Source organism: Haliotis asinina, chromosome 8 (assembly GCF_037392515.1).
Source record: "Haliotis asinina isolate JCU_RB_2024 chromosome 8, JCU_Hal_asi_v2, whole genome shotgun sequence".
Classification (NCBI taxonomy): domain Eukaryota; kingdom Metazoa; phylum Mollusca; class Gastropoda; order Lepetellida; family Haliotidae; genus Haliotis; species Haliotis asinina.
Window position 1 is genome coordinate 51,989,442 of NC_090287.1, and position 124,590 is coordinate 52,114,031.

Sequence of the window (124,590 nt, forward strand, 5' to 3'; positions counted from 1 at the left end):
TATACCTGTTATAAATTCATTAACTGAGTATCAAGTGAATGATGACAATTAACGTGTAGGTTTATACCACCTAACACGGATTACAACCTAGCGACACCAAGCGATTTTGACAGAATCGTCTATGAAAACAAGGGTTGTAACTCGAAAACTAGGCAAAGCAGGAGACTGAAACTGAAACTTCTTTATTCTCCTTCAACCACCCAGCGGTGGTTCAAGGGTATAGAATATCGGACTGCATAGAAAAATTACAAGATGGGGCATATTTAAATATACTGCACAGACCCTCATTTCTATACCTGCAATTGCGTCACGGAGACGCGCCGCTCTGATTGGTTGAAATTTCGTTTGCACTCTGAGAATTGTGCACTCTTGACAAAAAGGCCGATTTAAGTTAATTAAAGGTCGAAATGAGTAGGTTTAATGGCGGGGTTTCATTTATAGCGATGTCAGCAAGTGATTTTGTATTTGTACCCTACTAGAGTATATGTGATGTTTAAGAACCACATTGTCGAATTTGGTAAAAAAGCAGTTATGCTCATAGCCTGTTTCTGGAGCATTTGTTCCATGTCCTTGTGAATTTATACAATAATACTACCACGTTAAACACGTTATTTTGGCCATTCGGAATTGTCTTAACTTCAAATTTAATATTTAATCTCATGTAAAAACTGTTTTAAATCCATAACCAACCATATACCGTCCTTTAGTCACGCGAACAGGACAGGAGTTTTGGAATGTTTTGGGAACATTTTGGAAATCGCAGGTAGATGGAAGTCACATGTAAAAGGTGAGTATGTTTTGAATACATGTACCTCTATCAAATACAATCATCCTATACCCCTTCAGATGATGTGTATTAGCAGACAAGCCGTTACTTCTGTTTTTATTGCAGATTTACTGTGCCAAATAACTTTCTTGCAAAGGAAATGTCATTTGGGAGACAGTATATTTTGTGATTACACGATGCCATTTCGAAAGTGGTCAAATGCAGCATATGTCATATTCGTGATTTCACTTTATTAGTATAGTACAAATTCTAGTATTTTGTGTTTGAGTTCCATCCAGGATTCGAACCCGCACTCTCAGAGTCAGGCACTTAATCGCCAGCACAAAAAGACAGCCGCCGAGCCCGCTCAGCCACCGCGACTTCCACAAAAAAAATGAAAGTCGGACAACTGGTAGTCTAGACTGCGTACTTTGTGTACCCCTCTAATAAGTGTAAATTGGCACGGCTCCCACGACAGAAAGCTGTGTTTGCACAATGCCATTTAGAAAGGGGAGTGGAGTAACCTAGTGGTTAAAGCGTTCGTTCGTCACGCTGATGAGTTGGGTTCGTTTCCCCACATGGATACAATGTGTGAAGATCATTTCTGGTATTGCTGTAATATTGCGAAAAGCGAAAATACTCGCTTACTCTGCGTAAGGATATTTCTTTGAATACGGGAGGATTAACGGCAAGAACAATGATTGTTATACTTCAGCACCACTGGCTCTGTACAATATGCCGTGTCTTGTATATCTCTTACAGCGGCATGGTACTTGTAGTAAAGATGCAGCTGGTACACATATTGTCTTAAATATTTACCACTACGGTTAATGACCTCATATTAAAGACAGCTCATAAGATACAAAGCAACTAGACCGTGTCCTTAACCGCGAGAATCTTCGGTATAAAGGAGATACAGCTTTGATTTGACAGGAACTTGGAGCAGACTGTCCTGGACTAATAGACCAGGATTCCTGCCGACATCATCCGCCGACTAGTACAGTATCGGGTACAGCCTTGGTCACTGGAATGCCCTGTGAGGGATGTATTTTCTCATTTGCCTAGTACGAAAAATTATCGACTTCCCGTTGAGCATTGGACAGAGTCCACTCCGTTTATTATTTGATGTTTGTTGCTTGACGCCGCACTCAGCTTTATTCCAGCTGCAGATATTATTTGCATTTACTGATCCTTATGGATCCAGTGGACCAGTTCTATGTCAGCACCAGATTTATTAGGAAGAGACTTTCTTGTGGATGTCAACTTCATTATTACGAGGTACACAGCATTTTGGAGTATGTACTTACTCCTTTATCAGGAAAATGAATAGTATGAGGCGAGAGTGAGTGAGTTTAGTTTTACGCCGCTATATGTCCCAGGTTTGTAAATAATCGAGTCTGGACCAAACAATCCGTGATAAATCCCATGAGTGTCGTTCTAAGCAATTGGATACGATGACATATGTCAACAAAGCCAGCCAGTCTGACCACCGCTTTAGTCGCCTCTTATGACACGCATGGGTTACAAAACACCAATCCTATCCCGGATCTTCATGGGATTCATAAAATGAGAAACTTCATCATGAGAGAGTCATCCCTTTTGTCGTAACGTCTTGTTGACAGTTGAGCCTAGTTGTTGGAGCGTTTGCTCGTCATGCCGATGACCCGGGTTCCCCACATGGGTACAATGTTTGAAGCCCATTTCTGGTGACCTCCGCATTGATATTGCAGGATTATTGTTGAAAGCGGCGCAATACTAAACTCACTCACTCATCAGTTAGTATATTGGACCTTAATAAAGAATATGGGGAACCGAACCCGGGTCATTGGCGTGGCGAGCGAACGCTGTAACCATTAGACTACCCCACCGCCCCAGACTGTGATTAAACGTCAGCAGCAAGTCCGGAATAAGGATACAGACTTGGTTGGAATCGAATGCAGAACACACCTGAAATGGATGTTTTTCCTTTGTTTTATTCCTTTAAAGAGTCGTCAAATATCTTTTTCCCCTTTTTGCACGCAACCATAACTTTGTTGTTTCGATCCTGTACAAGAGATTATGGTTATCGTCAGGAATCCATTTATTGTAATGAATTATGTAGGGGATTATCTGAAAACGCTGATTACCAACATGGATTTGAATGTAGATTTTGAACTGAAAAATAAAAGGTGGCGACATGTTACAGCTGTTTAAAACAAAAAACGAATGAGGGGTAACTGGTGACTAACTATGATCGGTCCTGATGGGGTTAATTGTTGATTTTTCATCAGAATCTTTTCAAAGGCAAGTCTTTAGATCCCGCTATCGGACATAAGGCTTCCATCTGAGGGTGTAAATGTATTCGACCGCATAAAATGCTGCATCAAAATTTGCATAATACTTATTATTTATGACTATGACATACCACCAACAAGTGATTCTCAGCTAAAGTTGAAGACATACCCCGTCACAGTGCCAACTTGGCGCCATCCCTTCTGGTTGGAGAGCCACACCAAACTTGACCAAAGGCCCGATATTTTTCCTGTCAAACTGGAAGGGAAGGCAAGAACTAGCACATCACGAATATAGAGTGAGTGAGTGAGTTTAGTTTTACTCCGCACTCAACAATATTCCAGCTATATGGCGGCGGTCTGTGAATAATCGAGCCTGGACCAGACAATCCTGTGACCAAACAACTTGAGCATCGATCTGGGCAATTGGGAACCGATGACATGTTGTCAACCACCAGGGTGCACGACGATGATGGGGATGCAGAACAGGTCCTGCATGAGGTCGCATAGGTCGAATTCCATGCTCTCTTAGGCGATTCCTGATGGTTTGTGGAGAGACTCTACGCAGCCCGGATGTAGCGGTCTTGTGCTGGAGTTGTCACCCTTGGTCTCCCACTCCTTGGACGGTCTCTGGTCGAGTTGTGTTGCGTGTATCGTTGCCAGAGACGGGAAATCGTGCTCTGCCTCACATTCAGACGTCTGGCAACTGATGACTGACTTTCCCCAGCTTCCAGACGTCCAATGGCTCTATTTCTGTTTTCTTCATTTAACCTTGGCATTTTTCGCGTCGCATAGAAAGAAATTCGAAGAATGAATCGCAACAGGACCTGTCCCCTTTTATAGCCATCATAATCAAGATTGAGATCCTGCATTTGCACGTGCATAATGCTTTCAGATTTTCCCACGTGCAGATTATACAAAGCGTTTTCAAGGTGCTGTGGTGTGGCGAATAATCACCAGAGGTTGTGTTTGTTTGTCTGTTTTGGTTGTATTGACTATAAAAACACTTAATATTTACATTAATTGTCATTCCATTCCATATTTTCCGAAAAAATCTACTTTAAAAATGCGTTTCTTTTTGGGGTCAGTGTAATCGTTGAGCGAGTGAAAATCTAATGATATCGGTGATATCTAAGCCATTGAACGAGGATGGTTTTACGTCCCTCTCAATAAATAAAAACTACAGCAACATCAGGACGGAGAACACCAAAAGTGGGCTTCACACATTGTATCACATGTGGGAATCGACCCCAGGTCTTCAGGGTGGCGTGGCTACCCTACTGTCCACACCACCCTCCACATGCTGTGAAGAGGACATGCGCTGTCCCTAAACAACACACATCGTCAGGCCTTGCATGTAGCTCATACGTTGGGTGCAATGAGTGAATCCCATTTGGGTGCCACCTGCCGTCATATTGATGCAATATTGCTAAAGGTAGCTAAAAACCTAAACTCACCCAGTCACACAGTGACTCGCCCACTCACTCACTCAGACACCTTTTTTGTTTCATGTCGAATGGGCGCTTAAATATCACGCCTCACGGCCATGATGTTTCAGTACGTGAGTGAGTTTAGTTGTACGCCGCACTCACTAATATTCCATGTTTATGGCAGCGGTCTGTAAATAATCTAGTCGATACCAAACTATCCGGTGATTAACTGTTTCAATACGAAGATGCGTTATTTATATAAAAAAAGCACTTAAGAAGGCCATTCAAATTAAAGAAAGCATACTTACGTAGAAATAATCTATCGATTCTGCTTTAAACCCAATTGGTCCTTTGTACAAATGAAACCAGTAGTTTGCACCGCTTGAACTTTCCACATACAGGCTAACGCGAGATGCACTTCCGGCAAATGCTGCAAATCCAGTCGCTACCTCGATATTATATCGAGTTTCCCCTTTATTTCGCCAGAATCCGCCTGAAACAGACACATGTAGTTCTATCATGATCAAACGTAACTTTTAATGTAAGAGTACATGAGGAACGGCTGAAAAGTAAATGTGTTCAATAATCAAGCCGAAATTATAAGTACAATTCTCCATCTGATTTAGTTGGTATTTTGAACAAGTGTCCGCAGGGCATATTGCGCAAAGGGCCATTTATCTCGCTCGCTGAGTCCCATAATCACTCACAAAACAACTCACTCATCTACCCGTTCATTCACCCAAAGATCCCCTATTCATTCAGTCGGTCACCCCTCGGGATCGTCTTATACATTCATAAGAAAAGAAAATTTTACTCTTTCAATTTTTACCATATTTGATATCAACATACAAGTTATTAATTAATATTAATAAAAGGACAAATCGATTTAGTCGTCCGTCCACGTCAAAATCATTTGCCGCAGAATCACCATAAAAATTGGGATGACACCAGATATACGAAAGGTAGTCCTGTCGCTAGTCGTAAACACATGCAAGGGCAAGTCAGTGTAGCGGCGTAAAATTCGCTTAAGACCGTTACATATGTTACACAAACGATATGACATTTTGTTTACATATTTTGGTTTTGTTTCCAGATTGAGAAGATGTTATTTATGCTTACGACCGTCTCTTTTCAAGCGTGGAGAATGATCATTTTTCCAGTATAGGCGTCGCTTCTGCATTTTCTTAAGACGTTCCCTGCGCCGACGCTCTTGTTCTGCCTTTCGTTTCCGAGCCTTCTCCTTTTCTCGTTTTATCTGTTCCGCTAAACAATCAGGGGTCTTAGAGTGATTGACTTTAGTTTTACTCCGCACTCAGCAATATTCCAGCTATATGGCGGCGGTCTGTAAATAATCAAGTCTGGACCAGACAATCCAGTGATGACCATCATGAGCATCGATATACGCAATTGGGAATCGATGACATGTTGTCAACCACCAGGTGTTGTGTGTGTAGGTAGGTGAATCAATCAAATAAATTGATCGATCAAACAAACCCAAACCGATCGATCGATTGATCAACCATCCATCCATACATTCAACCATTCAATCAACGGCATGATTGTACGGGGTTGACATTTTATACTTTTCAATTTTCTTTATGAAAATGCTTCTGTCTAATGAATGCTGACTGCAATCTGAATTTCCAATTCCGAATTCATTTATTGTCATCCTTACATCTGCGAATGGGTACCTGGCAGGGTCGATATCATTAAAATGTAATCGTTAAATCTCGGACGCAAGGTAAGGTCAGCTGGTTTGTGTATTCACGGAATAGCTGAGAAGGAATTTAGAGGGCTCACTGACCCAATGTACGCTGTGGCTATTTTACACCTTGACCTTTTTTCAGTTACAAATTGACCATAGTCTTGCACAGATATAATAAGCTTTGAAGTGTCGTCTAAGTACTATGATCGTATCACTAAAGTACTATAATTGTATTACTAAAGTACTATAATCGTATCACTAAAGTACTGTGATCGTATCACTAACTTACTATAATCGTATCATCAAAGTACTATAATTGTATCGCTAAAGTATTATTATCATACCATCAAAGTACTGTAATCGTATCATCAAAGTACTATCATCGTATTACTAAAGTACTATAATCGTGTCACTAAAGTACTATAATCGTATCACTAAAGTGTTGCAATCGTATCATCAAAGTAATATAATCGTAAATAGAAAAAGAAAACATCTAGACCAGAAAAATAGGTTTCGATTGTCTGCAGAAAAGATTCCATTGGTTGTAAAGAGGAAATATTTTTACTTTTAAAACGTAAAGAAGGTTTTCGATCTGAACTCTGAACTATCATGTTCTTCTCATTCGTAAGAAACAGTGTTGTCGCTTGTGTAAATTTAACGGTCGATTATGTGATGCACAATTTAAATAGTCACCTTGAAAGCAGGACAGCAAAACGAACATTCTAACGGAGAAAATATTTTGAAACAAACCACAATGTACACATTTTAGGAAATATAGAGATGAACTCAGAAACAGATATTCATTACCTCTACATGTGCTTTCAAACTAGGAAGTTCAAAACCATACCCAAGTCATGAATTTGACCTGTCCCTTATACAGTGGCCGACTTTGTTGGGGTTCAAACTGAAAAGCTTACCTGATTTTGTTGCCGGTTGTGTTGTTGTGAAAATGTCCGTTCCTGCAGATGAGAACAGGAATTAGAACAGGAATTAGAGTGTGTGTGTGTATGTGTGTGTGTGTGTGTGTGTGTGTGTGTGTGTGTGTGGTTGTGTGTGTGTGGTTGTGTGTGTGTGTGTGTGTGTGTGTGTGTGTGTGTGTGTGTGTGTGTGTGTGTGTGTGTGTGTGTGTGTGTGTGTGTGTGTGTGTGTGTGTGTGAAGGGTAGCGAAATGGTAAACCTTATAACATTCAAGTCGTTCAAGCAACATGTAAAAACATTTTCCGGAGTCGTTCCTGACTACGACTAGTATCATTTTAATGCATTTTCTTGAGTTGATAGTTGAAACGTACCGTTATATATCTGTGTTGTGTTGAAAGAAGTAGTTTCACCGACGGTTTGGTTTTCATTCGATTCTGAAACTAAACGATTTGTTTCCATCAAATTAAGCATTTTGTAACTTTTCTATGAATTTTTATGAATTTCCAAAATTTGAAAATGTAGATAGTTTACATATTCAGATAGTCAGTCTGCCAACCACAGCCTGTCTTCTGTGACAAATACTTTTTAAAGGAATACTCAGGCTACTTTAACAGTACTTGTTTCGAATCCGAAGTTCCTCAAAGAATATTATGCTTGTTACCACCCACGCCTTATTGATTGTTCCTCTTTATATTAGTATGAAATTATTTATATGCCGAAATTTCTCGTTATTTCAAATAGTCTTTATTTGGTCTAGTTACCTAATTTTGTTTACAATATTTGGTTGTGTTTAATCATTAGTATTGATAAATCATACCATTAGTGATGAAAGTTGTGGTCGGAAGAGTTGACCCAGCAGTTGTTTTGTCTCCATGATTAGTATCTGTGACAGTGGGTAAGACAAAGCATAGACATTGTAAGAAACACACAAGATGTAAGATCGCGCCATTCAAGTCGTTCAAGCAACACCTAAAACATTTTCCTGAGTCGGTCTTGACTACGACCCGTATCATTTTAATGCATTTCTGTTGACGTGATAGTTGAAACATGTCTTCTGGTCCTTGGCTAGTGTTTTACACTGGGACATGTTCATTCCTTTATATTCCATATTCCCTTCAATAACATATGACCCGAGAAGATAGGGTTAAAATCGATCGAATACTCAGGTTCCGTGAATTAGTAGATGCATGCCATTGTGTACATATAATGGAACGGCGCTCATGATGTTAAGCACTGATCCAGAATTGTATAGTTACAGACCGCAGTCCGAGTGGGCGTTAAACCACAGGCAATCTGTAGAGCAATTGGGTTGCGCAGCATAGGGAAAATGACAAGTCTTCTTACATGCGAGCGAAGTGACCAAAGGTTGGCAACTTTCCTCGCTTCGGTTCAAAATATAAATTTCATTTCAAAATGAAATAGCACCACCATCAACTGTATACAAACATTTGTTCAGGGGGTTGCGCTCTCACATCGCCAAACCCATGTTAACAATTACGCACGTGAAATATTTTTTATTCAACATTTTAAGCGCAACTCGTGGTATATCAGACAGTTCTTCGCCTCCATCCCCACTTCCAGCTTCCGGTTCAGCGGAGTGAAGGAACAGGAGGATATTTTCCACATGGAATACTTACAGTTACCTCCCCTGCTTCATTCGCCCATTACGCCAGAAGTGTTTTTATGTAGAATAAATGTTACGAAAATTCTAACAATAGGGACGACAGATGAGACAAATAAACTCCAACAGGTTCATGATAAAATTAGGCAATATGGTATTTTTCTTAAATTTCTGCTTATTCTTGTTCAGGTCCGTCACTTCGTTCAACCGGAAGCTGGCACGGGTAATGGAGGCAAAAAAACCGAACTGTATACCACGAGTGGCGCTTAAAAAGGTTGAATAAAATATATTTCATGTGAGTAATTATTAAACATGGGGTAGGAAATCTGAGAGCACAAGCAAGTGAGGAAATGGGAGTGTACCTTTGATGGTGACGATAAAATCCGTTACATCTGCTCTTGAAATATTTTATATCATTTACTGTGTAGTTGAAACCTACCGTTATATATCTGTGTTGTGTTAAATGAACTGGTTCCACCAACGGTTTGGTTTTCATTCGACTCTGAAACTAAATAGTTCGTATATGTTATGCGAGTACAGCACCATGCACCTTTTTCCAACAAACTTTGTTCTTAGTTTGGAAATGTCTTTAGACTGCCCGAGACACATAAGCTTCAATAAGGCGGTTGTGAGTTTCTGTCTGTTGAGCGAGTGAAGCATTTCACATTTTGTTTACAATATATATGATCGCGCAGATAATCAGACTGACAGCCCATCTAGGCTTCAGACTGCCTGATGTGACACATAAGCTGAAGACAAATATCACGGTTGCTGAAGCAGTAATATCTACGAATGTATCATCCGTCCGCCTAACAGTGATTGTTAGGACGAGAGTCTCATAGTGCCACTTTGATAGTATAAATTAATTTTTAAGCAAAAATTTCTCGTTATTTCAAATATACGTTTTTCTCGTTACTTGATTATACGTTCATACTACCGATTGCGTTAAATAATGACACCTACCATTAGCGATGAAAGTTGTGCTCGGGAGAGTAGACCCATCAGTTGTTTCGTTTTCGGCTGCTTCTGTGACAGGAGCTAAGACAGAGCACAGAAACTGTATATGTACAAAATGTATATGTACAACCCCCAAACACACGTTTGTACGCACAAAAAACACACACGATAAAATGTGAATATATATAGGTTACCATGCGATTGTGTTAACGGTTAATATCCTACACTGTTACAGCGAACCTTGGATACCCAAATCACCCTACCAAAATTATCCTAACGAAAACGCTATGCAATGTATTATATATATATTTGTACCAGTGAGTTTTATATAATACATAAAATAAATATTCTGCTTGGGACGACATATCTCGCATCTATGGTTAAGTTTGTATACTCAGTGTATCTGAATATGTACCGTTTTGTATCATTTCCGGATCTTCTGTGTCATAAGCAACCCCTTTCACCACTTGGCTACCCCATCTACCTTTGTATTAAATTGACGTATCGTTTCTAACGCTATAGTTTCCAGATGATGCTCGGTGACTGAACGATCGCAGCTGAACATTTCAAAACGATCTTACCATTAGTTGAGTGTTGTGTCGTAGCCGAGATAGGTGATCGGGTCGTCTTGACGTCGTGGGGATAGAAGCCTGTGTTCAAAGCATGAAGGAATATATCGAATAAATATGATATTTTCACTACACGTCATATCATATCATAAGAGTATCATCACAAACGTGTGGAATCACGAAGCCTTCGGCTATCTAAAGAAGATAGAGAAGATGAGTGGTTGAGGAGGTTACCCCACATATCTCCACTCAGTGTCAATAACTAGAATCTCATTGAAAATTTCACCTTAACGTATTTTTAAGTATAATCTGACTCGCTGACGTCTTTCGCACATGTCATCGGTTCTCAATTGAGCAAATCGATGCTCATGATATTGATCACTGGATTGTGTGGTCCAGACTCAATTATTTACAGACCACCGCCATATAGCTGGAATATTGCTCAGTGCGACGTAAAACTAAACTCACTCAATTTTTGCAGAATCTTTCTTCATAGTGTCATAGTGAGCTATCATCATATTTCATATTTACAAAGAAGTTTACCTTTCAGAATTCGCCAACTTACCACATGTATAATCATACCAAGTTTCGTTCCCTGGCCTGTCCATCAAGGAAGACATGCTAGCAGTGCATGTGAAACGTGTTACGTCAAAGGCAAAATATCCACAGCTCACATCTAAGACACACTTTGAGAAGCACTTAAATACACTGGGAATATTATCCAATTCCCAGATTGACGTACCACGACCAGCAAATGCCTTGCAATGGCATGTGGACACGTTGTATCCTCTGTGTTGGCCGCTTATGCATACTGCAAGGACTAGCAGTGAGAATTTTGAACTCATTATTAAACGTGTCTATTAATTTGATGTTTTAAGGCGCCAGCAAAGCTCACGTAAACGGGTAGGCGTACAGCATGTGTATGCGTACAAGTCAATGTACTGGGGTCTGTTTTGTATTTTCCCATGACGATGGTTAATTAAAAATTAATTTCATTTGTTAGTTACCAGACATAATATATACAATATGTCCTGCTGCAAAAATATATCGTATTTTTAGCATATAATGTTTCAGTATAAATATGTCGGAAGTTCGTATGATAAATAATTTGGAGATTTTGTCATGTGACAAGTACTTGATATCAGCACTGATACATTGCAGTCTGTTTCAATTTCAAATAAACATACGTATTAATGTCATTTAGCGTTTATCTGCAGACTCGTTGAAGGGACACTGTCGCATTGTGGCCGTCACAAGCAAAAGAGTGTCATAATTACCCAAATGGTAAAAAATAAGAATATTAGGAATATTATTCAAATCGTGACAATGCGTCAAATTCCATTCCAGAATTCCTTCGCTATCATAGTAAGTTGACTTCACTGTGTGTCACATTGCTGAGTATCAAAGTATAGATGAAATGAGTGTCTGAATATACATAAATATTTGTGTAACCCTTTTCTTCGCCGAATCTCGGAATCAATAATTAAAACAAGTCTCATAAAAATATTTATCAAACGGTTACCAATGAAGATATTGTCCTTGTTCAAATTATCACGTTTTAATTCAGCATATACAACTTTCTTTTAAAACTTAATTCAAAAGATTTTTACGGCACACGCATGATAGGTGAAATATAATACCTTATTTTGGTTTCCGCATTTGGGTTGAATAGAAGATATTGAATATTCAGTTAAGGTCACAGTTGTACCTCACACTTCCTTTGTTTAGCGAGTTCATCCAGTCACTTTCAAAAGTCAGTAAACTAACAGTGGTGACTAAATGTGTCCAGAATGCATGACGAGGAAACATGCCAATCTGCATGATTCAATACGAGAAAAGTACTGAACTGATGTACACTTATTCAGTGTGTCGTTGTTCAAATGAACACAACATAACTGTGACCAAACACTTTATTCTTATAAAACCTATATTTCTCTTTATGAAAATAGTCCCGTCCAGACAATCCAGGTGTTGACACGGTAAATGTTATTAGTGTTTCTCTTATGATGTACTAGTATACAACCCGTTGCAATCAACACTTCATTGTTTTGTGTCAACACCAACCATAGGTTTGATATTTTCATGCAATAATTTTCAGTTTATTAACATATCAACAGAACTGTTTTATTCTCAGCAACCATGATATTCAGGTTCTTTGGTTGCTATGATGTCTAATGTATGTTCCTTACCAAAAAGCAATATCAAGAGTGAGTGTATTTTTTGCTGTAATAGTAACGACCAGTTGCAATCATCATTTCATTGTGTTCTGTAAACAATAATTGAACATCGGCTAATTTTTTATATTTTGATGAAATAATTTTCATTAAATCTGTAACCCTAATACGAAACTGTTAACAAAATCGAACAATGCTATCGTTCCACAAAGCGCGTTCCTGTATAATCAGTTCATAACTTATTATGCTTTATTAAAACCCCAGCTATCGTGGGTAAACTGATATCAACTGAATGCAGTTACTGCACGTTTTAATATAGCATCTTCCTGAGCAAGCTGATTAAATTCCCGATGGAATCGCTGACAAAAATTTATATTGGAAACTACGAAGTGGATTATTTGTTTTGTTGCACATTGTTTAACATCAATCAATAGATCTTCCCCTTTGCTTATATTTACGTAATGATTATCTTCTTTCCCTCGTGTAAAACACACCAGTGTTATTGTTTTGCTGTTTTACGTAATGCGAAAGCACTGACATAACAGAACAAAGCTATTGTTTAACAATGTGTGTCCTAGCAGAATTGGTTCTTAGTCTTCTATATCGCTAATAGAGTCAGCCTCATGATAGTGAAGCACATTACATCTTTGTATTTTTCTGATCGATGTTAAACGAGTAAATGAATTTTATTATACCAAAGGCTTTTCGTTAAACAATGTTACATGTAACTTCTTCCATGAACCAACAAACCCATTCCGATATCTTAAAATCACTCCATCATTTATAATCGAAACTAGACGCTTTAACCGAGGAAATGATATACTACAACCTATAATTCTCAACTAAAAATAAACTCACTCACTCACTCTCAAAACTATATTAATCCTGATTGCAAATGGCCCAAATGTATACAACCATCATGACCTTAATCTTCAGACTACATGCCTAACATCTATTTTCGTTAGATATCATTTTTTCTTGACATGATACTGTTTAATATATCTATGTACATTGGAGTGGTCTCCATATAAGTTCTTTTGGGCTTGTGGAATCAATCCAGTTCATGAAAATTGGGAAAATTTGTGTTGTTGCTATTTTTCATGAAATAGATATGTTTCCACCAAAACTGGCAAAGGTACGCGGACCTACATGTAAAAGAAGTTCTAATGTTACTTCGTAAAACTACAAATAATGTACCCAAGAAAACCCTATCCCGTTAAAGTTCATAAAAGGCCTAGTAAATGCCACTTCACATGACCAAATACGGTACCATCATATAAGTTCATATGTCATCGGTTTTGTTAAAGGTGATGACAGGTACCGGAATCTTGCACTGGCTATGCTCGGAGTGCAGTGGTCGCCGTCATCCGAGGTGACGATTGATGTTTAAGGTGGTACGATGACAGAGGAGGGTGTGTTTGACTCTCTTCCCAACTTAACGTGGCCCGGCTACGGGGCTGCAACACATGAGAAATCATGTTTAGACTCACCAGTGAAAATGTAGCCACTTACTTCAGTGAACTGTTGTAAACTAGGTTTCGAAAAACATTCCATACTGTTCATTGCATAGAGAGAGTTCATGGGATAGAGGGAGTTCATGGGATAGAGAGAGCTCATGGCATAGAGAACGTTCATGGCAAACATGGCATAGAGAGAGTCCATGGCATACAGAGAGTTGATTGCATAGAGAGAGTTGATTGCATAGAGAGAGTTCACGGCATAGAGAACGTTCATGGCAAACATGGCATAGAGAGAGTCCATGGTATAGAGAGAGGTCATTGCATAGAGAGAGTTCATGGCATAGAGAGAGTTCATGGCATACATGGTATAGAGAGAGTTCATGGCATGCATGGCATAGACAGAGTTCATGGCATACATGGCATAGAGAGAGTTCATGGTATACATGGTATAGAGAGAGTTCATGGTATACATGGTATAGAGAGAGTTCATGGCATACATGGCATAGAGAGAGTTCATGGTATACATGGCATAGAGAGAGTTGACTGCATAGAGAGAGTTCATGGTATACATGGCATAGAGAGAGTTCATGGCATACATGGCATAGAGAGAGTTCATGGTATACATGGTATAGAGAGAGTTCATGGTATACATGGTATAGAGAGAGTTCATGGCATACATGGCATAGAGAGAGTTCATAGCATACATGGTATAGAGAGAGTTCATGTCATACATGGCATAGAGAGAGTTGACTGCATAGAGAGAGTTCATGGCATACATGGCATAGAGAAAGTTGACTGCATAGAGAGAGTTCATGGCATACATGGCATAGAGAGAGTTCATGGCATACATGGCATAGAGAGAGTTCATGGCATACATGGCATAGAGAAAGTTGACTGCATAGAGAGAGTTCATGGCATACATGGCATAGAGAGAGTTGACTGCATAGAGAGAGTTCATGGCATACATGGCATAGAGAGAGTTCATGGCATACATGGCATAGAGAGAGTTCATGGCATACATGGCATAGAGAGAGTTCATGGCATACATGGCATAGAGAAAGTTGACTGCATAGAGAGAGTTCATGGCATACATGGCATAGAGAAAGTTGACTGCATAGAGAGAGTTCATGGCATACATGGCATAGAGAGAGTTCATGGCATACATGGCATAGAGAGAGTTGACTGCATAGAGAGAGTTCATGGCATACATGGCATAGAGAAAGTTGACTGCATAGAGAGAGTTCATGGCATACATGGCATAGTGAGAGTTGACTGCATAGAGAGAGTTCATGGCATACATGGCATAGAGAGAGTTCATGGCATACATGGCATAGAGAGAGTTCATGGCATACATGGCATAGAGGGAGTTCATGGCATACATGACATAGAGAGAGTTCATGGCATACATGGCATAGAGAGAGTTCATGGCATACATGGCATAGAGAGAGTTCATGGCATACATGGCATAGAGAAAGTTGACTGCATAGAGAGAGTTCATGGCATACATGGCATAGAGAAAGGTGACTGCATAGAGAGAGTTCATGGCATACATGGCATAGAGAAAGTTGACTGCATAGAGAGAGTTCATGGCATACATGGCATAGAGAAAGTTGACTGCATAGAGAGAGTTCATGGCATACATGGCATAGAGAGAGTTCATGGCATACATGGCATAGAGAGAGTTCATGGCATACATGGCATAGAGAAAGTTGACTGCATAGAGAGAGTTCATGGCATACATGGCATAGAGAGAGTTGACTGCATAGAGAGAGTTCATGGCATACATGGCATAGAGAGAGTTGACTGCATAGAGAGAGTTCATGGCATACATGGCATAGAGAGAGTTCATGGCATACATGGCATAGAGAGAGTTCATGGCATACATGGCATAGAGAGAGTTGACTGCATAGAGAGAGTTCATGGCATACATGGCATAGAGAAAGTTGACTGCATAGAGAGAGTTCATGGCATACATGGCATAGAGAAAGTTGACTGCATAGAGAGAGTTCATGGCATAGAGAGAGTTCATGGCATAGACAGAGTTCATGGCATACATGGCATAGAGAGAGTTCATGGCATACATGGCATAGAGAAAGTTGACTGCATAGAGAGAGTTCATGGCATAGAGAGCGTTCATGGCATACATGGCATAGAGAGAGTTGACTGCATAGAGAGAGTTCATGGCATACATGGCATAGAGAGAGTTGACTGCATAGAGAGAGTTCATGGCATACATGGCATAGAGAGAGTTCATAGCATACATGTCATAGAGAGAGTTCATGGCATACATGGCATAGAGAGAGTTGACTGCATAGAGAGAGTTCATGGCATACATGGCATAGAGAAAGTTGACTGCATAGAGAGAGTTCATGGCATACATGGCATAGAGAGAGTTCATGGCATACATGGCATAGAGAGAGTTCATGGCATACATGGCATAGAGAAAGTTGACTGCATAGAGAGAGTTCATGGCATACATGGCATAGAGAAAGGTAACTGCATAGAGAGAGTTCATGGCATACATGGCATAGAGAGAGTTGACTGCATAGAGAGAGTTCATGGCATACATGGCATAGAGAAAGTTGACTGCATAGAGAGAGTTCATGGCATACATGGCATAGAGAGAGTTGACTGCATAGAGAGAGTTCATGGCATACATGGCATAGAGAGAGTTGACTGCATAGAGAGAGTTCATGGCATACATGGCATAGAGAGAGTTCATGGCATACATGGCATAGAGAGAGTTCATGGCATACATGGCATAGAGGGAGTTCATGGCATACATGGCATAGAGAGAGTTCATGGCATACATGGCATAGAGAGAGTTCATGGCATACATGGCATAGAGAGAGTTCATGGCATACATGGCATAGAGAAAGTTGACTGCATAGAGAGAGTTCATGGCATACATGGCATAGAGAAAGTTGACTGCATAGAGAGAGTTCATGGCATACATGGCATAGAGAAAGGTGACTGCATAGAGAGAGTTCATGGCATACATGGCATAGAGAAAGTTGACTGCATAGAGAGAGTTCATGGCATACATGGCATAGAGAAAGTTGACTGCATAGAGAGAGTTCATGGCATACATGGCATAGAGAGAGTTCAAGGCATACATGGCATAGAGAGAGTTCATGGCATACATGGCATAGAGAAAGTTGACTGCATAGAGAGAGTTCATGGCATACATGGCATAGAGAGAGTTGACTGCATAGAGAGAGTTCATGGCATACATGGCATAGAGAGAGTTGACTGCATAGAGAGAGTTCATGGCATACATGGCATAGAGAGAGTTCATGGCATACATGGCATAGAGAGAGTTCATGGCATACATGGCATAGAGAGAGTTGACTGCATAGAGAGAGTTCATGGCATACATGGCATAGAGAAAGTTGACTGCATAGAGAGAGTTCATGGCATACATGGCATAGAGAAAGTTGACTGCATAGAGAGAGTTCATGGCATAGAGAGAGTTCATGGCATAGACAGAGTTCATGGCATACATGGCATAGAGAGAGTTCATGGCATACATGGCATAGAGAAAGTTGACTGCATAGAGAGAGTTCATGGCATAGAGAGCGTTCATGGCATACATGGCATAGAGAGAGTTGACTGCATAGAGAGAGTTCATGGCATACATGGCATAGAGAGAGTTGACTGCATAGAGAGAGTTCATGGCATACATGGCATAGAGAGAGTTCATGGCATACATGTCATAGAGAGAGTTCATGGCATACATGGCATAGAGAGAGTTGACTGCATAGAGAGAGTTCATGGCATACATGGCATAGAGAAAGGTAACTGCATAGAGAGAGTTCATGGCATACATGGCATAGAGAGAGTTGACTGCATAGAGAGAGTTCATGGCATACATGGCATAGAGAAAGTTGACTGCATAGAGAGAGTTCATGGCATACATGGCATAGAGAAAGTTGACTGCATAGAGAGAGTTCATGGCATACATGGCATAGAGAGAGTTGACTGCATAGAGAGAGTTCATGGCATACATGGCATAGAGAGAGTTCATGGCATACATGGCATAGAGAGAGTTCATGGCATACATGGCATAGAGGGAGTTCATGGCATACATGGCATAGAGAGAGTTCATGGCATACATGGCATAGAGAGAGTTCATGGCATACATGGCATAGAGAGAGTTCATGGCATACATTGCATAGAGAAAGTTCACTGCATAGAGAGAGTTCATGGCATACATGGCATAGAGAGAGTTGACTGCATAGAGAGAGTTCATGGCATACATGGCATAGAGAAAGTTGACTGCATAGAGAGAGTTCATGGCATACATGGCATAGAGAAAGTTGACTGCATAGAGAGAGTTCATGGCATACATGGCATAGAGAGAGTTGACTGCATAGAGAGAGTTCATGGCATACATGGCATAGAGAGAGTTGACTGCATAGAGAGAGTTCATGGCATACATGGCATAGAGAGAGTTCATGGCATACATGGCATAGAGAGAGTTCATGGCATACATGGCATAGAGAGAGTTGACTGCATAGAGAGAGTTCATGGCATACATGGCATAGAGAAAGTTGACTGCATAGAGAGAGTTCATGGCATACATGGCATAGAGAGAGTTGACTGCATAGAGAGAGTTCATGGCATAGAGAGAGTTCATGGCATAGAGAGAGTTCATGGCATACATGGCACAGAGAGAGTTCATGGCATACATGGCATAGAGAAAGTTGACTGCATAGAGAGAGTTCATGGCATAGAGAGAGTTCATGGCATACATGGCATAGAGAGAGTTGACTGCATAGAGAGAGTTCATGGCATACATGGCATAGAGAGAGTTGACTGCATAGAGAGAGTTCATGGCATACATGGCATAGAGAGAGTTCATGGCATACATGGCATAGAGAGAGTTCATGGCATACATGGCATAGAGAGAGTTGACTGCATAGAGAGAGTTCATGGCATACATGGCATAGAGAAAGTTGACTGCATAGAGAGAGTTCATGGCATACATGGCATAGAGAAAGTTGACTGCATAGAGAGAGTTCATGGCATAGAGAGAGTTCATGGCATAGACAGAGTTCATGGCATAGACAGAGTTCATGGCATACATGGCATAGAGAGAGTTCATGGCATACATGGCATAGAGAAAGTTGACTGCATAGAGAGAGTTCATGGCATAGAGAGAGTTCATGGCATACATGGCATAGAGAGAGTTGACTGCATAGAGAGAGTTCATGGCATACATGGCATAGAGAGAGTTGACTGCATAGAGAGAGTTCATGGCATACATGGCATAGAGAGAGTTCATGGCATACATGTCATAGAGAGAGTTCATGGCATACATGGCATAGAGAGAGTTGACTGCATAGAGAGAGTTCATGGCATACATGGCATAGAGAAAGTTGACTGCATAGAGAGAGTTCATGGCATACATGGCATAGAGAGAGTTCATGGCATACATGGCATAGAGAGAGTTCATGGCATACATGGCATAGAGAAAGTTGACTGCATAGAGAGAGTTCATGGCATACATGGCATAGAGAAAGGTAACTGCATAGAGAGAGTTCATGGCATACATGGCATAGAGAGAGTTGACTGCATAGAGAGAGTTCATGGCATACATGGCATAGAGGAAGTTGACTGCATAGAGAGAGTTCATGGCATACATGGCATAGAGTAAGTTGACTGCATAGAGAGAGTTCATGGCATACATGGCATAGAGAGAGTTGACTGCATAGAGAGAGTTCATGGCATACATGGCATAGAGAGAGTTCATGGCATACATGGCATAGAGAGAGTTCATGGCATACATGGCATAGAGGGAGTTCATGGCATACATGGCATAGAGAAAGTTCATGGCATACATGGCATAGAGAGAGTTCATGGCATACATGGCATAGAGAGAGTTCATGGCATACATGGCATAGAGAAAGTTGACTGCATAGAGAGAGTTCATGGCATACATGGCATAGAGAAAGTTGACTGCATAGAGAGAGTTCATGGCATACATGGCATAGAGAAAGGTGACTGCATAGAGAGAGTTCATGGCATACATGGCATAGAGAAAGTTGACTGCATAGAGAGAGTTCATGGCATACATGGCATAGAGAAAGTTGACTGCATAGAGAGAGTTCATGGCATACATGGCATAGAGAGAGTTCATGGCATACATGGCATAGAGAGAGTTCATGGCATACATGGCATAGAGAAAGTTGACTGCATAGAGAGAGTTCATGGCATACATGGCATAGAGAGAGTTGACTGCATAGAGAGAGTTCATGGCATACATGGCATAGAGAGAGTTGACTGCATAGAGAGAGTTCATGGCATACATGGCATAGAGAGAGTTCATGGCATACATGGCATAGAGAGAGTTCATGGCATACATGGCATAGAGAGAGTTGACTGCATAGAGAGAGTTCATGGCATACATGGCATAGAGAAAGTTGACTGCATAGAGAGAGTTCATGGCATACATGGCATAGAGAAAGTTGACTGCATAGAGAGAGTTCATGGCATAGAGAGAGTTCATGGCATAGACAGAGTTCATGGCATACATGGCATAGAGAGAGTTCATGGCATATATGGCATAGAGAAAGTTGACTGCATAGAGAGAGTTCATGGCATAGAGAGCGTTCATGGCATACATGGCATAGAGAGAGTTGACTGCATAGAGAGAGTTCATGGCATACATGGCATAGAGAGAGTTGACTGCATAGAGAGAGTTCATGGCATACATGGCATAGAGAGAGTTCATGGCATACATGGCATAGAGAGAGTTCATGGCATACATGGCATAGAGAGAGTTGACTGCATAGAGAGAGTTCATGGCATACATGGCATAGAGAAAGGTAACTGCATAGAGAGAGTTCATGGCATACATGGCATAGAGAGAGTTGACTGCATAGAGAGAGTTCATGGCATACATGGCATAGAGAAAGTTGACTGCATAGAGAGAGTTCATGGCATACATGGCATAGAGAAAGTTGACTGCATAGAGAGAGTTCATGGCATACATGGCATAGAGAGAGTTGACTGCATAGAGAGAGTTCATGGCATACATGGCATAGAGAGAGTTCATGGCATACATGGCATAGAGAGAGTTCATGGCATACATGGCATAGAGGGAGTTCATGGCATACATGGCATAGAGAGAGTTCATGGCATACATGGCATAGAGAGAGTTCATGGCATACATTGCATAGAGAAAGTTGACTGCATAGAGAGAGTTCATGGCATACATGGCATAGAGAGAGTTGACTGCATAGAGAGAGTTCATGGCATACATGGCATAGAGAAAGTTGACTGCATAGAGAGAGTTCATGGCATACATGGCATAGAGAAAGTTGGCTGCATAGAGAGAGTTCATGGCATACATGGCATAGAGAGAGTTGACTGCATAGAGAGAGTTCATGGCATACATGGCATAGAGAGAGTTGACTGCATAGAGAGAGTTCATGGCATACATGGCATAGAGAGAGTTCATGGCATACATGGCATAGAGAGAGTTCATGGCATACATGGCATAGAGAGAGTTGACTGCATAGAGAGAGTTCATGGCATACATGGCATAGAGAAAGTTGACTGCATAGAGAGAGTTCATGGCATACATGGCATAGAGAGAGTTGACTGCATAGAGAGAGTTCATGGCATAGAGAGAGTTCATGGCATAGAGAGAGTTCATGGCATACATGGCATAGAGAGAGTTCATGGCATACATGGCATAGAGAAAGTTGACTGCATAGAGAGAGTTCATGGCATAGAGAGAGTTCATGGCATACATGGCATAGAGAGAGTTGACTGCATAGAGAGAGTTCATGGCATACATGGCATAGAGAGAGTTGACTGCATAGAGAGAGTTCATGGCATACATGGCATAGAGAGAGTTCATGGCATACATGGCATAGAGAGAGTTCATGGCATACATGGCATAGAGAGAGTTGACTGCATAGAGAGAGTTCATGGCATACATGGCATAGAGAAAGTTGACTGCATAGAGAGAGTTCATGGCATACATGGCATGGAGAAAGTTGACTGCATAGAGAGAGTTCATGGCATAGAGAGAGTTCATGGCATAGACAGAGTTCATGGCATACATGGCATAGAGAGAGTTCATGGCATACATGGCATAGAGAAAGTTGACTGCATAGAGAGAGTTCATGGCATAGAGAGAGTTCATGGCATACATGGCATAGACAGAGTTCATGGCATACATGGCATAGAGAGTGTGTTTCAAATGAGTCTAAACGGTTTATATCCGACAATATCGACAACTCGTTATCCAATTCACATCTGTCATATAAATAATATGGAAATCACAAGATTTAGAGTACAAGTCATGGCATGCCTGGACAAAATCTGTAATCGTATACGATATTTTAAACAGCCACTGTACACCAGTCAGTAAATGCCTCTTGGTGTGAGATACAAGAAGCAACAACGTATACAAATGTGTGAGGGACTGAGAGCATACATTGGAACGCCGATGAAAATCAATTTTCTTTAAAGAAATGTTATACAATATACAAATGAGTATTATGACTGAACATTCTCTGTGTGACTCGGTGCTTATGACCGAGAAAAAAAACATGATTGTATTTAATGTTAAGGCATTTAAAATATATCGCTATAACTTTAGAACATTAAATATTTATCGGATAGTATCACTTTTGAAATTCTAAACAACTGTACAGTCTCAAATGCTACTCTATGACTGGTCGTCAGTTGCCTCTTGACGCGTACAAAATAGACAAAAGGGACAAAAGAAATATAATATTTGCCTGCACGTGGTAGAAGGCAAAGACTGAGAGCTTAAGGTAGATTTGAACATGATGTACCAGACGTTGCTTGTGATATGAATTTTGTGAAAGGTAACGGGAAAGTTGCTTCCAAACTATTCATAGTAGGACGAAACGCTTTGAACTAAGTGATATAAATCTTTCCAGAGACTCAAATCGTGTTGGTTGTGAATTTGAAAATCAAAAAGTAAGTGTAGCTGACTACGTCCAGTCTCGGAGGCAAAGTTAAATTGTGAGACCATAATCTTACGACAAACATGTTTGGTTGAAGGGAAGCTATCATCAGCTAAGTTATGCGAAGTAATCTATCCCTTTTTCATTTCATACGCTGAGAAATAAGGCGTACATCAACTTGAACTTATTTTTCCTTCTTACGATTCATTTTTTTGTCAGCCTGCAATACCCACGATGTCAGGCGAGGTGTGTTCCTGACAAAGAACGAGGAAGCTACAAAATCAAACACATTGCGAAGTACCAAACGTAAGGCACCTGGAACAGTGGGAAGTCGGACAACATGGTACTTTGTATGCAAGCGTGACATATTTGCCATGTTTTCTTTTGTGAATCTTGTCAGTCACGTAAGCGCCAAAAGGAATAGAAAATGCAATTTAAACAATTAATTTAATTTTTTTAAACAATTCATCAGTTCATTGGTTTTCGTGTGAATAAAAGTATATTAAATGTATCGTATCAAAAGGAAGCTTCTAAATGTTATTTGATTATCGTCCAACTTCGAATGCGTTTGTACCCGTGAAGGTCCCGGGGTAGAATAGGCCTTCAGGAACCCATGCTTGCCATAAAAGGCGACTATGCTTGTCGTAAGAGGCGACTAACGAGATAGGGTGGTCAGGCTTGCTGACTTTGGTTGGCATATGTCATCGGTTCCCAATTGCGCAGATCGATGCTCATGTTATTGATCACTGGATTGTCTGGTCCAGACTCGATTATTTACAGACCGCCGCCATATAGCTGTAATATTGCTGAGTGCAGCGTAAAACTAAACTCACTCACACTCGAATGCGTTTGAAGTATTTTCATGGCATCGGTCATATCTGTCACATTTGGATACAGCCTCCGCATGCGTGTTAGATAAAACATTTTGGAACCTTCTTCTTATGCTTTGAACGTTGGAACCTTGAGAAAGTCCATTCCGTACGAGTCATACTACGTTCATAGAAACACTATGGACAGTTGCACCTTAAATTTGTGACATGTAGATATGTTTGGCGAGGTCTGTGTTGCTCTGAGTATATTTCCACAGATCTAAAGATTCCAGTTCATCTGTCAACACCAGTGACGGGATCACCTATTTGAATGTAATACCAACCCAGACACGAAACAACACCTGAATAATTAAACAAGAAGTTTGTTACACAGCAGTTACAGGATCGTGTTTTGCATAATCAGGCAACAACAGCATGGTTTACAATTACATGTACTTATTACAGCATGTTCACAATGCAATCAGCTATCAAAGGGCAGTAACATCACACATGAATTCGTTACACATAATACATTAACCACCATACACATTCAAAGTATACTTAAGGCAATTGTTAAATACTCTCCATTATGTAACAGTCACAAAACAGCACAATATTCACAACGTAATACACCAGTTTCAATATCCGAAACACTCTATCCATACATTCCATAAAAGTCACGAATCAGCGCGGTGTTAATCAGTATTAATGATCGGTATGCGTATTTACTTGCATGTAATCATATAAACATGAAAAATGAAAGATGATACGATGGGTTTTTTTTAATAATATGACTGTTAAATATCATGTGTGTCGCGATACGCAATACTTTTTTCCATGCGTATAATCAATCCTCACCGAGTTATCTCGTCTTCATATTCCCAGTCGCAGCAGAAATTCAGAGTTGTCCGGAAAGCATTGTCACTAAACGTAGGGCAACATCTATCTGATGTGGTCGCATCGCAAGCGTGTTCATACATATAACCGGTTATGTGTTCTGGCATCCATTTGACGCTGCATGCATGTAGGCTTACGGGTCAGATCGTTTATGTTAAGTGGATGTAGGAACATCCGATTGAACTTTTGAAAAGTCATTTCTTTTGAAAACCTAACCTCTATTACGGTAACGTTCGTTGTTAAAGTTGCACTCCCCCGTTCATGTTGAATTTGTATGTTGCATCCAACTGGAGTTTGTATTAGTATAATATCATTTTCCCCGATGTATAATACCTGTCACAAGTAGTTTTAAACAATTTCCTTTGTAAGACGATATTGCTCGCGAGAAAAGAGCATAATGAGCCACTGGCTCTTTGTATATCAGGAGTGCAAAGGAATATGTAGCTTAAATGTTTGGATTTTTTTATTTTCTTGATTTTTTTTCGTTCTGTTTGTTTGTTGTTATTGGGTTTTTTTGTTTTGTTTTTGTTTTTGTTTTTTTCTTGGCTTCGTTTTTTGTTATTCATAAACAGCAGAAACTCAGAATAAGCAAGTGTTTAGGTCCAGGCAAAACAATAAATGCGCTTGCTTGTCATGGAAGTGTCTTGTCCACCGACGAATCACAGAAAAACTCACTGTGCCTCTGCAGTCTAGAAGTTATTCAGGTACATGCGAACTTGGAAAGTGAGTGCTGCAAATATCCTTTTCGCAAAAACATTGTGTCATCACTGATTTCGACAATATGGTGGTTTAGCTTTGGTTGCTTGTGGTATCAAATCGATTTAATTGTAAACCAGCAATTATTGTAGTGAATTTGTTTTCAATTTTCAACGCGTTTGTAAGATACCCAAATCCTTATATTCACCTTACAAATATTTATCTTTATTTGTAGATACTGATCATAATAACTTGTCTGCACTGCTGTCGATGCAATGTAACGTTTTGGATACTCACCACCGATGTTCAGTCTTCGATTTGTAGCATTTCCAGGTTTAGTTGTACTTTATATATAATATATAATATATAATTTTCCATCTATAATATATCTGTAACTAACTATGTCTTGACCACACAATCCTGTTATTGACATATGAGCATCATTCTGGGATAAGATGACATGACAACCAAGTCAGTGAGTCTGACAGGGTGATCCCGTACATTACATTGATGGAGGTGTCATACTATTCTACGGATGAAAATACGTTCATGAAAATGTTCCTTTCAAACGCCCAGTGTGAACTCGGAACAAACACTTTATAAGAAAAAGAAAGGAAAGGGGATGATCTTAACAGACTTGAGCATCCTTTCACAAAGCACTAAGGTGATCGTAATTCACTTTAGTAACCTTAGTGCAATGTTAAAGAATGGGAGTTCAGGTTAATCTGAGTAAAGGTTGCTCCTTGAAAGGAAACTATGAAACTATCCTAGAGATATTTAAGTGTACTCTATACGGGTTTGGCGTTGAAGTTGTTTGTTCCTCCCGGTAAGCGAGGGCGAATACTGTTAAAGAGAGTATGTGAAAAGCCTCTTCGCGCCGAGGAATTTGCTTTAAACTCAGTTTTAGTCACGATAAACTGGTAAATTGTATTTCGTAGCATCTGGGTAAATATAGCACATTGGTACACCGAGAGAAGTTTGCTTGAGTGGGAACTGACGAGTGATTTGATCAAATTAATCAAACACTCTCACGATGCTTCCGGGTTAAAGGAGAGAAGGTAGACTAACATGTAGTCTCTGAAATGAACACATCTTACAGATAGTTCCTAAATTATAATCACAAAATATAACGGAAAGAAGCCAAGAGACTTTCCTCATGAAACTGTTGACATCCCGATTTGCCGCACAGACTTGCAGGGGCTCGGATATGTCTGTTAATGGGTCTGGATTTGTCTGTCATGTACAGACAAAAAAACACCCACGAAAACCCATGCAAGTCTAGACAGCATTGCAAGCCTCGCTTTCCACAGAAAAAGAAGAAAGGTTCTGGGGTCCTTTTCATAATATTTCATATTTACTGTGATCTTTTTTATGTAAAATATGTTTATTTCAGCGACGAATTGTTAGGCTAGATCTGTATGACAGACTATTCAGAAGTCGTCGGAAAAGTTCTGCAGACAGCTGCAAGACGGTGGCAGGTCGCGATAACCCCAGACAGACACTGAATATATGCTATGTGGTGAGAGAGGCTTGTTGCCAGTCTATGTCGTTCATATTCCGGTATCCACGTTTACACTCAGTTTCTGCTGTTGAGAAAAAAGTGTGTCCTAGTTCGGCGTGTTGTTCAACTCGCCAAGCGAAGTCTCGGGACATCGATCGGAGCACAGACTTTAATATCACGTGTGGGTGGGAAGTACAATAGCTCACAGTGACACTGCGTTCGTCCTGCTTTCAAGAACGTCTCTGTGAGTATTGGGTCGGAATTTTCCTGTATTAGGAACGGTTTCTTTTTACGGATAAAACCTATTATTATTGTACAAATAATTACTCTAAGATGTTTTGGTCTGACTCTCAGGTACACAAGCAATCTGCATGTGTTGGCCTTTATCAATCGTGACATGTACGACCATAGCAGGGGTCGAGCGGACCTGGGTCAACATCCTTGAGAATTCTTCGTGTCGCTTTCGACTATAGTGTTGAATCGACCAATAATTATTAAAAGCAAACATATGTCGCAAACGGATATTGGATAAACACGATGGAGAATTAAACGTATTGCTTTTCAACTATATATTTAGTCGACAAATAATTGTTACACCAGCTATTTCACCTTCTCTATTCCCGTACTTCATTTTAACTACTTTTTGACCAAACCTGCTCCTTTGGCGATATCCGTAGCAGCTTAATATAGCAGCTCATGGAAAATAGATACCTGAAACTGATACGGAATATAATTTATTGTCATCGGCTTTACTGATTCGTGTAATTGCTATTATTAATTTACAGTTCTTGCCTACATTAAGGGCACAATCAACTGATGTTACTGGTGGTGGCTGGATTTAAGAGTCACTTTACTTTTGTTTACAGTTTCATCTACTCATCCATTCATCCACTAGACGTTGCTCTCCAACCTTGAAAATGACTGTCCACAAATAGCTATTGCTATTTTACAAATTGTTTTTCTATTTTTCTTAATGTCGCAGGTTTGTTAAAACAGGACCACTGGGCTGGTGTTCAATGATCTTAATAAACGCCACTTATCAAAAGATGTGCTATAAACCTGCAATTAGGGAAATTACAAGACGCAGTGGCGCGCTGCCACTACCAGCATGGTGTGTCACCCATTACTGATAAATTACAACTATTGCGACATTTCCATGCGATACAGAAGCAGTTATGAACTTATTACTGCACCATTATTAGATATAAGTAATTATGAAGAAATAATGGTTTCTAACCTGTCATTAAATACAATTATTCCAATACACGACAAAAAGAAATTGTTTTAAACTAAACAAGTCAAACAAACTTGCATACCTGTAATTAGTGAAATTACAAGACGTAGTTGCGAGCTGCCACTGCCAGCATGGTGTGTGCCGAGCACATTGCACATGCAGCTTTTACAACACCTCAGTGCACACACTGCAGGAGCAGCATGTGCCAGAGTCCAGGATGTACCCACTGGCAGCCAGCGCAACTGTATGGCAAGCTGTTAAGGACAAAATTATTCATTTGTGATGGGTGTTGTGACATAACTGTGACATTAATATTCAACACCAGGCTTTATCTTGGGAAGGCGCATGGCCCTGTCGATTTTGGTGACCTTCAGTTCATTTTCAAGGTCACGGTGACACTTCGAAGGTTTCAGCTTGTTAACCTCCATGTTAAGATTGTCAGGATGATGTCTCAAGAACGGTTCACTGGATTTTCTTTATATTTAACGCAAAGCTTCAGCAAGAGAAGGCAAAGTGCCCAGTCGAATTTGGTGATCTTCACTTAATTTGCATGGTCGTGACAACACTTTGAAGATTTTAACATTATAAGCAGTATGTTAAGCTTGTCAGAGTGCCGCCTCAAGAACTATTCACTGGCTTTCTTCATATTTGACACCTAGATTTATCTAGGATAGGAAAGGCCCAGGGTCCAGTTGATTTTGGTGACCTTCACGTTATTTTCAAGGTCACAGCAACACTTTGAAGGTTTCGGTATGTTAAGCTTGTCAGCAAGATATCTCAAGAACGGTCCACTGGAATTTCTTCATAGACTTTCAAGCTTTCTCTTTATCGCTATTTTTGCATATTTCATTCACCATGGCATTCATCTCCAGGTCAAAGTAAGTCTTAAAAGTATTTGTGTGTTTGAACAACTACAGACCCAGATACACAGATAACGTTTTCTTAAACTGCGACCTTCACTTTCATTACATTGTAAGGTTGATTTAATGATTTGTGTCGGGGAATTATGTCATCTTAGCGACAATTCTTTTTTGTATTCATTGATAACATATGTCTGAATCATAAATATGCTAATAGGTTATATTTGGGATTACACTTTCTCAATACTCACAAAATAATATGTGTAAAAATGTCAATCTTGTCTAGATAAGGGCACTGGCCACTGCTACATATATGTTACGTAATATTATACGAAAAGGTGTTGTTATTTTTTTTAAAAAAAGCAACAGCCTTAGGAATATTTGAGTATCTTATGACTTATATTTTAATGATGTTGTATAAAACGTATAGGTTGTGTGCTATTAGCGAGAGGCTTTTGTAGAAGAGGTACATATACAAAAGAGTCTAATACACTCACAATGTGTCCATTTATATAGCACCGAAGTCCACATTAGGTATGCCATAGTATAAACAATCACACCAGAGCACATTATTACTCCGTATAACCCAAGCAGCCTGTTACGTACTAGAAAATTACAGTCACATGACTTATCCCACCTGGTACCCATTTTCAGCTGGGTTAACAGACAATGTTCGACTAAAGTCACTTGTGTAAAGTGAGACCACACCTATCACCCATGACATTGTGGTGATACAATGAGAACATAAAAACATGAAGAAACTTTTGTTTAACATATGTATATCTGTTAATGGCAAATGTTACTGAGTAAACAATAGACAATTTCAAATGTCAATACGTTGTGTGTGTTTTTAATTTAGGTTATAAACTAAATAATTAAATCTTTTAAAAAATAAGTTATGTAGATTTGTTTTTTATGTCCGATCATCAATGACATTTGTTGCGTGACGAACTGGCAGTTAGAGTTGTCTCCCCTTCACAAGTTCATAGAAATGGTTGTCTGCTGCTCACGTTAGAAGGCCAAGCAGGTGAAGTTTTCTGTGATACGTTTCTCTGAGATGAGCCTGTAAAGGTAGGAGATGCCGTTATACATTTGTATTGTGTTTCTGTGTTATCCCCTAGCACAGTGTTTGTCTTAAAAGAATCTACCTGGTTTGGATGTAGTGGTCAGGCTCCGATAAGCCCCGCTCACCTTTTGACGTTAGAGGGGACAACCACTGACTTTAATCATAATGGCGTCACCGCCTGCGAAACGGGCGTGTTTGAGGACGGTGTTGATGAATTTGCTTGTGGTACTTTGGTAGTGGCCAGGCTCCGATAAGCCCCGCCCACCTTTTGACGTTAGAAGGGACAACCACTGAATTTAATCATAATGGCGTCACCGCCTGCGAAACGGTCGTGTTTGAGGACGGTGTTGATGAATTTGCTTGTGGTACTTTGGTATTCGTCGTTTGTGAATGTTACTGACATATTGTAATTGGCAAGTGAAATTGAGTTACATGCCCGATGCAAATCGTCCCGGCCAGCTGCTGCATTAGAGTGGGAAGCTAATTGTCTCTCGAACCAAATAATCTATCTGACAATTCATGTCCGCCTAAGATACCAACTAGCAGGGAAAGAGTAACTGAATAATGTTTTTAATCCTCAAAAATTCCCATCGTAATTTTACAAAAAACGCGAACACAACCACTTGTAGTCGTAGATCGTTTCGGTATCTATAATTAGATTGTCAACGCTGCACATGGTGCCTTTATTTCTTTATAGGATGTTCAGATTTAGTTCAATCAATAATGTTAAAACGTGTTTCTACCTTTTGATTAACAAAGCAGAAAAGATATTCCCAGTCTACTACTTCATGCACTTTTATTTGTCTGTACTATATTAATGTAAACAAATGAATCACAGCAATATAAGCTATTTGATCTTATTTTGGGAATCTGGAAGAGGTGATTGAGCTTGTATACAGTATTTCCCTGAATGTATCTGGACACACCCAGAAACAAATATTCAGAAGCTAATCTGCAGCAAAATTTAACTCTATACCATCCTGAAATGACTCAGAGACTGAGTATATGGAAATCTAGTTGTTTGATCATCCTTTCTAATGTATTTTTCTATGTGTAATTTGTTGTTGAATCCTAATTTACAAACTTCCACAATACTGGACTTCATGAACTGTTGGCATATATGTATGTACCCGTACGTCCTGCAGCCATCAGATTCCCTGTCCAGAAACGTTATGAAAACAATGAAGAAGTTCACAAACCATAACATTTTGTCTTTTTTCAAAATGTGGTAAAGGTCACAACAAAAGTTTAGGAAACACTCTTGAAAATGCCCTAAAGCTTTCTCCTCCTGCAAACCAGTGCGCAGTTGTATGTGAAGGTCATTTTCGAAATAACAATCAACAAACCTTGAACATTTTACCCGCAAACCAACATCTTCATAGAACATTACTTTGGCTCAGCATTGAAACAACTCACCTCCGGAAAAGCGGATGATATTTAAGAAGTATTATACCAGATCTGGGCTAAATATGTTTTAATATTCATTCCAGTTACATGACTGGTCAAGAGTGAAGTTGTAACTTATTCTGTTCCAAGACTGAAAAATGCCTGAACAGGGCGTGACCAAAAAGTACATTTGTATTTTCATTTTCTCGGGATGTTGAAATGACCTTTTCATAAGATATAATACTAGTTATGATCACTTTCAGAATAATCCTATTAGTAAACATATTATTTTTAAACAATTCAAAGATATCTTAAAGCAGGAGCCAAGTAACTATGTTTGAATGCTAGTTCCGTTTGAAATTGAAAACCACGTGAATCTGTTATGTCAGTCAACTAAGTATAATTATTTACAATTGATTAGGTTATTATGTACTTCATTACTTTTCTATGTTTACTGAAGGACGCAAGATTATTAAAACACACCTTGCTATCGTTTCCAGTGAATAATTATAATGACAGTTTTAATTACTTTATTACTCCTAAAATACAACAATGTACCTCCGATCCATGTAAAATATAATTATGTTGTAACAAAAAATCAAAACAATGTTCTCTAAATAAGAAATACAAAAATTATTTTATTTCATTCCGTTCAATATTCCAGTAAGTCACAATTCCTCTCCCGTTCTTTCCGATCCACAAAGAGTACAGTACTATAATTCAATTTAGATCCCATCTCTTTATAGAAATTCCCGAAACATTTAAGGCATGGTTTTAAAGACACACGTTTGAAATAATTTTGATATTCTGGATATTGCGTGACAGGCATCTGCGGACACTGCCCATTTGAAAAAAAAGTGATATTCCTCAAATATACGGTACTGCACAGTACTGTACGCCTTCAGAATGTATCATGGCCTAATGGGTTTTCGATTGGGTAAGGGCAAACCACTTCGTGAGCAGAAACTACATACAATATATCGTTCAGCCTACCTTCAGACCAGACACCTTTACTGCTTAAACTGTTACATTTTCGTGAATGTCGTGTGTGTTTAACCCGCCATCGCAGTGGAAGCAACCTCACTGTCTTTCCGGACGTGACGTCGTATGTTTTCGACCCTTTCGTTGGCCGTCTATTTTCAGCGATGCGTAATAGTATGGTACACCAGTTGTAAGAAAACACTCGCAGTACAGTAACACGCGTAATATTGTAGGGATAATGCAGAAATTTCCTCTTCCGTATCGCCCCAAAACAAAGCCCAAGAGAAGAAATGATAAATTCCACGCATTTACAACTGTTATGAGAACCTGAATTTAAGTCTCTACTCTCCTAGTTCATCGTGGCATGGGCACCAGAATTCCGAATGCCACAGAACTGCACGCACTGGTGTGTAGACCTGAGGTGAACCCAGTGATGAAACGAAGGACGAGTACATCTCTAAGTTCAACTGGTTGCATCCGTTTACATTTGCAGCGCAGGTAATTAAAATCAAGGGCCTGAGATAACACGCTGTCATCATCACTCTCTGCTTGCTCGATTGTTGAGCACGTATAGTTTTAAAGTAAAATTACCAAACGTCGTCCTGAAACATTTTCTGCCAGACTATTCCTGATACCATAGAGCTGAGAACCTTGGGCGTTTCGGTTGATTTGAATTTCCTGTCAGGACATCATCAGCTTTCTACAAGAATGCAGTGCATCTTTCAACATTCCCTGATGGTACCTGGTTAGCTGAAGGACTTCTGTCATTAGAGCTATTCTTGCCAGTGGCGGAGTTAGACGTGAAAACTGTTGCTGGAGGAATGTTTGATGTGTTTACAGTTTACAGTATTCCAATCAAATAGGTAAATTTCAACTCCCTCTAAAAGAAGATTGCAAGTTCACTGGTGTAAGGGCAGATGTGTAGGCCTTGCAGGTCTATCCCACGTGGCATGCTGTCGCATAAACGTGTGTCTCATATCATTGAAGATTCTTTCAAAAGGCCCAAAGCATCCGACATCCATAGGCTAAAGAACGTGAAAAGTGTGTGCAGGAAGCACAAAAAATGACAATATTTCTCTCACGAAAGAGGATCAAGTTAGGGTTGTCTGGAGAAGCTGACAATGCATATTTGATTAAGTGTTTCTCAAGTATTTGGAAACTCTCTGAAGTAGAGCATCCTTATTCGCTGAGTGTTCCGGCTGTGCCCGCAGTACAACCTGTCAACAGCTCATCACGCATACGTTGTCCCTTGAAAATAAAGAAGGGAGGTAGTGTCGTACCAAGAGCATTTCCACAGCCAATGACAGTAGTGGTTGAGGCGTTCCCCATCGTAACTGCAGAAGGTACTTCTGCCCGCGATCAGAAGGAAGGAGTGGAGTATGGTTTTCAACAGTATCCTTTTCGTCAATTTCGTAGGTGGATTGTGGCCGATCTTTCAGGTGATATTTGTCTTGTCAAATACATCAAAATATTTCTCAACTGTTTCCTTAGATGTTGCCTTGGCTCTCATTATATGCAGACCTTGATCTTAAGATAATATGAAAAACTGATGAATATGCCCAAAGCACTGTATGTAACCCCAATGAAAGCCTACACAACACAGATGTGTGAATGGCGCCGACGGGACCAGATAAATATTTTAGCATAGGCGTATACTTCCTCCCATGAAGACAGCAGGCAGAAAAAGCAGGTGGGTAAGGCATTAAAAACTTTTGTACTTCCTCCCGCAGAGATAGCAGGCAGGAAAAGCAGGCTGATAAGGCATTAGAAAATTTTGTGCTACCTCCCGCGGAGACCGGCAGGAAGGTTTGGGCTACCACTACAAAAGCAGAAGCCAAGTATCCCCCTTTTAAAGCCAATTTGCAGTTTAGTCCCGTCGGCACCATGCCAACAGGCCCGCACGCGGTCCAGCCATCCACAGCGAGTTCGTAGGGGAGCAGGGGATAGAACGCTGCCGAGGTCTTAATTACTATGTAGGGCTGCCTTTTCAGCTCAAGAGCGCGGATATCTTAGCTCCGCTGACCAGACGATCATAGCAGCTGGGCAGCGCAGGCGAATGTAAAGCAAATCCTGATACATATCGTCATACAGGACTTTGGCGGGGACCTCACACAGGTTGTTGCATGGCTCTGAGGTGAATCAAAAGAAACCTGCATGAGCCCCTGGCCTTTATGAGACCATCCAACCTGCTGCACATGTCTGACCACCTGAGGCCCGCCCTGGCCGACCAGATGACTATCTCCCCACCCCCACCACCACCGCCACCCCCACCACCAGCGAGGCCCAGGCTACTTCACTGTGGCCCGAGGTGTTGTAACCTCGCCATGTAACTGGAACCAATCACCTACCACGATCCTGCAACCCATAATTACTACAATTAGATTCATGTATTTAGCTGAGGAATACGGATATACGCCCGGTAGTCATTAGATCTCCAGCGACCAAATTCCTGAATCTGCTGGAATTCCTTGTATCGCTGCTGTGGTTCCTGCCCCTATCTGAAATGAATGAGAAGAGTAAAGGCTGGTAGTGATGTGTTCGTTTGCCGCCGTTAGTGTCTTCCTCAGCACTGAAATCGAATGAAAGCATGGGGAATTCAACACTGCGTTCTCAAATTGACCTCGATTTTGTGGAGGAAGTGGTCTTTGACAAAGGCGTCGGTCCAGCTCGTCCCAGAGATTTTCCACGGGGTTTAAATCAGGACTTAGAGGTCTCCAAACCATTGTCTGGATGTGCTGATTGACCAGGAATTATCCTGTGATAATTGCGGTGCTGGCGCGGACATTATCGTGTTGAACCTGCAGGTGTGGTCGAGGTCTAAAGAACGGAACGATAACAGGTCTTAAGATTTCGTTAGTTTAGGGTTGTGCAGTTATACCCCTTCTAAGACCTTTGCCGAGAAGTTGGTAGGAAATGGTTGAGAAAGGATGTGGCGTTACCGGTCTTGTCTGCGCCACGTCACTCGCAGTCTTCCATCTCTAGGTAGATCTCTTACAGAATTCGTTTGATTTTTGCTTTCAGTCAGTCGGTAAATTGTCGTCCGATGTACTCCCATGTTTTGTGCGACGTTTGCACAACACTGGAACCAATATCATTCATCCCAGGAGCAGGTGGACGTTCTAAACCATTCAGAAACAGAAGACAACAGAAACCACCGTCGTATCTTTTCAAGGATGCTTTCTCTCGTTGGTCTTAAAGAAAGTGTCGTATCATTCAATTCACGTGTACAACGAGTCAGGGCATGCGCTAATGTGATGCTGTTCTGTTGTTTTTTCCCCAAAAAATGTTTTATTGATGTCACACAGTCCAGCGGGATTCCAGTTTGTTCCCGGATTGCCGTGAGGTTATGGTTACTGAACTAATCCGCTGTTTTAACAAGCACGCGGGTCGTATCAAATTTCGTCGTAACAAGTTATATATATATATATATATATATATATATATATATATATCGTCGTAACAATTGGGTGTCATCTATTTTAATTCATGTTGACGATTCTATATCTTCCCTTCCAAAAAGCTTTGGATTAAAGTCTGACTTCATTGTGAAATGACGCATTTAATAATAACGAAAAACCGTACACTGTGAGAATTTCGTAGGAATGTCATTAAGTGGATGATTGACGAGCACTAATATATTTAAATCTCGTAGGCTGCTTCCTGGTTCTAGTGAAGAATTCTTTAATTCTCTTCAGAAAACAGCATAGAGTCGTGTGACTAAATGCCTTGTCACTGAATATTGATCATTTTGATATTAACTAATGATCATACACACACACACATGTGTATGTGTGTGTGTGTGTGTGTGTGTGTAATAGTTATTGAAAAAATGTTTACCATTGTACGAAGGACTTGAGGGTATGGAACATTTATGCGATTCAGGGAGCGTGAGGTAGACAAGATAGGGCAGATCGTGACTTTTACCTCACTCTCTTAGTGTTAGTCACTCAAGTGTTCGCATATCTAAAAATGACACTGAGCTAATAAACATACACTCTTGATATAGTTGGGATCGTACAATGAAGGTTTCGTATGACTATTTCAATACGTTTTGTGGAATTTATTTACTGCTTAAAACATATTGTATTACTCAAGCTGGCACACAGTCATTGTTTATTTTACTGGCTTATGTGACTATTTATGAGGTATCATTATTTTGAGTTGATCTTTAAGTACTCAGTTGAATAGAAGCTAGTGTCATATTTGTGCATATATCAATGCCTAGGTATGCTAAAAGCGCACAAAATATAATGACATGAAGTGAAAGAGCTACAGTTGAAACGCTATCTTGAACATGTGCGTATTTAGATTGGATCTAAATGTTTCATAGTCACAACATAGTCTACGACTATTGGTCCTCCATTGCCTCTATTGTTGAAACCACAAGCATGGACCAGACAATCCAGTGATCAACAGCATGAACATCGATATACGGAATTCTGAACTGATGACGTGTGTGAACCAAGTCAGCGAACCTGACCACTCTTAGTCACCTCTTTCGACAAGCATGGGTTAGTGAAGATCAATTTTCTAACCCGGATCTTCGCGGGATAGATAAGAAGGTGCAACTGCAGTGAGGAAATGGAAAGCAAGACATTAGGGTTTAAGCTGGAACAGGAACTCGACTGCAAGCCTATGTGTACAGTTTAGGAGTAATGTGTTCATATTTTCCAGAGCGAGTCAGCATGGAGCGGTGAGGGTCTGCATTCTCTATTGCTTAGCTATCCGAGGCTTTGATGCACTAGCCAGTAAACAGTTACAATATTCCACTTCACGCATTACAAGTGACAATACAAGCAATAACTTATTGCTATGTTTGATTGTTTTATCATATCTATTTTCGTTTGATTGCCAGGTATGCATCTCAGTGTTGGGACAACTCCTTGACACGTCCCATCCCCGCGGCAACTGGCTTTACTACAAAACTGTTTTAGTCCCAATATTTTAAAACATAATTCAGTCAGTTGTTCTGATCTTAACACATTTGGCCTAGCAAGTTTCATTTATTTATGTAAGAATGTTCAAAGATGTAACTAAAGTTATCATTGACGTCATTACAAAGAATCTGGTTTTAAATAAAGTGTTTAAAGGTCACATGCAAGAAAAAAATCAAAATGATTAAAACACATTTATCACGCATTCATGACATATACATTGCTGCTTTTTAAAAAAAACAAATAAACAAAATTATAAGCGTACAATCGCCATTCAAAAGTGCAATATTTTGTACTTGGGCTTACTTCCCCCGAAACGAAGCCCTCGGGAGACCGAACCCAGTCGTAGAGGGTGGATCTGCACTCAAGTGTAACAACGGCTTCTGATTGGCTGCTTCATTTGCTGATATGCTGAGGGTACATTGTGTGTACAGAAAGATGATCTGTTTGATGATCATTTTAGAAGTATAGCGAGTCACAAGAAAGTAAGATTCTTTATGGATAACAACTTCTTTTTATGTACTTGATGCGTCGTTTCAGTATGGATTCATATACTGTTGTCAAACAAAATCATATACACTAAAAGAAGTAGTTATCCATGAAGAATGTATATAGAAATGTTGGGTTTTGAAAATACATGTTCTCTGAATTTGCGCTCGATCCAATCAAAAATCATGTCAGTAGAGATGGTAAACTACTGCGTGGCTGGAATCTGTCATTCGTCCAAGTACAAAGCAGGACTTGGAACTGACAAGAGTTTGCACCAGTTTCCGTCAGATCCAGTCATCCGGAAAAAACGAATGTAGTTTGTTTGCAACCCACAGACACAAAAACATGTCATGTGTATCACACGTGCCTAATTACATAATGTGGCAGAGACGGGACTCGGGTGCACGAGCCATAAATCAACTTATTTTCTTTATGTCGTATAGTCTGATAGGTGTTAAGTTCAAATTGCACATGGTCAACGATTGAAGCTGTGTACTGCATGTTGTCTTTAGCAGACAGGTAGACAGACATATAGGTGTGGATAAACCAGACACTGAGCTTTCTCTGTGACAGAGACTGCTTACCACAATCAACAAGTTTTGTTTACGTAACGAGTAGATTATTTACTTGTTTGTGTACACAACCAAGATTAGACTACTGCTCACGACCTCAGGCGCTGGGCATGAATACTGTTTCAAGCTCCGCGAAGCTAGTTACTGAGCATGTGTCATGGACACAGCGCAGCACAGCTGTAGAAACCAGTTTTTCCCCCAGCGCTGGGGGGAATTTAGTGAAACGTTTGAACTCCGATTTCGGGGGCTTTTTTTCATCGCGTTTTTTTTTAACTTTATAGGTTGAATTGGCATTTTTTATGATTTGTTTCGGTAAGTGAATACCGAAAGGTGCCAGAATCTGCAAAGTTGCGTTTTACGTTGCATGTGGCCTTTAAAGACACCCTTCTTACATATACTTTTACAGAGACATGTTATCTGAAAAACCAATCAGTTCAAATCACGCATACCCCGTTGAAATACGTTGAAATACGTAAGTGGTGATCGTGCTTCGTGACGCACGATACTGGCACTAGAGGCTTGGGCATTTGTCCCCAGTTGCATGGAACCAGTTCGAGTTTTGTTCGGCGATTCCCTGCTAACCCGTTGGAGGAGTTCGTCAAAAAGGGCTAGGTTCATTTTCAGATGATTGTAGAATGGTCTTTTATTTTCTAGAAGCAGTTCTTGCATTAGTTGGTTGTAGTCCCCGAGCTGCAACCGTCTGTGTTACATCAAGCATTGACTGACCAACGGGATTCACAGTCTCCTTCTACTGCGACTGTTTATCCTTCTACGATGGCAATGGCTACCTGGTTGAAAAACAATGCTGATTGACCTTGCAACCAATTTGCAAACGCAGTCCATTGTCCATGCTTACTGAGGCAGTACTAGGATGATTTTTTAATTTTTGTTAGGCTGCTCTTATGAAACTTATCATAAGCTGTCGTGGACAGGTACTTATATTCCTAGAGTATGCCGGTTGCCTAACAGTCGCTAGAGAACGCTGAGAGAAGGCAGAGTGAACGCCACTGAAAGTACAAGGAAGGCACAACGGACGGCGAGAAGGCAGACGCCTAGAGGCAGAGAGGACGCCTAGCACGCTCAAAGAACGCCAATAAAATGTCAAATAAATTGGCAGCTTAAGTCGTACAAGGAAGGCACAAGGGACGCCAGAGCAAGTACACTGAAACATAGGTTTAGCAACCGCTGTGCGGCCTGGTCGCTTTTAGAACGCAGAGAGATTGCAGAGAGGTCCCGTCCTGTGTAAAGGGGGGCATGGAAAGTGTAACAGATCTTTACATCATGACGTACCAAGATTTGTGTAGATTGCTATGGCCCAGAAAACAGCGTCACATCACAGTAACAAGAAATAGAACTAGCATATACCTCCAAAACAGGATTTCAGATTAGGACAATAGAATATATGAAAGACTTAGGATCGCCAACAACTGAAGATAGATCACCATTCTAGGGACCAGTCATTCTAGGGACCAGGGGGAATTACAGTACTTTGGCCACCTGTATTGATTGACCCTAGATGGATTTATACCATCTCTTCAGCCCCTGGCGATAATACATTTTCCTCATATGGCAGTTTCATCTATCAGTCAGATTCAACACAACTTCTGTTCGAGAAGATGTCGGACTACACACAGAAGATGATGAACCATTTTGGCGGCAGTGGTGTCATGCTCTGCCTGTCTCTAGCACGGGACCTGGGAGTAGTGGACGCGCTGATGGAAGCCAAAGAGCCTCTTACATCACAAGAAGTAGCTGACAAACTAAACCTTCGAGAAAGGTATTGTGGAAATTCAATTCAATTCAATTTATTACTCAAAACACCAGTGGTGGTACTTGAGAATACAGTAGTATTATAGTCATATGAATATGTACATGTCAAGATGTGGAAACGATTGGTTATCTAGAAACCTGTCAGCAGTGTATGAAACGCCTTCACAAAGACAGGAAGCTCACAGGGCTGATAACGAAAAAATATTCCCTTCCCTGCTAACATGTAACCAGCCATGTATTAAATGTAGGAAATTGAGATATGGTGTTAAAAGAAAGTAATTAATGAATTACTTGTAGTGAGATAAACGTAAACATGTGCAAAAGCAAATTTAATAAAACTGCGCCATGACTTAGTGGTCACCGTTAATTCATTTAGTGTTTCTGACATTAGAAAAGAACGACATTATTCATTGGCTGAAAGCATTCTCCAGACATTTAGTGTTAGATAAATGGTTAAGTTCTAAGTTCTAAACATAAGTAAGGTTATATAATCTTTATACAAAGGAATTACATACAAAGTAATTAGAATCGCAGAAAAAGTATAGTGGCCGTACAAATACAATGTCAAAAAATATTCTGTACACAAAGACATGACAAGCAGCAAATCACTGCAGTTACTACATTGTCACTCTGAATAACACCGACACATGCCTTGAAGACGCGGTGACAAACTAACAAGAACACTGACAGGCAGGCACATCGATAGAGACTGAACCCATCTCAATCATTTTCTGTTTTGCACATGTACTGAAGAATGGGTGGCAAAGAACATTAATAGACACATTGATAGACTGGACCTGTCTCAAAAACAAAACAAAAAAATATTCTGTTCCTGTTATAGTTTTACTCACAATGTTACCAATACCTTAGGAGCCATATCAGAACATGTTCATATAGGTCATGGGAAAGGTACTGTTCCGAATTTCGACTTTCTACTATTACAATACTATGTATCATGAGTAGCATCACTGCACCAAATGAATGTTCTAATGACACACGTTTTCTTCCAAAGGTATGTCCGTGAGATCCTGGGTTCCCTGGCTGTCGGAGAAGTCATCAACGTGGACGACACGTCCACTAAGTTCCATGTTCCAGAAGATCACAAACAAACACTAGTGGCAGTGTCAATATTTTCCAGACTTCTGCCACAGTTGGGTATGAGATATAATAATGTTAAAGCCTGTGCTCAGCAACGGAACCCTGGCGGTAAGATCATAGGATATTTACATGTCAAACTAATTTCATCTGTAGGATGCTTAGAAAATTGTGTGTATGTCCATTTCTAGATATGAGTAATAAGACTGTTATCATGAAACAACGGGGGACCTCTACATATTAAATGACATAATTATCATCGTGTAAATATTTTTCAACTTAATCATATAATTATCACTGTTGATACCGCACTCCATCTTGTCATATTGAACGATAAGGCAAAATAGTCATTGCATGTCCATCATTAACGTTATTTCTGCATGTTCGTAATCACTGTTTAAATTTAAAATCTTTTCAAAATTCCAATCTGTTAGCAAGATCAACATTAGGCGATTTGGGTCCAGTCTAGAGATAAAGATTCAGAGTGGCAGAAAGTAACACTGATTCACAAGACGGATGACAATAACAAGATTTCAACATTTGTAGGGGTCCAGATACATCATGTAATTTTTCCCTATTACTCCCAACTTCATCTGTTTTGGTAGATCATGAATAAAACGTAAATGCGGACTTACGTTATGACGAGGATTCAGAATAATATCCTCAAAATATAGTCTAATTCCTGTGATGAAATATGCTTGTATTTCACAGGCTTACAGAAGTCATTTTATCGCTTTTAATTTACAGATCTGCGCAAACCATACAGACTTTAAGCTTTCTGTGTTTGCGCGCATGAGCAATATGAGAAAGTGTATCCTCATTTGTTTTTCTAATGGCCTATTACAATATCCTGTGTACAGGAATAGTCTACAGCGAAAACCCTGAGACGTTTGACGTACTCAAGGAAATTTTGGTGACAATCAAGAAAGATATGGTGGATACGGACATCCTGCCTGCCATTCCTAATATTGCCCAAAGGTTAGGTAGGTAAACGGAATAGAATAATTAAACTACCAGAAACGAGTCCTTCGCCACAACCGTTTGAGATCACAATTACACAATAATTTAACATTTGCCATGCACAAGTGCTATGTTTTGCAGATGTTTTTTTACACAATTTGGAAACCTTATCCCCATACAATGTTCAATTCATGTCTCTGTGATTTCGGAAAACGAAAGGGGAACTTGTGAAACAGTAGTGAAGGTATAATGACCATTAAAAGCTGTATGATACGAGGGGATGTCAATAAGTTTTGAGCCTTGACCATTTTTCAGACCCAGGTGTCACAGCCAATGGTACAACATTGAACCTTGGGGTATAGCTGATGTGATATATAAGTTTTGGTATCCTACTCTCAGAAGTTATTGAATTGCTCACATTGACAGAAAGAGACCCCACTCACTTTTGAAGGAAACTCGGCGAAGAACATTGAAGAAAGGCTTTCAACAGTTTATGGGAAGTCTTCCCCTTCATCTGCTACCATCAAACGATGGGTCAGTGAATTTAAGCATGGTAGACAGAGTCTTGAAGATGACCCCCGTCCAGGTCGCCCAACAACAAGCACTAGTCAGGAAAACGTTCACAGAGTGCATATCCTACACTGAGAAGTTATTGAACAGCCCACAATGAGAGAGAGACTCCACTCACGGCAGTGAAAATGAATAAAATTGACTATAGAGCAGTAATTAAGGTTTTAGTTCTTGAAGGAAACTCGGCGAAGAACATTGAAGAAAGGCTTTCAGCAGTTTATGGGAAGTCTTCCCCTTCATCTGCTACCATCAAACGATGGGTCAATGAATTTATGCATGGTAGACAGAGTCTTGAAGATGACCCCCGTCCAGGTCGCCCAACAACAAGCACTAGTCAGGAAAACGTTGACAGAGTGCATAGACTTGTGTGGAAAATCGTCGAATCACACTCCACGAGTTAGAGGAGACCACAGGCATTTCACACGGATCCATCGAGACAATTCTTCATGAACATCTCGTCATGTCTAAGGTGTGCGCAAGATGGGTGCCAAAAATGCTTACAGATGAAATAAAGCAAACAAGGGTCACCATAAGCAACTCCATGCTAACCAGATACAACAAGAATCCAGAAGATTTTCACTTTAGGCTAGTAACCTGTGATGAAACCTGGATCCACCACTATGATCCTGAGAACAAACAAGAATCCATGGAATGGAAACATGTCACTTCCCCCAGGACCAAAAAGTTCAAAGCCTCCAGATCAGTGCAGAAGGTAATGGCGACAGTCTTCTGGAAGGCGCCATCCACATAGATTACTTACCAAATGCAAGAACAATGAATGGGGAATATTACCCTAACTTGTTGAGGCATGTGCGACAGTCAATCAAGGAGAAGCGCCGGGGCAAGATCAGACGTGGTATTCTTCTACATCAAGACAATACTCCGGCACACACCTCTCGCGTTGCAGCCGCTGCTGTCCAGGAAAGCGGGTACGAAATCCCCCCTACTCTCCAGACCTGGCACCAAGTGATTTTCCCAAATCTCAAGAAACATTTGCGTGGTCGTAGATTTCAGGATGATAATGAGCTTATTGCTGCTACTGAGGCTTGATTTGATGACCTTCTACAGAGATGGCAGCAGCGACTGGCAGAAAAGATGGAACAAGTGTCTTGACTCACAAGGGGACTATGTTGAAAAATAAATGTGGTTCATACCAATATTTTGTGTTTTTCTATGCAAGGCTCAAAACGTATTGACATCCCCTCGTATCTTTGAGCGCCTTGATTAATATATCGTGTGCCCACGTGCAGGATACTGAGGTATCGAACTATTGATAAAGTTTCGTTTGGTTGCTTGTCAAAGATTTATATCAGTTCATTCATTTTCCACTGGACGGTATGGAAAGGGTACAGATAACTCTCTAAATGACGTGTGACGTTATCTCATTTCACTTACAGAATCTGGGATCAAAGTTGCGGAATTTGGCTGCGCAACAGGTGTCCTGGTGAACACATTAGCCTCTCGATTCAAGAACAGCACCTTCCTTGGTTCGGACGTAGCAAACGAGCCACTGGAAGAAGCCAGAGCAAATGCAAATAGCCGTGGAATTCAGAATATCACTTATAGCACTGACAATATTGAAAACATATCTGAAAAATACAACGAGAGTTTTGACTGGATACTAACTCGCGATGTTATTCACGACTTAACGTATCCACAACAAGCTTTAAACCAGATCTACCAATGTCTGAAACCAGGGGGTATTTTCAGCATGATTGACATAGGAATAGAGGGAGGAATTGCTGGCAACATTGCAGATGCTTCATCTATGTTCTACTACTCGGGAAGCACATTTTTGTGCATCCCTGAGAGCTTCCGCCAGCCTGACGCTGCAGCACTTGGGGCTACATGGGGTGCACCTTTGGCAAGAGAGATGGTTGCTAAAGCTGGTTTCACCATCATAAACGAGTCTGTAAGTCGCACTGATAAGAAGGAGATTCACTTTGTCTGTCAAAAGTAGCTTTGCTACAAGATGGGTGGTGTTTTTTATGTTATGGACTCTTTGGCGTTCATTTATGGTGTTTTGACCTATTTAAACAAACAAAGTTTCCAGATGTGTCAGTGCTATATTTTATATCAGGATGTAATAAGGATATCGGAATGTCGCTTTGCTTCTACGCATGTTTAGGCGTCGTCAGTTTTAGTTTAGGCGTCATCAAGAAACCTGTTTCACTATTTTCCTCCTTTTGCCTGGAGTTACTGGGGACCAACTTCCCAATCATACTAATGCTGCACTATTTTCTTACTATATTGTTGCACCAACAGTATCTGATTCTAAGTTTTGTTTTTAAAAGCACTTTAGAGCCTCATAGACCGTGTTGAAAGGATGTTGTTTACGATGCTTTTTATGATGTACAACTGATGAGTTTAATAAAGAATCCCTTCTTTCATGTACATTTCCATTTTAAACTGTTCTATGGGTCATGTACATTGTGGTTTTTCGCCATATTCTATATGAGGTGTCTTTTTTGTTATGACTGTTTCTTTGTTGTATCTTTTCAACTGACTCTGTAGCTCACATAAACATATGCAGTTAGACAAAAAATCAGCTGGGGAAAATAGCTGTCAGCATCTAAGGTTACTTGAGGAAATTTAACTCTGTCACTAATCCCCTTTTTCTAGGATATTTACACCCTACATGCTCGCCTTTATATTAAACCATTGTATCCCAAGTGCGTACATCATTGCCCATGCTCACTGTTACAGCATTGTCCAGACTTGATTATTTGCTGACCACCTCCACATAGCGCTTATTGCTGATTGTGAGTACACAGATACCACTCAGTGAATGAAATTATGCGGTTAGTTAAACACACCACACACTAATCTTTGTAATCTTTTCATGATACCCCCAACAAAATGTAATCCATCATGTAGGGGTATGTAAAGGAAATTCCAGTGTAAGTCTTCCACGTATCCCCTTTTAACTAGTAAAGGAAGTTTTTCACATGCAACATCTCACAAACTCGTAATTGTAGTACATGTACTCCTTTTGGCAATGTTCCCAAGAGAGAGCAATCCTGTACATAAGGGAACGTAACACTTCCACTTATTTCTTTTTCACAAGGAAGTTATTTTCACACAAAGCATCACGTACTCACCTTTATTCCATTGTAACCCAAGTGCGTAGACTGGTACCCATGCTCTCTATGACAGGATATCTCGTCCTGACTCGATTATTTATAGACTGCGGCCATATAGCGAGAATATTGCTGAATGTTGGCATAAAACAAACAGAACAAAACATTGTGAATCCCTTTGTAATACAAGAGTGAACATAATCCTACACTTAACTAAGCCTTAAATTAGTTCATCTTCATACTCATATCGCTCTTATAACTCCACGTAATATCCAGGTTCCATTCCCCACGTGGGTGCAGTGTGTGAAGCCCTGGTGTCCCACGACATGATATTGCTTGGTTATTGCGTGAAACTAAACTCCCGTGACGTCACGTATGTCACCTGCAGGGCTTGCGTTTGTAGATTTGCATTACACATGCTGTTTTTCTTTCCTTAATTTGATGCCTTCATGGTAGTGATACTAGACGTCAAGACGACATGACTGCAGCCTACAGGACAACGATAAATAATTCGGATCAAATACTGAAAGGACTCGAGCCTGCGATGCAATTTGTATGGATAGTCAGATGTACGAAGTAAAGTAATTCCTGGGTATTTACATAATTCCTTAAAGATCACATATACTCCAGGGGGTGCAAATGCATAAATCACTAATTGACATCGTTATAAATGAAACCCCGTCATTAAAACTGCTCAATTCGATCTTTAATTACCTTAAATCGACCTTTTTGACAACAGTACACAATTCTCAGCCGCAAAAGACATTTCAACCAATCAGAGCAGCGCGTCTCCGTGACTTAATAGTAGCTATAGATATGAGGGTCTATGCAGAATTCGTCTACATTTCAGGGGGTAAACTATTTCGTTTAGAGTTGTACAAACCTGAACAGCTGTTGTGAAAACTGAAATGCCCATAATCCAACTTGTTTAATACATTCATATTTTCAGTAGACATTACATAAATACATGAATTTGTCCCTGGATCCTTCAAATCATCACATTACTTTTAATAGCCAATAGCAAGATGAAACGTGTTTAATTATCCTGATGTGATTGCGTACCGCCATGACAATTATCTTCCGTTTTCACTTCATCTGAAGAGACTAGAATCTGTCTCGAAACGTTGTGACCTTGTATAATAAAGAAGTTGAACCATAAAGCACTTTTAGTTTGATTCCTCCAACTTCTAAATGCCTTTGAACCAACGTAAGTTTTCAGGACTAACTAATGAAAAAAGCAAAGGGATCGAATTATGCCCTGTTCACATGCACAAATCTACTCACGTGTGTAGTTTTACTTACGCAGGTGTTGAAAAATACACACGTGAGCAAAATGTGCATATAAAAGCAAATGCATACGTGAGCAAATCGGCACTGTATCCAAATTTGCACCTAGTCAGCGGTAGTATATTTTCTTATGTGCATTTTTACATATGTGAGTATTTTTGTCATATGAATGCATGGCAAAATTACATACGCCAGCAAGCTGTATTTGCCTATATTCTTTATGTTATTTATTGTAACAGGATATTGCGTCAATGATTTTTTAAGACAACGTCTAGACATAAGTCTGGTCTCTGTCGTTTGGTCAAAGGACAAGGTACGCTAAGGGTGCCTTTTGGCCCACTAACAGAATTGACTAAACACGTGTTATTTGTTTATAGACAAGGTAGCTTTGCATATAAGTGCTATTTCTTATATGATCTGAGGCGTAATCTCACTACAGAGGGGTCCAAAATGGGTTTGTGAGTTTTTGTGGGAAATAACAAGACGTTTGTAATATTAGTGACTGATTTACAAGTATCATTTTATTCACATACAAATAACATCACTTTACAGCGGGTATTCATGATGAAAAACATGTTTTATAGCAATCACAGGTTTGTAACTTCATCTTGAATCTGAAACAAGAAACAAAGCTATATGTTATTTGGACAAGGTTTGTGTCGGAAGAGCAGAATCACAAAATCAATAGACATTTGGGTATTTATTATATCACCAGCATATAATGAGGATGATATGCCATAACTGAATTATGGATGTTGTACAATGTGTTCAAAAACTTTAAAACTATTACTCAGGAAATTGTGTTTACTCAGTTTATTCAATCACTTTCTTAAATTATAATCTACCCAGATAAAACAGTTAAATTTCTTTGTCAATGTAAATGAGTTTTAACCATGTTAGTATTTTTTTTGGAATGAATTTGTTGCATTTGCAGGGTGTATGAAGTTTACCTTTAGCACGCTGGTAAAGTACTTGTTTATGATCTTCAGAAAACCTATCGCAATACCACTCTTGGGCAGTCCAAGATCTTCCAACTGAAAAACGGATGACTTTATATCAATAGAAAATTTTGTTTTAAAAAAAATCCCGATAAACTATTCAGGGTACCATTACTTTTTTCAAATGTCATTAGTCTAGCTGTGAATGTTTATGCAGATTTAATCACCATTGATCAGTTTTTCAGAAATTCAGTGAAATTAAATTATAAAATTACATAAAACATTATTTAGAAACCTATCTTTTCATTTATATTATGCCTACCTTCAACCTCAAGTTTTAATTTTTATGTTCACTCCTGAAAGCAATCCAAGACCATTTGTCATATCTGAAACCAAATATTTGAAATTATAGAAAAATTATCATTATGTTCATGAAATTACTGCGTTCTAATCTTTCTAGTACTACATATGTCAATAGTATAGTTATATTAGGAAGTGAACTGACCACCAACAGCGTAATCAATCATTGAGGATACCTTTCAATCAATTATAGCTATACGATAAAAACAACTGTCAGAGCACGTATACAACACAGGAAGTCAATATGACTTTTGAAACCAATAGTCAATGATCTGTAAACACATTTTTTTTTAAATCCCTAGGGATTGCTTTAATCGGTTCTGGTTATTGGTAATTCAATGGCGGCCCACAAAACATACATGAATCAGTTATTTGATTGATCAGTACACCACATATTAACAGCTGTCTGCAATGTGTAAATATTTACTTAAAGAGATTATCACACTAACATGTTGAAAAATGCTCACTTTCACTATGTTCTTTATTGTTTTGGAACAAAGGCAACGAGACAGTGTTGAAAGGTCAGAGTCTTCAGGCTTAAGAAAAGATTTATATAAGTATATAAAGTTTGTTTGAACAGTGCCACATTGATTACCAAACTTGGAAAAGTATACTATTTGGATTTGATGCGAACAAGTTAAGCTAAACTTTGTAGACTGGATCACCAAACTTTGGAAGAAAAAAAATACCAGGATTTGAACCTTCATGTCTGATAATATAAGAAAATGTTAAGCCAGTGCTGGAACCCATGGGCAACACATCCTCCTGTGATTGGTGGTGAATTTAAGCTTATGTAATACACTTTACAACAATGTGTGGCTTGACGTCTCCTTGTGTTCATCATCTGCTAGACCTTGATACAATGTTCTTATTCTAACACAAAAAAAACACTGAACATACAGTTGGACGTAGTCATTCTGGTTGAGTTTAATCTACTATATCATAGAAAGCATCTAGGTACATTCTTGGAAAATGTGTATGTTTGTACATGGTAACATCCTGTTGAATGACAGATCAGTGACAGTGACACAGATAGGTGACTCAGAGCTGTTTGATAAATAGATGATAGAACAATAATTCTGACATAATTACAAAGATTCTCACCTTTAAAATGCTGCCTGATCATATTTTGAAAATCTTCTGTCTTCTTCCAGCTGAAATCAACAGGTTCTCGTAAAATCTACCCACGTTTACCTCAATATAATCAGCCTTGGGAGTCCCTTCTTTAATAATTTTAATATAGATGTTTGATAAGTTCATTATAGAGCACAAAAACATTCAAAATAAACAATGAATCATGATGCAGTTGTGTAATTTTTTTAAAAGATATAACTTTGCTTACGGTTATTTTATTTTGTTTTGTTTTTTCTTGCGTTTTTTTTTATTTGGTTTGTTTCGGGGTTTTTTTTTGTTTGTTTGTTTGTTGTTGTTGTTTTGTTGTTTGTTTTGTTTTTGTTTTTTTTGGTGGGGGGAGTGTTGTTTGGTTTTTGGATGAGAGCAAAAGCATGGCCCACCACAATGTTTAGGTATTCATTCTAATTTACTCTCTTCACGTATGGTTAAAAAATAGGGATGAGTCATGCTTTTTACTCACTCCTTTTTATCAATCTAAGATTCAGAAAATATAGGTTTTTATAAGATATTGTAAAATAGGTTAACTTTGAGATCTTAAAATAAGAAAATAACAGCACTAAAACATAAAAAGGAATTGTATGTAACCTCAACATGTAGTTTAGACCTTTTTACAGTTATCATGTTGTACAACTTTGGATATCATGAAATGGTGTGGACCAACCAGGGCCCTTATCATACCTAGTGCTTTTGCAATCATTCAGTACAATGGTCGTGATAGTCGTCGTCAGGGTTGGACAGATGATCGGACTAATGCTTTGCTTAACTTATGGGTTGAGAGAAACGTAGAAGAACAACTTGGTAATCCAAAAGCAGCAAACCTGTCGTATATGAAGAGTCAAGTACAGCACAGTGCAAAATAAACATATATACCTTTAAGATATGTTATAGACAATACAAGACAGCTATGAAAACTAGTGGAAAGGGAAGACATTTATATGGATATTATGATGAACTGGACAGAATACTTGGCTCTCGTCCCATACTATCACCACTGAAATTTCAGAGACAAGTTGTTGAAGACAACTACTCTGAAAATGAAGTAAACATCAGTGTATTGCTAATTTATCTAATCATAATATGACATAAACAGAAGATATATTGGAAACTGCGCCAGATCAATGTGAGGATGAACCAGAAAGTGATACTAACATATCTGAGGAAAATGTTGTCAGCCAAACACTACAGTCAACTTGTTATGCGGGATTTCGATAAGAAGCATAATGGCTACAAGAAGAGACCCCGGAAGTCAGGTCTAGAAATAGCTCTGTCGTCTGTCATGGAATCTCTTGGAGAAGCTCTTGTCTTTAGAACACCACAAGCCTGATGTTGAAATGGAAAAGATGGAAGTGGAGAAAATGAGGTTAGAGTCCGAAGAGCGTCATATGAGAGCGAAGCGTGATCAAGTCGCGTGTTGGAACAACACCCAATGTGGATCCACAGAGTCACTAGCAATAGCTGCAATTCTCCTACAGTCCGCTGGTCAGTGACGGCAGCAACGTTTCCTATCAGGAGGCTAGTGAAACCTTATATAACCTGTGACATTCAGAAATGAATGATATGTGTACCTGTACAAGTTCACAGCTACAGTTCATCTGCTGACGGGTGCAGCTTTTTGAACTTTTAATTTTACCTGCTTTTCACGCAAGGAATGACATTCAGTTAATTATTGTTTTCAAGATATCTTTAGTGAGGAATCGCTTATATTGACACTCTTTATGTTCGTTAAAATGTTCGTTTTAGATTGTCATGGATCTATTCTACAGAGTTAAACTCTCATGTTTCATTTGGAAGTTATTCTGTTTATTCCACGATTTCAGTGTATGTGATTTTGAATTGATTTCATTTTCCAACTACAAGATTGTCAAACGACAAAGTTTTAATCATTTAAGGGCGCATTAAGTCAACAAGGAGATCAATGAGAAACTCAATGACCTGCAGTTGCAAGGTGGTTACAGATGATAATCACTTATCGCCTTGACTTTTGTCATAATCTTCAAAAGCCATATCAGCAACAAGGTGACGTCATTCCTCTAGAAACTGTTCCTGTCTTGACTCACACATATTGTGCGAGACAGTGCACGTTGCAATAATTGTTGGATCGGATTATACATCAACATGCAATCGACGCCACCTTCCTTTCAAACGTCCAAATGCACACACTCGCCATCCTGGCTCATTAAAGTCCTTTTGGATTAGCACCTGGTTCCCTCTGTCTGGGCACGCCTTCATGAGACCCAGACTTTCAAAGGATATGTGGGGTTTCCTGTAAGCACAATAGGTACCTCAACAAACCCGTTGTTGGTGTGGAGAACTTTGCTCCATGGAGGGAACAGTCATTCTGAAACTCCCTTGTGAAATAAATCAGAAGATCTGGCATCATGCACCGGAAGTGTCTGTTAAAATGTAACGATAGTCACATACCGCTTGCAATATAACGAAATGCCATAAACAGACATCAAGGTACATCAGCCCATGGAGTCCAATGAAAAGAAAAAGAATATTTGGTGTTGATGACAGAGTTTTAATACTCAGTTTCATTTGAATTTTTTTGTACATCTCCGTGTTTATTCTCACGGCCATGAAAGGTAGGAGAAGGATTGTCTAAATTTATACGAACGATTTGGAATTGGGCAGGAACATTGCCAGGTAGAGGTTCCATTTCTGAATGTACAAAGCCTACATGTTTGAGTGAATATCGGTATAAAATGATCAAGATATTTTACAATTTGAGTTTTTCATGCATACCCCAAACCAGTGTACTGACAATGATCATAATAGGTACTTTCATGCCTTGTTTTATACTTTTAATCTCTGGTACAAGGTGTTTGCAATAATACCATCTAGTCATTTGAGACTGTACTTTCAAAAATAGAGGGAATCTACAATCTTTGTCATAAGGTATTTGAAGTTTTGGTTTTCGGCACCGCTCCCTTCCCATAAAGAGATAACTAAACAGAAGGTAAAGACATTGAGTCATGTTATTAATTTTAGCAGTAATAGCAGTAGCAATATTAAAGCTCATTTGGAGTAACCAATTATATGTACCTTATACAGACAGGGGTCACGAAGGGCGAGGGAAACATAAGCAAACAATGAGGGTACATCAACCCATGGGCTCCGAGGGAACAGTGAACAACGTATTTATCTCACCAAACACGCGTACGGCAATGCTAATTTTCGACTGTTTGAAGCACGGGTACAAATCCTTTTGTAGCCATCGCTTGATTTTGCTGACAAGCAAAACCAAATTTGTAATTTCGCAAAACATCGGTATTTTCGTACATCATCATTATCTTACATCACACATAAATGTCGTTTTCTGATTGGATCAGCGTCCTTCTGTTACTTTCAATGTACCCAGCTTACAAATGGTAGTAATTCTGTGAGAGTGTGTCAGTTTCAAGCCAACTTTGCAGTAATTCATTCGAACTTAATATTGTAATCTAATTACATATCATTTAAAAATAAATCAAAGGTAGCTTCCCCGTGAGCTGATAGTTAGTATTGCTGACAGAGGTGTGGGGAGATATAGTGCCCTTAACAGTTTATTTAGTCTTCTACAGCATGTGTCTGACCCAGCTCACTGACCTGGTCATTCACTAGACTCAGGCACAACCAAGGATAGTTGTGATAATCTGGATGTCGTTGATGTAAGTGGCAACGAGATATCTGACCATTCACATATTCAGAAGTCACTAAACCTAAATACGTTAGAAAAGAATTTGTCTACAGGAAGGCTTGAACTATAGGCAGCGGAAGTTTTCTAATAACATTGAATCTTCTCAACTACTATAGCCACTCTCCTATTCTTGACGAGTTGATGTTAAGACTGATGTGTTAACATACCCAGCTCTGTTGCCCTTCGTGCTGACTGTGAAAGGTGACTATGCTTGTCGTAAGAGGCGACTAACGGGATCGGGTGGTCAGACTAGCTGACTTGGTTGACACATGTCATCGGTTCCCCATTGCGCAGATCGATGCTCATGTTGTTGATCACTGGATTGTCTGGTCCAGACTCGATTATTTACAGACCGTCGCCATATAGCTGGAATATTGCTAAGTGCGACGTAAAACTAAACTCACTCACTCACTCACTCGTGCTGACTGTGGCTAGTATAGCGATGACGCCAGCAAGCAGAAACAGTTATGCCGTGCAGCTGCAAAACAGTGGCGTCTTCAAAATTGGAAATTCATCGACAGTTCTTCAAAGGTGCTAGGAATAATGTCAATAAAGCTTTAGCAGTAGCTAAAAAATATTTGTATGCGCCTCGATAGAACAAAAAATGCAGCAATTTCAATGCATTATATTCCTTGTTGAACAGACACTTAAAGTAGGATATTAATTTGCAGATTTCTTCCACGCCTAGATATGGGATATATGTCAAGTAATTGATATTTGATATACTCAGCAGAATCAGGTTTTTGATGTGTAATGTTTTAGTGGTTCATATTTGTCTCAACACTCCTTAACCTACCCGGAAGAAAAAAAGACAGGTTATATCGAAAGCTAAGACAACTTCTAACCTAAAAGTTATACGAACATACCTGAACATAGCTAGACAAGGTCGGACACTTCGGTGTCGCCTGCTTTGTCGATCGCTACGCTACCATCGCATGCAATCGATTAAAACATCATCTAAACATGATCATGGGCGACTGGCCTATCATCACCACTCATGACACCTACCAGTTCCTTATTGTTTTTTCTACAAGTCGTTTGAAAGCTCAGTTTGACCCTCATCTAAACGATCTTGGCACAAATGACGAGGAGAAAAAAGGGAGGAACTCTTTTTTTCTCTCTCTCGTTCGTACATACACTCAGTCTCATAATGGACAATTTGATGTTCGGGACGCGGCCAAGTCAAAATTATGGGTTTTTTATTGGCAATAAAAAATTGTTACGCGCAGAAATAAACTTGGCGCGCCGATGCCCGAGAAACATTTGACATTTAGCCTTATGAAATATGTCATGACAAGCGATATGTTTTGACCAGTGAGTGTTGCTAAGTTTATTACCGACAACCAAAACTGAAATGATGAAAGAGTAGTGAAAGTATAATGAAAAACCCCGTAAAGTGTATATGAGTGTGTAGGTCAATATATCGTGTGGCGACATACACAGCACCATGATATCAAACCACTGGCGGAATTCCGTTTGGTTGCTTGTCAACCATGTGTTGTTGTTAATCGCACAATGCAAAATTGCTTTGGATACAACGTATTATGGTTGTATATCATAATGATAGTTACATTTTTAATTACATGCTTTCAAAGATTAGTTCTTATAGTTTTGATTGGTATTTAATTTAATTTACTACTCGGCAAGCACATTTACGTGCATCCCGGAGAACTTCCGTCAGCCTGACTTTGCATCACTTTGGGCAACATGAGGTGCACCTTTTTGCAAGAAAGATGGTTGTCAAAGATGATTTCACCATCATAAACGAGTCTACGAGTCACAATAATGATGAGATCCACTTTCTCTGTCAGTAGTATCTTTGGTAAACGATCGAGGTGTTTATTCTAGCCTTGACATGTATTTATGATGTGTTGAGCTATTTAGAAGAAGTTTTATATCAGGATGTCATTTCAAATCATGTAATTATGATTTCACACATTTCAAAACACTGACTGGTCATCTCAGTACATTTCTCTTGGACAATCACATTTGCCTTTGAAAACATTCCAAACAAAGAATGTTGACTTTCACACACAATTCCCTCTTTTTACTGTTTTTATGAGGCATGCACAATGTGGTTATGTCGCCATATTTTACGTGGAGTTACTTTACTTACTAAAGTTGGCTATTCTTTCAACACATAAACACATACCGTTCTGTCAATGACGTCGCTCACCCATCTTTGTAATACACCTTTCTTAACAACCCAAGGGTGTGTGAACTAACATGTATGGTTACTTTAAGGAAATTCCAATGTAACCCCCCTCCACTAATCTACTCTTCACTATAAGGAGTTATTCATACATCTTATACACTTACAATTGTAACACTGCTTTCACAATACTCCCAAACATGTGTAACCCCATACGTAAGGCAGTTTAATCCTCCCACTAATCCAGTAAAGCACGAATCTTTATATTAAACCATTGTATCCCATTGTATCCAAGCATTATCTAAATTTAGAGAGAAGTAATTTCAGAGGACACTCTTCAGTTTGGATTAGGCTGGTGTGGAGGTATCTGTTTCCATATCTGAATGTACAGATCCCACCAGTTTGAGTGAATATTGGAATAAACTGATCAATATATTCCACGGTTTGAATTTTTCATTCATACCCCAAACCCAACTTACTAACAATGTTCTTATTAGACAGTGCCCAGTTTACTCTCGCGCATTGTAATGTATTTGGGATCACTATAAAAAGCATATGTGTTACAGTATGTGTGTGTTGGTCTTCAGTACTGTTCCCTTCCCAAGTCACTTTGCTTTAAATGCCTTTACAAGACATAAAACATTATACGAGCCACATCTTTCATATTTTTTTTTCAAAAATAAGAAGGCACCATGCGCTCCAGTTAGAGCTTCTACGTTCTTGATATAAAAGCTTGCGCGTAATACGTTATTTTTATGTAGCGGGTTTTATTACTCGCCTGTTGAAGATACTGCAGTGTAATATTTTTACGGCAATATTGCACTAGTGTAATACCGCTTGACGTATGACGTCAAAATGGTTCAAAGTTGTGACGTCACAATGCTAATGCCGATGTCGCAATTTTACTAGACCTTGCTTGACTCGCGGAAAACTGAGAGTCCTCACACTGTAGGGAATTTTGCGGTAGTTTCTGTCAATTTATGCTGGCGAGTAATAAACAGAATACTAAACTCGCTTCCGAGAAATATCATTCTTATTAAACTCGTTAAAGATTTAGTATCAAACTCGCTTTCGCTCGTTTGATAAAAATGGTATTACACGGAAGATCGTTTAGTATCCTCTATGTATGTGCTTGCGTGCATGGGTTGGTTGTGTCGAAATACATATAAACATATCAAATCATCCCGTTATGTCTGTACCAGCTAACAACAAAGATGAGTAGTATTGAAAGACGCAATTTAAATCAAACGACCACATTTTACACCTGAATACAGAAATAATTTCACCTAGACACCAATCAGAATTTTAACAGATAAACAAATGAGTGTTTAAATTATATCAATTTATGTGGCCGCTTCTATTATTGCGACTGCAATGTGATGAAGAACCACAATTCACATCTTGTTTTCCCTTTCAAAGAGCACTGGATTACATTACTGCATTTTAAATTCACACAGTAAATCAAAATAAAGCACCCTACACTGAGATAGTTTTGCTTTGGGTGGGAATTCAATGAATAAATGACTAGTACAAATATATCTACAATTTCTTGGGATGCTGCCATGATGCAGTGGAGAATTCCTTAATTTTCCTTGTAGTTAACGAGCCTGAGTGTATGTAATTTTGATAGCAACAAATTATCCCATTGTTATTGTGAACGAGCACTGTGATGGGTGACTCACTAAATCGAGGAAGTCTAGACTTAAGTTTTATTAAAATGTTTACGACTGCAAGAACGATTGGGAAATCGGGAAATTTAGAGAAACTAGATGGAACGGATCGCGTTACCTCCAATCTGAAAATATACTGTCTGGTGAGGGAGGTCTTGTCGGAGTCTTGACACACATTCCAATGCTTATGCATACAGGCACATAGCTGCTCTCCCTGCACACAGAGCATAAAATGCATTGTAACCTAGTTTAGTGTGCAGATACACTGCACAATGTATCTCGGGCAGATTTTGCACACGACACGAGCTTTGAAGTTCCATCTGTTGAAGTTTGTTCTGCTGTCAAGAATATTTCTGTGAGTATTTGGTCGAAAATTGACATCTGTATAATCAACTATTACTTTTTATTGCACAAGTTTTGTTGATGAAACCATTTACTAAATGTGTGTGTGTGTGTGTGTTTGTTTGTTTGTTTGTTTGTTTTGTTTGTTTGATGAACATGATACTCACAAGTGTATGTATTCAATGTTAGTAGTTGGGAACATCTTTCGTCGACATTTGGAGCAACATCACCCAGGCAGTTTTCTGTCATCTGGTCTCTGCACTATGCTGTGACATAACTATAACATTTCATCATAGATACAGCAGATTTACTTTTTCTGTTAAGCCTAAATATTAGTTTGGAGTATAAGGATTTTTTTCTGGGCCAATCTTGATATAACATACTTTAATGAAAAGACCGATTTCTTGCCTCTATCGTTCGTTGTCATATTAGATTTAACAGATTTAAGCATCAATACCATTTTCCACATATATTCTATTAGTTGGGTGAAATAATTCTTGATTAGAGGTGAAATAGCCCGTAATGTGGGAACAGCCTCAGACTGAAACAACCCAGGTTGAAACGACCCAGTGACTTTACTTAGGGCGAAACGAACCTGAAGCCTATGAAGGCACCTGAGTGTCCTGCCTTACAACACTATGTGCCATACCTGCCCTAGTTGAGCTTGACAAAGGTAGGCTGTGTATTGTTGTATTCACTTACACAAAACAAGATTGTTTACGACAACCACGTACATTCCGATCGTGACCATGACATGTTTTTCTTTGAACATTTAGAGTCTTGATAACTTGATATACTCATCTCAGATTCAACCTTTAGTGTTCAGTCACATACTGAATAGCATAAAGTAATTATAAAAAGCTTTATTTAGACGATAAAAGGTAAACATCAAACGGTAAACTATATTGATATTTATATGAATTTACATCCTGTGATCAATAACTCAAGTTGGTTGATTTTGCAATGGCCTATTTTATAGAAACTTTCCTCGTGACATTTGTATTACAAATATCTTTTATCAGTCAGATTCAACACAACCACTCCTCTATTCGAGAAGATGTCGGACTACTCAAAGAAGATGATGAACCATGTTGGCGTCAGTGGTGTCATGATATGTTTGTCACTGGCGAGGGATCTAGGAGTAGTGGACGTGCTCATTGAAGCCAAACAGCCTCTTACATCACAGCAAGTGGCTGAAAAGCTAAACCTCCGAGAAAGGTATTGTGGAAACCGATGTGTCAACCGGCAATCAGTCAATAACATGCATCATTGTGAACCCAACAATGAATGCGGACATAAGTTAAAGACAAAGTTAATGGAAATAACTAAAATTTGACTAAGAATACAAATTACTGCAGATGAATTACAATGGTAGAAAAATAGAGCGCTAGTCCAGATACAATGTCGATACTCTCTTTTTCAAAAGGTCAAGCAAGCACACCACTCTCCTTTACTTGATATACCAATCAAAGACTAACTTCAATAACAACGCTGTTTCACACTGAATAGCACTGCCACATACCTTGAAGACGCGATGGCAAACTAACAACAACGTTGACAGACACATTGATGGAACCATCTCAAACATTTTGTGTTTTACACGTGTTCTGAAGAAGCGGTGACGAACAACACTGATAAACACATTAGTAGATTGCACCCACTTCAAAACATATGTTTGTCTTCATATCTGTTGCAGAAGCGGTCACAATCATCACATACAGACACAATGACAGATTGGCCCCGTTGTAAACATTTTTTCTTACTCGCGACCTCCTGGTAAACAAAACCATAAGAACCACTGACTACCAGAACCTGTTCATGTGAAGGGCACTGTTCCTAATATTGACTTTATACGATTATATATATTAGGACTATATATCATGAGATTTAGGTATCAATGCACTAAATACACGTTCTACTGACATACATTGTATGTTTATGTCCAAAGGTATGTCCGTGAGATCCTGGGTTCCCTGGCTGTCGGGGAAGTCATCAACGTGAACGACATGTCCACAAAGTTCCATGTTCCAGAAGATCACAAACAAACACTTGTGATTATGTCGATATTTTCCAGACTTCTGCCACAGCTGGGTATGAGATATAACAATGTTAAGGCCTGTGCTCAACAACAGAACCCTGGTGGTAAGATCATGGCATATTTATGTGTCAAATCCCATATGGCTAGTATATATATTATGAATCCCAGAAAGACTTCTGTTCATAAACTTTTTACTGACAGACAGTTATCATTATTATTATTCAAGTTCATGAAATACTGGTAACTATCGTTATCGACCACCATCTTCTCATAATGAACAATATTTCAAAATAGTCATTTTATGTCCTTCAGAATGCGTTAGTAACCAAGATTCATTTATTAATTTGATTTTATTTATGCTTTCAAAATTCCACTTCATTATAATCCGTTAGCCGGCTACAAATAAGATCGTTGAGGTACAGTACACAAATAACGACAAAGGGACAGAAAACATGTAATATGGATTCACAAGACGGATGGCATATGATATGATTACATTTACGTGATTTCCCTTTTTCCCTTATTACTCACAACGTTTATCTGTTTTGGTAGAATTTTCAGCAGCTCCAGTCTGGAAGACACCAATCTCACACATTTTCGGCTATATGTCGGGTTATATTACATATCTTGGGCCTCATAGACTTCCTATTGATGCAATAAAAGACGTATATGCTTACGCAATTTGAATGCGTAAAGTTTCTTTGGCATAAAGTATTTGCAACGTTTGTGCTGCGATCCATGAAGATTTCAATATTCGTTATACAACTCAAAAGCTAGAGATGCATGGGCTAATGTATGTTTTCCAAAACCTGTTTGTTACTTGGAAATTTGTTTTGTGATGGCTGAACAAGTGTCCACCTTTTCGTATGGGGCAACCGACTAGGTCAGGTATTTGATTAGTGTCGCATCATGCAAAGCTAATGCATTTCTTTTCGAAAAAGATTTGCTATTTGATAAATAATTCCAGGCTATGCCTTGCTCAGAATCGATTGCAGACCATCTTAGATGCAATGTTGTTAAGAACAGTTAAAACAAACAGAACTACATGATGGGGTTCAGAGTAAGATCCTCAAGATGTATTCTAATCAGAACAAAGGAACGTGCTTTTTTATTTTCAGTGATCACAGAAATCGTTTTGGCACAATTAGTTTCAGATCTGCGCACAACCGTGCACATGTTAGCTTTCAACAATTTTGGGGCGCGCATATCCAATGTGTAAAATATTGATACGTTCTTTTAATGACACAATGTCCTATTTACAGGAATGGTCTATAGCGAAAGTCCTGAGATGTTTGACATACTTAAAGAAGTCCTGGTGACAGTCAAGAAAGATATGGTGGATACGGACATCCTGTCGGCCATTCCTGAAATGGCGCAAAGGTTAGGTAAGTAAATTCAATAGAATAATTAAAGGACTAGCAACAGTTCCTACGCAAAAAACATTCTGGATCACAATTACATAGTAGGTTATGAAATTTCTCATTCACTAGCCATTAATAAACTTTGAAAACTTCATCTTCAAGTTCACAAAAAGTTCTGCTGACAGTCAAGAAAGATATAGTGGATACGGACATCCTGTCTGCCATTCCTCAATTGGCAGAAAGGTTAGGTAGGTAAATGTAATAAAATAATTAAAGTATTATAAACGATTCCTATACCAGAATCATTTCGGATCACAAAAAAAATTAAAAGACATAAAAAAGGAAATATAAAATAGTAGTGAAAGTATAATGAGGGTAAAAGCTGTAAAATGTATTTGGCGTGCAGATCAAGATGTCTTGTGACCACGTACACGACACGTTCACGTCTCTGAAACAGAGGTAAAAACTTGATTGGTCTTTTAACTTGGTGTCAAGGAATTACACATTAACAACGTATTGGCGGGCAGCTTAGAGCGTAGGCTTTTTTATGGCAGCTGTTAACACTGGCCTTGTTACTGCTCAACTTTCCCTTTGAATACAGGAACGGATTACAATATATTGCATAAAGACTATTACGGTCTTGTTTAAGGCCCTCCTTTACCACCCATAGCTGTTCAATCGTCCACATGTAACACTTAACCGAGTAAGCAACTGGTAGTTGATTGACTTCAAAAGAAAAGAAAACAACAACAGAGGGTAGTTAGGCACAAAAAGGGTACACACACCTACCTCAATGACGTCCAACTTTATCTCATTTCATTTACAGAATCTGGGATCAAGGTTGCGGAATTTGGCTGTGCAACAGGAGTCCTGGTGAACAAATTAGCCTCTCGATTCAAGAACAGCACCTTCCTTGGTTCTGATGTAGCAAGCCAGCCACTGGAAGAAGCCACAGCAGATGCAAATAGCCGTGGAATTCAGAATATCACTTTTAGCACTGACAATATTGACACAATATCTGAAAAATACAACGAGAGTTTCGACTGGATACTAACTCGCGATGTTATTCACGACCTAACGTATCCACAACAGGCCTTAAACCAGATCTACCGATGTTTGAAACCAGGGGGTATTTACAGCATGATTGACGTAGGAATAGAGGGAGGAATTGCTGGCAACATTGCAAACGGGACATCTATGTTCTACTACTGGGCAAGCACATTTATGTGCATCCCTGAGAGCTTCCGCCAACCTGACTCTGCAGCTCTTGGGGCAACATGGGGTGCACCTTTGGCAAGAGAAATGGTTGCCAAAGCTGGTTTCACCATCATCAATGAGTCAACGAGTCACACTGATGAGAAGGAGATCCACTTTGTCTGTCAGAAGTAGAACTGGTATACAACGTTGTGTTTTCGTCACCCTCCAGCAACGCATTTCAGATAATGTCAGAGCTGCATGTTATATCACACACACGCACGCACGCACGCACAGACACACAAAAAACTTTTGACAAATCGTGCTTTAATCCATGACGATATGCTGTTGGTTTAACACATACCATGCGGATCTTTGTAGTACTTATATAACCCCCAAGAGAAGGTAACCCAACTTGTAGGTAGGGGTATTTAAATGAAATTCCATTATAGTCCCTCCACTAATCCCCACTTTACTAGAAAGATTTACCCAAGCATCATCTCACACATTCAGAAAAAAGATATATTCATAAAAAGCCTCATACACTTATTTTCTATTTAACCGTTGTATCCCAAGTGCGTAGATCGTTACGCTCTCGAATACAGGATTGTGTGGTCCAGACTCGATTATGCACCGACTGCCGCTACATAGGTAGAATATTGTTTAGCGTGATACTAAACAAAAAACAAAATATGAAGCCTTTCGTAATACAAGAGAAAATATAACGTTATATTTAAGTAAGCCTTACAATACTTCATCTCCATGGCCACATCACGCAAATAAGCCTTTGGAAATGTCACTGTTTTGTACATATGAGACTACATGTGTATTACGCTGATGAATATTATGATAAAATATTTGTATTTGATGTTGGTTACAAAGTTTACATAGTCTTGAACCATTTGATTTTGGTGACAAAAATAAGAAACACTTATTCAGGGTGTGTGACTGAGATCAAAACTGGATAGTGCGGATCGCGTTACCCCCTGTCTACAAATGCTCTATCTGGTGACGAGATCTTCATGCTAGTGTATGTAATACACATTCCCATACTCATGCATACAAATAGCATGTCAGCTGTCCCTACACACGGTGCATACTAATGCATTGAGGCATTCAGACGTTTACTGTGCAAACACACTGCACAATATAAGATTTCGCTCACAGCACAAGCTTTGAATTTCCACCTCGTGTTAAAGTCCTGCTGTCGAGAATATTCCTGTGAGTATTTGGTATCTGAGATATTAGGTATTATGTCTGTTGTACTAGTGTTGTTGATGAAATTGTTCATAGCCCTTACTAATATACGTGTGTACGTACCTTCGAAGTGACCAAATCTGGAATACTATAATTAATTTAACCAGATCTGTGACAAATACAATGGAGAATTATATGGCCCAGTTTTGATTGTATTTCATCGATAAACAATAAATCTCATATTTTCAGGCCATTTGCATGTGTCAGCCTATGTATGTGTGTTCTGATGTATGCATGCTCCTTATACCTGTGTTTCTTTGACTTCATTTGAGTCATTTTCTGATATATTGCGAGATATTGCGCTCTCTTTCGATGGGTGTTTTAAAGAATATAGTTACATTGAGATAGCAATGTTATATCAACGTCACAATGTGGCAGTCATATCTCGAACACGTCTTTCAAAACAAATGCATACATCGTCAAGCTGATACATAATCACTTGCTGTGATTAATACTGGCTGCTGTGACCATGTACGAATTCTCACTGTTTTGAGTTGATTTTAAGTACGTAGTTGAATGGAAGCGAGTGTCATAGCTCGCACATTATTACTGAGTCGATGTTTGGACAGTGCATCTGACCTCCAAATTCTATATGATTGTCAGATATGCCCTTTGGTGTCAGGTCAACTCTGTAATACGTCCCATTTTCCTTGTCCCGGAAAATATAGCATTTGTTCCAAGAAAAGCTGTTCTGAAATTGCTCTGTCAGATATACATTTAGACATATTCACGACTACATCTCCTCCACTTTGAAACAGTGAATCATAATTTGCATCTCAATGCACACCGTATTCAACTTGAACGTTTGTGTTTTTGGATGAACAAGATACTTACATGCGTACGTATTCAATGCTAGTAACTGGGATCATCTTTCGTTGACATTTGCAACATCATCACCCAGACTATTTTCAGTCATCTTGTCTTTGCACATTCTGCACATTATCAACGCAAATGATGTCTACACCTCATACTGATATTGTTAATTTAGTAGCTATACATGCACGCCCTTTGGTCTGTCTCCTAGTACAAAGTATGCGTTTCTCAGTTATTCTGTTATGATAAAACATTGATTAGAACGAGAATGACCTGGTACTATGATGTTATTCTCAGTCACATAGCATTAACTTTTCATCATACTTACAGTTGATTTACTTTTTTTCTGTTAAACCTAAATATCAATTTGGAGTGTATATATTATTTTCTGGACCGCTCTGGAGATAAGATTCTGTAATGAAACGAAAGATTTCATTACTGTGTCGTTCATTGCCAAATCAGGATTAACAGATTTGAGCATTAATACCATTTTCCACATAATATCATATTCCTTTAGTTGGGTGGACAGAATTTCAGAGTCTTGATACCTTGATATACTCACCCCAAATTCAAGCTGTAGTGTTGAGTCACATAGTGAATGTCATAATGTAAAGTTAACAAGCTTCCTCTCGATGATAAACCTATTTACAGGCAAACATATGCATCTACATTGATATTTATATCAAGCTACAACCTGTGATTCATGAACTAAAGCCAACAGTTGGTTATAGCTACTTGGGTTGTCAGTCAAGACGTGATGAAGTAGCTGTACGACGGCGTCGTATTGGCCACAGCCGTCTTTCTCATGACTGTATGTTGAAAACGGACGTGGATGGGGCTCCTGTGTGTCTCTCTTGCAATGAAGTGTTCACCACCACACACATTTTGCTTTGCTGTGTGGACTTCTTGACTGCAAGGAACTCCAACTATGTTGTGAAGAATTCTGAATGATCTACTTTCCCATGTGAACGGGCATCTGGCGTAAATGTCCTGAGGGAAGGTGACCTGAATCATAAACTGTAGTTTTGTAACGAGAATAACGAATTGATTGCTTTTGTATTTGATGCCGTGACATGTTGCGTCTTTTACAAATGATAGTGAAATGAAAATACATGTTTTTGAAACAAAACCTTTCCTGGACCATGGTCTTACAAGGTAATAAACGCAACCTGATCTCGTCACTATATGGCTTACAAAATGCCAATGCCACGTGAAGCTCAACTCAATTCAATTGCAACCTTTGATCAATAATATCAAACGAATTTTGCATTGGCCTATTTTATAGAAGATTCAGATTCAACACAACCATCCCTCTACTCAAGAAGATGTCGGACTACTCAAAGAAGATGATGAACCATGTTGGCGTCAGTGGTGTCATGATATGTTTGTCACTGGCACGGGACCTAGGAGTAGTGGACGTGCTCATTGAAGCCAAACAGCCTCTTACATCACAACAAGTGGCTGAAAAGCTAAACCTTCGAGAAAGGTATTGTGGAAACCGATGTGTTAACCAGCAATCAGTCAATAACATACATCCTTCTGAAACCAACAATCAAAACAGACATACGTTAAATATAAAGTTAATGGAAATAACTAAGATATAACTAAGAATACACATTACTGCAAATGAATTACAATAGTAGAAAAATAGAGCGCCAGTACAGATACATTTTCTATATTCTGTTTAAAAAGTCAAGCAAGCACACTACTTTTCTGAATCTAACAATCAAAACCGCACTGCAATAACAACTCTGTTTCACACTGAATAGCACTGCCACATGCAGGGAAGCATGGAGAAGGGATGGCAAACTAACAACAACATTTTAGAGGCACATTGATCAAATGGATCCATCTCAAACATTTTCTTGGTTGCACATGTACTGAAGAAGCGGTGACAAACAACACTGTCAAACACATTAGTAGATCGCATCCATCTAAAAACATCACAATCAACTCATGTACAATGACAGACTGGACCCGATATAAACATTTCTTGTCCAGTCCCTATAATAGTTTTTCTCGCGACCTTTGGGTGACGAAAACCATAAGAACCACTGGCTACCAGAACCTGTTCATGGGAAAGGCACTGTCCCTAATATCGACTTTATACTATTACAGGACTATATGTGATTGAATTTTGGTATCATTCCACTAAATACATGTTCTAATGACGTACATTGTATGTTTATGTCCAAAGGTATGTACGTGAGATCCTGGGTTCCCTGGCTGTCGGGGAAGTCATCAACGTGGATGACATGTCCACAAAGTTCCATGTTCAAGAAGATCACAAACAAACATTAGTGACAATGTCAATATTTTCCAGACTTCTGCCACAGTTGGGTATGAGATATAATAATGTTAAGGCCTGTGCTCAACAAGAGAACCTTGGCGGTAAGATCATGGCATATATACGTGTCAAAATAATTTCATCTATATGATGCGTAGAAAATGATGTGCATTTCCATTCCTAGACATGTGTAGTAAGCCAGCAAGGAGTGGACGTGGAGAAAGAAGCGAAGTTAGGTGTCAGTTTTCATTCGAAGAATATCTCAGGAAAAACTTTCTCTCTCGAAAAAAGTCCATCCTGGGACGAATCCTGGCAAGACCTGTTCATATACTGACATACAGTTATCATCATTATTATTCAAGTTCATGAAATACTTGTAACTATTGTTATCTGCCCCAATCTTCTCAGAATGAACAATATGACAAACTAGTCACTTTATGATGTCCTTCATAAGACGTTAATAACCACGATTCACTCCTTAAAGTCGTGCCTATGTTTTTTATAAACATCACTATTTAAGTGATGCTTTCAAAACTCCACTTCATAATAATTTGATAGTCAGATGCAAATAAGATCTTTTTGGTCCAGTGTAGAGATAATGATTCAAGGTGACAGAAAACACAAATTAGTATCATTGATTTACAAGACGGATTACAAATGACACGATTTCATTCACACAATGTGGCTTTCTTTTCCTTGAAACTTTTTATCTGTTTTAGTTGATGTCGGGCAAACTTTATGACTAGCAAATTCCAGCAGCTCCAGTTTTAATGGCACGATGTCACACACTTTCGAAACTATTGGGACCTGATTACATATAATATGCATTATTTATTTGCAGAAAAGTGTATATATTGCCTTTAAAGTAAGATGTCAACTTCTTGCAGCGCACAACCGTCATACTTTGCATTCCAGTGTGTATAATGGCACAATGCTCTGTTTATAGGAATGGACTACAGCGAAAGTTCTGAGAAGTTTGACATACTAAAAGAGATTCTGGTGACAATCAAGAAAGATATAGTGGATACGGACATCCTGCCTGCCATTCCTCAGATGGCACAATGGTTAGGTGGGTAGATGTAATAAAATAATGAAAGCACTAGAAACGATTCCTACACCAGAATCATTTCGGATTACAATTACACAATAGGTTATGAAATTTCTCATTCACAAGCCCTCAATAAAATTTGGAAACCTTATCAGGTTTACAACAGACAACAAAAAGCAACTGTGAAATAGTAATGAAAGTAAAATGTCTTTTGCGTGTAGATCAAGATACCGTGTGCCCACGACACTTTCATATCTCTGAATCGGAGGTAAAAACTTCATTGGAATTTAACTTGGATTCACACCTTCACAACTTCTTAGAGCTGGGGCTTTTTATGGTAGATGTCAACATAGGCCTTCTTGTCATTGCACGACTTTCCCACTATTTACTGAAACAGATTGGAATCTATTACATAAAAGACTATTACGGTCTTGTCTAGAGCCACGTGTCATCAAGACCCCTCCTTTACCATCCAATGCTGTCCCACATGTTAAATATACCCGAGTAAACGGTTGGTAGTTGATTTACCTCAGGAAAAAGCTCAAGGTGTGTAGCCATGAAATGGGTACATATATCTGTCACATTAACTTCATTTCATTTCACTTACAGAATCTGGGATCACAGTTGCGGAAATTGGCTGTGCAACAGGAGTCCTGGTGAACAAATTAGCCTCTCGTTTCAAGAACAGCACCTTCCTTGGTTCCGATGTGGCAAGCCAGCCACTGGAAGAAGCCAGAGCATATGCATACAGCCGTGGAATTCAGAATATCACTTTTAGCAGTGACAATATTGACACAATATCTGAAAAGTACAACGAGAGTTTCGACTGGATACTAACTCGCCATGTTATTCACGACCTAACATGTCCACAACAGGCCTTAAACCAGATCTACCGATGTCTCAAACCGGGGGGTATTTACAGCATGATTGACGTGGGAATTGAGGGAGGAATTGCTGGTAACGTTGCAAACGGGACATCTATGTTCTACTACTGGGCAAGCACATTCATGTGCATCCCTGAGAGCTTCCGTCAGCCTGACTCTGCAGCTCTTGGGGCAACATGGGATGCACCTTTGGCAAGAGAGATGGTTGCCAAAGCTGGTTTCACCATCGTAAACGAGTCTACGAGTCACACTGATGAGAAGGAGATCCACTTTGTCTGTCAGAAGTAGTCTTTGGTAGTCCTTGCTTTGGAATTTGACTGGAAAATTGCCCAGTAGAAGTATTTCGTTCCATTTCTGAATGTTGAGGTGCTACAAGTTTGACCGAACGTATGTATATTTGGGATTACACATTCTTAGTGAAGTACAAAAGTTTTCAATGAATAACTGTACAAATATATTTCAAATCGTTTAGGGTGCTTCCAAGATGTAGTGGAGAATTCTTTATTTCTCTCCAGAAGTCACCATGAGAGTTATGAGACTGAATGGAAGACACTTAAGCTCTAAATACATATGAGTTTGATACAGAAAACTATAATCCCATTTTCATTGCAAAGGAGCAGCAGTGACATGGGTGATTCAGAAATTGAAGAAGTCGGAACTTGCTATATTCAAATCTTTACAACTGCAGGAACTACTGGTCAGTAGGTAAAATAATTCAGTTCAGGGTCTGTGACTATGAGATCAAAACTGGATAGGGCGGATCGCGTTACCTTCAATTTGAAAATACGCTGTCTGGTAAGGAGATCTTCATGCTAGTGTATGTGACACACATTCCCATACTCATGCATACAAATCGCATGTCAGCTGTTCATACACATGATGCATACAAATTGCCTGTGACATAGTGCAGTGAGCAGATACACAGCACAACATAATCTCGGGCAGATTTTGCTCACTCACAAGCTTTGAATTTCCATCTCGTGTTGAAGTTTGTCAAGAACGGCTGTCAAGAATATTTCTGTGAGTATTTGGTCGAAAAATTGTGAAGTATTAATTTTTGTTGTACTAGTGTTGTTGATGAAACCTGTTCTTATTTGTCTTAAATAAACATAGCAAAGTACGTGTGTATGTATCTTCGAAGGAACCAAATCTGGAATACAATAATTATACAACATATTTGTAATTATATACAGCCGCCACAGTGACCAGATCTGGGACAAATACAATAGAGAATTATATGTGTCGATTTTGATTGTATTTCATCGATAAACAATAAATCACATATTTTCAGGCCATCTGCTTGTGTAGGCCTTTACCAATGTACGTGTGTTCTGATGTATGTCGGTTCCTCATACCTTGTAATGTTGTTTGGTAGTCAAGTGTGTTTCTTCTACTCGTTTGAGACAATTTGTGATGTATTGCAATATGTCATGCTATCTCTTTCGATGAGTTTTTTAAGAATAAAGTTCTTACATGAAAACTGGGTGTTATTCCAAGACGTGTAGATCAGCGGAAAACAACGATACATGAATGAAATGTTTTGGAGCAATGCATTGCTATCTTGTCCATTTCATGAGAATAATAGGCATTACTGCTGTCCACCAGGTGGCAGGTGGTGTTGAAGTCAGTACCACGTGGGTCGTTGGATGTTAAGTTGTGGTATCCTTCTCCATTCCTCATGCAGCATGTGGGACAACTGTTGAAGATTCTATGATGGATTACGACACGTCGACGTACCCGTCCAGCGATCTGATCCCAGAGGTGTTCGGTTGGGTTTAGATCCGGGGATCTAGAGGGCCATGGGAGGGTATTGATGTTGTTATTGGCTAGGTAGTCCACGGTGGCAAGTGCTGTAAGCCGCCTGGCGTTGTCCTGCTGGAAGGGCTGACGGTCAACAAGGTGAAGGACTTGCGGATGGACAATCTGGTCAATGCATCGATTGGTCGTCAGATTGCCTTGGGCAAGCACAAGTTCCGATCTGCGGGTGTATGAGATTCTCTCCCCACACCATAACACTCCCTTCACCGAATCTGTCCACCTGTCTGAAGAGTTAGGAGCAAAACGTTCATGACGTCGTATGTAGTCACGGTCTTTACCACCACGTCGCCTGAGGAGATAACGGGATTCATCGCTAAACCACACGCACCTTCAGTTTGCCAGGTTCCATATCAGCACCGCGTTACACCATCTCACCATGCAGTCACATAGGTGGGTTCCCCGGGTGTACTGATCTTGAACAGGTGTGGTGACTCTAGGTCTTCCTGATCTTGGACGGTCATTCGTCGAAATTGTTTGACAAAATCGATCCCACATTCGAGTTATTATGCTGGGATGAACTTTGAAGATCCTTGCCACCTCACTGTTTGATTCGCCAGCTTGCAATCATCCAATTGCCTGATTTCGATCGGCAGCGTTGAGACGCCCCATTGCCGTGTACAGTACTGGCAAAGATAATGGATGAAATGGTGAGATTCATTTGGCTCTTTTATAGTCAAATGCTGTACTCATGCTTTGCACATGAGAAATGTAAATTTTTAAACTTATCCTATCTCACGATTTGCACTTCTCTCTCTTGCTTCGACGCTGAGTGGAACGACTTAGAACTTTCCTGTAGGCCTCTCTTGTCCATATGCCCGTGTTCCCTAGGCTGCTCTCCTTACAGGACGGGTCCCTTAGCCCATGCAGAGCATGCAGCATGCTCCCCTATCTACCCACGTGACTACCTCAGAGAGATCATTCTTCTTCTTGTCGCACGACAGAGTGGACGTATCTTAGTTCGTGTATAGAGTTTGAGTTGTTTTGTATTATGAGGAAAACAGATCCTCCGAACAAGAAGCGTAAGTTTTGCGCTCAGTGTAAAACTATTTTTTCGACTTTGGACCCACACATATCGTGTGTTGATTGTGTGGGTCAATGTTCTTGGGAGAAACGTTGTGAGAAGTGTGCAGGTTTATCAACTGAAGATTTCAAGGCTTATAAGCGGGTTTGTGCTCGTAGGATTGCAGATAGAGCTAGGAATGCATCTGCTGACCAAGGCCCCACTCCTACCAAGAAACCACGCCTGGATCGTCCTACCGTCACCCCTCGTCGTTTGAAATCCCCGTTCTCCGAGGCGGAGGATTTTTTTGACGCTTCTTCAGATTCTTACCTTTCGGAAGATTTTCGGAAGCTTTTGGGGACGCATTCTTCACCTGGCTCAACGTCTCAGGCCGGCTCTAGGGTAGTTGTTATGGATAAACCTTTAGTATCTACTGTCTCCCCCGATCTGCGGTCTACACTCTTGGTTTCTAGGGCCTCTGGTTCGTCTCAAAACGTGACAACAATCGCTTCGGTTCACCGATCTGCATCACCTGCATTACCAAATAATTCCGTTTCTCCAAGTCATTCAAGGTGATCACGTTCGATTCATCGATCTGTTTCGTCGGAACGTTCAAGTTCTAGTAGGTCTAGATCGCCTGACAGGTTGTCTCGAATCCATCTCGTAGATCGACTGAGCGGTCATGTTCACCCCAGCAGCGTGGCGTTGGTCGCCAGTCTGTTTCTATTGATCATACTAAAACACGTATTGATTCAAATGGTGGTATCGGCACTTCCTCCCGTTTGGATTCACGTCGCCAAACTGATTCACCAGGCCGAATCAATTCACCAGATCGAATCAATTCACCAGGCCGAATCAATTCACCACATCGAATCAGTTCACATGGTCGAATCAATTCACCAGATAGAATCAATTCACATGGCTGTTTCAATGCACCTTGTACAGGTTTGGGTGAACGGGTTGGTTCACCTTTCCGTGATGTTTCATATCGCCGAACCAGTTCAGTACACCGTTCAGCTTCACTTAATCATACTGAGGCAGTTTCTCGAACCACGGCTTCTAGACAAAGTGAGTCATGGAATCGAATTGATTCAAGTACACGAACTGGTTTGCCTCATCAATTTGATTCGTCAGCTCATCCCGATTCACGCCACTTATGTGATTCGCATCAGCGTTCTGGGGTTGTTTCCCGGACTGGATCACTTCAGCGTTTAGGTTTACCTGCTCGCTCAAGATCATCCCATCGGGATGGTAGGTCAGGCTCTACTAATCGATCCAGATCGCCAGATCGAGTTAGGTCATCCCATCCTTCTGTCTCCCCGACTAGTCAACATGCTATGGTTCGTTTGATTTCACCAGTTCGCTCCCCATCCAGACGCTGGTATAGTTCCAGGGACTGTCGCTCTCCCTCACGTCAAACTGATTCGGATCATGTGACGGGGGCGACAATTCTGCCTGAATCATGGAATCCTAATCAGGATTCCTCTCAAGGACCAGATTTAAATACAATGCTTCGGGCTATTACAGTAGCTTGGAATCAGTGTCAACCTTCGACTACGTCAAGTTCAGTTCCAGTTGCTGGTAACCTGTCTTCCACTGGTGTATCTCATCAACCCTCACCCCGCTCTCCAAATAACTCGGATATTTCTACCGAGGGTAGTTTTGATTTAGTAGAACCTTCGCATGTACTTGCTTGGATTGTTGAAAAGCTTCAGCTGTCGGTGAGCAGATCTCCGGATGACCTTAATGTGTCTTATGCTCTGAAGAATAGAGACCTACCGACCATTCTCCTGCCACCACGACTGTGCATTCTGCAAATGAAAAGTTCATTAGATGATGCGTTTAAGAAATTGAAACGCGTGAAGGATGGTTTGTCTTCACCCAAGTTTATGCCATCCATTGCTCACGGCCATGGGTTTTCTGTGTTGGCTTCGTCTCCATCAGTTGACGAGGATATTTCTACCCTATGTGGCAAATGCACTGCTTCACCTTTCTTTGTGGAAGATAGGGAATTGGCTCATATGGATATGACTATTCGTCGCACACTGCCCTTTATCAATTGTGCTATTTCGGCAGTGGATGCTGTTGCTGTAGCTGTTGATCACGCATATAATGACCAAGATGCTTATATCAGGGGATGCATGGCATTGGTCTTAGACCAGTTTCAGGTCATTCTAGACCAATTATCCCATTTTTTCGGGTAAGTACTTGCAGTGCGCAGGAGAGGCCTCCTCAACATTTCATCTTGGGATGAACGCTTCAAGGCTGAATTGTTTAGACAGCCTTTTTCCTCAGATATGCTTTTTGGTGGTAACATTGGAGAAGTTTCAAACAAGGTGCATCAGGACACTCATTTTCGGGTCTCTGTTAAATTACTGAAAATGCAGAAATCGCAGCTGCAAAGTTCACTGAAACAACGCAGAACGCCTCGTTTCTCTCCAACTAACCCAGATTTGAAAGACTGCTTTCGTGACAGACCCTTTATCCAAACACGGAACAGGAGTAGAAAACCTTCTCGAGGCGGCGCCTCTCGCCGTCCCACCAAGACAGGTCCCGACACTGGAAGTGGCACCTCTAAGCAGTGACTCACAGAGATTGCTGCCCGACTTGGTCCTACCGTCCCCAATCGTCCCGATCTTCGACTCACCGGTGGGCGGAAGATTAGGAAAGTTTGCACCCAACTGGGAGATTCTCAGAGATCCATATGTTTCGGCGATTCTCACTCACGGATATCAGATGCCGCTTGTCGGGAATTCCCCTCTCACAGTCATTCCTCTTCAACGCACTTATCCTCCGGATCAAAGTTTGCTTCTTCAGGCCACCATAGAGACACTTCTGGACAAGCATGCTGTAGAACAGCTCGACCCACTCATGGTTACTCCAGGGTTCTACTCCCCAATATTTCTGGTGCCAAAAGAATTCAAACAAATTTCGTTTGATATTCAACATGAAACAGTTCAATGCCCGGTTTCTGTCACCACCACCCCACTTTCGGATGGTGTCAGTCAACCTGCTACGCACCATTTTGAAGAAAGGGGGCTATCTGATTTCCCTCGACCTGCAACATGCCTATTTTCACATACCAATACATCCAGATCACCGGAAGTATCTTCGGTTCACGTTCCAAGGACGTCATTACCAGTGGATGGTACTACCATTTGGAATATCTACGGCCCCATGGCTTTTTACTCGGGTAACCAAACCGACAACAAGCTACCTGCATTATCGGGGAATCACTTTCGAGAGCTACATCGACGACTGTGTTCAAGCTCAGCAGGATCCAGTTGTCCTTCATCTCCACAGGCAGTTCATCATCAAGTTGCTAACGCAATTAGGGTGGCTCCTGAATTACGAATTAATACCGACTCGGAGATCACAATTCATAGGGGCGATATTCGACACGCATCAGGGCATGTTATTTGTACCTCAGGACAGATGGGACAAGATTCGGCGCATTCTACCCCTAGCATTGAATTCACCCAGAACCCTCCGCCAATGGCAAGAGTTACTAGGGTTGTTAACGTCGGCACAAGCAATGACTTACAGGGACCAACTACAACTTCGCCCTCTCCAAATGTTTTTGTGCCCATTCATCCGGAACGACAACCCCAGGGAGATGATTCGTCTTCCAAAGCAGCTACGACCAGTTCTTCGTTGGTGGCTCAACGAACAGAATGTTTGCGCCGGAATCTCTATGGTGCCATTCACACCGACTCTTCACCTGTTCGTCGACGCATCCCTCGAGGGTTGGGGTGCCCACTTTCTCCATCATCGAGTGGCCGGGCAGTGGTCATCCGCAGAAAAGACCCTTCACATCAACGAGTTGGAATTCAGTGCGGTCATTCTAGCCATTCAACATTGGGCAGCAGAACTCCAGTCGTCCCATCTACTGATTCAATCGGATCAACAGTGGCATGGTACATCAACCATCAAGGCTTGACAGGGTCAGCAGCTCTGCTTCGGTGGACGTTTCGGTCTTACCACCTAATCGATTCTCTTCACATTGTGGCAAGAGCCCGACACATTCCCGGAGTGAGGAATGTCATAGCCGACGCCTTGTCTCGTCCCAAACGGCCGTCACCAACAGAGTGGATGTTACTGCCTCTGATATTTCAGTCAATGATCTACCCCATATCTCAACCAGAAGTAGATCTATTCGCCACTCGATACAACCATCAGCTTCCAAGGTTCGTATCACCTATTCCGGATCCTCAGGCGTGGGACCACGATGCGATAGCAATATCTTGGGAGGGACTGAACGCCTACGCGTTTCCTCCCCCGGCTCTACTTCCCAAGGTTGTTCAGAAGTTACTTACAACCAGCAAGATTCGTCTGGTCTTGGTTCGACCCTTTTGGCCAGCAAGAAGTTGGTTCGTCGATCTAAAGCAATTAGCAGAACCGAATCCAGTACCGCTACCCGCCCGCAACGACTTACTTCGTCAACCTCATTCAGACGTGTACCACAGGTCACCACAGACCCTGGATCTGCACGTATGGCGCATTTACAGAAATCTCTGAGAGCCAAGGGTTACTCTCAGAGAGTAGCTGCAGCTATAAATTCTGCACACAGGACTTCAACTCGATCATTGTATGACAATAAATGGAAGAAATTTGAACATTATTGTGGTATTAGGGGAATTATTTCTCCCATCACTGCATCACCTCAAGTCGTTGCAGAATTTCTACAGCATTTAAGAACTACGAGGAAGCTTAAAGGTACTACATTGTCAACCTATTTGGCTGCCATTAATTCGGTTCTTGCCACAACTACTGGAACAAAGGTGTCTACTACTCCCGAGCTCCAGTCTCTGCTTCGCTCGTTCATGCTTGCTGACCAGTCCAGGAAGTTCAGACCTCCTGCATGGGATTTGTCAGTTGTCCTCCGTCATTTTGTGTCCACTGACTATGAACCATTACATGATAAGGAGTTTGAACAGATAACGTTCAAAACTTTCGTTTTAGTAGCATTGGCTACTGCGGCTCGTATTTCAGAGTTGCATGCACTTGATGTGAATCGTGTGCAGTTTGAACGAAAACGGCATGGCAGAGTATTTCTGGGATTGCGTTGGGACTTTGTCGCAAAAAACCAGTTACCAGGACAACCAGATAGACGTTTTACTATCCCTTCTTTGTCAACTATTCTTGGGCCTGATGATGTGGAAGATTCATCTCTCTGCCCTGTCAGAGCTCTACGGATCTTCCTAGCTGCCTCCCAAGATCGCCGTCGTCTTGGTAAGAGGCTATTCATCCCGCTGTCATCTACATCCAAGGCTGAGGTTTCACGGACAACCTTATCTTTTTGGATGCGTGCTACTATACTGAGGGCGTATGCTTTTGCTGGCCTGCCACCCCCAGCAGCATCCAATCCTCATGAGACCCGTGCGTTAGCGTCTACGATGTATCGCACGGAGTGATGTAAGGTTATTCCTCCAGCATCGCACTGTGGATTGGATGGTTGTATTTAGGTGTGGTGGTGCTGTGTCTCTCCGTGGATGTCCAGTACATGAACGACACAAGTCTGTCTCGGGTCCACAACTCTTTATTCTTAGTTACACGCGTAGGCTACAGCGTCTCGCTCCTCTCTCTCTCTCTCCTCTCGACTCTATTGTTAGAGCCGTTATATATACCCAGGGTTGGTCAGTCTAAGTCTTTGTTTTAGCTCTTCCCCCTTATCTCCCGGTCAGTGATGGGTCACGGTCAGCGATGGGTCGTCAGTAATTAAGGCCCCTCGTTATCTTTGTTGAACATGCGAAGCAACTGGCCAGAATGTGCTTTAATTACCGAGGTAGTAATTGCCTGTAATGATTTGGTTACTTTTAGCGGCCGGCACGTGCATGCTCAGTTGGGGGACCGGCTGGTCACCTATTGACCGCCTGCAGTTATGCCGGGTATTGCCCAGGGACCATGATCTATCACTGACCAGTAATATCCAGACTCCTTAAACCGAGAGTTTGACAAGTACATTGACATAATGAACGGGGGGCCAGCTGGGGTCCAGATGTTGTGCCTTGGACACACTTCCCCGTCGTATAGTAAGGACGTGACCTCACGTCCTTATGGGGAAAATGAGAGCAATTGACCGTGACCAACCCTGAGCTTACATTATGTGTGTCAATACACTGTTTACAATGAGTAAAAAACAAAGTCACATGAGGTGATAGACATAAAAAAATCAATGAAACATTATTGGTACAAATGGACATATATGGGGTTTATGACCTAGTCTATTACACAATAGTTTGAAGTGATGGACAATAGAGAAGAATTAACGGTCGTACATACCGAAAGGTATGCTACAAGATGGACATACACAGGTTTTAGACAATCCGGTTACGTAGTAAGTATACTGGTGGGCATACTATAAGTGGCCTGAAGAAAATGGACATTAATGTTTGAGGATAGACTGTGGACCCATTTTTGACAGTATAAACTAATAACATATGTACAGACTACAATGACAATAAGTGATAAACGTATAAATGTGTATGTAAAAGTGTATGTAAAATGTGTGATAGCCAATGATGTACGTGCGACAGACCATCCTTGGTGTGTACGGTGTGTGTTTCTTAGCAGACTTCAGTGACGGGGGATACATTTCGAATCTAGGACGGGGGTGGGGTAGGAGGTGGGAGGTGGGGTGATTGGTGGGGGAATGGAAGGAACAAGGGAGGTATATTCTATTTTAGTGAAGGGAAGGGGGTGGGGGTGTTGCCTAACCAGTTTCATTTAAGCCTGGCCACCAAGAGACGGGTACAGTCTTTGGCTGTAGTGGGGTGGTGGCTGGTTGGGGTGGTTGGTGGACTGGTCGGGTCCCCGGACAGCTTTGAGAGGGTAATGGACATGAGCATGTACTATACATAGATTCAGGACATAACGTGTCTTCATAATGCGTTTTAATCTTTTTGCGTTCAGTTTCGAAATGGCTTTAACTGTTGGCAGTGGAACTCGAGTTTGTGATGTGATATTCACTACAGACAGGTTGCTGTCCGGCCAGGTGATCGTGGCTTGATCGGACAACAACTTGGGGGTGCGGTGAATGGCTACTGACGTGGGGGAGTAGTGAGCGTGGGAGAGTGACAGCACTAGCGGTGGGGCGCTTATTGTGGCTATGTTCAAACAAATTGAATCGGACCCTGATGAGAAGCATAATATGACGGATGATGTCACTGTTGTCTTCAGTTTGTATATGTATACTATTAAGGAGGTAGTCATGATAAACATAATGACTAGGATGACGACTTCAAGTCTGAAGTAGGATTTGACTAGGTCAGTGACGGAGGGTGTTGTTACTACAGGAGCTGGAGTGGAGGGCGTCCACACTAGCTTGTTAGGTGTGGTTGTGACTGTTATTGCGGTAATGCCTCGAGCCAATAGTTGAACTCGCAGCATACCGATTCGGCGATTCATTGAGAAACGTAGGCCACCAAATACAATTAACATACCCCATACTGCAAAGTTCAGATATGCGAATGGGTCTGACCAATCAAATACCGAGGAGTCGTCACCCAGTGATTTTATAAAGAGTGGGTCCGATGGGTCGGTATATATAATTTGGTTGGCCTTGGCTTGGGCGACCACGTGTTTTAAATTGACACTGAGTTGTTTGTCCGTCTTAATGAGTTTGTTGAAGGTTCCGTTCGCCAAGCGGATGGGGGCGGTTGTATACTGGACCGGTTCCTGTGCTAGTAGGGCAGGAATAGAATCACGAATTTGGTCAGAATTGAAGAAATGACTTAAGAAACCAATGTTAGTGGGATAACGAAGATGGGTCGTGTTATCATGGGTTTTGCAATGGTTCAGCCGGGGAGGGATGGTTTTATTATTTGCTTGGATTGAACAAGAACAGTAGAGCGGTAGTGTGCACAAACTGCATCCCTTATGGGTTCTGATGCCGGTCGGACACATAAAGGTAATATTTTGGACATTTTGGAGGACAACCGTGCCTGATCGTAGTTCGAACATGTCAGTCACCGTACCGTTAGGTAAAAAGTGGAAGGTACATAAGTCATGGACAAGATCGATGTCATTGAGAAACAATGCTAAGGTACATGTGGGGGAGGAAAAGGTGGACTCGGGGGGCAATATATCACAGTGTATATGTGATTTACCGTTGCACCGCTCGAACTGTTGACTATTAAACTCGACAAACTTTTTACTGTCTACGGAAACAGCCAGATATGGGGCCACATTCCTGACAATAGTAGCATGGGGGGAGTTGACGTGTGTTGGTAGGGAAAATGTTGTCGTCCTATACACTTTCATGACCGTAGTGTCCGAGACTACTGGTATTAGTAGTGTCACAAACAACATATTGTTATGACGGGCCAAATGCACATCAACGTCTGTGTAGTACATCGTTGCGTCTGTATATCGAAGTTGGAACGTTGGATATGTAGAAGATAAACGGTCTGCAATAGAGTTAATTGTTGATAGCAGTGTCTGTAGGGGGACAATGTTGGGCGAAAGGCGATCCCGCAGTAACTGGAATACTCCTGACAGTAATGTCTGAGATTGACTCTGTACTAACGTTGCCAACTGATTTTCTCTTCATGCGAAGCAACTGGCCAGAATGTGCTTTAATTACCGAGGTAGTAATTGCCTGTAATGATTTGGTTACTTTTAGCGGCCGGCACGTGCATGCTCAGTTGGGGGGCCGGCTGGTCACCTGTTGACCGCCTGCAGTTATGCCGGGTATTGCCCAGGGACCATGATCTATCACTGACCAGTAATATCCAGACTCCTTAAACCGAGAGTTTGACAAGTACATTGACATAATGAACGGGGGGCCAGCTGGGGTCCAGATGTTGTGCCTTGGACAGATGGCTCTACACAGCAACTGTTCCTTGACGTCCATCATGGAGGGTTGCTTTTGGCGCTCTGATACAGTGTTTTCTTCGCATTATCTGAGGGATTTGTCGGTCACTGATGCCCAAGGTCTTCACCAGTTCGGACCCCTTGTCTTGGCCCAGCAGCTGTCATCGGCCCGTCAACGCAGATGAGGAAGAGTGCGTTTATGCTTTCTTTCTCGTGTACATACTGAATAAAATTTTGAACTTTGTTTCTGAGTTTTGTTCTGAATTCTTCTGGGAATTGAACTCTTTACTCAATTTATTGGGTGATTGCTATTAGTGTCTATACGGATCTACATTAGCTAGATCCTGTTTTTTCGATGTAGAAGAGTTCAACAATCTCGCTTGCTGACCTCTACTCCTCGGAGCAATCACGTCAGTGTAGTGAGTCCTTCCCGATTTCCTTTACGGATTTCGTAGCGTTCATAGCTCCTAAGTTCCTTAGCACACCTTTGTGGTCTTACTTGTGAGCTTTCCGATTCAGTTTCCTTTTCCCCTCTTTGTGATGGGGTCTGGGGGTGGGGGGGGGGGTGGGGGTGGGGGGCTGTCTCGAAGCAGGTACGGGCCCGATTACTAGTCATAAGACTTTAATTACGGGGGTACTCTGATAAATCGCGACGAAGTGAGATGACTCGCCTAGTTGCGTCTCCTTGCATTTGCGAGGGTTGCGGCCGAACACCACATTGCTCAGGAGTACCCACTCCTTGGGAGCGATGGCGACTAGTAAGCCAAGGGGTTCAGGAGAACCCACCACTAGTATAGGTTCTATGCTAGTTGGATGCGACCTCTCTTGTTCATTGCTACCTACGGTTGTCATTAGCCTATACAGTAATACTGTCAGTGCTTTGAGACATAGGGTAATCTGCTACCCGCCGTCCAACCGTGGGATAAGTGCAAATCGTGAGATAGGATAAGTTTAAAAATTTGGAAATTTTAACTATAAATTGTATATTTATATACTTATCCTATCTCACGCGATGTATGCCCACCCAGCCTCCCCAGTACACAGATTTAGACGTGGGCTCCAAGAAAGAATGATCTCTCTGAGGTAGTCACGTGGGTAGATAGGGGAGCATGGGCTAAGGGACCCGTCCTGTAAGGAGAGCAGCCTAGGGAACACGGGCATATGGACAAGAGAGGCCTACAAGAAAGTTCTAATTCGTTCCACTCAGCGTCGAAGCAAGAGAGAGAAGTGCAAATCGTGAGAAAGGATAAGTATATAAATATACAATTTATAGTTAAAATTACCAAGTATCATATGTGATTTTCATTTTCGGTTTCTTTTTTTTTTAGCACTGTTATATCAAGAATATATCTCAAACACGTCTTCTCTCTCTATAAGTCTCAGTGGCATCTAATATCTAATATCTGAAAGTGTCGGAGTTAAACTGTTGAGACTCCGTGTCAGTAGGTTTTCTCGAATGAATTTACTATATCAAATCATTTTTCTAACCAAGTACTTAAATCGTCAAGCTGATACATAATCACTTTGACATTACATTACATTACCGTATGTACTCATTATATTTTACTGGCTGCTGTGACTATGTGCGAATTGTACAATTTGAGTTGATTTTAAGTATGTTGTTAAATGGAAGCGAGTTGTCATAGCTCGCACATTATTATTGAGTCGATGTTTGGAATATAGATCTGCTCTCATTTCTATATGATGGCCCTTTGGTGTCAGGTCAACTCTGTAATACGTCCCATTTTTCTTGTTTCAAGAAATTGCTCTGTCACACATACATTATGCGTGTTCGCGACTGGACTTTGAAACAGCGAATCATAATTTGCGTGGCAATGCATGCCGTATTCAACTTGAACGTTTTGTGTGTGTGTGTGTGTGTGTGTGTGTGTGTGTGTGTGTGTGTGTGTGTGTGTGTGTGTGTGTGTGTATGATGAACAAGATACTCACGCGCGTATGTATTCAATGTTAGTAACTGGGATCATGTTTCGTTGACATTGAGAACAACATCGCCCTGACTGTTTTTTGTCATCTGGTCTTTGCACATTCTGCTGCTGTCTCGTTTTTATCGACGCAAATGATGTCCACACCTCATACTGACATTGTTAATTTAGTAGCTATACATGTACGCCTTTTCGTCTGTCTCCTACTTCCAGGCATGTGTTTGTCAATTTTTCTGTTATGATAAAACATTGATTAGAACGAGAATGACCTGGTACTATGATGTTATTTTCAGTCACATAGCATTAACTTTTCATCATACTTACAGTTGATTTACTTTTTTCTGTTAAACCTAAAATATCAATTTGGAGTGTATATATTATTTTCTGGACCACTCTGGAGATAAGATTCTGTAATGAAACGAAAGATTTCATTACTGTGTCGTTCATTGCCAAATTAGGATTAACAGATTTAAGCATTAATACCATTTTCCACATATATTCCTTTAGTTGGGTGGACAGAATTTCAGAGTCTCGATAACTTGATATACTCACCCTAAATTCAAGCTGTAGTATTGAGTCACATTGTGAACGTCATAATGTAAAGTTAACAAGCTTCCTCTCGACGATAAACCTATTTACAAGTAAACATATGCACCCACATTGATATTGATATCAAGCTACAACCTGTGATTCATGAACTGAAGCCAACAGTTGGTTATAGCTACTTGGGTTGTCAGTCAAGACGTGATGAAGTAGCTTTACGACGGCGTCGCATTGGCCACGGTGGTCTTAATCATGACTATCTGTTGAAAACGGACGTGGAGGGGGCTGCTATGTGTGTCTCTTGCAATGAAGCGTTCACCACCAAGCATATTTTGCTTGACTGTGTGGACTTTTTGACTGCAAGGAACTCAAACTATGTTGCGGTCTGTTTTCCCGTGTGAGCTGGCATCTGATTGTAAATGACCTGTAGGAACTTGACCAGTATCATAAATTGTAGTGTTGTCACGAGAACAACGAATTGCTGGCTTTCATATTTGGTGCCATGATATTTGGTGTTTCTGTAAAAGGGTAGTAAAATGAAAATATATGCTTTTGAAACAAAACTGTTTTTGGACAATGGACTGAGATGTAAACATGAGACCCTTTAATTAGTGCGATACCCGTGCATCATACTTGACACGGCGAGCCAATCAGAGGAGATTACTGTAAGCGAGTCGTCCGTCAGTCTCGTCTTGTCTTCTGTCTTGTCCAGTCGTCATGAATAAATGTTTTGTGTGCCGGCCGGCGCCTTGATTGTTACCCCTTACATTTGGTGGCAGCGGTAAAGAAAACTGAAGGTACAATAGATGGAAACCTGACGTGTGAGTGAAAAACCGACTTTGTTCATTATTTTCATCGCAGTTTTGGTGAGTGTTCAACGGTGAATGAGGCTAACAAGTCCGTCCCTGAGGGAGTGAATGCTGCTGGCTCCCAGAATGCAGACCAGTCGTGTACTTTCGGAGGAGGTTTTATAATGCCAGTTTATGACCCTAAGCAAATGACATGTTCTGCATATATTGATAATATTTATGAAATAAAAGGTTGGGGATTTGGGAGTCCAAGACAAAAACTTCATGGACTTGCACTTGTTTTACCACCGGGTCATTGTGCTAGAGTGTTTGGTCTCTGGCCCCTTGAAATAAAATCTGACTTTGAAACTTTTAAGAAGGTTTTGATAAAAGAAATTGACAGAACTGTTGAACGTAAACAAAATGCAGCAGGGAAATTTGCATACTTTGTCAGAAAAGGTTTCTGAAACCATTGATGAATTTGCGCATAGTTTGGCTTTAAAAGTAGACGAGGTTTATCCTTCATTTGCTAAATCAAATAAGGAATACCTATGTGCTCAGCGTTTCAATGATGGTCTGTATTCCAAATCTGTTAAGGAATATTTACAGGTCATTGTTTGTCAGCAAGCTAAACTGCACAAATCTGACAGTCTTGTAGATATGACTCGTCGCTTACTAGATACTAAGTCCCAGAAAAACTCGGATAATGCTGCAGTATTGCGTATCAAATATTCATTTTGCAAAAAACATAAGGAGAAAGATTGTCGTACTAGATCACGCTTAGCCTCTAGTCAGGTGGGTACACATTCTGGTGTTACGTCACAGTCCTTTGGGTCACGTGGTGCATCGAGTTCCGGGAGACGTACGTATGATGAGAGGAAGTGTTACCAGAGTGGTGTGAGAGGTCACATTGCACGATTCTGTCGTAAGAGAGTGAATGTTGTGCAACCTTCTACTTCACCATCCAAACCTGCTGAAATTGGTAGGCTAAGTACGCAAGCAGTCATTGATTCGGGTGCGTGTGTGTCATGTATTAATGTTAGGTCGTTGGAGAAGGCTTTTCGTAGTGGTGTGTCGGCACCCGTGAACGGCCAGTCTGGTGATTTTCACCGCTGAATACTGTATGTTACTGTTATGGGCAGAACCAGCCTGATAGTACACTTAGTAAACAAATATAGGCATTCGTGTCATCCTTGCTGGAGCATATCAATCTTGCATCCTTGGTGTTTACATCTTGGATATCCGATGTAATTTAACACTGTCCTTGTTGACATTCCATAGTGGGTGAGGAGCAGGGTTGATGAATGTACTAAGTCTTTTATTTTATTTCACCATGGCTTACAATCAATCTGGTTCAAAAAGGAGCGAGTAGTCCAAATGTTGATTCCTGGGCTCGATTCGTGGTGATCGAGGCAAAAGACCATCTTCCTATTAGACTTAATCCATTTGCCATATCAAAGGCGTTCTGGTGCCCCTCTCGTTGAATGTGTGAAGAAACAACAGTCCATAAACCTGTTGTCAATCCATAAATTTGCCAATGTTGGTGTTGTTGTTTCGGAACAGCGGACAGTTAACTCCTGTAGAGGCGTTTGTTGGGACAGGACCCGTTCCTTGTCTGACATGTCAGAACAAGAAATTGCAACGGAGTTAAAAAATCAAGGAGTTTCTTCTGTGAAACGTTTCATGAGAAAGAATCGGGATTCAACTGTTGAACCGACAAATACATATCTGTTCACATTTGCTCTTTCTAAATTGCCAGAATCTATCAAAGATGGGTATGTAAACATCGGAGTGGAGGTGTATGTCCCCAGTCCACTTCGGTGTTTTAATTGCCAAAGGTTTGGCCATCGTTCTAAGACTTGTACGCGTTCTATCGTTTGTCAGCGTTGTGGTGACAACCATGAGAATCCTGACTGCCAAAAGGCCATGAAATATATCAATTGTGATGGCCAGCATATGGCATCCTCTAAACTCTGTCCTGTTTGGCAAAGTGAATCGAGAATCTCAGATTATGTGCGAAAAAAATATCACGTTTGGAGAAGCAAGAAAACTCGTAAACTCTCAATAGGATACTCCACCTTCACGTACATATTGTGCTGTTGCTTCTACAACACGTCAAACTTCATCTGGGTCATGTCAGACTGATCTGACATGGGCCAAATCTGTTCACTCCCTGTCAATTGCTCCAGTCACTGAGCCTGACTTAACGACGAGCTTGACCTTCCACGCCAAATGCCTGAAAGCACTCGATTTGTTAAAGGTTGTTTCTAATGTTTCAAAGTGGGGAGGGGATCAAGCTACCCTCCTTCAATTATATAGATCACTTGTGCGATCTAAACTTGATTATGGCTCCAGCGTTTATGGTGGAGCCTGTAAAAGCAGCCTTAAAATTCGCGATTCTGTCCAGCACAAGGGTCGAAGCCTTTGTCTTGGATCGTTTAGAACTTCTCTTGTTGACAGTCTCTACGTCGAGGCAAACGAACCATCTCTTACACAACGGCGTATAAAATTAGCTTTACAACGTACTACAAAACTATACTCTAACGAATCTAACGCTGCATATAACTGTGTCTTTAATCCCCTCTTTGAGGATTTGTATAACAAAAGTCTTCTCTGGTACCTAAACATAATGAAGCCAAACTTAATCGAGTCTGGTAACAGTGTACATTTGACTGAATCTGTTGTTATACAACCAAGATGTCAGAAAGTGTTGCTAGTGTCTGTTTTTCGGAAACTGGGTGATGGTGAACAGATGATGATGAACATAATGAGAATTTTGAAATCAAGACAGGGTTGTTTGAAGCCAGGTCTGTTGTTAGCTAAAGGAATCTGTGAGCGTTAGTAATGAATCCAGAACCAGTGAGTAAGAAGCTGTACAGATGTCAGACTCTTGGTGAGGCTCGAGAGTGTAAGGATTCTGTGTGTTCAAATACTCCCCCATCTTCGAAACAGAGCGAGTTGAGCGATCCTAACTTCAACATAGTACCCATGGATCATTTACATCGGGAAAAGTTAATAGCACTGCTCAGAGAATACACAGATACATTGTTCACATGTTTAGGCAAGGTGAATGGCCATACATTCAAGCTTACACTAAAACCGAATGCAGATTGAGTAAGGTTACACAGTGTCGCAAGCGGTTTGGTCCTCATATAGATAAGACCGTTGATGAGCAAACTAAATCAATGGTTGATCACGGTATAGTGGAACCTAATACATCAACTATCATTTCACCAATTGTGTTGGTTAAGAAGGCTGATAAGTGTCTTTAAGAATTTGACTGGACCTGAGAAATTTGAATGACCAGTTGCTTGACAAACGTCTTCCTTTAATGACTCCTAATGAGGCATTGATATTTAAACATTCAAAATTCTATTCGTCCACCACCGATGAACATTTGTCAGTGTTAGGTAAGGTGTGTGAGCGGATGACGTCTGTTGGTTTGACATTAAAACCGTCCAAGTGTCATTTCTTTATGGATACAATAGAATATCTTGGTTTCTCAATTTCTGCTAGTGGAGTTGGTCCTGGTAAGAAAGGTATTGAGGCGGCTCGGAATTATCCAGTTCCTGGTACATGGGAACAAGTGAGATCGTTTCTTGGATTGGCTACATCCTCAACTTTTCCGATCTGGTGTTGCCACTCAGTCGCATAGTATATGCGTATGTTTGGCATGAAAGTGACAGAGTTAAGGCTGTTCTCACTAAGGCGCCAGTGTTAGCACACCCTGACTTTAGTCCTAATGCTCCTGCATTTGTTTTTCAGACTGACGTCAGTAAATCGGGTTTAACAGGGGTACTTCTGCAGAATGATCATCCTGTTTGCTATGCTTCAAAACAGTTGTCAAAACTGAGCAGAACTATTCCAGTGTGCACAGGGAAGTTTGGCACTTATCTGGGCAGTCCGGAAGTTTAGAGAACATATTTATGGTAGAAAGTTTGTAATTAAAACAGACCATAAGCCTTTGACAGTTATTATGTCATTAAAATCTGATAAATGCGCAAAGTGATATTTAGAACTTTCACATTATCACTTTGATGTCGAATATATACCTGGGAAAGATAACATTCCAAGTGACATTCTGTCAAGATTTCCAGTGGAAGATTCAGAGGAATTACCTGCCTTTTCAACAGACAAACAATATGCTGTTATCAAGCGTGCTTATGATCTTGCTCATTTTTGTGTGATACGTACATGGAATTTAGCAAGGATGACTCATAAGTCCATTACACAGAGACAAGTTCGAGAATGCGTCAGTCACTATTCAGCATGTATTGAGGGCCCTCATGCTGTGCCGCGGAGTCCCATTGGTGAAACTCGGACAGCTTCAGTACCTTGGCCAATTATCCACTGTAACTTTATAGGACCACGCCCTACATCATCGAAAAGTTTTGAGTACGTGTTAACATGTTTAGATGATCTGACACGTATGGTGTTTGCATTTCCCGTACGATCAGCTACCTCTGCGTCAGCAATGTATGTGCTTGAAAAACTGTTTTCCATCTTTGGACCGCCACATACACTACACATTGATAATGGTTTAACTTCTACGTCCGTTGAATGTAAGGATTTCATGGATCATTGGGGTGTTTTGCTCAGTTTTACCCCGATACCCCGTCCTCAAGCAAACTGAGTGGAAAGGGCACATAGAACTTTGAGGTCAACCTTGGTCAAAGCGGCAACCAGTGAAAAGAATTGGGACAAAGTGTTACCCGAAATCGTGTTGGCTCACAATTCGTGTCCAAACAGAACAACTGGAGTATCACCTAATTTCGCCACGTTTGGTAGATCAAGTGACGAATGTCGTCTCTATAGTAGTGTTTCTTCTGTAGGGGAGGAAGTAGCAGACATGAGTTGTCTGTGGGAACTGTGTTCAAAGAAACATATTCAAGCCAAACAGGAACGTCACAGAAGATACGTGTGATACACAATCGAGAAGCTTTGAAATAGGTGATAACGTTGCAGTTGAAGTTCTAACAGGTCCTAAATCTCGAAAGAAACATAACTGCTTTTAGACAATAGACTTAAAAGTGTGAGATGTAAACATGAAACGGACGGTCCCTTTAACTAGTACGATACCCGTGCATCACACGTGACACGGTGAGCCAATCAGAGGAGATTACTGTAAGCGGGGCGTCCGTGCTACATGTGTGCATCAGTCTCGTCTTGTCTTCTGTCTTGTCCAGTCGTCGTGAATAAATGTTTTGTGTGCAGGCCGGCGCCTTGGCTCTTATCCCTTACAAAAGGTAATAAATGCAAACTTGCTATTGTCACCATATGGGTTGAATAATGTCGATGTGATGTAAAGCTCAACGCAACTACAACTCTTGATGAATAATATCAAGCGAATTTATTTATGGCCTCTTTTAAAGAAAGATTCCTCATGAGATATATATGACAATTTCTTCTATCAGTCAGATTCAACACAACCACCCCTCTATTCGAGAAGATGTCGGACTACTCAAAGAAGATGATGAACCAATTTGGCGCCAGTGGTGTCATGATATGTTTGTCACTGGCGCGGGATTTAGGAGTAGTGGACGTGCTCATTGAAGCCAAACAGCCTCTTACATCACAGCAAGTGGCTGACAAGCTAAACCTCCGAGAAAGGTATTGTGGAAACCGATGTGTTAACCAGCAATCAGTCAATAACATACGTCCTTGTGAAACCAACAGTCAAAACAGACATACGTTAAATATAAAGTTAATGGAAATAAGTAAGATATAACCAAGAATACAAATTACTGCAAATGAATTACAATGGTAGAAAAATAGAGTGCCAGTACAGATACAATGTCGATATTCGGTTTAAAAGGTCAAAAAAGTCAAGCAAGCACACTACTCTCCTTTACTGGGTCTAACAGTCAAAAACTCACTGCAACAAAAACAAAACACTGTTTCATATTGAATAGCACTGTCACACGCTTGAAGACGCAATGGCAATCTAACAACAACATTGACAGACACATTGTTCGGCTGGATCCATCTCAAACATTTTCCGTTTTCCACATGTACTGAAGAAGCGGTGACAAACAACATTGACAGACAGATTGATAGAATTTGCCCATCTCATAAGATCATTTTTCTTCACATGTGCTGCAGAAGCGGTCTCATAGAGAAACAATGACAGATTGGACCCGAACATTCCTTGGTCTCTCCCTATAAAAGTTTTCCTCACGACCTTCAGGTGACCAAGACCATGAAAACCACTGACTACCAGAACGTTTTTATGTAAAAAATGGGAAGGGTATATCGATTTTATACTATAACAGGACTTTATATATGATGGGATTTAGGTATCACTGAACTAAATACATGTTCTAATGATATATGTTGTCTGTTTTTGTCGAAAGGTATGTACGTGAGATCCTGGGTGCCCTGTCTGTCGGGGAAGTCATCAACGTGAACGACACGTCCACAAAGTTCTATGTTCCAGAAGATCAAAAACAAACACTAGTGACAGTGTCAATATTTTCCAGACTTCTGCCACAGTTGGGTATGAGATATAATAATGTTAAGGCCTGTGCTCAACAACGGAACCCTGGCGGTAAGATTATAGGATATTTACATGTCAGAAGAATTTCATCTATATGATGCGTAGAAAATGATGTGCATTTCCATTCCTAGGCAAACCAGTGAAGAGAGAACATGGAGAATGAAACGAAGTTAGGTGTCAGTTTACATTCGAACTTTCTCTCTAGAAAAAAGTCCATCCTGGGATGAATCCAAGCAAGACCTGTTCATAAAACCTATACTGACATACAGTTATCACCATTATTATTCAGGTTCATGAAATACTTGTAACTATTGTTATCGGCCTCCATATTCTCAAAATGAGCAATATGACAAAATAGTCATTTTATGTCCTTCATAAGACGTTATTAACCAAGATTCACTCAATAACATCGTGCCTGTGTTTTCATAAACATCGATATTGAACTGATGCTTTCAAAATTCCACGTCATTATAATCTGATAGTCACATATAAATAGGTCCAATAATGAAGTGACAGAAAACACAAATATCTAACACTGATTCACAAAACGGATTACAAATGACACGATTTCATTCCCACAATTTTGCTTTGTTTTCCTTATTACTCCCAGTTTTTATCTGTTTTAGTTGATGTCGGGCAAACTTTATGACTATCAAATTCCAGCAGCTCCAATTTTAACGGCACAGTGTCACAAACTTTCGAAAGTATTTGGGGCCTGGTTACATATAATAAGCATTATTTATTTGTGGAAAGGTGTGGTGTGATGTATTGCCTTTAAAATAAGATGTCAACTTTATGCAACGCTTGTGTTGTAATCCATGAGGATTTCAATATTGGTTTTACAACTCATACTCATAAGTTAGGGATGCAAGATTCAAGGGCTAATGATTGTTTTCGAAATATGTTTCTTATTTGGAAATTCGCTGTGTGACAGCTGAACAATTGTCCATCCTTCTCGTAAGGGGCAACTAACTGGGCCAGTTATATGATTCAAAGGTAATGTAAGGTTTCAAAAAAGATTTGTTACATGTATTTGGAAAATCATTCCAGGCATTGCCTTGCTCAGACTCGACTGCAGACCCTCTTCGGTTAGATAGAATGTTGTTTTCTTTGACGGTTAACAAGAACAGCAACAACAACAACCACAGCTACGTGATGGGGATTCAGAATATTATCCTCAAGATATATTCAAATCAGTACAATGGAATGAGCTTTTGAAGATTTTCACTGATCACAGAAATCTGCGCACAACCGTCATACACACTAAAGCATTTAACGGTTTTTGCACGCATATCCAATGTGGAAAATATTAATACGTTCTTCTAATGGCACAATGTCCTATTTACAGGAATGGTCTACAGCGAAAATCCGGAGATGTTTGATATACTAAAAGAGATTCTGGTGACAATCAAGAAAGATATAGTGGATACGGACATCCTGCCTGCCATTCCTCAGATGGCACAATGGTTAGGTGGGTAACCGTAATAAAATAATTTTTAGCACTAGAAACGATTCCTACATCAGAATCATTTCGGATCACAATCACACAATAGGTTATGAAATTTCTCATTCACAAACCCTTAATAAAATTTGTAAACCTTATCAAGTATACAACCGATAACAAAAATGGAACTGTGAAATAGTAGTGAAAGTATAATTACGGTAAAAGGTGTAAAATGTATTTTGGCGAGTAGATCAAGATATCTTAAGATCACGTACACGACATCTTTCGTGTCTGTGAAATAGAGGTAAAAACTTGTCTGCTCTTTTAACTTGCATTAGTGTCAAGGAATCACACCTTAACATGTTAATGGCGGCCAGCTGAGAGCTGGGGGTTTTATGGTAGCTGTTAACACTGGCTTTCTTGTTATTGTACAACGTTTCCATTACATACTAAACAGATTACAATCTATTGCATAAAGATTATTACAATCTTGTTTAAGGCCACGTCTCATTGAGACCCCTCCTTTATCACCCGTAGCTGTCCAATCGCCCACATGGTACACTTAACTGAGTAACCAATTGGTAGTTGATTTACTTCAAAATGATAAAGCAAACAAAAAACGCAAGGTGTGTACAACTATATCTCATTTCACTTACAGAATCTGGGATCAAAGTTGCAGAATTTGGCTGCGCAACAGGTGTCCTGGTGAACAAATTAGCCTCTCGTTTCAAGAACAGCACCTTCCTTGGTTCGGACGTAGCAAGCAAACCACTGGAAGAAGCCAGAGCATATGCATATAGTCGTGGAATTCAGAATATCACTTTTAGCACTGACAATGTTGACACCATATCTGAAAAGTACAACGAGAGTTTCGACTGGATACTAACTCGCGATGTTATTCATGACCTAACGTATCCACAACAAGCCTTAAACCAGATCTACCGATGTCTGAAACCAGGGGGTATTTACAGCATGATTGACATAGGAATAGAGGGAGGAATTGCTGGCAACATTGCAAACGGGACATCTATGTTCTACTACTCGGCAGGCACATTTATGTGCATCCCGGAGAGCTTCCGACAGCCTGACTCTGCAGCTCTTGGGGCAACATGGGGTGCACCTTTGGCAAGAGAAATGGTTGCCAAAGCTGGTTTCACCATCATCAATGAGTCAACCAGTCGCACTGATGAGAAGGAGATCCACTTTGTCTGTCAGAAGTAGAACTGGTATACAATGTTGTGTTTTCATCACCTTCCAGCAACGCATTTTAGATAATGTCAGAGCTGCATGTTATATCAGGATATACTTTATGATCATGTAAACAGATCAAGCATTAATTTTGTACCTTATAAACGGAGAGACTGGACATTTTAGAACCAAGATTATTCATCATTTTATATCTTCATCGGTGTATACTCATTCGTAGATCTTGTAGTTGAGCTTCTACAGTCTTGCCTCACTGACCCTCACAGTTTGCATGCCTAATTACAACCCACATTTCCAATTATTACACGCTGATGGATCATTCCATGACAATCACGTTCACCTTTCAAAACATTACTAATTGGAAGAATGTTGCCTTTCATATATAGTTCCCTTTTTTCGTACTGTTTTATGGATCATGCACAGTGTGGTTTTGACTCGTTAAGGTTGACATATCCTTTCTACTGACTCTGTAGGTCACATCAATTTATGACGATTAACATACCAAAAGCTATGGAAAGTTGCTGTCAGTATTGATATTTAAATTGCATTCTGCATAACATTTTGGTTGAGAGCAATGAGAGACATTGAACAAGTAGCAATATTTAAATAGGGGCATGCAACATAAAACAGAAATGTGACTGACGTTGTCAAAATGTTGTTTTGGATAGTTTAAACGGAGAAAACACACGAAGAGAGAGGGAGCGGGGGGGAGAGAGACAGAGACACACAGAAAGAGAGAGAGAGAGAGAAAAACATCTTTTGACAAATCGTGCTATATCCATGGAGATATGCTGTTGGTTTGACACATCACATACTCATCTTTGAAATACTCATTTCATAAAACCCCCAAGAAAAGGTAACCCAACATGGATGAAGGAGTATTTAAAGGACGTTCCAATGTAGCCCTTCCAGTAATCCTCTAGGAAGATTTACCCATGCAGCATCTCACACACTCATATTTGTAAGACTCGTTTCACAATACTTCCAAGAAAGTGCAATCCTATACGTGAGGTTAATTAAGGTAATGTAACACTAAGGTTAATCGCCTTTTCACAAAAAAGATATATACATACAACGCCTCACATACCCATCTTATACTAAACAGTTGTATCTAAAGCGCGGAGATCGTTACGCTCTCGATTGCAGGATTGTGTGGTCCAGACTCGATTATGCACCGACTGCGGCCATATACCTAGAATACTGCTGAGCGTGACGCTGCAAACAACAAAATCTGAAACCTGTTCTAATACAAGTAGGACAAGAGAAAATTTAGCCTTATATTTAAGTAAGCCTTGGATCTTCATATCCACTTCACCTTAAAACCCGTTGGATATGTCAGTGTTTTGTACATGTGGGGCCACAAGTTTTTAACGCTGATGAATATTGTGAAAAAATGCTTGTGTTTGATGTTCGTGACAAAGTTTACATACTCTTGATCAGTTTGATTTGTTGTCACGAAAAGGAGAAATACGGATCAGTCATTCAGTCTTTAATTTCACATATCGAAAGGCTTCAGGTCTATGGTGGAAATCGTATCGTACAATATACAGTGTACGTGTTCAGTCAGTCCTTCACTTGGCTGCAACAGGTTTAATACACTGACAAACATTGTTTGACAGATTGTTCTTTACATTTAGGAGCATAGGTTGTTTTATACAAATGCTGTATAAACTATGAAGAAACAAATTATTTAGCGTGGGTGACAAAGTTTTCATAATCGGTTTCATTTGAGCTTTGATTTTAAAGGTTAATCTGAGGTTTGTAATTGGGCCGGAACATGTAGAGGTATCCCGTCCCGTTTCTAAATGTTTGGTGAATATCGGAATAAAATGATCAAGATATTTTACGTTTGACTTTTTAATGTATACCCCAAACCATCATCTAAATGATTCTATCATCGCAAAATTGTAGAATCGGGATATTTTTGCTTTTTTGCATACTTTGTATCAACAACAACCTTTATATTTTCATTTCTTTTAAAAAACAAAAATCGTTATCCCTTGTGTTGCAGTTTGTGTTCCAAGACATTTTAGTTAAGCCATAAACATCAAGACATACTTGCACATACATGCATTTAGAGGCTGTGTCTGGAACTTTATTTCTATAAAACCATTAATTTTAAGTTTAGATAGTCGGCAGCCGTATTTAAAATCAATTACCTTCATTTGCTTTCATGATGAAAGTAAATGAGTTGATATTTAACGTCACATCGGCAATATTTCAGCCATATCGTTGAAAGAACATCATTGTTCATAAGACTCCCCTATAACATCAGTTTAACGCTGGAGTTGTTATAATCATTGAAGTCATTACATTGCTTGAATAGAAGTCAAGTTAAGTCAAGTAGTTTATTTGTATGAAAGAACACAAAGAACGATTATATCAAGCATTAATACACACAATGTACATGTATATTTTATATATGTTACAGATTTCAAACATATTGTTCTCTTGAGATTAAGCTTTCACAAACATATCTATATAAGTTATTCAATACATGACTACACTTTGAATTCATTAGCTGTCTGAATTTGTGAGTATTTACCTTGTCGTGATACGTACATGGCACATAACGCTGTCTTGAAGTACTGTAGTGTTTACATGCAAGGATAAAATGATACTCATCTTTAATTCCATTGTTACACACTTGACATTATCGGTGACGAGCTGAACATTGCATTGATCTCATTTGACTATTATATCTCTTTCCTGATATCATCGACATACTGTTATTGTTATTTGCAGAAGGACATAAATGCAGGGGAAGCTGGACAGTGTGAGATCAATGTAATGTTATAATTACCAATGTAACATTACAATGATCTTCCATTGGTAACATTACATTGATCTTCCATTGGTAACATTACAATGATCTTCCATTGGTAACATTACATTGATCTCACACTGTCCTGTTCCATTGGTAGCGCCAAGCGGGATACCTGTGTCCTGTTTATGCAGTGAAATGGAACATAAGATTATGTACTTATGTAGCGGGGTGTATGTGCTTGTGTGCATTGGTTAGTTGTGTCGAAATATCAATAAACAAACCAAACAATCCCGCTTAAGTTTGTAGTACTTTGTCTCTGTCTACGTACAACAACAATTACTGCAGATACCAGTTCACACCAATGAAGAGTAGTATTGAAAGATGCAACTAATTTGTAGTAAAAAGACCAATTTTGGCCCCTTGAGGCCGCAGGCTAAGCATGGATTTCATGAGTCGACGGTCCTTCGTCATATATGGCTGAGCGACCAAACTACCATCAACAGTCTGATCTATTGCTTTTAACAGCTGCTATTCGTATTTTTACTACGGTTCCCCGATTTTACGATTAAACATGTTTTTCTGGATATCCTCGGACACATCCCACTGAATGTCCATTTATCCTATTTGTAGTTGTGGAAATTTAAGGGATACAGAGTAACTGCATAAAACAGTTTTTTTCCTATTTCCGACTGTACATTAGTAACAAATGATCCCAGTCTTACTGAAATGGAGATGCGAGATTCCGGAATCTAGCCTTAGTTCACCCAGATTGTATCACCTATTGCAGCACGGCTCCCTTGGGAGCTGCATTCGCCGCCTTACACGCGCATCCTGCACGTCATTGGATAGCGGGACCCTTGCGCGTCACGTAGAATTTTTCCGTTTCTTTTTTGGCAAATTTATAGCCCAGCAATTAAGGTTTCCGTGATTTTAGGCCTTCTGAATTTCTTCCACAGGAGTCTCGGTGGAAGACTTTTCTTCCACCCAGCCTCCGGTGGAAGTCGCTCGCGCCATTGTATTTTGGAAGCCTTTTACTTTGTGATATCTATGCATGTTATACATGGTTGGAAACCCGATCCAACGCTCTCTCCAAAAATGCAAACGTGATTCTAATGGTGCCCCTGGTAACCAGTCCAGATTGAATCTCCGACATGATGGTTTGTGTAATTTTGTTGAACTTCAATTCTTCTATATCACAGTAGTCATCATGCCACCATAGTCCGGTCATGATCTAATGGCAACCACTCTTACGATTCACCTTAGAAAATGCATTTCTATACTGCGTTTGAAAGCCAGTTAAAGCGTGTGTCAGACAGTGTATAAAACGCACACGTTGCGCATTTAGTGGTGGAGCTACATGGGTTTTCATGTGCGAAATGCAACAAATACCGCAGGTGATATAGATTGGCGGAATTTACATAAATCTGTTCACCGGCTATACCGGCGTCGTTAATATTTACAACTACAAAGCATTTGCAAGGGGATTCATGTGGGATTCTGGAAATGTGCAACATGCTGGTGTGCAACATTAGACATTCGCTCTACACAGGAATCAATATACGTGACAGAGCTAAAGTTGCAACGAACTGGAATAAAGCCATAGAAGCAACGCCTGTGGTCTTAATATATAAACTTTTACGGTGGTGGAAAGCCCTTGAAAGTGCGGTTCTGCCAAGGTGTAATGTGCATTCGAGTCGCGTCTGAGAGTCAAGCAATGCGCGCCATTATGTAAATGCATTTGCGCCAATGGCGGGTAAAGTAGTCGGGGATCCGGCGCTCGTCTCCCGTCAGTGTTACGGCAGCTATAATTTCACGATCCACCATCCAAAATTTAATGTTTAACATGCATCTGAAAGCCCTTGAAAGTGCAGCTCTGCCAAATTATAACGGGCGTTCGAGCAACATGAGATAATCAGGCAATGCGCGTCATTACGTAACTGTTCTTGTGCGACTGGTAGGTAAAAACGGAGATCTGGCGCGTACCTTCCGCCAGCTATTTTTTCATTATCCTTCATCCAAAATGAAAGATTTAAAATGCATCGGAAAGCCCTTGAAAGTGCGGTTGTGCCAAGGTGTGACGTATATTCGTGTCACCTCAGACAGTCAAGCCATGCGCGTCATTATGCAACTGCTGATGGCGGTTAAAGTCGGGGGTCTGGCGCACGTCTCCCGTCAGTGTTACGGCACCTATAATTTCACGATCAATCATCCAACATTTAATGTTTCAAACGCACCTGAAAGCCCTTGAAAGTGCGTCTATGCCAGGTTATAATATGCATTCAAGGAACGTCTTTTAATCAAGGAATGCGCGGCATTATGTAACTGTACTTGTGCGTGTGGCTGGTAGAATTGGGGATCTGGCGCGCATCTTTCCTCAGCTGTTACTTCAGCATCAGAAACCAATGGTGTAAAAGGGGTCGGTAATACCTTGACAATGTGGATGTGCCAAGGTATACTGTGCATTCGAATAAACGTTCCCTTATGTAACGACGCGCATCAAACAGACAAGATGGCGCCATGCTCTGACAACTGTAACTTATCACAAAGGCCGCCTCTGTCTGGCCACTTAGTTACTGAGTTGCGTTCGCAACTCCTTATCATCATTATTTTCATAACTTCTTTCAGATCTGTCCGCATGGACTGATTGTATATACTACGAGTACACGTTCTTCTCTACCTTCCTGTAAACTTAATTACTACGTGATTAGCTGCATATCACTCGTCTGTGTTCACATCTTCGTACCCTGGAGATGCTATTTATCAGCAATTGTAATTTCGTCACCTGCCTTGCTCTCTTATGGTTATAATCACTCAGCTTGGGTCACTTCCTTTTGACATGCCGCTACTTTGTGATTTTAAACCTCGTCGCCCCACTGACTTCAACTTTGCGTATAAAATTCCTTTGGCATGTGCAATTCACACCTTTTGGCATGCTCTTGCCCCTCCAAATGGACATCACGCATGGAATGGAGATGGACAATTTCCAGTTTCCTCCTCCCCCGTAGAAACATCCGGCTTGGCCACGTGAACTTCATCTAAACCATCCCATTGGTTGTCTGACCGCGACATGGTAATATAAGGGAATGCATGTCACTGCAATTTCATCATCACAGACCAAGTGTCTTAGTGGATCACTACCAGTCAGCGCTGGCAATCACCATTGGCAAGTGAACTTTACTTTTATTTCTTCTCGTTTGTTCTTAATTTCTGCATTTTTCAGTCATTTACGTTGCTCACTTTATCAAACTGATACTCAACATTACTAGGTTTATTCCCTAAATAGACATATCGTATAAGCAGTTTATTTCTTAATTTGTTCAAGACTGTGACATCCAGACCAATCATTCCCAGAAAGTAAGTGTCCCAGCACTATCATCAAGTATGCCTTCCACAAACATTTCGGTCGTTTGTCAAAAGTGTAAAACATATTACAAAGGCATCGCGCATTTAAAGCAATGTTATCCTGGTAGCTCTACTCCTGGTCTACACGCCATACACGCCCAAAATCGCCGCCGTAGCGAGTCCTATACTGCTACACAGCTGGTGTCAATGTCGGCTCTACTGGCATTTTGTGGCACATACAGTGTCAACAAAAATCAAATCCCTGATTACATCAGGGTACTTAAACACTTTGGCCACACAATTCAAGGAGAGGACGCATCTGCAGCCTCTCCTTCAACTAGTAATCCAATGCCGAGTACCAGTGCTGGTTTAACTGGGTCTACCAGAAGTGGTACTCGGTATAATTACAAACAAAACACAGTCAGGGCTAATCTTACAAACACTGGCTTATACGATAGGTTCCCTGAAAGTGAGCCGACACTTTCAGGGTTTTATCAATATTTAACCAATATTCTTAAAAAAGCAGGGCGTAATGCTGGTGACACGTTTTTCTATTATATCCAAAAACATGTTTTCCCAAATAGTAATATGGCTTGTATCAACTTTGATATATTTGAGCATGTAGATGAAATTCATTATTTTAACACGGTCCTTTCACAAAATGGGGTATCTGCAGGTGGCATTAAAAATTACATGTCAGCTGTCAAATCCTTTCTCAGCTACTGCCAAACGTACGTTCAAATGTCCCCAAGGGTTTTCGATAATTTGCGTAGGTTTACAAGTGCTACGCATTGTTCATATACAGGTGTCTCTAGCCAGTATAAACGCGAAGAGGTCCGTAAATCTGTTACAGAATTCAGAGATGAAACCAAACAACCGCCGCCCATTTCCGTTGTTCAAAAGGGGTACACCGATCCTGCAACCAGACAAGAGGTGAGGGACATCCTGGACCGGGCCAAGGCAGATCAACTTCCATCTGAGGACGATCAGCGCCTGGTGATGCGGTACTTGTCTTGTGGGATAATTCAACTTGGACATGCCCAAAGACCTTCAGTGCCGTCGTGTATGAAGTTGGCAGATTTCAATAAGGCACGGTGTGTTGCCGGGAGGTACCAACTTTCTTTCATGGACCACAAGACGTCCATGAGCTTCCTGGTCACCCTAAGCTTGTCCAAAGAGGATTACGACATGTTCAGGGATTACCGTCAATATGTACGTGGTGACATGCCTGAAGATGCTCTACCGGACAAATCGCCTTTCTTCAGGAGAGTGGACGGCACTGAAGTGGGGAATATGTGTCTCGAGTTGGCCCGCTATCAGAGGACAAGAGGTTTCCTTAAACCCAACTTCGAAAACGAACGGAGGACATTTACGGCCACGGATGTTCGGAAAGCTTTGGAGACTGAAGTGGCAAGGCAGCATCCCGATGATGCTGCAAAACGTAAGATGGCCAGTGACTATCTTGCACATGGCCAAAAGACTGTCAGTAGGTACTACGCTAAGAAGACTCCCTTACAGGCTGCTAGTGAGTGTGCTTTTGTGCAAGATGTTATCCAACAAGCAGCGGGTACATCAAACGCTGAGGAATCTGCATCGGCGTCAGTTCCAACAGATTCCTCCAGCCAGCTCCAGCCCCAGACCCAACCCCTTGAAGGTAGGGGGAAGGGAAAAGGGAAAAGCAAAGGAAAAGGCAAGCTCATAAAGCCCAAAAGGTGAGAAACAAGTAGATGAAAGTGAAAGTAGACCGGAAAGTTGATAAAGCCAAACCCGTAGGATAGAAGTAGTAGGTTATAGCCTGTAATTCCATAACCTTATGTCAGTTTCGACCCATTAGGTTTATACAGCAGTAGTAAAGGGGTTCGCTGTTCGAACTTGCTGTTGTGGGAATGGTGCAGGAAAAGCTACATGACACTAGACCAGAGAGTAGATCAAACCAAAACCGTAGGATAGAAGTAGTAGGTTATAGCCTGTAATTCCATAACCTAATGTCAGTTTCGACCCATTAGGTTTATACAGCAGTAGTAAAGGGGTTCGCTGTTCGAACTTGCTGTTGTGGGAATGGTGCAGGAGAAGAAAAATGGCACTCTTAAATGAGCAACCTCCACGTGGTGAGTGCTGGTTAACACAAATAGCTCATAATGTATTTGGTTCAGTTATACAATTCTTTATGTATCTAATGTGTTATGTCTTTTTCAGATATATTTTTCTATATCCATTCTGCGCTACATAAGTCAAATTTCAAATGCAATGCAATGTTTCGTTCATGTGGTTTCGCAAAAGTCTATTTCATGATATATTTGGTTCAAACATACAATTCTTTATATATCTAACATACTATATCTTTTTCAGCTATATTTTCTTTCTACCAAAGATGCTAGGCATGTCCATAGGTGATGCCGCTTGTCCGTTCCGTCGCAACGGCGCCGGTAGCGGAAGTAGACTTTCGTTCTAATTTCGTTATCCCTCATTGGATTTCTAATATCTATGATTCATTTGAAAGGTCTCTTCATGGGGTTTCTGGCGATGCATAACATGCAAGTCTGCAATGCTGTGCACAGCTGCAACCGTCTGCATATAGTGCCGCTTTTCTATCCGGCTTGACTTCCGCCGCCGACTCATGTCGACCCCACCAATAACCCCTTATAATATCTCTCTCCTTTCGAAGATCGCTATCATCTACAGTGCATGTGAAAGCCCATGCAAATGGGCTTCAAGACGATGTAAGACAAGCCCATGTGCACTGGCATGGCAAGCTACATACGTCTGCGTGTCATGCCGCGTGTCCCGTGCGTCGCCAACACCATCAGTGCGTTATTTCTTGGTTAATCATGTGTACATGTCTGATGCGACTTTCAGTATCTTATATTCATTAGAAAGAGCATTTCAATTCGCTTCTGGTGGTGTATGGCATGTGCATGTGCGACGTTGAGCAAAGATGCTAGGCATGTCCGTAGGTAATGCCGCTTGTCCGTTCCGTCGCAACGGCGCCGGTAGCGGAAGTAGACTTTCGTTTTAATTTCGTTATCCCTCATTGGATTTCTAATATCTATGATTCATTTGAAAGGTCTCTTCATGGGTTTTCTGGCGATGCATAACATGCACGTCTGCAATGCTGTGCACAGCTGCAACCGTCTGCATATAGTGCCGCTTTTCTATCCGGCTTGACTTCCGCCGCCGACTCATGTCGACCCCACCAATAACCCCTTATAATATCTCTCTCCTTTCGAAGATCCCTAACATCTATAGTGCATGTGAAAGCCCATGCAAATGGGCTTCAAGACGATGTACGACATGCCCATGTGCACTGGCATGTCAAGTTGCATACGCCTGCGTGTCATGCCGAGTGTCCCGTGCGTCGCCAACACCATCAGTGCGTTATTTCTTGGTTAATCATGTGTACATGTCTGATGCGACTTTCAGTATCTTATATTCATTAGAAAGAGCATTTCAATTCGCTTCTGGTGGTGTATGGCATGTGCATGTGCGACGTTGAGCAAAGATGCTAGGCATGTCCGTAGGTAATGCAGCTTGTCCGTTCCGTCGCAACGGCGCCGGTAGCGGAAGTAGACTTTCGTTCTAATTTCGTTATCCCTCATTGGATTTCTAATATCTATGATTCATTTGAAAGGTCTCTTCATGGGGTTTCTGGCGATGCATAACATGCAAGTCTGCAATGCTGTGCACAGCTGCAACCGTCTGCATATAGTGCCGCTTTTCTATCCGGCTTGACTTCCGCCGCCGACTCATGTCGACCCCACCAATAACCCCTTATAATATCTCTCTCCTTTCGAAGATCGCTATCATCTACAGTGCATGTGAAAGCCCATGCAAATGGGCTTCAAGACGATGTAAGACAAGCCCATGTGCACTGGCATGGCAAGCTACATACGTCTGCGTGTCATGCCGCGTGTCCCGTGCGTCGCCAACACCATCAGTGCGTTATTTCTTGGTTAATCATGTGTACATGTCTGATGCGACTTTCAGTATCTTATATTCATTAGAAAGAGCATTTCAATTCGCTTCTGGTGGTGTATGGCATGTGCATGTGCGACGTTGAGCAAAGATGCTAGGCATGTCCGTAGGTAATGCCGCTTGTCCGTTCCGTCGCAACGGCGCCGGTAGCGGAAGTAGACTTTCGTTTTAATTTCGTTATCCCTCATTGGATTTCTAATATCTATGATTCATTTGAAAGGTCTCTTCATGGGTTTTCTGGCGATGCATAACATGCACGTCTGCAATGCTGTGCACAGCTGCAACCGTCTGCATATAGTGCCGCTTTTCTATCCGGCTTGACTTCCGCCGCCGACTCATGTCGACCCCACCAATAACCCCTTATAATATCTCTCTCCTTTCGAAGATCCCTAACATCTATAGTGCATGTGAAAGCCCATGCAAATGGGCTTCAAGACGATGTACGACATGCCCATGTGCACTGGCATGTCAAGTTGCATACGCCTGCGTGTCATGCCGAGTGTCCCGTGCGTCGCCAACACCATCAGTGCGTTATTTCTTGGTTAATCATGTGTACATGTCTGATGCGACTTTCAGTATCTTATATTCATTAGAAAGAGCATTTCAATTCGCTTCTGGTGGTGTATGGCATGTGCATGTGCGACGTTGAGCAAAGATGCTAGGCATGTCCGTAGGTAATGCAGCTTGTCCGTTCCGTCGCAACGGCGCCGGTAGCGGAAGTAGACTTTCGTTCTAATTTCGTTATCCCTCATTGGATTTCTAATATCTATGATTCATTTGAAAGGTCTCTTCATGGGGTTTCTGGCGATGCATAACATGCAAGTCTGCAATGCTGTGCACAGCTGCAACCGTCTGCATATAGTGCCGCTTTTCTATCCGGCTTGACTTCCGCCGCCGACTCATGTCGACCCCACCAATAACCCCTTATAATATCTCTCTCCTTTCGAAGATCCCTAACATCTATAGTGCATGTGAAAGCCCATGCAAATGGGCTTCAAGACGATGTACGACATGCCCATGTGCACTGGCATGTCAAGTTGCATACGCCTGCGTGTCATGCCGAGTGTCCCGTGCGTCGCCAACACCATCAGTGCGTTATTTCTTGGTTAATCATGTGTACATGTCTGATGCGACTTTCAGTATCTTATATTCATTAGAAAGAGCATTTCAATTCGCTTCTGGTGGTGTATGGCATGTGCATGTGCGACGTTGAGCAAAGATGCTAGGCATGTCCGTAGGTAATGCAGCTTGTCCGTTCCGTCGCAACGGCGCCGGTAGCGGAAGTAGACTTTCGTTCTAATTTCGTTATCCCTCATTGGATTTCTAATATCTATGATTCATTTGAAAGGTCTCTTCATGGGGTTTCTGGCGATGCATAACATGCAAGTCTGCAATGCTGTGCACAGCTGCAACCGTCTGCATATAGTGCCGCTTTTCTATCCGGCTTGACTTCCGCCGCCGACTCATGTCGACCCCACCAATAACCCCTTATAATATCTCTCTCCTTTCGAAGATCGCTATCATCTACAGTGCATGTGAAAGCCCATGCAAATGGGCTTCAAGACGATGTAAGACAAGCCCATGTGCACTGGCATGGCAAGCTACATACGTCTGCGTGTCATGCCGCGTGTCCCGTGCGTCGCCAACACCATCAGTGCGTTATTTCTTGGTTAATCATGTGTACATGTCTGATGCGACTTTCAGTATCTTATATTCATTAGAAAGAGCATTTCAATTCGCTTCTGGTGGTGTATGGCATGTGCATGTGCGACGTTGAGCAAAGATGCTAGGCAAGTCCGTAGGTAATGCCGCTTGTCCGTTCCGTCGCAACGGCGCCGGTAGCGGAAGTAGACTTTCGTTTTAATTTCGTTATCCCTCATTGGATTTCTAATATCTATGATTCATTTGAAAGGTCTCTTCATGGGGTTTCTGGCGATGCATAACATGCACGTCTGCAATGCTGTGCACAGCTGCAACCGTCTGCATATAGTGCCGCTTTTCTATCCGGCTTGACTTCCGCCGCCGACTCATGTCGACCCCACCAATAACCCCTTATAATATCTCTCTCCTTTCGAAGATCCCTAACATCTATAGTGCATGTGAAAGCCCATGCAAATGGGCTTCAAGACGATGTACGACATGCCCATGTGCACTGGCATGTCAAGTTGCATACGCCTGCGTGTCATGCCGAGTGTCCCGTGCGTCGCCAACACCATCAGTGCGTTATTTCTTGGTTAATCATGTGTACATGTCTGATGCGACTTTCAGTATCTTATATTCATTAGAAAGAGCATTTCAATTCGCTTCTGGTGGTGTATGGCATGTGCATGTGCGACGTTGAGCAAAGATGCTAGGCATGTCCGTAGGTAATGCAGCTTGTCCGTTCCGTCGCAACGGCGCCGGTAGCGGAAGTAGACTTTCGTTCTAATTTCGTTATCCCTCATTGGATTTCTAATATCTATGATTCATTTGAAAGGTCTCTTCATGGGGTTTCTGGCGATGCATAACATGCAAGTCTGCAATGCTGTGCACAGCTGCAACCGTCTGCATATAGTGCCGCTTTTCTATCCGGCTTGACTTCCGCCGCCGACTCATGTCGACCCCACCAATAACCCCTTATAATATCTCTCTCCTTTCGAAGATCCCTAACATCTATAGTGCATGTGAAAGCCCATGCAAATGGGCTTCAAGACGATGTACGACATGCCCATGTGCACTGGCATGTCAAGTTGCATACGCCTGCGTGTCATGCCGAGTGTCCCGTGCGTCGCCAACACCATCAGTGCGTTATTTCTTGGTTAATCATGTGTACATGTCTGATGCGACTTTCAGTATCTTATATTCATTAGAAAGAGCATTTCAATTCGCTTCTGGTGGTGTATGGCATGTGCATGTGCGACGTTGAGCAAAGATGCTAGGCATGTCCGTAGGTAATGCAGCTTGTCCGTTCCGTCGCAACGGCGCCGGTAGCGGAAGTAGACTTTCGTTCTAATTTCGTTATCCCTCATTGGATTTCTAATATCTATGATTCATTTGAAAGGTCTCTTCATGGGGTTTCTGGCGATGCATAACATGCAAGTCTGCAATGCTGTGCACAGCTGCAACCGTCTGCATATAGTGCCGCTTTTCTATCCGGCTTGACTTCCGCCGCCGACTCATGTCGACCCCACCAATAACCCCTTATAATATCTCTCTCCTTTCGAAGATCGCTATCATCTACAGTGCATGTGAAAGCCCATGCAAATGGGCTTCAAGACGATGTAAGACAAGCCCATGTGCACTGGCATGGCAAGCTACATACGTCTGCGTGTCATGCCGCGTGTCCCGTGCGTCGCCAACACCATCAGTGCGTTATTTCTTGGTTAATCATGTGTACATGTCTGATGCGACTTTCAGTATCTTATATTCATTAGAAAGAGCATTTCAATTCGCTTCTGGTGGTGTATGGCATGTGCATGTGCGACGTTGAGCAAAGATGCTAGGCAAGTCCGTAGGTAATGCCGCTTGTCCGTTCCGTCGCAACGGCGCCGGTAGCGGAAGTAGACTTTCGTTTTAATTTCGTTATCCCTCATTGGATTTCTAATATCTATGATTCATTTGAAAGGTCTCTTCATGGGGTTTCTGGCGATGCATAACATGCACGTCTGCAATGCTGTGCACAGCTGCAACCGTCTGCATATAGTGCCGCTTTTCTATCCGGCTTGACTTCCGCCGCCGACTCATGTCGACCCCACCAATAACCCCTTATAATATCTCTCTCCTTTCGAAGATCCCTAACATCTATAGTGCATGTGAAAGCCCATGCAAATGGGCTTCAAGACGATGTACGACATGCCCATGTGCACTGGCATGTCAAGTTGCATACGCCTGCGTGTCATGCCGAGTGTCCCGTGCGTCGCCAACACCATCAGTGCGTTATTTCTTGGTTAATCATGTGTACATGTCTGATGCGACTTTCAGTATCTTATATTCATTAGAAAGAGCATTTCAATTCGCTTCTGGTGGTGTATGGCATGTGCATGTGCGACGTTGAGCAAAGATGCTAGGCATGTCCGTAGGTAATGCAGCTTGTCCGTTCCGTCGCAACGGCGCCGGTAGCGGAAGTAGACTTTCGTTCTAATTTCGTTATCCCTCATTGGATTTCTAATATCTATGATTCATTTGAAAGGTCTCTTCATGGGGTTTCTGGCGATGCATAACATGCAAGTCTGCAATGCTGTGCACAGCTGCAACCGTCTGCATATAGTGCCGCTTTTCTATCCGGCTTGACTTCCGCCGCCGACTCATGTCGACCCCACCAATAACCCCTTATAATATCTCTCTCCTTTCGAAGATCGCTATCATCTACAGTGCATGTGAAAGCCCATGCAAATGGGCTTCAAGACGATGTAAGACAAGCCCATGTGCACTGGCATGGCAAGCTACATACGTCTGCGTGTCATGCCGCGTGTCCCGTGCGTCGCCAACACCATCAGTGCGTTATTTCTTGGTTAATCATGTGTACATGTCTGATGCGACTTTCAGTATCTTATATTCATTAGAAAGAGCATTTCAATTCGCTTCTGGTGGTGTATGGCATGTGCATGTGCGACGTTGAGCAAAGATGCTAGGCATGTCCGTAGGTAATGCCGCTTGTCCGTTCCGTCGCAACGGCGCCGGTAGCGGAAGTAGACTTTCGTTTTAATTTCGTTATCCCTCATTGGATTTCTAATATCTATGATTCATTTGAAAGGTCTCTTCATGGGTTTTCTGGCGATGCATAACATGCACGTCTGCAATGCTGTGCACAGCTGCAACCGTCTGCATATAGTGCCGCTTTTCTATCCGGCTTGACTTCCGCCGCCGACTCATGTCGACCCCACCAATAACCCCTTATAATATCTCTCTCCTTTCGAAGATCCCTAACATCTATAGTGCATGTGAAAGCCCATGCAAATGGGCTTCAAGACGATGTACGACATGCCCATGTGCACTGGCATGTCAAGTTGCATACGCCTGCGTGTCATGCCGAGTGTCCCGTGCGTCGCCAACACCATCAGTGCGTTATTTCTTGGTTAATCATGTGTACATGTCTGATGCGACTTTCAGTATCTTATATTCATTAGAAAGAGCATTTCAATTCGCTTCTGGTGGTGTATGGCATGTGCATGTGCGACGTTGAGCAAAGATGCTAGGCATGTCCGTAGGTAATGCAGCTTGTCCGTTCCGTCGCAACGGCGCCGGTAGCGGAAGTAGACTTTCGTTCTAATTTCGTTATCCCTCATTGGATTTCTAATATCTATGATTCATTTGAAAGGTCTCTTCATGGGGTTTCTGGCGATGCATAACATGCAAGTCTGCAATGCTGTGCACAGCTGCAACCGTCTGCATATAGTGCCGCTTTTCTATCCGGCTTGACTTCCGCCGCCGACTCATGTCGACCCCACCAATAACCCCTTATAATATCTCTCTCCTTTCGAAGATCGCTATCATCTACAGTGCATGTGAAAGCCCATGCAAATGGGCTTCAAGACGATGTAAGACAAGCCCATGTGCACTGGCATGGCAAGCTACATACGTCTGCGTGTCATGCCGCGTGTCCCGTGCGTCGCCAACACCATCAGTGCGTTATTTCTTGGTTAATCATGTGTACATGTCTGATGCGACTTTCAGTATCTTATATTCATTAGAAAGAGCATTTCAATTCGCTTCTGGTGGTGTATGGCATGTGCATGTGCGACGTTGAGCAAAGATGCTAGGCATGTCCGTAGGTAATGCCGCTTGTCCGTTCCGTCGCAACGGCGCCGGTAGCGGAAGTAGACTTTCGTTTTAATTTCGTTATCCCTCATTGGATTTCTAATATCTATGATTCATTTGAAAGGTCTCTTCATGGGTTTTCTGGCGATGCATAACATGCACGTCTGCAATGCTGTGCACAGCTGCAACCGTCTGCATATAGTGCCGCTTTTCTATCCGGCTTGACTTCCGCCGCCGACTCATGTCGACCCCACCAATAACCCCTTATAATATCTCTCTCCTTTCGAAGATCCCTAACATCTATAGTGCATGTGAAAGCCCATGCAAATGGGCTTCAAGACGATGTACGACATGCCCATGTGCACTGGCATGTCAAGTTGCATACGCCTGCGTGTCATGCCGAGTGTCCCGTGCGTCGCCAACACCATCAGTGCGTTATTTCTTGGTTAATCATGTGTACATGTCTGATGCGACTTTCAGTATCTTATATTCATTAGAAAGAGCATTTCAATTCGCTTCTGGTGGTGTATGGCATGTGCATGTGCGACGTTGAGCAAAGATGCTAGGCATGTCCGTAGGTAATGCAGCTTGTCCGTTCCGTCGCAACGGCGCCGGTAGCGGAAGTAGACTTTCGTTCTAATTTCGTTATCCCTCATTGGATTTCTAATATCTATGATTCATTTGAAAGGTCTCTTCATGGGGTTTCTGGCGATGCATAACATGCAAGTCTGCAATGCTGTGCACAGCTGCAACCGTCTGCATATAGTGCCGCTTTTCTATCCGGCTTGACTTCCGCCGCCGACTCATGTCGACCCCACCAATAACCCCTTATAATATCTCTCTCCTTTCGAAGATCCCTAACATCTATAGTGCATGTGAAAGCCCATGCAAATGGGCTTCAAGACGATGTACGACATGCCCATGTGCACTGGCATGTCAAGTTGCATACGCCTGCGTGTCATGCCGAGTGTCCCGTGCGTCGCCAACACCATCAGTGCGTTATTTCTTGGTTAATCATGTGTACATGTCTGATGCGACTTTCAGTATCTTATATTCATTAGAAAGAGCATTTCAATTCGCTTCTGGTGGTGTATGGCATGTGCATGTGCGACGTTGAGCAAAGATGCTAGGCATGTCCGTAGGTAATGCAGCTTGTCCGTTCCGTCGCAACGGCGCCGGTAGCGGAAGTAGACTTTCGTTCTAATTTCGTTATCCCTCATTGGATTTCTAATATCTATGATTCATTTGAAAGGTCTCTTCATGGGGTTTCTGGCGATGCATAACATGCAAGTCTGCAATGCTGTGCACAGCTGCAACCGTCTGCATATAGTGCCGCTTTTCTATCCGGCTTGACTTCCGCCGCCGACTCATGTCGACCCCACCAATAACCCCTTATAATATCTCTCTCCTTTCGAAGATCGCTATCATCTACAGTGCATGTGAAAGCCCATGCAAATGGGCTTCAAGACGATGTAAGACAAGCCCATGTGCACTGGCATGGCAAGCTACATACGTCTGCGTGTCATGCCGCGTGTCCCGTGCGTCGCCAACACCATCAGTGCGTTATTTCTTGGTTAATCATGTGTACATGTCTGATGCGACTTTCAGTATCTTATATTCATTAGAAAGAGCATTTCAATTCGCTTCTGGTGGTGTATGGCATGTGCATGTGCGACGTTGAGCAAAGATGCTAGGCAAGTCCGTAGGTAATGCAGCTTGTCCGTTCCGTCGCAACGGCGCCGGTAGCGGAAGTAGACTTTCGTTTTAATTTCGTTATCCCTCATTGGATTTCTAATATCTATGATTCATTTGAAAGGTCTCTTCATGGGGTTTCTGGCGATGCATAACATGCACGTCTGCAATGCTGTGCACAGCTGCAACCGTCTGCATATAGTGCCGCTTTTCTATCCGGCTTGACTTCCGCCGCCGACTCATGTCGACCCCACCAATAACCCCTTATAATATCTCTCTCCTTTCGAAGATCCCTAACATCTATAGTGCATGTGAAAGCCCATGCAAATGGGCTTCAAGACGATGTACGACATGCCCATGTGCACTGGCATGTCAAGTTGCATACGCCTGCGTGTCATGCCGAGTGTCCCGTGCGTCGCCAACACCATCAGTGCGTTATTTCTTGGTTAATCATGTGTACATGTCTGATGCGACTTTCAGTATCTTATATTCATTAGAAAGAGCATTTCAATTCGCTTCTGGTGGTGTATGGCATGTGCATGTGCGACGTTGAGCAAAGATGCTAGGCATGTCCGTAGGTAATGCAGCTTGTCCGTTCCGTCGCAACGGCGCCGGTAGCGGAAGTAGACTTTCGTTCTAATTTCGTTATCCCTCATTGGATTTCTAATATCTATGATTCATTTGAAAGGTCTCTTCATGGGGTTTCTGGCGATGCATAACATGCAAGTCTGCAATGCTGTGCACAGCTGCAACCGTCTGCATATAGTGCCGCTTTTCTATCCGGCTTGACTTCCGCCGCCGACTCATGTCGACCCCACCAATAACCCCTTATAATATCTCTCTCCTTTCGAAGATCGCTATCATCTACAGTGCATGTGAAAGCCCATGCAAATGGGCTTCAAGACGATGTAAGACAAGCCCATGTGCACTGGCATGGCAAGCTACATACGTCTGCGTGTCATGCCGCGTGTCCCGTGCGTCGCCAACACCATCAGTGCGTTATTTCTTGGTTAATCATGTGTACATGTCTGATGCGACTTTCAGTATCTTATATTCATTAGAAAGAGCATTTCAATTCGCTTCTGGTGGTGTATGGCATGTGCATGTGCGACGTTGAGCAAAGATGCTAGGCATGTCCGTAGGTAATGCCGCTTGTCCGTTCCGTCGCAACGGCGCCGGTAGCGGAAGTAGACTTTCGTTTTAATTTCGTTATCCCTCATTGGATTTCTAATATCTATGATTCATTTGAAAGGTCTCTTCATGGGTTTTCTGGCGATGCATAACATGCACGTCTGCAATGCTGTGCACAGCTGCAACCGTCTGCATATAGTGCCGCTTTTCTATCCGGCTTGACTTCCGCCGCCGACTCATGTCGACCCCACCAATAACCCCTTATAATATCTCTCTCCTTTCGAAGATCCCTAACATCTATAGTGCATGTGAAAGCCCATGCAAATGGGCTTCAAGACGATGTACGACATGCCCATGTGCACTGGCATGTCAAGTTACATACGCCTGCGTGTCATGCCGAGTGTCCCGTGCGTCGCCAACACCATCAGTGCGTTATTTCTTGGTTAATCATGTGTACATGTCTGATGCGACTTTCAGTATCTTATATTCATTAGAAAGAGCATTTCAATTCGCTTCTGGTGGTGTATGGCATGTGCATGTGCGACGTTGAGCAAAGATGCTAGGCATGTCCGTAGGTAATGCCGCTTGTCCGTTCCGTCGCAACGGCGCCGGTAGCGGAAGTAGACTTTCGTTCTAATTTCGTTATCCCTCGTTGGATTTCTAATATCTATGATTCATTTGAAAGGTCTCTTCATGGGGTTTCTGGCGATGCATAACATGCACGTCTGCAATGCTGTGCACAGCTGCAACCGTCTGCATATAGTGCCGCTTTTCTATCCGGCTTGACTTCCGCCGCCGACTCATGTCGACCCCACCAATAACCCCTTATAATATCTCTCTCCTTTCGAAGATCGCTATCATCTACAGTGCATGTGAAAGCCCATGCAAATGGGCTTCAAGACGATGTAAGACAAGCCCATGTGCACTGGCATGGCAAGCTACATACGTCTGCGTGTCATGCCGCGTGTCCCGTGCGTCGCCAACACCATCAGTGCGTTATTTCTTGGTTAATCATGTGTACATGTCTGATGCGACTTTCAGTATCTTATATTCATTAGAAAGAGCATTTCAATTCGCTTCTGGTGGTGTATGGCATGTGCATGTGCGACGTTGAGCAAAGATGCTAGGCATGTCCGTAGGTAATGCAGCTTGTCCGTTCCGTCGCAACGGCGCCGGTAGCGGAAGTAGACTTTCGTTCTAATTTCGTTATCCCTCATTGGATTTCTAATATCTATGATTCATTTGAAAGGTCTCTTGATGGGTTTTCTGGCGATGCATAACATGCACGTCTGCAATGCTATGCACAGCTGCAACCGTCTGCATATAGTGCCGCTTTTCTATCCGGCTTGACTTCCGCCGCCGACTCATGTCGACCCCACCAATAACCCCTTATAATATCTCTCTCCTTTCGAAGATCCCTAACATCTATAGTGCATGTGAAAGCCCATGCAAATGGGCTTCAAGACGATGTACGACATGCCCATGTGCACTGGCATGTCAAGCTACATACGTCTGCGTGTCATGCCGCGTGTCCCGTGCGTCGCCAACACCATCAGTGCGTTATTTCTTGGTTAATCATGTGTACATGTCTGATGCGACTTTCAGTATCTTATATTCATTAGAAAGAGCATTTCAATTCGCTTCTGGTGGTGTATGGCATGTGCATGTGCGACGTTGAGCAAAGATGCTAGGCATGTCCGTAGGTAATGCCGCTTGTCCGTTCCGTCGCAACGGCGCCGGTAGCGGAAGTAGACTTTCGTTCTAATTTCGTTATCCCTCATTGGATTTCTAATATCTATGATTCATTTGAAAGGTCTCTTCATGGGGTTTCTGGCGATGCATAACATGCACGTCTGCAATGCTGTGCACAGCTGCAACCGTCTGCATATAGTGCCGCTTTTCTATCCGGCTTGACTTCCGCCGCCGACTCATGTCGACCCCACCAATAACCCCTTATAATATCTCTCTCCTTTCGAAGATCGCTATCATCTACAGTGCATGTGAAAGCCCATGCAAATGGGCTTCAAGACGATGTAAGACAAGCCCATGTGCACTGGCATGGCAAGCTACATACGTCTGCGTGTCATGCCGCGTGTCCCGTGCGTCGCCAACACCATCAGTGCGTTATTTCTTGGTTAATCATGTGTACATGTCTGATGCGACTTTCAGTATCTTATATTCATTAGAAAGAGCATTTCAATTCGCTTCTGGTGGTGTATGGCATGTGCATGTGCGACGTTGAGCAAAGATGCTAGGCATGTCCGTAGGTAATGCCGCTTGTCCGTTCCGTCGCAACGGCGCCGGTAGCGGAAGTAGACTTTCGTTCTAATTTCGTTATCCCTCATTGGATTTCTAATATCTATGATTCATTTGAAAGGTCTCTTCATGGGGTTTCTGGCGATGCATAACATGCACGTCTGCAATGCTGTGCACAGCTGCAACCGTCTGCATATAGTGCCGCTTTTCTATCCGGCTTGACTTCCGCCGCCGACTCATGTCGACCCCACCAATAACCCCTTATAATATCTCTCTCCTTTCGAAGATCGCTAACATCTATAGTGCATGTGAAAGCCCATGCAAATGGGCTTCAAGACGATGTACGACATGCCCATGTGCACTGGCACGTCAAGCTACATACGCCTGCGTGTCATGCCGCGTGTCCCGTGCGTCGCCAACACCATCAGTGCGTTATTTCTTGGTTAATCATGTGTACATGTCTGATGCGACTTTCAGTATCTTATATTCATTAGAAAGAGCATTTCAATTCGCTTCTGGTGGTGTATGGCATGTGCATGTGCGACGTTGAGCAAAGATGCTAGGCAAGTCCGTAGGTAATGCCGCTTGTCCGTTCCGTCGCAACGGCGCCGGTAGCGGAAGTAGACTTTCGTTTTAATTTCGTTATCCCTCATTGGATTTCTAATATCTATGATTCATTTGAAAGGTCTCTTCATGGGGTTTCTGGCGATGCATAACATGCACGTCTGCAATGCTGTGCACAGCTGCAACCGTCTGCATATAGTGCCGCTTTTCTATCCGGCTTGACTTCCGCCGCCGACTCATGTCGACCCCACCAATAACCCCTTATAATATCTCTCTCCTTTCGAAGATCCCTAACATCTATAGTGCATGTGAAAGCCCATGCAAATGGGCTTCAAGACGATGTACGACATGCCCATGTGCACTGGCATGTCAAGTTGCATACGCCTGCGTGTCATGCCGAGTGTCCCGTGCGTCGCCAACACCATCAGTGCGTTATTTCTTGGTTAATCATGTGTACATGTCTGATGCGACTTTCAGTATCTTATATTCATTAGAAAGAGCATTTCAATTCGCTTCTGGTGGTGTATGGCATGTGCATGTGCGACGTTGAGCAAAGATGCTAGGCATGTCCGTAGGTAATGCAGCTTGTCCGTTCCGTCGCAACGGCGCCGGTAGCGGAAGTAGACTTTCGTTCTAATTTCGTTATCCCTCATTGGATTTCTAATATCTATGATTCATTTGAAAGGTCTCTTCATGGGGTTTCTGGCGATGCATAACATGCAAGTCTGCAATGCTGTGCACAGCTGCAACCGTCTGCATATAGTGCCGCTTTTCTATCCGGCTTGACTTCCGCCGCCGACTCATGTCGACCCCACCAATAACCCCTTATAATATCTCTCTCCTTTCGAAGATCGCTATCATCTACAGTGCATGTGAAAGCCCATGCAAATGGGCTTCAAGACGATGTAAGACAAGCCCATGTGCACTGGCATGGCAAGCTACATACGTCTGCGTGTCATGCCGCGTGTCCCGTGCGTCGCCAACACCATCAGTGCGTTATTTCTTGGTTAATCATGTGTACATGTCTGATGCGACTTTCAGTATCTTATATTCATTAGAAAGAGCATTTCAATTCGCTTCTGGTGGTGTATGGCATGTGCATGTGCGACGTTGAGCAAAGATGCTAGGCATGTCCGTAGGTAATGCCGCTTGTCCGTTCCGTCGCAACGGCGCCGGTAGCGGAAGTAGACTTTCGTTTTAATTTCGTTATCCCTCATTGGATTTCTAATATCTATGATTCATTTGAAAGGTCTCTTCATGGGTTTTCTGGCGATGCATAACATGCACGTCTGCAATGCTGTGCACAGCTGCAACCGTCTGCATATAGTGCCGCTTTTCTATCCGGCTTGACTTCCGCCGCCGACTCATGTCGACCCCACCAATAACCCCTTATAATATCTCTCTCCTTTCGAAGATCGCTATCATCTACAGTGCATGTGAAAGCCCATGCAAATGGGCTTCAAGACGATGTAAGACAAGCCCATGTGCACTGGCATGGCAAGCTACATACGTCTGCGTGTCATGCCGCGTGTCCCGTGCGTCGCCAACACCATCAGTGCGTTATTTCTTGGTTAATCATGTGTACATGTCTGATGCGACTTTCAGTATCTTATATTCATTAGAAAGAGCATTTCAATTCGCTTCTGGTGGTGTATGGCATGTGCATGTGCGACGTTGAGCAAAGATGCTAGGCATGTCCGTAGGTAATGCCGCTTGTCCGTTCCGTCGCAACGGCGCCGGTAGCGGAAGTAGACTTTCGTTCTAATTTCGTTATCCCTCATTGGATTTCTAATATCTATGATTCATTTGAAAGGTCTCTTCATGGGTTTTCTGGCGATGCATAACATGCACGTCTGCAATGCTATGCACAGCTGCAACCGTCTGCATATAGTGCCGCTTTTCTATCCGGCTTGACTTCCGCCGCCGACTCATGTCGACCCCACCAATAACCCCTTATAATATCTCTCTCCTTTCGAAGATCCCTAACATCTATAGTGCATGTGAAAGCCCATGCAAATGGGCTTCAAGACGATGTACGACATGCCCATGTGCACTGGCATGTCAAGCTACATACGTCTGCGTGTCATGCCGCGTGTCCCGTGCGTCGCCAACACCATCAGTGCGTTATTTCTTGGTTAATCATGTGTACATGTCTGATGCGACTTTCAGTATCTTATATTCATTAGAAAGAGCATTTCAATTCGCTTCTGGTGGTGTATGGCATGTGCATGTGCGACGTTGAGCAAAGATGCTAGGCATGTCCGTAGGTAATGCCGCTTGTCCGTTCCGTCGCAACGGCGCCGGTAGCGGAAGTAGACTTTCGTTCTAATTTCGTTATCCCTCATTGGATTTCTAATATCTATGATTCATTTGAAAGGTCTCTTCATGGGGTTTCTGGCGATGCATAACATGCACGTCTGCAATGCTGTGCACAGCTGCAACCGTCTGCATATAGTGCCGCTTTTCTATCCGGCTTGACTTCCGCCGCCGACTCATGTCGACCCCACCAATAACCCCTTATAATATCTCTCTCCTTTCGAAGATCGCTATCATCTACAGTGCATGTGAAAGCCCATGCAAATGGGCTTCAAGACGATGTAAGACAAGCCCATGTGCACTGGCATGGCAAGCTACATACGTCTGCGTGTCATGCCGCGTGTCCCGTGCGTCGCCAACACCATCAGTGCGTTATTTCTTGGTTAATCATGTGTACATGTCTGATGCGACTTTCAGTATCTTATATTCATTAGAAAGAGCATTTCAATTCGCTTCTGGTGGTGTATGGCATGTGCATGTGCGACGTTGAGCAAAGATGCTAGGCATGTCCGTAGGTAATGCCGCTTGTCCGTTCCGTCGCAACGGCGCCGGTAGCGGAAGTAGACTTTCGTTCTAATTTCGTTATCCCTCATTGGATTTCTAATATCTATGATTCATTTGAAAGGTCTCTTCATGGGTTTTCTGGCGATGTATGACATGCACGTCTGCAATGTTGTGTATAGCTGTCCAGATTTGATGCCGCATGTTAGTTCCGTCGCAAAGGCGCCGGTAGCGGAAGTAGACTTTCGTTCTAATTTCGTTATCCCTCATTGGATTTCTTATATCTATGATTCATTTGAAAGGTCTTTCCATGGGGTTTCTAGCGATGTATAACATGTACGTCTGCAATGTTGTGTATAGCTGTCCGTATGTAATGCCGCATGTTAGTTCGTCCCAACGGCGCCGTTAGCGGAAGTAGGCTTTCGTCTTAATTTCGTTATCCCTCATTGGATTTCTTATATCTATGATTCATTTGAAAGGCCTTTCCATGGGGTTTCTAGCGATGTATAACATGCACGTCTGCAATGTTGTGTATAGCTGTCCAGATTTGATGCCGCATGTTAGTTCCGTCGCAACGGCGCCGTTAGCGGAAGTAGACTTTCGTTCTAATTTCGTTATCCCTCATTGGATTTCTTATGTCTATGATTCATTTGAAAGGTCTTTCCATGGGGTTTCTAGCGATGTATAACATGCACGTCTGCAATGTTGTGTATAGCTGTCCGCATGTACTGCCGCATGCTATTTCCGTGTCAACGGATCGGTAATCGGAAGTTAATTTCGTTGATAATTTTTATATCGTTTTCTCGTTCCTAAATGTCCATAATGCGTATGAATGCCCTTTCAAATCTGCTTCTAACGACGTATCACATGTACATATACAATGGTTTTTGGAGAGGCTACACACGTCCGTATATACCGCCGCTTTTCGCGTCTACGGCCTTTCAATGGCGCATTTGCTCTCGTGTTGCCTTATTGCGTCTTTTTTGCTTCTAACTGCAGCACTCTAGTCTGTAGCATACATTTTTTGGTATCATTAGAAAGCTCTTCTGGTGACGGCAACAATGGTGTAAGCAGATTTCATCTATTCTGAAAATTGTAAAGTATATTGCACAATTTGTTCGAAAAAATAGTCGTTTTTTACTGTACTTTTTTAAAAAATACTATGTAACTTCTTTTCTAAAAGTCAGATGTCAAATTGGTATTGCCAGAAAGCCCATTTAATGGCGGAGGTACATGCAAAATTTCGTTGCTCTATCTTTTCAAATAAAGTAAATCTAAACTTTTTAAAATGTGTACTATCGTCAGGTGAAAGTTTAACTATCCAACGTATTTACGTACTTTTCTACACAAGGGGAACCCGAGCCAGCTTGGCCACTGCTCGGAAAATGCCTACGTTCCCCGGGCACGAACGTAGACGGGACGGGAACGGAACGGCGATGCGGAAATTGCGACGCTGCCCTCTACGTCTGCCCACGGAGGTTGGAAAGTATCAAGGTTGTGCATAGGGGGATAATTCCGACCTCCACCATGATCAAGCACTTGGTTCACGTGGTGGTTAGCGTGAGCAACGGCGCGCGACGTTGTTCATACTATTCATCATTCGTTCTGCCGAAGACGCTCGATCCATAAGCGGCCATGGTGTAGCAAAACGGAAAACTATCGAGTCTTGACAGGGGGCTCAATGGCGAGTTTGCGAGAAGCAGAACGATATGCTGGTGTTGCATAGCAGGCGAGGGGACGATCCCGAGAGGAGTGCCGATGATGGTAAAACGGTAGCTGGCGCAGGCAGACCAGTTCGAGTCTTGACAGGAGACTCTAGGTCGATTTGGTGGTAATTGTTCATGATTTGCCGTGTCAAATCTTTGCGATTCCCTAAGGTGTGGCATATGGGAAATGAGCGGTTTATTGCTGTAGTGTCTACAGCTACGTGAGACATCTACTTGATGGGTAGATGCGACGGCATGACATGCCAGACGGACATTGACGTTTTGTTATGCATGTTGATGTAAAGCGTAGTGTGTGTTGTTCACGTGTAGCAGCTCAACTGCCAACAGTACTTGAAGAACCACGACCTCCTTCCTACGTCGACTCAAGTGTGCCTTCACAGCAATCAGACTTTGGAATGAAAGTTGTATCCTTCCAGGTTTCATGATTTGTATGATACATTTGTGTTAACATATTTGAGGTATCTGTCCATTATGTACGGCAATTGTATGGGTATTCAATAATTCGTGAGCTATGGTTATCATGGTGCATGCTAAATTAAAAGAACAACCTAACGCTGTTCCCTTCTAATCCAAACCATTAACCTCCAATCAAAGTAACATAAAATTAAAACGGAAAGTCCACGTCCTTCTCTCTACACCAAATCACTAACCCATTCCGAATTAACCTAAATGACATAACCTTAAAGCTAAAATCATCAATACCGACAATGTTAAAACTAATCCGCTAACCCAAACCTAAATGACATAAATTTAAAGCTAAAACCATGAATACCGCGGTGCGTATAACTGAATAATAAACACTGACAATGACAGAACGTAAAACTGGAGATAAACGCCAAACTAAAAGGACAAAAGTAACACCGCCTAAACCACTTAACCCCAAACCAAAAACATTAAATTAACGTGAAAAAATTACCAAGAGAGAGAGAAGGTGACTACATTACCAACTCAAACCAAAAACACCTAACACCACTAATAAAAAACTAAAAGCGCGAAATAAACAAAGTAGGTGGAAAAGGGTAGATGATGTAACCCTTGACCCAAGTGAAATGGTATACTTGCATCAAGGTCTACAAAGTCAGTCGTTCGGCCGAGGCATTGATAATATGTTACCGGGTGAAGGTGCCATATTTTCAATGCCTACAAACTGGCCCGGAAAAATTGTCTTTAATTCCAGCTGGTGTGATGCTTAGTACCGGGTTTCCATGTTTGCCGATAGTTTGATGTTGCATGGAAATGTAGCCTTGGTATTGTCTTTAGTTCCAGCTGGTGTGATCCGTACTCCCGATAGTTTGATGCTGCATGGAAGTTGTTTGATGTTGTATGGAAATGTAGCCTTGGCATTGTCTTTAATTCCAGCTGGTGTGATGCTTAATGCCGGGTTTCCATGTTTGCCGATAGTTTGATGTTGCATGGAAATGTAGCCTTGGTATTGTCTTTAGTTCCAGCTGGTGTGATCCGTACTCCCGATAGTTTGATGCTGCATGGAAGTTGTTTGATGTTGTATGGAAATGTAGCCTTGGCATTGTCTTTAATTCCAGCTGGTGTGATGCTTAATGCCGGGTTTCCATGTTTGCCGATAGTTTGATGTTGCATGGAAATGTAGCCTTGGTATTGTCTTTAGTTCCAGCTGGTGTGATCCGTACTCCCGATAGTTTGATGCTGCATGGAAGTTGTTTGATGTTGTATGGAAATGTAGCCTTGGCATTGTCTTTAATTCCAGCTGGTGTGATGCTTAATGCCGGGTTTCCATGTTTGCCGATAGTTTGATGTTGCATGGAAATGTAGCCTTGGTATTGTCTTTAGTTCCAGCTGGTGTGATCCGTACTCCCGATAGTTTGATGTTGCATGGAAGTTGTTTGATGTTGTATGGAAATGTAGCCTTGGCATTGTCTTTAATTCCAGCTGGTGTGATGCTTAGTGCCGGGTTTCCATGTTTGCCGATAGTTTGATGTTGCATGGAAATGTAGCCTTGGTATTGTCTTTAGTTCCAGCTGGTGTGATCCGTACTCCCGATAGTTTGATGTTGTATGGAAGTTGTTTGATGCTGTATGGAAATGTAGCCTTGGTATTGTCTTTAATTCCAGCTGGAGAGAAAGCGAAGACACTGCCTTTGTGATTCTTAGCGTTACTACAGGTCACCCTCACACAAGACAAACACAATCACATCACATCACTACATTGTCTGGAATTGTGCCGTGACTGGTGTCATGTTTGCAGAAGCACTTGTCGGGGTGGGACACACAAGCTTGGCTCTGATGCTTTGATGGTAATGCCTAATCCGTGAGTTTCTGAGTGAGAAGCCAATCAAAGTGGCGGCAATTACGACTGAAAACACCAATCATTGACTCGTTGTTTTATCCCATAACTGAACGAGATGAGTGAGTCGTGTCAGGCTTAAGCTAACAACAGGTCTTAATCCATGAACGATTGATCCCGTGAGTTCAATGCAGAGCTCAGTACAAACACGTATCAATGACCCAGGCTATATATACTTAGCAGTCAGATACGAGCATCACGGCACTTGTGCTGATATTATTTGACACAACTCATTGTCAGAAATCGTTTTTGAAGACTAACTTCATTCAAGTCATGGCCTGCGCACTTTTTGAAGCTCCTGTTTCAAAGCCACTGCACTTTGCCATCCTGGGGCATAGTTTCGTGCGGCGACTTGTTCAAGTCTGTCCCCCTCCACATGGCATCCTCACTACCGTGCGTGGGATCGGAGGGGCGACCGTCGCTCGGATGAAAGCTGAGGTGGATGCCCTTGATGCAGCTTTTCAGGGCATTGTGTGCTTTCAAGTGGGAGAGAACGACGTGTCGGCCTCTACTGATCCTCGGGACCTGGTCGAAGACCTGCTGGATCTTCTGGACTACCTTCGGTGGAAACGGCCAGGCTCCAGGGCGGTGATAGGGAGTCTGTTTCCGAGGGTAAAACCAAGGAACATGACGGTCTCTGCCTACAAGCGGAAGGTGGAGGAGGCGAACCGGCGCTTGAAGAAGATGTTGCGACGCCGTCTGGATGCCACCCTTTGGGAACACAGCCAGCACATGAGGATGGGACCTGCGCTGCTAGCCAAGGACGGCGTACACCTGACACCAAAAGCTAATGGGCAGTTCTGGCTTTCAATTCGTAAGTGTATGTGTAGGTATGTTTAATCACTCACTCACTCACTCACTCACTCACTCACTCACTCACTCACTCACTCACTCACTCACTCACTCACTCACTCACTCACTCACTCACTCACTCACTCACTCACTCACTCACTCACTCACTCACTCACTCACTCACTCACTCACTCACTCACTCACTCACTCACTCACTCGCGTGATATCAAATAAGCTGTTTTGCATCCCGCCGCACGCACAGGCTTTGGCTTTGGGTGGCTTTAAGGGTGGGAAAACATAACGGCAGCCACACGTGTCGCACATGACGCGAAAGTCAAGACACAGGGCTTCCGACCCATGTCGAAGACAAAACCCTGGGGTCGATGTACGAAACATGACAAGTACCTACAGCGTGAAAAAATTGCCATAAATCGGGATAAATCGGGCTTAAAAGCGCCCCGGCGTCGAACCCGGTAAAGATTTGTCACTTCTGATGTTACCACCAGATAGCCCTGGGGACCAGCTTCACGTCGATGTGAAACCTGTCAATAGGATGTGAATATTCAACGTTCGAGTGACGTTTAAAAGATGCTCTCCGAGTAAGGCTTTTGTCTTGGTAAAATTACAGGTCTATAACAGATGGGAAAATGGGCGTGGACGCCCAACCAGGCACCCCATGTCGACCCCGTGATAACCCCAGGTGCTTCATGCACGTGGCCGAATTTTCATGTATGATATGTGTGCAGTATGTCTCTTTCTCCCGGGATGGGACAATTAGTGAACGCAGGATGCATAGATCAAACCCTGGTGATATCAAATCTGAGCTGTTTTGGCCTCCGTTACGCGCACGGGGCTTAGCTTTGGGTGGCTTTAAGGGTGGGAAAACATGACTGCACCCGCATGTGTCGCACATGACGTGAAAGCCAAGACACAGGGCTTCCGATCCAGAGTCAAATCAAAACCCTGGGGTCGATGTACGAAACATGACAAGTACCCGCAGCGTGAAAAGCTGCCAAAAATCGAGTTACATCGGACTTGAAGAGGCGTGTCGTGTTACCTCCAGTCTAAACATACGCTGTGTGGTGAGGTCTCTTTGCCAGTGCATGTGACACGCATTCCCATACTCATGCATTCCGTCACGTATCAGCTGACCCTGCACACGGCACTAACTACATTATGACCTAGTTTTGCGATCAGTTTCCCCTGGAAATACAATTTCCGGAATTTTCTTTATTACTTACATAAAAAATGTCTCTTGGACGCATTAGTCTGACTCTTACATACCCAAACCATAAGCCCTTAACAATGTATGTGTGGATTCACCTACTTAGCGACCAAATCTGTGCAACAAGTGCAGAATATATCAAAAGTTATAGCTAAAATGAATAGAATTATCATGAAAACGACCGCTCGTTATCAGAAATGAGCGGTCCACTGTAACTTGATAACGCCCGCAAAATCCTTGACGACGGGCCATTATCAAGCCCGTTGTTAGGTGACGTCATAAGTAGCTCAGCAGTTGAAGTTCAATCACCTACGGCTCGAATGAACTTGGGTTCATGATTGACCATATATCTGGCTCACATTCGTCACATGTGCCTGTGCCATTATGCACTTTCCTGCTTGTGCCATCCATAACGATTGTACTATAAATGACAACACACAGCAATGAAAATATCGACTTGAAGTCTAACGTTGTTGATCACTGAAAACAATGGCGGCTGGTAGTATGAGCAAAGGTCAAGGTCGAATGTCGTCACTTTCAATAGTGACGTCATCTGTGTTGTTCTATGACGTGACTATATTTGTAAAATCTGTGTCAGTGACTTCCGTCGTTTTGTTGTTGGCAGTAAATGCTTCTAAACCTGTGCCGCTGTTTTTATTATTCTTTTATAAAAAAATTCTATTCATTTTAGCTATAATAACGGTAACGCTATTTTTTCAGGGCATTATCATTTGCAGAAGCCCTCGGTCTTTTCAACTGCCCTCCTTCGTCGGGCAGTTAATGAAAGACCTCGGGCTTCTGCAAATGATAATGCCCTGAAAAATAGCGTTACCCTTATATTATGTACAATAAACATATTGAGAATTATACGTGTCGTTTTAAATTGCATTTCATAGAAAAACAATAAATCTTATATTCAGGTTATCTGCATGTGTAGGCCTTCATCAATGTACGTGTGATCTGATGCGATGCAAGCTTATTATAGAATTGTAGTGTTGTTGAATAATCAAACATTTTGTTGTACTTGTTTAAGACAATTGGTGATACATTGCCAGATAACATGCTGTCTTTCGATGAGTATTTCAAGAACAGTGTCGCATTCTGTAACATTGGTAGTATTACTGTCACAATTTACCAGACATATTGCCAACGTGTCTTGAATTTTATCTCACTCCCTTACCAATGTATGTTACCCGTGAAGGTCTCGGGGTAGAAGAGGCCTGCAGCAACCCATGCTTGCCATAAGAGGCGACTAACAGGATTGGGTGGTCAGGCTCGCTGACTTGGTTGACACATGTCATCGGTTCCCATTTTGCGCAGATCGATGCTCATGCTGTTCATCACTGGATTTTCTGGTCTAGACTCGATTATTTACAGACCGTCACCATATAGCTGGACTATTGCTGTGTGCGGCGTAAAATTAAACTCACTTACTACCAGTGTATGTGTGTATGGACCTACACGTTGTGACCAAATCTGGGATAATTATTACTAATTATAAAGAGCAAATAGATGTATCGCCAAGAACTAGGACAAACACCATGGAGAATTATATGAGTCGATTTCGATTGTATTTCATCGGTAAACAATAAATGTCATACATTCAGGTCATCTCCCTTTACCGATGTGCGTGTATTGTGATTTTATGTAGGCTTCTTATTTCTTGTCATGTTCGTTTGTCAAATGTGTTTCTTCTACTTGTTTGACACAATTTATGATGTGTTGCGAGATATCACGCTGTCTTTTCCGATGTGTGTTTAAAGAATATAGTTACATTGACATAGCATTGTTATATCAACGTTACAATGTGACAGTCATATCTCACACATTACTTCTCCCTCTCTCAGTCAATCAACGTTCATATATTTAATAGTGTCAGTATGTCTAATATTCGACTTTGTCTCATTAACAACGATCATGATATAGAGTTCTACAATAGAGACTATATTTGACAGATTTGACAGATTTTGTCAAATGTATTTACTACGTCAAAGCATTTCTCAAAACAAATGTTTGAATCGTCAAGATGACAC

The 124,590-nt window shown here is 41.5% G+C and overlaps 4 protein-coding genes across 9 annotated transcripts; 3 read left to right on the plus strand and 1 right to left on the minus strand.

Moving 5' to 3' along the window:
- Positions 1-2,723: 2,723 nt before the first annotated feature.
- Positions 2,724-11,161, minus strand: LOC137295110 (uncharacterized). Its single transcript, XM_067826416.1, has 11 exons — positions 10,802-11,161; positions 10,249-10,317; positions 9,674-9,748; positions 9,150-9,218; positions 7,907-7,972; positions 7,461-7,529; positions 7,089-7,130; positions 5,586-5,729; positions 4,775-4,959; positions 3,209-3,295; positions 2,724-2,920 (listed from the first exon to the last, which is right to left on the minus strand). The coding sequence occupies exons 1-11, from the start codon at positions 11,079-11,081 to the stop codon at positions 2,747-2,749; spliced, it is 1,260 nt and encodes a 419-aa protein (XP_067682517.1). The 5' UTR covers positions 11,082-11,161; the 3' UTR covers positions 2,724-2,746.
- Positions 11,162-26,507: 15,346 nt separating this feature from the next.
- LOC137295113 (S-adenosylmethionine-dependent methyltransferase Rv2258c-like) lies at positions 26,508-63,326 on the plus strand. 6 transcript variants are annotated; one of them, XM_067826423.1, is made up of 6 exons: positions 57,236-57,296; positions 57,789-57,956; positions 58,306-58,501; positions 59,232-59,425; positions 60,584-60,706; positions 61,509-63,326. In XM_067826423.1, the coding sequence occupies exons 3-6, from the start codon at positions 58,341-58,343 to the stop codon at positions 62,069-62,071; spliced, it is 1,041 nt and encodes a 346-aa protein (XP_067682524.1). In that variant the 5' UTR covers positions 57,236-57,296; positions 57,789-57,956; positions 58,306-58,340; the 3' UTR covers positions 62,072-63,326. The 6 variants fall into 6 exon arrangements, with proteins under 6 accessions (XP_067682521.1, XP_067682522.1, XP_067682523.1 ...); XM_067826425.1 differs by having other exon boundaries at positions 57,252-57,296; positions 58,310-58,501; XM_067826420.1 differs by lacking the exons at positions 57,236-57,296; positions 57,789-57,956; positions 58,306-58,501; ... (1 more) ...; positions 60,584-60,706; positions 61,509-63,326 and adding exons at positions 26,508-26,968; positions 39,833-40,023; positions 41,029-41,222; positions 41,972-42,094; positions 44,039-45,031.
- Positions 63,327-65,264: 1,938 nt separating this feature from the next.
- LOC137295115 (S-adenosylmethionine-dependent methyltransferase Rv2258c-like) lies at positions 65,265-69,645 on the plus strand. The gene is made up of 4 exons (XM_067826427.1): positions 65,265-65,432; positions 66,144-66,337; positions 67,180-67,302; positions 67,891-69,645. Exons 1-4 carry the CDS (start codon positions 65,272-65,274, stop codon positions 68,451-68,453), a joined length of 1,041 nt encoding a protein of 346 aa, XP_067682528.1. The 5' UTR covers positions 65,265-65,271; the 3' UTR covers positions 68,454-69,645.
- An 18,614-nt stretch (positions 69,646-88,259) lies between these two features.
- LOC137295114 (S-adenosylmethionine-dependent methyltransferase Rv2258c-like) lies at positions 88,260-93,055 on the plus strand. Its single transcript, XM_067826426.1, has 5 exons — positions 88,260-88,317; positions 88,490-88,681; positions 89,425-89,618; positions 90,916-91,038; positions 91,670-93,055. Exons 1-5 carry the CDS (start codon positions 88,271-88,273, stop codon positions 92,230-92,232), a joined length of 1,119 nt encoding a protein of 372 aa, XP_067682527.1. The 5' UTR covers positions 88,260-88,270; the 3' UTR covers positions 92,233-93,055.
- The last annotated feature ends 31,535 nt before the right edge of the window (positions 93,056-124,590 follow it).

Coding starts and splice junctions, on each gene's coding strand:
- LOC137295110 (XM_067826416.1), bottom strand. CDS start 11,081: ATGAGTTCAAAATTCTCACTGCTAGTCCTTGCAGTATGCATAAGCGGC. Junction 7,973..9,149: donor CACAACACAGATATATAACG/GTAGGTTTCAAC, acceptor CCACTGTCACAG/ATACTAATCATGGAGACAAA. Junction 7,131..7,460: donor CACAACACAGATATATAACG/GTACGTTTCAAC, acceptor TCTCATCTGCAG/GAACGGACATTTTCACAACA.
- LOC137295113 (XM_067826419.1), top strand. CDS start 57,214: ATGTATCTCGGGCAGATTTTGCACACGACACGAGCTTTGAAGTTCCAT. Junction 58,502..59,231: donor AAGCTAAACCTCCGAGAAAG/GTATTGTGGAAA, acceptor TTATGTCCAAAG/GTATGTCCGTGAGATCCTGG. Junction 60,707..61,508: donor TGAAATGGCGCAAAGGTTAG/GTAAGTAAATTC, acceptor TTTCATTTACAG/AATCTGGGATCAAGGTTGCG.
- LOC137295115 (XM_067826427.1), top strand. CDS start 65,272: ATGTCGGACTACTCAAAGAAGATGATGAACCATGTTGGCGTCAGTGGT. Junction 65,433..66,143: donor AAGCTAAACCTTCGAGAAAG/GTATTGTGGAAA, acceptor TTATGTCCAAAG/GTATGTACGTGAGATCCTGG. Junction 66,338..67,179: donor TCAACAAGAGAACCTTGGCG/GTAAGATCATGG, acceptor CTCTGTTTATAG/GAATGGACTACAGCGAAAGT.
- LOC137295114 (XM_067826426.1), top strand. CDS start 88,271: ATGTTTTGTGTGCAGGCCGGCGCCTTGGCTCTTATCCCTTACAAAAG. Junction 88,318..88,489: donor GCTCTTATCCCTTACAAAAG/GTAATAAATGCA, acceptor TCTATCAGTCAG/ATTCAACACAACCACCCCTC. Junction 89,619..90,915: donor TCAACAACGGAACCCTGGCG/GTAAGATTATAG, acceptor TCCTATTTACAG/GAATGGTCTACAGCGAAAAT.